General features: G+C 38.3%; 1 pseudogene; it reads left to right on the top strand.

Annotated features, from left to right (window-relative positions):
• Positions 1-61,607: 61,607 nt before the first annotated feature.
• LOC123574076 (large ribosomal subunit protein uL30-like) lies at positions 61,608-115,974 on the top strand (annotated as a pseudogene).
• Positions 115,975-144,179: the final 28,205 nt, after the last annotated feature.

Below are 144,179 nucleotides of genomic sequence, written 5' to 3'. Positions count from 1 at the left end.
AGTTCCCAACCCTTATACACTCCTCTCCCTTATTCCCTCCAATACCACCCACTACACTGCCATTGACCTAAAGGATGCCTTCTTCACTATTCCCCTGCACCCTGACTCCCAAAACCTCTTTGCTTTCACCTGGACTGATCCTGACACCCTTCAATAACTCACATGGGGCACTCTCCCTCAGGCCTTCAGGGACAGCCCTCTCTTCTTTGGACAAGCTCTAGCCCAAGACCTCACCTCCTTGGACCTTTCCCCCAGCCATCTCCTTCAATATGTAGATGATCTCCTTCTTTGCAGCCCCTCCCTAGAAGACTCTCAAACTCACACTATTACCCTTCTAAACTTTCTTGCTAGCAAAGGATATAGGGTCTCCCCCTCCAAAGCACAACAATCCACCCCAACAGTAACATACTTGAGAGCCCAACTCTCCCCTGGGGCTCGAACCATGGCCCCGGCACGGGCAGTCTTAATAGACAGCCTGGCTCCACCTTCTTCAAAAAATGAAATTCTCTCTTCCTTAGGACTGGTAGGTTTCTTTAGGATATAGATTCCCAACTTTGCCCTCCTAGCTCACCCCTTCTGTGAAGCAGTCAAAGACTCCCTCAATGAACCCCTAAGCCCCTTACATAACATACTTCCCAGTTTCCATAAAGTCCAAACTGCTCTTGTCACCACACACCAGCCCTGTCCTTACCTGATATCTCCCAACCTTTTATTCTCTATAGCGCTGAAAGCTGGGGGATAGCCCTCAGTGTCTTAGGGCAACAGAAAGGAGATCCTCCTTCCTTTGCCCCTATAGCCCATCTCTCTAAACAATAAGACAACACCATCAAAGGGTGGCCAGCCTATCTTAGAGCATTGGCAGCAGTGGCCATTTCAGCTCTGGAAAGCAAAAAACTGACATTCAGCCGAAACACCACTGTCCACAGTCCTCACAATTTACAGGATCTCCTCTTCTCTTGGGTTTACAGGGTCTCCTCTCCTCTTGGGTGTTAAGTTCCCTCTCTCCTTCCCAAATTCAATCACTCCATGCCCTCTTTATTAAAAATCCCTAATTCAGCCTTGTCAAAAGTGCTCCTCTCAACCCAGCATCCTTATTTCCCATATCCTCTTCCCCCTACTCATTCTTGCACTGACATCCTGGACCGTGTATGACCACATTTCCCAAAAATTTCCTCCAAGCCTCTCACAAAACCCGATGACAAACTATTCATAGATGGCTCCTCTTCTGGGCCCACTGGCTCCCCCAAAATTGCTGGATATGCAGTTGTTTCCCTTGACCGAGTAACTGAAGCCAAACCTCTACCCCCCGGAAGCTCCTCCAAAAAAGCAGAACTCATAGCTGTCGCCAGGGCCCTAACCCTTTCCAAAGGCAAAGGAGTCAACACTTATACAGACGCCAAATATACCTACCACATTCTTCATTCCCACACTACCATCTGGCAAGAGAGAGGATTCCTTACTGCCAAAGGAACCCCCATCACTAACGGCCCCCTTATTTACCAACTCCTTTAGGCCACACACCTCCTCTCTAAAGCAGGAGTGATACACCGTAGAAGGCATCACACAGGGTCAGATGAGATCTCCAGAGGAAACAGAAAGGCCGATGAGGCAGCAAAAGACGCCTCCCTTTCTTCTGTCCCTGCCCCTCTCCTCCTCACTACCCTAGCAATCCAACCCAAGTACTCTCCAACTGAAAAAGCTTCTCTACGACAGCAAGAAGCCTCCCTCCTACAACAAGGAGCCTCCTTTCAAGGGGATTGGATAGTCAAAAATCAAAAGCTCATCCTCCCCCACCCTTATTTCTCCTCTCCCCACTTATTCACCTCACTGAAAGACACAACCTCCAACTGTCATATATGCTCTGTTACTTCCTCCCAAGGGGCCCTCCACTCTCCCTCCATCCCTACACATCAGCTCAGAGGAACACTCCCAGCGGAAGACTGGCAGGCAGACTTCACCTACATACCTCCCATCAAAAGAAAAAAATTTCTTCTTACTCTTATAGACACCTTATCTGCGTGGGTAGAAGCATTTCCAACCTCTTCAGAAAAGGCCGCAGTAGTTGCCCAAATTCTTATAGCAGAAATTATCCCTAGATTTGGTCTCCCTCGCTCCATACAATCAGACAATGGCCCTTGCTTCCTCTCCCAAATGACCCAACAGACTTCTCAGTCCCTCAGTGTCCAGTGGTGCCTCCATATCCCATGCTGACCCCAATCACCAGGAAAAGCTGAAAGGGCAAATGGAATTCTCAAAACCTAGTTGGCCAAACTCACTCTTGAAGTTCAGAAACCCTGGACTTCTCTTCTGCCCATAGTTCTAGTCTGCATTAGAACCAGTCCAAGGGCACCCTCCTTCCTCAGCCCATTCTAATTAATGTATGGACGCCCCTTCCTCCTACAAAACAGGTCCCCATCTGATTCTCAGTTAGGAGAATACTTTCCCACACTCTCCCTTATCTGCCATCTCCTTCGTGAACAAGCGGACCAAGCTCTCCCAAAACCCCACAAAGACCCCACTGACCAGACTCTCCTACCAGGAGGACATGTTTTCCTAAAAACCTTCAACCTGACAAGTCTCAAACCCAAGTAGGAAGGCCCTTTCCAGGTTATTCTCACAACCCCCACTGCAGCCAAACTCTCAGGACATACCTCTTGGTACCATCTTTCCAGATTAAAAAGGGCTCCTACAGCTGACCCACTTACAGCTGATCCGCCAATCGTCCTTCGCAAATACGTCAGCGCCGCCCTGGGACCAACCTGACTTCACCTCACTCCTATTTCAGAAGAACCCCTCTCTCCCTAAAGATATGAAAGATAAGTAACATCCAATTTAATCTTCAACATCTGCCCTACTTCTACCTCTATATTCTCTAATGGAAGTCTCTCTATGCTACCATTGCAATAAGGAGCATACTAACCATACTCTTTGCAGTAGGATTATATACTGTAGCACCTTCCAAGTGGAGTATCAGGCAAAAAATCTCAATCACTTAAACCCTTTGCCTATTAATTATCCTCATAACTGGAAGCACAGTCCATAACAAATAATCACCACCTCTAAATGCCCTGCCTGTGCCTGTATTGCCGCTTTACCATCTTCCTCACCTCTGTTTGCCAAGATATCTCTTGGTTTTATCCCCAAGCTCCCACTTTTGACTCTCTTTTAGAGTGGATAAATGACCTTCTCTTCCAAGGTGACTTGTGCGATTTTTCCCCAGATGAAACACTTATTTACTTTCCTACTTACCCTTTGTCTCTCTACCCCTCCTGGTCCCTGACACTCTAGCTCTCCTTCCTCCACCAATGCCTAATTACCTTCACAAAATCCTAAATCTTACCCATGCCTTATTAAAATAGGCCAACCGCACCCTCGCTGATAACTAGTGGCTTTGCTTTTGCCTATCAACTATAGCCTACACCGCAATTCCTGTTTCAACCTGTGACTGGGTTTTTACTCAAATAACTTTATACCCCCATTATGAGCTAAGCGGCCCCTACCAATACCTAGATTTACAGTACTTAATAAATCTCTCCAATTCCTATTCCAAAACAAACAAACCCCTCGCCACAACAGGGCAAGCAGTTCTGCTAATGCACCCCTATTTTGATAATCTGGCCCCAAAACCAACCATACCAAGCCCATCCTTGGTCCTATAACCACCACCTTCTTAACTTCCCAAGCCCCTCTATGCATTCAACACCACTACCCTCAGGTCACCTTCTAGGACATCTACCTTCAAACCACTGCAATTTCACTCTGCAACTCCAAGGCCCAATTGACCATACTCACCTTCCCATTTTCCAGGTTACCATGCGCTTTTCTGGTCCCCCCAAAATTAACACGACTCTACTATAAAACTTAAACTCAGGATACTACAATGGAAGGCAGTTACCCTGCCTATCCTTTCAACCCTGGACTCCATCCCCCTCTGAGGTCCATCCCCCCACCACAAATGAATGTCTTCTAATCCCTTTATTAAATGATAACAAAAGACTCCTGGTAGATACAAAACGATTTCTCCTCCACTGGGAAAACACAAATCCAGGTTCAACCCAACTGTCTCCTAATACTCCCTTACAGCCACTCACCACAGCTGCCTTAGCAGGCACCCTAGGAGCATGGATATACAAAGACCACAAGCTCACACACCTTTTTAATATACACAACTAATTCTGCTTACCTAGCTAAGGCATATTCTTCCTGTGCGGTGCCTCCACCTATCTCTGCCTCCCTACCAACTGGGCTGTACCTGTTTTCTAGTTTTTCTAAGCCCAAAAATCGACATTGTCCCTGGAAACCAAAGCCTACCAATCCCTGTAAAAACTCAAGTGTGCCAATGCAGGGCCATTCAGTTAATACCCCTTCTAGTAGGGCTGGGAATTACTACTGCAGTTGGAACCGGAGTGGCCGGGCTTTCTACTTCCCTCACTTACTATAGCTCCCTCTCACGAGATCTTACAGACAGTTTAGAAGACTTAGCTGACACTGTTTCAACCCTCCAATCACAAATAGACTCCTTAGCAGCAGTTGCCCTTCAAAATCGCAGAGGCCTTAATTTGCTCACTGCTGAAAGGAGGTCTCTGCATCTTTCTAGATGAACAGTGCTGCTTTTATCTCAATCAGGCCTAGTACAAGATGCAGTCAAAAACTCAAAGACCAAGCCAAAACCTAAAAAAAACCAAAAACACATCTTCTAACTGGTCCCTCTGGCCCTCATCGTCCCTTAGCTCTTGGGCGCCCTGGCTGCTACTCTTCCTTGGTCCAGCTATAACCATCCTTCTTCTCTTAGCTTCTGGACCCCGCTTCATAAATCTCCTTACCCAGGTTTTACAGGACCGCATTAAAGCCTTCACCTATGGGACAGTATGAGATATGATGCTTCTTCAGAAATACCGGCAGCTTCAAGAACAACCATCCCCCAACCTCCCCAGTCTTTCCCCTTGCACACCGCCCCTCTTCAGCTAGAAGCAGTCAGATGATAACGTCGCCGCCCCTCTTCAGCTAGAAGCACTCAGATGATAACGTCGCCCTTCTTCCTTTATCACCTATTAAAGGCTGGAATGTTAGAGATCCAAGCTACCCGTCCTCCTCACTCCATGACCCTGACAATACAGTCCTTTGTGACTACCTACAAATGCCCCCCAACCTTTTTTTACAGCCGCTCGTGTAAGACTTTCAGTAGAACTGGTAAACAGTTCCAGGATGCAGTTAAGACATCTGCCCCCGTTGCATAACTGAGCAGACAAAAATATTTCCAGGAAACGGTTGAAACACCTGCAATACTACTCAGTTTCCCCCACCCCAACCTAGCCCCTTGCCCTATAAAACCCCACAGCAGCCTTAAGCTGAGCTGCCTCCTCTGGCTACTGTGGAACAGCCCGGCAGGTTAATAAAACTTGCTTGCCTGACTTTGGGTCTACTTGCCCTTACTCTCAGCTAACCTTACAGAGACCACCAGGTGGGCTGGAGCCACTGTGAAAGCATTGAGCAGCTCTACCACAGGAGTGGACAAGGTTACCAGCAACAGCAGGCCTTGGGCGGGCCAGTCCTTGGGCTCTATGGAGGGTGCATAATGATTAGCAAATCTGCCACTGTGGTGGGTGGGGTCAATGTCTGTAGCAGGCCCTGGGTATGTGAATCCTGGGGACCCTGGGGGGTACACAGGTGACAGCTCTGCCCCTGGAATGGGTAGGGTCACCTGCAGCATTGGTGGGACCTAGATGGACTGATCCTCAGGCCCCAAGAGGGAACACAGGTGCAAAGTAGTTCTACTACTGAAGGTAATGGGGTCACCAGCAGAGTCAGATGCCAGGCTGTTGGCTCTCAGGCTCTGTGGAATATGTGCATCTACAACTTCTATCTTGAGGATATCCTCCCTGCTGTGCTGGACCACCTGTTGTCTGGGATGCAGAGCCCCAGGTGGGCTTAAGAGCCTGGTTCACAGCTGTACCACTGAATCTAGTTGGAGCTGTGGCCCTGCAGTCTTCTGTGTGGGTATGGTGGGATAATAGTGGAGCCCCAAGGATGTTCAGATGCAGAGGTTATTGGCCCCCTGGGCAGGATGCTCTCTGGTAGGGGATCCATCCTCAAAATGGTATGCAACAGCAACCTGGGTCCTGAGGAGTAAGAGGGCCCAGTGTGTATTCTCTCTTTGGGGTAATATAGTCACTTGGACTCCAGGCACCTCCCTCCACTGGACTCAGGGCCTGTGAGGGTAGTACGGCTCTTCTGCAGCCTAGGATTGCAGGCATCCATGGTGGGATGTGAACAGCTGGGGATCTCCCACCCACCCTTTCTTCACAATGGGAATGCTTGGCTCTAAATAGATCCTGGCCAGGTACTTTGCTTCCCTCTTTTTGCTGGCATCCTGAGTTTCCATGCCTCAGGGGGTCTTTGCCACTTCATCATTCAACTCCATTGTTCTCCCCTAGAGACTTTGTTCAACTTGCAGTTATCTATTCATACTTGCTATTTTTGTCCTTCTTTGTAGAGGAGGCACATGCTAGGTGCCTCTAGTCAGTGATCCTGATGACATGTTTGTTTTGGACTTCTAATGACATAATGAAGAAAGTGAAAAACAAGCCACAGATGAGTGGGCGCCTTGGGCCAAGCACTGTTCTAGACATATGTATTTCATAGGTAAGTAAATTCAGCAAGACTCTTTTTCCTACCCTTTTTCTTTTTCCTTTACATTCTCAGATTTTGGCTACTTGCTGCCAACTATGCAAGGGAAGCAGATGTAAAAATCCCTTGTCATAGGGCGGGAGAATAGAGTCTGGAAAGCACTCTGAGACCCCAGGAAGGCAGTTGCAGTGGTATACAAAGCACTAGAATCTGCTGAAGGAGCCAAGTAGTCCTTCCTAGCCATATCTCCACAGAGTTTGTTTGTTGTGCTTCTTTGTTTTATTGTTTTTTCCTTTTTTTTTTTTTTTTTTGAGATGATCTTGCTCTGTCACCCAACCTACAGTGCATTGGTGTGATCACAGCTCAGTGGAGCCTCAACATCCTGGGCTCATGTAATTCTCCTGCTTCAGCCTCCCAAGTAGCTAGGACTACAGGCATGCACCACCACACCTGGCTATTTTTTTTGTTTTGTTTTTTGTTTTTTTGTTTTTGGAGAGACAGAGTTTTACCATTTTGTCCAGGCTGGCCTCAAACCCCTGGGCTCAAACAATTCTCCCATCGTAGCCTCCCAAAGGACTGGGATTAAAGGTGTGAGCCATGACACTTGGGCTCCATTGCATTTTTAAATATACAAGTTAGCTGTCAACATTGAATATAGAAGGTTTTATATAAAAATCAGAATGTTTGGTTTCTCTTAAAAAATCCAGTAACATGTAACTTGGGCCTTCATTCTCACACAATAATGAGCTAGGGTGGGGCAAGAGCTCTTCACTTTATACCAGACCTCACCTGGCCTGCTAATTACATCTGTTATGTTCGTGGGCCCGTAAGTTTACAACTGATGCTTTAGAGGTGCATGATGGAGGCTGGGTCAAGCAATAGTGAGTGGCTATAGCTAATTACCTCTGCACTGTGCATATGCTATTGAAAAATAGCTAAGAATATGTGCTAGAGCTGTTACCAAGAGGGTTTAGACTTGAAGTGCTTAATGTCCCTGGAGAGAGAGAGATGTTATTCTCATCTTCTTCCCTCTCTGAGAAACTATGAGAGTTGCGTAGGAGCAACATAACTCAGACACCCCTAGATCCTACATGTCAGCTTCATTCCATGATGAACTATTGGTTTTCTACAGAGACACTTCATCAGCAGAGGCACAAGCAACCAGCAGACAACAGAATCAACTAACAGATTTGTTAGAATTTCCAGTTTTCATATTACTAGGCAATTGTGGCCAGGAATGCTGATCTGTTACATCACTAGGCAATGACATCACTAGGCAATTGTAGCCAGGGAATGCTGATCAGTTAACTTCAGTATACCCCCAGGAATTCTTGATCTTTTTATGACTGAGGAAATTCCAGAGCAGAAAGATGATATTTTCTTGATTATGAGATAGGTGCTATAGCTGATAATCTGAATTTCAAAAAAGAAATGTTACCTTATTTTTGCATCCTCAAAATCTGAAGCAAAGTAAACTAGTAATATGATGAAAACATTAAAAATTGAAATAGAAACATTTATAAGTGTGAATTAATATTTAAACTGTTTGCCAAAAGTTTTATATCACATATTGGAAACATATTCAGAATCAACCCCGGGCATTCATTTGAAGGTGATATGATCATATTTAGAGCAAAATGCAAGGTGGTTGCAGGTCAGAATCTACCTTCCCAGTGATGTATTGAGATATTCTGAGGTTATGCCCTGAAAGTGGTTTGTATTTTTCTTAATGTATATGTGTGGGCACATGTGTGTGTGTGTGTGTGTGTATGCACACATATACACGTGCTTATGGGGATGCACACATGTACAATTTATGAAGTCACTGAAGAAGCCATAAAATGAATCACCATTGGATTCAAAGTTTCTCAGGCATTTTAAAAAGAGGGACATTTCACTGATATCTGTTGCCGCTGGAAAATATTACCAACCACAACATGGGACAGTGCTTCTAAGGTTAAGGGACTTGCTAAGATTGAACTTTCCTGATTATGACTAAGACTTCATATCAAGAATTCTCATAACAGAAGAGATGAAGATTAATTTTGCTAATGATTAGGAGGGTAAGCTTAACATTTATATATGTTTTACTTCTGTCTCCTTAAACATTACTTACTGTTATAAGATGACTAAAAAATTTTAAAGACATGATATGCTTTTCTCACCAAAATTTATTTAAAAATGACTCTGATTTGTCATTATTTTAAAATTCTAATAATAATTTTAAATTAGATTAATTAACTACGTAGTGGTTAGATGCCTCTTTCTAGGCCACCTGAACAACAAATATATATATATATTTTCAACTCTACTGATGTTTCCTGTGAAAGCAACTTGCTATTTACTAATAATTTCACAAATATCATATTCATAAAGATGACAAGAAAACATTAATCATCCCAACCCCGTGTATCTTTTAAATTACCTCCTGCAAAATAAAGCCCAGTTGCTCAGTATGGCATGTACAGCTCTTCAGCACCTGACCCCTACCTGCTTCTGCAGTGCTATTAGCTTTGACTCCATATCTGCTCCTTATCATCTATCCCAAAGGATACACCTGGCCATTTCTAACCTGATGGCTTTTGCTCATATTCTATGTCACAGTTACTTCAACAACCCCTTTTTTATGGGGAAATATGTTGTTCAGTTACTGCCTCCAGGAAGCCTTCCCCTTCTTGTTCCTCCTTTTATTTATTACAGAGATTCATCAACATAAGGTGCAATAAAACACAAAAAAGATTGATGTAATGTTTCTGTGATAGACAGCCTCTAAGATGATCTACAGATCTCTACTTCTTGATATTCATCATCTTACTGTAGGCTGGACCACCTAGCATCTCTAAGCAGGATATTGAAAAAAGTATTGAATGAGCTACCACTTCTGAGATTGTGTTATGAGCTACTGTGCCTTCCAGTTAGCTCACCCCTCACTTGCTTACTCAATCTGAGGTAAACCAGCTGTCATTGCTGCCTTCTACCCTATATGGAGGCACAAAAAAGAATGAATGGAGGGAGGCACCCAGCCAAGAGCCAGTGAGGACCGGAGACCTGCCAGCAGCCACACGAGTGAGGCTGGAAGCACATCTGCCTCCAATTTAGCCTTGAAATAACTGCAGCCACAGCAGACACCTAAATTGCAGCCTTGTGAAAGACTCTCAGTCAGGCACTCCCAGCTAAGCTGTGTACTGGTTTTTGAACTATAGAGACTGTGAGATAATACATTTTTGCTGTTTGTGTCTAGGTTTTGGGATAATTAGTTAAGCAGAAATGAATAGAGTTGCTAATAGAAATAATACAGTTGCTTTACTTTGGAGGAAATATATTTTAATCTAAGATCAAGTCCTTTCCCTGATTTGGGTGTTAAAATGGCTTATATTTTATGATATTATAGTGACAGTATATTCTCTCTTTCTTTTAGCCTATAGTTAGTAAAATAAGTCTATTTGAGTCCCACAGAATTTTTACAGTTTTCCAATTAATAAAAATCAAAAGTTTGAGAATAAGCTTTAAATGATTTCCATATCATTTACATTCTTCTATGATCACTATTTTGTGTAAAATGCTATAAATATTTATTTACATTTGTTTTCTCTAAATAAACTGCGAGTTTCTAAAGTGTAAGAATTATGTGTTATTCATATTCACCAGCATTCCATGCCGTATCTGGCACAAAGGGTACATTCTACAACTATTTATTAAATAAGTGAGTAAATGAAAGTATGAATGAATAAAAACATTAATTACAATAAATGTGTTGGCTATTCTCCTGCAGTATCCTGGCATCATAACATATATTGCCATAGTGTAAAAAACACAGACATAATAGAAGACATTTACTATATCCTCTGGATAATGCCTAATGTTTGATGTCTTTTAACTAGAAAGTTCAATTAATTAGAATGACCATCCTCTCTTTTAAATAGCACAGCTATTGTCTTTTTCTACATATGGCACAGTTGAATATTGATTCAAATTTAAAGTCTTTCCTTTGATTTTTGTCATAATAAAGGCACAGTACATATTAATTACTTATCTATATACTGGGGAACTGAAGATGACAACTATGAGAATATTTAAATACAAAAATTACCAAAATATGAAATTCTCAGATTTATGCAAACCAAGGCAGATACTGACTTTGGAAACACACACACAATCAATTTTCTGCAATCAGACACATAGAATTAGATTTAAGTAACCGAATTGTGATATTAAGAGGATATCCTAAAAAAGACAATAGAGAAGAAAAGACTGACTGTAATGCTGAAGGAAAACATATGGACGCTCTCCTCTAAAAAGATGCTTCAACTGCTTCGCAAATATGGGAGTCTTAGAGTCACAGACATCTTAAAAGAATCAAGTAAATTGTATTCCTATTTTTACTGATAGAGGATAATGACCAGACAGCTGATTATCAGTGAGAACCCAGTACAATATTGCACCATAACAGATAAAATCTTGTCTACATGTCTAAAGCACACTGTCATGATCACTTGAGTACGCAGCACTAAAAGCTTTAAGAGAACACACTGCTATGAAACTAAATATGACAATGAGAAGATTTCAATAACAAATGTATGGTAGTTTCTCTTGATAAATACACAGATGCTACTATAGAAAACAGAGTTGTGAGGACATTGTAAAATGAAGTCTATGCTCTCTTTTGCCTTACTACTTTCAATGTTTTGTGATTAAGGTACCACATGATGCCAATATGTGAACAAAAAATTGGCATCCTACTGTGCAAAGAAGCTTCTGATATGATTTCTGATATTCATGACCTTGTAGTATTCATGACCCTTCTCCTTGAGTGCTGGCTGGGCCACATGACTTGCTTCTAACCAACAGAATATGAAAAAAATAACAGACTGTCAAACTCCTAAGATTACATCATAAAAGACTGTGACTTCCATCTTATTCATACTCTTTCTCCCTAACTCTCTTGCTTGCCTGCTCTGATGAAGCCAGCTGCCATATGGAGAGACCAACACATCAAGAAAGTGAGGGCTGGTTGGGCACAGTGGCTTATGCCTGTAATCCCAAGACTTCAGGAGGCTGAGGTCTCTATTAAAAATACAAAAATTAGCTGGGCATGGTGGTGCATGCCTGTAATCCCAGCTACTTGGGAGGCTGAGACAGGACAATCACTTGAACCCAGAAGGCAGAGGTTGCAGTGAGCTGAGTTTGTGCCACTGTCCTCCAGCCTGGGTAACAAAGTGAGACTCCATCTCAAAAAAAAAAAAAAAAAAAGGAAAAGAAAAAGAAACTAAGAGCAGCCTCTAACCAACCTCCAGCAAAGGCCTTTGCCCTTATTCAGCTATTCCCTGAGAAAATGAATCCTGCCAGCAACCACATAAGGGAGTTTGAAAGCAGATCCTTCCCCAGTTGAGCCTTGAGATGAGACCACAGACATTGCTGACAACTTGATGACAGTCTTTGATGGACTCTGAAACAGAGAACCCAACTAAGTTCTACCCACATTTGACACTTACAGAAACTGTAAGATGATAAATACTATTGTTTCAAGACACTAAATGTTAGGGTGATTTATTATGCAACAATAGATAATTACTGTACCTCTCAACGCCATACAGGGCTGAGTAGTTAGTGCCAAGGAGACTTTTGCTGTATTACATTAAAAATAAAAAGAAGCATTTTCTGTGATTAAATTTCCCTAACAAATACTAAATATCTCTAGAATACTAGGAAGAGTTATCATGGGCAGAGAATATGTGGAATTTAATTTCAATAGTTTGAGATTTGGGAAGAATTTAGTTAAAGGAAGCAGGGACTAAGGTAGAATCAGGCCATTTATATCAAGTAATTATGAGACTAGATGATACTAGATTTTACTGGCATAACTGGGAAACGCACAGAACTCTTGGGGACTTAAAGTGCATGCATACAGGGGCCCGTAGAGCTATCAAGATGTTGCATTTTCTTGGTTCTATAAGGCTCTTTTTTTTCATTGTCTTGAGTTATAGTATATATTGGCTTCAGTTATTTAGTTAAAGGTAACAAAAAACAGAACAGGCTTACTCAGGCAAAAAATACTGGAAATAGGTGGAGTAGCCTATATATTTTTAGATAACACTTGAATATCTAGGCCTTGGGAAAAACAGAAAGTAGGACAGCCTGGAGGATCTACACAGCAAGAACTCATGACCAAGTAGCAATTGTTTTTATCATTGTCGTTCTACCTGATACTTAAATTATCTGGGAAGAAATGTAATTGGAATAACTTCATTTGCATGTTTGTCTCTGACTCTATTTCTGTGGCCAGTGGAGGCCAGACTCTATTTGGTCAAGTGTGTACCATACGTCCACCCTCGAGACAGTGGTTCAACCCTACTGAACTGAACTACATGGACTAATATGGAAAGAGGTGGCTTCATGATGAAAAATAGGGGTGCTGTTAAGAAAATAAACAAGGGCATTAGAGTTGCTGCCTAAGTTAAAACCATATGCATTCACTATAGAAGCCACCTTGTAGTCAGTGGAGCTATCTTAGAATCAAAGTAATGTCATCCTTTAACTGGCATCACTTTTAACAGGCTTGATGCATATACTGACTGGTGCCTCAAAGGCACCATCTGACATATAAATTATATTTCGATGCTAGGGATAGAAAAAATTGCCTCTCCAGTGAAGGTGTGCTCTACAGCTTCAGTTTCACATCTTCTTTCTGTGCAGAATAAAGTTCAACTGGCCCTTCAGGTCAGGCCACCCCAGGGCAAGAACTGTAGCAATTCATCTCACCTGGCAATTCCTGATACCTAAGACAAGAATTCTATGATACCATCCATTCATATAGAACTTGAAGCAGTTGCCCAGCTTCTTCTTAGATGCTGTTTCATTTTATAATTACAAAACTGTTTATTACCCCATTTATATATAAATAAAAGAAGGCATAATCCAATTAAATAGCTTATGCAAATTCATATAATAGTTCACAGTTGAAATCAGAGTCAAGATCTCTAATATCCTGTCAAGTGTTCATTGTATTCTAACTGATACCTTGTTTTCAAAGCCTCATCACTACCTGACGGCATGTAATCATATTTTCAGTTGACATGAAGCTGAAGGGATAACTTTTTTGAATTAGTGAATAAGAATCCAGAAATGTCACGGTAGATTGGAATGATGAGGCAAGTCATGAATTCAACCAGGATAAATATCAAATCCTGCATAAAGGAATACTGGGTAAGTATAGGTAGACTGAGGTATAATTTAACAATAGCAAACGTTAGAAAGATATGAGTTTTAGTGAAACATAATAAATATGGGGGCAAAAATGTGACTTATTGTCAATAAGACAAATCTACTCTTGGAATGTATTAAGAGATTTATGTGTTGAGGTTCCTTTCTTTACCAAACTCATCGAGCTTGGTTTACAAAAGTGAATATGCAATTTATGTCTGGATATATGGCCTCCCCTGAATCCCTTCTAAAGTGATCCAAGCAAGAAAAAAAGTCAAACAACCGCTCTCACCTTTTCTATATCTTAAAATAAGTCTTAAACAACCAAGTTATTATTTTTGTGTCTTCAAGCTCCCACATATTTACCTCCTACAGAAAACATTTTCCTTGATTTTCTCAGACCCCAGGGAACTCAAAGTCACCGCTCTCTGTTGTAGACATTTTGAGGATTGCCTGACCTGGTCTAGAGCCATCTACTTTCTCCTGTAATTGTCTGACTCCGATCTATACATGTAAGCCTCCCAGCCATGATGTTGAACAACATAATGCTATTTCTTCAGCCCCTTAACTCTAATTGATTAGATGAAGGAACATGACTGCCTTGATATGAGTTGGGGGAAGTGGCTTCTGTAGATTGGTGCAAAAATCATTGCAGTTTTTGCCATTAAAAGTGAGCAAAAGAGTAAACATCTTCTAAAAATGTGGAATTGTAACAGAGGGCTGTTTGTTGACCTGAATAAACCTTAAAGAGTAATACACAAAATTGATAATCAATACTGTCAGTTTGTAGAGAAAAAAAGGATAAAACACAAGCAGAAGACATGTAGAAGTAAGAAGAAATGAGATGGATACTCAGAAAGAATGAGACTAAAAAAGGGAGAGAGGTAAATGAATAAACAGATGTGACGGTTTCGCATAGTTCTTGAGATCCTTGTTTCAGCTCTTTGAACCTTGGCTGCATTCCTAACCTTTTTCATGAGACATTTTATTTTCCATTAAAAGTAATACTGTGAGAAGTTTGTTTGCATCGATTAATTCCTTTTTTTCACCATGATAAGAGATATTAACATTAATTTTCTCTTTGTGATCAGAGAAAAGACATTTTGGAGTGGATAATCTGTTTCTACCACTCTTTAAAGAAACAAGCTTTAAAAATAAAATTCAAATGCAAAAATTTCCAGTAGTTTTCCTACCTCCAGTGTACCCCAGCAAAATATTCATAGCTGTGCTGCTAGGAAATTAATAAACCACAAGCTTCAATTATCCATGTTTTCTTTCTCTCTAAGGTGTCTGTACTTATGGGAACAGCTATCACATATTCCCGAAAGTATACCATATTCCTACAAAGTAAGGGAGCCTAGAAGCAACAGTGATCACTGCCTTTCAGGCATGAGACACTTTTTTATAATTATTTATAAAATTATTTATTAATTATTTTATAATTATTTTTATAATTTCTATAAAATAAATCATTTGTTTTGCTTAAACAAAACACATACCTACAGCCAAAATCTTACAGGAACTTTACAGATCCTCTAGGCCCAAAGTATCGGCCCAAACCCACAACTCACAGGTAACTCTCATTTGATTTTATAGCTTCTTCACACCTTCAACTAACTTGGATTCACAAATGGTTGCAGTCAATATTAGTAAAGACTTAGTAGCATTGACAATATCTACATGTTTAGACAAGGCCTTAAATGATGACTCAAAACAGTGTCACATGCAGAACTGCAGGAGACACTCGAGATTGTCACTGTGGAAGAGAGATGACTAGAAAAGGAAAATAACCTGTCTGCAAATAATGTAATAAAATGTTTAACTTAATGTAATGTAGGATGATTTTTTTTCTTAATGTTGAACCATTAAATGAAATGAGTTCTTTTGAAACGTAGTGAGTTCCCTGACATTGGAGGTATTTGAACAAATTCTAGATGCCCTCTTAACAAAGTAATGGCAGGAAACACTATTCAAGCATCAAATCAAATGGGTAGTTTGTCAGCTACCTCTAAATTTTCTTCTAACTATAAGATTCTATGAGCCATCAATTTATCCTGAAGGCCTGTAGGATACACTGTGAAGTATAATGTTAGCCTCTGCATGACTAAGAACATCTTGTTTAAATCACAATAGGTAGTACCAGCCAAAACTTTCTGATGGACAGGCATTATGAAAATATATAAGGCAATAATATTTACCAGTTGTATGACCTGATCCTTAAACAAAGGAGGACGCCCTTTACAATGACATTTAAAGGTAGGCTTTTGTTTAAGATCAGCTGGGTGAAACAACAGCAGTTAGTATCAGGTGCTTCCAACACACGTTCAGTCTTGATGACATCATATCTGAATGATGCCTTCAGTTGAATCACCATGCCTGGAACACTGTGATCTCACCCTTCTACAAAGCTTTACAACCACATGTTTTGTGATTCTTGCCAGGGTCACAAATTAAGCTCATTAGAGGCTTAAAGTTTTTAAAGTGCCTTGTTCCTCCTTTTCAAAACTGTTTATTCTATAATCCAGACATCCTCAGATGGCTTCATTTTTTATAAATTTATAATGCAGTTACTGCTATTAGGGCACATTACAACAAAATGATTAAGTCAGTTAAAATACAGAAACAATTACTAAATCTCTTTCAGCTAAATGCTCTTATGGTCTAAGTACCCTTCTATTCCAGACAAGCTGAGAATCACAGCCAGGAGAATGACCATGCTGTTTCCCATAACTCCTTTCCTTCACATACCCAGAGAATATTAGACACCAAGAAGCCTGTCTCCTCTTTCCCCTTTATATAATTTAAGATTAACCACGTGTAGTGGGTTCAGTGGTGGTTCCCAAAAACATATGTCCATATCCTAATCCCCAGAAACTTTGACTATTACCTTTTATAGCAAAAGAGTAAATATCTTGTATGGCAAAGATATAATTCAATTAAGGATCTTGAGAGGAAGTGATTATCCTGAATTATTCAGGTGGGCCTTAAATGCCTTTGCGAGTGTTCTTATGAGAAAGAGGCAAGAGAGAGCAGAGAGATAGAAGAGGAGAAGGTAATATATAGATGGAGGCAGAGATTGGAATGATAGGGCCTTCATGCAAGGAACATCTGTATCTGCCAGAGGCTAGAAAGGATAAAGAACAGAATATAGCTCAGAACTTCTGAGGGAACACAGCCCTGCTGACACCCTGATTTCTGACCTCTGGCTCAGTCGCAACATACCTATTGTCTATCACTGTTCTTGAAAGGGGATGAAAACATTCCAAAATCAACATTTCTATATTTGGTAAAGAAATGCCCTGAACTGAAAATTCACAAAAGGAGATATAAAAGTGTCCTTTAAACATTTGAAAAGGTATTCGTCTTCATTTATAAGAAAAGTGTAATTAAAACTACTGTAAGAAAGTGTTCCTGAACCATCAGACTGGCAAAAATTCAAAAGCTTGACAATCCACTCCATTGCAAAGGCTTTGGAGAAACAGGCTCTCTCCAACATTGCAGGTGGGAATGGAAAATGGTGCAATTCTTATGGAGGGGATTTTGAAAATATTTAATTAACTACATATGTATTTATCCTTCAATCCAGTAGTCCTACTTCTAGAAATTTACCTTGAAGGTATACCTCTAAAAATATGGAAATCCATTTTTACAAATCTATTTATTGCAGTATTATTTGTAATTTCAAAATATTAGAAACCACCTAAATCTTCAAGCGTAGGAGAGTGGGCAAATTCAATGGAGTATTATGCTGTCATTTAAAAAGTGAAGAAAGACTCTATGAACAGGCATAGTATTGAGTGAAAAAGCAAAATGTACAAGAATATATATGCTATGCTATATATAAGAAAGAATAATAAGTAAATACACTGCACTTGCTCATCATGATCAAAAAAAGCAATATAGGTAGCAAAATCCAGAAAAAATGAAGTTGTTAACTACACAGGATGAGATGGAAGGGATGGGGTGGAAGGACAGAGGAGAGTGACTCTTCTCTGAGTATACCTTGATGTACAGTTTTGACTTTTGAAGCCTGTTAACATCCCACAGACATTCACAACATTACATTAAACAAATAAGAACGACAGGAAGAAAATACTGCCCACAAACAGAAACAAATGAGCTTAGTCATATTTTAGATGAATACCATAGTCACATGAAGGGGGTATAAAAGAAAGATCCAGTCTAAGTGCAGATGAACAGGATGTTTCACTCTGTACTCTTGGTCTTGGGCAGAGTGATGTGTGGGATTTGATGGCAGAAGCTCAAACCAATCCTAAACTCTTTTTAGCAGAATTGTTTATGATAATGGTGTGGGTGAGAAAATTATGAAAATATTTTAGATGCATTATAGGATTGAGCAAATGCATAAATGTGTTGATCATGTTGGGAGCTAAGATTTTCACTGAGAAGAAAGAACAAATGAAGTGATGATTTCTAAAATAGGTATGTGTGTATGTATGTGCTTATTGATGTGCTCATGAATGCAAACATACAAGTATGTATATACAAGTGTGCTTGTGTAATACATGTAAGCAAATACATCCGTATATCAACGTATTTTTTATCTACACTGTCTGCTGCAAAGACCCAGAAGCAAGAACTCCCTAATAGCAACATGCATAGCTTATACCTAGATCTTGGTCTTTACCTCCCACTAAAAGGAACAGGATTTCTTGAATAAATTGTTGATTTCAGGGATTAAGCAGCATGGATACAAGGTAAGCTACAAAGAAAGAAAGCTCCGAATAAGTAAAACCAAGTTGTGGGGCCTCTCACAAGGAGAGATGAACCAACCAAGAGGCTTTCACTGGCCAAATACGGACATTAGGAACACCAAAATACTCAAAAACCGTAATGAATTATGACCTCTTGAAGAAAACAGAAATTGGTGAATTCATACTGACAATAAAAATATACTACTATATGGATATGGGAAGGATATATAAAAGCAGAATGCTGAGGGTTGACTGGTAACATGAAGGGATAGTTGAAATTAGAATATTACCATGTTAAAATTGGAGCAGGAAGGAACCCTCACTAGATGATAAGACCAGCAGGAAGTTTCAATAGGAAGCAGGATATTTGCATAGTCTTCAAGTGACTCCCGCAGGTTGTTTAATAGTTGCAAGGGAGAGAGAAAAACAACCGCTCAGTAATTATACAATGGAGAAAGGAGAAATGGGGCAACATCATGACCAGGTGATAATTAATTTTATCACTAACCATTAAAATTAAGGCCATTAATGAGGGACCAATGGACATCATGTGGTTCCAGATGCGTAACACAGATGTGTAACAAAATACCTCCTATGCAGCATTCCAGTGAGAACGCATAACCACCATCTAGTCAGTAAAGAAAGATCAAAACAATGCTCAATGAGAAATAGCCTGTTTTTAGGCCGGGCGCGGTGGCTCAAGCCTGTAATCCCAGCACTTAGGGAGGCCGAGGCGGGCGGATCACGAGGTCAGGAGATTGAGACCATCCTGGCTAACCCAGTGAAACCCCGTCTCTACTAAAAAAATACAAAAAAAAAGGCCGGGCGCGGTGGCTCAAGCCTGTAATCCCAGCACTTTGGGAGGCCGAGACGGGCGGATCACGAGGTCAGGAGATCAAGACCATCCGGGTTAACACGGTGAAACCCCGTCTCTACTAAAAATACAAAAAAAACTAGCCGGGTGAGGTGGCGGGCGCCTGTAGTCCCAGCTACTCGGGAGGCTGAGGCAGGAGAATGGCGTAAACCCGGAAGGCGGAGCTTGCAGTGAGCTGAGATCCGGCCACTGTACTCCAGCCTGGGTGACAGAGCGAGACTCTGCCTCAAAAAAAAAAAAAAAAAAAAAAAAAAAAACCTAGCCGGGCGAGGTGGCGGGTGCCTGTAGTCCCAGCTGCTCGGGAGGCTGAGGCAGGAGAATGGCGTGAACCCGGGAGGGGGAGCTTGCAGTGAGCTGAGATACGGCCACTGCACTCCAGCCTGGGCAACAGAGCGAGACTCCATCTCAAAAAAAAAAAAAAAAAAAAAAAAAAAGAGAGAGAAATAGCCTGTTTTTAAAGATAGAAGGATATATTTGTCAAAAATATTAATGTCATTAAGCACAAAGAAAAACTATGGACTGCTCTGGGTTAAAGGAGGCTCAAGAGACATGACCCCTAAATGCAATACCTGCTCCTAAACTCATGCTAAAGAATTTACAGGAAAAGGGCCATGATATATAAAATTTACCTTCAAATAGTTCAGAAGAAAATAATTTATGTGTACACGCACATAGAGAGAGTGAAAGTATGCCAGAGAGAGAAAAGAACATAAATGTTAAAGTAAGTGGAGTAAAATATGAAGAATAGGAAAAACTGGATGAAAGTTTATGGATATTCTTGGCAGTATTTTAGGAACATTTTACAAGTGAGAAATTACACCAACTATAAAGTAAAAACAAGAAGATACTCCAAAGAGAAATTCTTTGAATCTCAGAACTGTTTGATGCTGAAATCTGAGTTGTTTGTATTTATTTAACACCTCTGGATAATCAAGATATATCTACCCAGTATGCCCCACCTTCCATGCACACACACAAAAAATTCCCATAATATCTGAAGGCTCAAAGCACTTATACCCTAATTGGGGTAATGAAAAATGTCACTTAATAATAAAATTAACAACTTTGAATCTCAAGTAAATGCTAAGTGAAAGGTACATGTGATAGCAACTACAGTCTAATTATCTAGTTAAAATTGTACTTTTCATAATTTCTGTTCTTTCTTTTTTTATCCAAGTTAGTTGATTTTAAAAAAATATTATTGCTTTGCTAAATAACATCACATTTACTTGAAAATCACTACTGAAATATGTTGCCTTTCTCTCTTCCTCAGCTTGAGGAACTCTGGTTTCTGAAACTTGTCTGTCATGCTCCTATTAATCTCCTCCTCCAGGAGTACAATGTGCTGATCTGCTGTCATTTGTGCAGGCCTGGAAACTAACAGGAGATGCCTTACCACCATCCTTCTGTTTCTAAGTGTTAGCATTCCTATTATAGGCTTCAAATTATGAATTTGGGCTTCACTTGACTAGGTTTTTTTCATCAAATTGCAGGGTCTTTTCACCCATGTTAAAAATAAGCTACATTTTCCAGTACAGCAGGCAACTTGGTAATATGAGCTGATAAAATTTTATTTACCTACTAATTATGCTCCTATACTCATTATATAGAATTTTATTATGCTTATCAATATAGGGTTTTCAAGATTCTCCTTCCACAGGCACACTGAAGACGCAGCAGTTAAATTAAAATTTGACCCAAAAATATTTTAGCATAAAATGTCATTGCATGGCTTTCCTCTGTTCATAAAATGGAATAATTTAAAGAGTAGTTTCTGTTTTGGTTTAAAGATGTTTGTTTTTTCTTAATTAGAATAGAAAAATAACAGTACCTTCAATGATAGCTTACTCAAGAAATATACATGATGATAGGAAAGAAACCAATTATCTATTTTAATTAATGCATCAGTACTAATGAGTAATCTAGAGGAAGTTAAATTCTTTTCATTATAACCACGTCAAGGTTGTAAACTTTTAAGGCTCAACCATCTCCACAATAATTTGATACTAGTTCAAATATTTGTCACCAAAATATGTGGAATATTCTAATGTACTAGATTTCACATGAGTTTACAATAACTCTCTTTATTTTTGTATGTTTATTTGTAGAAATTTTATACAAAGTTTATTTGTAGAAATTATAAATCTTTTCATTCCTTCTGAATTTTTCCTTCCTTCCTTCCTTCCTTCCTTCCTTCCTTCCTTCCTTCCTTCCTTCCTTCCTTCCTTTCTTCCTTTCCTTCCTTCCTTCCTTTCTTCTTTCTTGATGAGGGTACTGAGTGAGTAATAATTCCTTATTGACTTTCCATTATGCCTAAAATAAGTGTAGAAAATCTGAGATTCCAATTCAATCTGCAGAAAGATACAGAAATCTGTTTATTTGCTGTTCCCCACTCATCGCTCTTGTTAACTATATTCTTTCCTTTCTCTGACTGTCCTCTTTCTTTCTTTATTATAGTGGTAAACATGGGCATCAAAGAATGATCTTTTACTCGTTCTTCTATTAATGTATTCATTAATGCATGCATGCAATTTATTTATTTATTTATTCATTATATCATGTTCCGGACACAATCAAAGGTTACACATAAAATCCTAAATAGAAGTGTGCTTGTTTGTGTTTTAAGTACCCTACCTGAGTCTTCCAATTAGAGGTAGCATCTGCTTTTTGATTTCAGGTTTGTTTGTAGACAGCCAGGATAATCTGTTTAAAATGTACAAAGGGATGAACTAAAAAGAACAATTAAATATGTTCATTGCTAATGAATTATTTTCATGCTGGGTGAGCTCATAAAAAAGTAATGAGAGTTATACAATGGGGTGATCTTAGGCACTATCCAATTCCCCAATTCAGGTTTACCCACTGGCTGAAAATGAATCCAAATGGATTCATCAGTATAAAGTCTATGAGCTAGCATTTGCCATGTAGGGGAGATTTTTACTGTCAAGTATAATGAGTTATTACAAATGGCAGGTAGTTCCTGGCAACAGCTGGTAGCATTTATCTAGAATAAGAAAGGTATAAATGAGTTCTATGACAATCTGTACCGGCAGTAGGAAAAGATAAAGGAGAAGGCAGAAGAGATAGACCACCTGAAGGTGTGGGGAGATGCAATGCACTGGATTAAAGATTCAAGAAGGCACAGTTTATTTCATACATTTGCTTTGAATCAACTGGTACAGAAAGAGTTTTCTGTGCAGGTAAAGATGGAGAAGTGTGTTTATTGGTTAAAAAAAATTGATAAAACCTTTCCAGGAACTTTCCAGAATATCTAGCTAAAGACATTTTCTCACTGCAGATTTCACAGCTCCATTTCACAATTGAGCTTTTGATTTATATCCTTTTAAATTTTATACTGAAAGTACAGAGATCAGCAACTTTTAAAAGCTTGAAGATGACCAATACACTATAGCAAATTGTGTCTTCTGTGGCCTCTTATGTTGATGTTGACTTCTTCAATAGAGTGCAATCTCCTTAAAACTGTTCTTTATTCATATTTGCTTCCCAAGGATCCAGTGTCTTATCAGTTTGATGATCAATTGTGAGTGGATTATTCAATTGTCAATCACTTTTCTACTCCTTATAGTAATTTAGTAACCAATTACTATGTTAATATAGTAATCATGTAGTCACCCAATGGGTTCACCTTGCCCACTGTCTACACAGAGCTGATTTATCAAGACAAGGGAATTGCAATAGAAAAAGAGTAAATCATGCAGAGCCAGCTGTGTGGTAGACTGGAGTTTTATTGTTACCCAAATCAGTCTCCCTGAGTATTCCAGAAGCAGTGATTTTAAGGATAATTTGGTGGGTGGGAGGAAGCCAGTGAGCCGGAAGTGCTGATTGGTCAGAGATGAAATCATAGGAAGTTGAAGCTGTCTTCATGCACTGAATCAGTTCCTGGGTGAGGGCCACAAGATCAGATGAGCCAGTTTATCCATCTGGTACCAACTAATCCATCAAGTGCAGGGTCTGGAAAATACCTCAAGCACCGATCTTAGGAGCAGTTTAAGTAGGGTCAGAATCTTGTAGCCTCCAGTTCTATGACCCCTAAACCATAATTTATAATCTTGTGACTAATGTTAGTCCTACAAAGGCAATCCAGTCCCCTGGCAAGAAGGAGGTTTGCTTTGGGAAAGGGCTGTTATTGTCTTTGTTTTAAAGTATAACCATAAACCATAAACAAAGTTTCTCCCAAAGTTAGTTCAGCCTACACCCAGGAATGAACAAGGACAGGTTGGAGGTTAGAAGCAAGATGGAGTCAGTTAAGTCAGATCCCTTTCACTGTCTCAGTCCTAATTTTGCAGTGGTGTTTCCAATCTTATGTGCTAAGTTTAGTCTTTCAAATAATTACTTAGGAGTCCTGTTTATTGGTTGTGTATAGAGTTCTCATGTCATGATTTCCTAATGTAGCTTTATGTTTCTGACATTAAAGAAATCCCAGATGATATTATAAGACCTAGTCACTGTCATGACTTATGGAATATGAATGGTAAAGTATCTTTACACAAGGCTTTACTGCCTACCTCCCACTTATGTCTTTATGTAGCATCTTTGATATGGGGCTGTGGAAGCATGATGTAATAATTGTGAGGAAAATATAGTGTGATGGTTAAATTGATGTGTCAGATTGACTGGGCCATGGAGTGTCCACACAGTAGTTAATCATTATTCTGGGTGTGTCTGTGAGAATGTGGCTGGCTGAGATTAACATTTGAATGGTTAGGCTGAGTTCAAGCACAATATGGGTGGGCCCCTCTCCCTAATGTGGGTGGGCCCCTCTCCAATCAATTGAAGGCCTGATGAGAACAAAAAAGCTGACCTGCCTATGATAAGGGGGAACTGCCCCTATTAGACTGTCTTCTAGCTGGCACATCAGTTTTTTTCCTGCCTTTGGACTCAAGCTGGATTATCAGCCCTTCCTGGGTCTCAAACCTATCAGTCTTCAGACTCAAACTACATCATTGATGCTCCTAGTTCCCCACCTGGCCATTGCAGATATGGAGACTTGCCAACCTCCATAATCACATGAGCGAATTCCTTCTTTTACATATTCTATATGTGTATAATATATAGGATTTCATTGTATATATGTATATAAAGTATATTAGATAGCGTCATATGTACATTTACACATACACAGGCATACCTTGTTTTATTGCATTTTGCTTTATTGTGCTTCACAGATACTGAATTTCTTTTTTTTTTTAATTTATTTATTATTATTATTATACTTTAAGTTGTAGGGTACATGTTCATAACGTGCAGGTTTGTTACATATGTATACTTGTGCCATGTTGGTGTGCTGCACCCATCAATTCGTCATTTACATCAGGTATAACTCCCAATGCAATCCCTCCCCCCTCCCCCCTCCCCATGATAGGCCCCGGTGTGTGATGTTCCCCTTCCTGAGTCCAAGTGATCTCATTGTTCAGTTCCCACCTATGAGTGAGAACATGCGGTGTTTGGTTTTCTGTTCTTGTGATAGTTTGCTAAGAATGATGGTTTCCAGCTGCATCCATGTCCCTACAAAGGACACAAACTCATCCTTTTTGATGGCTGCATAGTATTCCATGGTGTATATGTGCCACATTTTCTTAATCCAATCTGTCACTGATGGACATTTGGGTTGATTCCAAGTCTTTGCTGTTGTGAATAGTGCTGCAATAAACATACGGGTGCATGTGTCTTTATAGCAGCATAATTTATAATCCTTTGGGTATATACCCAGTAATGGGATGGCTGGGTCATATGGTACATCTAGTTCTAGATCCTTGAGGAATCGCCATACTGTTTTCCATAATGGTTGAACTAGTTTACAATCCCACCAACAGTGTAAAAGTGTTCCTATTTCTCCACATCCTCTACAGCACCTGTTGTTTCCTGACTTTTTAATGATCGCCATTCTAACTGGTGTGAGATGGTATCTCATTGTGGTTTTGATTTGCATTTCTCTGATGGCCAGTGATGATGAGCATTTTTTCATGTGTCTGTTGGCTGTATGAATGTCTTCTTTTGAGAAATGTCTGTTCATATCCTTTGCCCACTTTTTGATGGGGTTGTTTGTTTTTTTCTTGTAAATTTGTTTGAGTTCTTTGTAGGTTCTGGATATTAGCCCTTTGTCAGATGAGTAGATTGCAAAAATTTTCTCCCATTCTGTAGGTTGCCTGTTCACTCTGATGGTAGTTTCTTTTGCTGTGCAGAAGCTCTTTAATTTAATGAGATCCCATTTGTCAATTTTGGCTTTTGCTGCCGTTGCTTTTGGTGTTTTAGACATGAAGTCTTTGCCCATGCCTATGTCCTGAATGGTACTACCTAGGTTTTCCTCTAGGATTTTTATGGTATTAGGTCTAACATTTAAGTCTCTAATCCATCTTGAATTAATTTTCGTATAAGGAGTAAGGAAAGGATCCAGTTTCAGCTTTCTACTTATGGCTAGCCAATTTTCCCAGCACCATTTATTAAATAGGGAATCCTTTCCCCATTTCTTGTTTCTCTCAGGTTTGTCAAAGATCAGATGGCTGTAGATGTGTGGTATTATTTCTGAGGACTCTGTTCTGTTCCATTGGTCTATATCTCTGTTTTGGTACCAGTACCATGCTGTTTTGGTTACTGTAGCCTTGTAGTATAGTTTGAAGTCAGGTAGCGTGATGCCTCCAGCTTTGTTCTTTTGACTTAGGATTGTCTTGGAGATGCGGGCTCTTTTTTGGTTCCATATGAACTTTAAAGCAGTTTTTTCCAATTCTGTGAAGAAACTCATTGGTAGCTTGATGGGGATGGCATTGAATCTATAAATTACCTTGGGCAGTATGGCCATTTTCACGATATTGATTCTTCCTATCAATGAGCATGGTATGTTCTTCCATTTGTTTGTGTCCTCTTTTATTTCACTGAGCAGTGGTTTGTAGTTCTCCTTGAAGAGGTCCTTTACATCCCTTGTCAGTTGGATTCCTAGGTATTTTATTCTCTTTGAAGCAATTGTGAATGGAAGTTCATTCCTGATTTGGCTCTCTGTTTGTCTGTTACTGGTGTATAAGAATGCTTGTGATTTTTGCACATTAATTTTGTATCCTGAGACTTTGCTGAAGTTGCTTATCAGCTTAAGGAGATTTTGGGCTGAGACAATGGGGTTTTCTAAATATACAATCATGTCATCTGCAAACAGGGACAGTTTGACTTCTTCTTTTCCTAACTGAATACCCTTGATTTCTTTCTCTTGCCTGATTGCCCTAGCCAGAACTTCCAACACTATGTTGAATAGGAGTGGTGAGAGAGGGCATCCCTGTGTTGTGCCAGTTTTCAAAGAGAATTTTTCCAGTTTTTGCCCATTCAGTATGATATTGGCTGTGGGTTTGTCATAAATAGCTCTTATTATTTTGAGGTACGTTCCATTAATACCGAATTTATTGAGCATTTTTAGCATGAAGGGCTGTTGAATTTTGTCAAAAGCCTTTTCTGCATCTATTGAGATAATCATGTGGTTCTTGTCTTTGGTTCTGTTTATATGCTGGATTATGTTTATTGATTTGCGAATGTTGAACCAGCCTTTCATCCCAGGGATGAAGCCCACTTGATCATGGTGGATAAGCTTTTTGATGTGTTGCTGGATCCGGTTTGCCAGTATTTTATTGAGGATTTTTGCATCGATGTTCATCAGAGATATTGGTCTAAAATTTTCTCTTTTTGTTGTGTCTCTGCCAGGCTTTGGTATCAGGATGATGTTGGCCTCATAAAATGAGTTAGGGAAGATTCCCTCTTTTTCTATTGATTGGAATAGTTTCAGAAGGAATGGCACCAACTCCTCCTTGTACCTCTGGTAGAATTCAGCTGTGAATCCATCTGGTCCTGGACTTTTTTTGGTTGGTTGGCTATTAATTATTGCCTCAATTTCAGAGCCTGCTATTGGTCTATTCAGGTATTCAACTTCTTCCTGGTTTAGTCTTGGAAGAGTGTAAGTGTCCAGGAAATTATCCATTTCTTCTAGATTTTCCAGTTTATTTGTGTAGAGGTGTTTATAGTATTATCTGATGGTAGTTTGTATTTCTGTGGGGTCGGTGGTGATATCCCCTTTATCATTTTTAATTGCGTCGATTTGATTCTTCTCTCTTTTCTTCTTTATTAGTCTTGCTAGTGGTCTGTCAATTTTGTTGATCTTTTCAAAAAACCAAATCCTGGATTCATTGATTTTTTGGAGAGTTTTTTGTGTCTCTATCTCCTTCAGTTCTGCTCTGATCTTACTTATTTCTTGCCTTCTGCTAGCTTTCGAATGTGTTTGCTCTTGCTTCTCTAGTTCTTTTAATTGCGATGTTAGAGTGTCAATTTTAGATCTTTCCTGCTTTCTCTTGTGGGCATTTAGTGCTATAAATTTCCCTCTACACACTGCTTTAAATGTGTCCCAGAGATTCTGGTATGTTGTATCTTTGTTCGCATTGGTTTCAAAGAACATCTTTATTTCTGCCTTCATTTCGTGATGTACCCAGTAGTCATTCAGGAGCAGGTTGTTCAGTTTCCATGTAGTTGAGCGGTTTTGATTGAGTTTCTTAGTCCTGAGTTCTAGTTTGATTGCACTGTGGTCTGAGAGACAGTTTGTTATAATTTCTGTTCTTGTACATTTGCTGAGGAGTGCTTTACTTCCAATTACGTGGTCGATTTTGGAGTAAGTATGATGTGGTGCTGAGAAGAATGTATATTCTGTTGATTTGGGGTGGAGAGTTCTATAGATGTCTATTAGATCTGCTTGCTGCAGAGATGAGTTCAATTCCTGGATATCCTTGTTAACTTTCTGTCTCGTTGATCTGTGTAATGTTGACAGTGGAGTGTTGAAGTCTCCCATCATTATTGTATGGGAGTCGAAGTCTCTTTGTAAGTCTCTAAGGACTTGCTTTATGAATCTGGGTGCTCCTGTATTGGGTGCATATATATTTAGGAGAGTTAGCTCTTCCTGTTGAATTGATCCCTTTACCATTATGTAATGGCCTTCTTTGTCTCTTTTGATCTTTGATGGTTTAAAGTCTGTTTTATCAGAGACTAGTATTGCAACCCCCGCTTTTTTTTGTTCTCCATTTGCTTGGTAAATCTTCCTCCATCCCTTTATTTTGAGCCTATGTATGTCTCTGCGTGTGAGATGGGTCTCCTGAATACAGCAGACTGATGGGTCTTGACTCTTTATCCAGTTTGCCAGTCTGTGTCTTTTAATTGGAGCATTTAGTCCATTTACATTTAAGGTTAAGATTGTTATGTGTGAACTTGATCCTGCCATTATGATATTAACTGGTTATTTTGCTCGTTAGTTGATGCAGTTTCTTCCTAGCCTCGATGGTCTTTACATTTTGGCATGTTTTTGCAATGGCTGGTACCGGTTGTTCCTTTCCATGTTTAGTGCTTCCTTCAGGGTCTCTTGTAAGGCAGGCCTAGTGGTGACAAAATCTCTAAGCATTTGCTTATCTGTAAAGGATTTTATTTCTCCTTCACTTATGAAACTTAGTTTGGCTGGATATGAAATTCTGGGTTTAAATTCTTTTCTTTAAGAATGTTGAATATTGGCCCCCACTCTCTTCTGGCTTGTAGAGTTTCTGCCGAGAGATCTGCTGTTAGTCTGATGGGCTTCCCTTTGTGGGTAACCCGACCTTTCTCTCTGGCTGCCCTTAAGATTTTTTCCTTCATTTCAACTTTGGTGAATCTGGCAATTATGTGTCTTGGAGTTGCTCTTCTCGAGGAGTATCTTTGTGGCGTTCTCTGTATTTCCTGGATTTGAATGTTGGCCTGCCCTACTAGGTTGGGGAAGTTCTCCTGGATGATATCCTGAAGAGTGTTTTCCAACTTGGTTCCATTTTCCCCCTCACTTTCAGGCACCCCAATCAGACGTAGATTTGGTCTTTTTACATAATCCCATACTTCTTGCAGGCTTTGTTCATTTCTTTTTCTTCTTTTTTCTTTTGGTTTCTCTTCTCGCTTCATTTCATTCATTTGATCCTCAATCGCAGATACTCTTTCTTCCAGTTGATCGAGTCGGTTACTGAAGCTTGTGCATTTGTCACGTATTTCTCGTGTCATGGTTTTCATCTCTTTCATTTCGTTTATGACCTTCTCTGCATTAATTACTCTAGCCATCAATTCTTCCACTTTTTTTTCAAGATTTTTAGTTTCTTTGCGCTGGGTACGTAATTCCTCCTTTAGCTCTGAGAAATTTGATGGACTGAAGCCTTCTTCTCTCATCTCGTCAAAGTCATTCTCTGTCCAGCTTTGATCCGTTGCTGGCGATGAGCTGCGCTCCTTTGCCGGGGGAGATGCGCTCTTATTTTTTGAATTTCCAGCTTTTCTGCCCTGCTTTTTCCCCATCTTTGTGGTTTTATCTGCCTCTGGTCTTTGATGATGGTGATGTACTGATGGGGTTTTGGTGTAGGTGTCCTCCCTGTTTGATAGTTTTCCTTCTAACAGTCAGGACCCTCAGCTGTAGGTCTGTTGGAGATTGCTTGAGGTCCACTCCAGACCCTGTTTGCCTGGGTATCAGCAGCAGAGGCTGCAGAAGATAGAATATTTCTGAACAGCGAGTGTACCTGTCTGATTCTTGCTTTGGAAGCTTCCTCTCAGGGGTGTACTCCACCCTGTGAGGTGTGGGGTGTCAGACTGCCCCTAGTGGGGGATGTCTCCCAGTTAGGCCACTCAGGGGTCAGGGACCCACTTGAGCAGGGAGTCTGTCCCTTCTCAGATCTCAACCTCCGTGTTGGGAGATCCACTGCTCTCTTCAAAGCTGTCAGATAGAGTCGTTTGTGTCTGCAGAGGTTTTGGCTGAGTTTGTTATTGCCCTGTCCCCAGAGGTGGAGTCTACAGAGACAGGCAGGTTTCCTTGAGCTGCTGTGAGCTCCACCCAGTTCGAGCTTCCCAGCAGCTTTGTTTACCTACTTAAGCCTCAGCAATGGCAGGCGCCCCTCCCCCAGCCTCGCTGCTGCCTTGCCGGTAGATCACAGACTGCTGTGCTAGCAATGAGGGAGGCTCAGTGGGTGTGGGACCCTCCCAGCCAGGTGTGGGATATGATCTCCTGGTGTGCCTGTTTGCTTAAAGCGCAGTATTGGGGTGGGAGTTACCCGATTTTCCAGGTGTTGTGTGTCTCAGTTCCCCTGGCTAGGAAAAGGGATTCCCTTCCCCCTTGCGCTTCCCAGGTGAGGCAATGCCTCCCCCTGCTTCAGCTCTCGCTGGTCGGGCTGCAGCAGCTGACCAGCACCGATCGTCCGGCACTCCCCAGTGAGATGAACCCAGTACCTCAGTTGAAAATGCAGAAATCACCGGTCTTCTGTGTCGCTCGCGCTGGGAGTTGGAGACTGGAGCTGTTCCTATTTGGCCATCTTGCTCCCACAGATACTGAATTTCTTACAAATTGAAGATTTGTGGCAATCCTTCACTGAGCAAGTGTATCCTTCCAACAGTATGTGCTCACTGTATGTGTCCCTGTGTCACATTTTGATAATTCTTACAATACTTCAACTTTTCCATTATTGTTATATCTGTTATGGTGACGAGTTATCTTTGATGTTATTATTGTCATTGTTTCGGTGCACTACAAATAATGCACACATAACACAGTGAACTTAATTGATAAAAGGTTGTGTTTATTTTGACTGCTCTACCAATCAGCCATTCCCTCATCTCTCACAATCTCCTTGAGCCTCCCTCTTCCCTGAGACACAACAATATCATAATTAGGTCAGTTAGTAATCCTACAATGTTTTCTAAGTGTTCATGTAAAAGGATGCATAGCACATGTCACAATTTAACCCAAAAGCTAGAAATGATTAATCTTAGAGGGGAAGCCATGCTGAAATCTGAGACAGGCTGAAAGCTAAATCTCTTATACCAGTTAACTAAGTTGTAAAAGCAAAGGAAAAGTTCTTGAAGGAAATTTAAATTCCTATTCCAGTGAACACACAGATGATAAGAAAGCAAAACGGCTTTATTGCTGATATGGAGAGAGTTTGAGTGGTCTAGATAGAAGATCAAACCAACCACAACATTCTCTAAGTCAAAACCTAATCCAGAGATAGGCCTTAACTCTCTTCCATTCTATGAAGGCTGAGAGAAGTGAGGAAATGGCAGAAAAACGTTTAAAGCAAGCACAGGATGATTCATGCAGTTTAATGAAAGAAGCCATCTCCATAAACTAAAATTACACAGTGAAGCAGCAAGGGCTGATGGAGAAGCTTCAGCAAGTTATCCAGAAAATCTAGCTAAGATAATTGATGAAGGTGGCTGCAGGAATCCAGGAATTGACAGGCTTTCAGTGTAGACAAAACAGTGTTCTCTTGGAAGAATATGCCATGTAGGACTTTCATAGGTAGAAGGGAAAAGTCAATGCCTGGCTTCAAAGTTTCAAAGGAGAGAAGGAGAGCTGACTCTCTTGTTAGGGGCTTATACAACTCTGACTTTAAATTGAAGACAGTGCTCATTTACCATTCGGAAAGTCTTAGAGCCTTGAATATGATGATAAATCTACTCTGTCTATGCTCTATAAATGCAGAAACGAAGCCGAGATGAGAGCATATCTCTTTACAGAACAGTTTACTGAACATTATAAGCGTAATGTTGAGAACTACTGCTCAAAAAAGAAAAAAATGTCTTTCAAAACATTGTTGCTCAGTGACAATGTACCTAGTCACCCAAAAGCTCTGATTGAGATGTACAAAGAGATTAATGTTGTTTCCATGCCTATGAACACAACATGCATTCTGTAGCCTATGGATCAAGAAGTAATTTTGAACTTCAAGTCTTATTATTTAAGAAATACATTTTGTAAGGTTATAGCTGTCATAGAAAATGATTTTTCTCATGGATCTGGGCAAAGAAAATTGAGAACCTTCTGAAAAGGATTTAGCATTCTAGATGTTATTAAGAACACTGTGATTCATGAGAAGAGAAAAAAATATCAATATTAACAGGAATTAGAAATAAGTTGATTCCCACCCTCATGGATGACTTTGAGGAATTCAAGACTTCATTGGACAAAGTTACTGCAGATTGGGTGGAAATAGCAAGAGAACTAGGATTAGTAGTGGAGTCTGAAGATGTGACTGAATTCCTGTAATCTCATGATGAAACTTTAATGAATGAGGCAATGCTTCTTATGGGTTTGTAAATAAAGTGGTTTCCTGAGATGGAATCTACTCCTAGAAAAGATGCTGTAAACATTGTTGAAGTGACAATACAGGGTTTAAACCATTCTATAAACTTAGCTGAAGAAGCAGTGTCAGGGTTCAAGAGGATTGACTCCAATTTTGAAAGAAGTTCTACTGTGGGTAAAATGCTATCAAACAGCATGGCATGCTTCAGAGAAATCTTTTGTGAAAGGAAGAGATAATTGATGTGCCAAACCTCATTCTTCTTTTAAAAAATTGCTGCAGCCATCCCAACTTTTAGCAACCTCCGTCCTGATCATTAAGTAGACATCAACATGAGTCAAGACACCCTCCATCACAAAAAGATTACAACTTGCTGAAGTCTCACATGATATTGCATGTTGGTAATGAATTTTTTTAAAAAATTTAAATTATATGCATTTTTCAAACATAATATTATTGCAAACTTAGTAGAGCATAATGTAACGTCACTTATTTATTTATTTATTTATTTTTGAGACAGAGTCTCGCTCTGTCACCCAGGCTGAAGTACAGTGGCACAATCTCGGCTCACTGCAAGCTCTGCCTCCCAGGTTCACCCCATTCTCCTGCCTCAGCCTCCCTAGTAGCTGGGACTACAGGTGCCTGCCACCACACCTGGCTAATTTTTTGTATTTTTAGTAGAGATGGGGTTTCGCTGTGTTAGCCAGGATGGTCTTGATCTCTTGACCTCGTGATCCGCCTGCCTCGGCCTCCCAAAGTGCTGGGATTACAGGCATAAACCACCACGCCCGGCCGTGACATCACTTTTATATGTGCTCGGAAACCAAAAACTGTGTGTAACTCTGTTTATTACTCCCTTTATTGCAATATTTGCTTTACTGAGATGATATGAAACCAGAAGTGCAATATCTTTGACATACGGCTGATGTATATAATATATACATATACATATTTTATGTAAATATATGTAAATTCTCCTATTGATTGCTCTTTCTCTAGAGAGCTCTAATACACATGATAACTTCTAGGAATAAGTGAATTTGATAAAAAATATATTTCCATTGAATTGTCTAAATACCTGTACATACATACATTAACTAATGTTTTAAGAAATCACAAAGTCTGGCACATAGAGCCTAATAAATGTTGGTTAAATGAATGAATAACCCAGTAATTATGTTAATAATGTGTTTTGTTGTAAATATGTTGTATTAATTATGTTAATTATGCATATAAGGAAGTATATATAACGTTAACTAGACATATAAGAAAATCATGCGTTCAAATTTTTGGAAAAGGGATCTTCCTGAAATTGAACAAATAAATGATTTCTGTCTTGAAACTTCATTTGTTTTCTCCCTAACACATATTTTTTGAAAAGTCTTTCATTAACTTGCAAAGCAGTTTTTGTGGTTTTAGCAAATCATGCATGCAGTGTCTCAGTCTCCTTATTCATAAAATGAACAAGTTGAAGATTTTTTAACATCTTCCAAAGATTTCAGTCAGAATCTTTGTCGTATAATATTCAGTGAACATAACATTGAAGTGGGGAGAACAAGGAAAGATAAAATAAAATTATTAAGTATTACTTCTAATTTTTACTTTTCAGAAGTCTCGTCTGTTGGAAGTCTTAGCTCATTCTGAGAGTTGATTTGGAATGGATACATTGAATATCCTGCATGTCTTTTGAAAATTGAAAGGCAAAAGATAAAATATCTAGTGATTTCATTCAGTATCAGTATTTTTCAATTATATATTACTAGTGTCAGTTTCACTTCTACATGGTAACTGTGTATATTTTTCTTTCATTTTTTTGAGATTGTGTCTCACTCACTCTGTCACCCAGGCTAGATGGAGTGCAGTGGCATGATCACAGCTTACTGCAACCTCTGTCTTCCAGGTTCAAGTGATCCTCCTGACTCAGCCTCCCAAGTAGCTGGAATTACAGGTGCCCACCACCACGCCTGGCTAATTTTTGTATTTTCAGTAGAGTCAGGGTTTCACCACGTTGGCCAGGTTGGTTTCAAACTCCTGGCCTCAAGCGATTTGCCTCCCTTGGTCTCCCAAAGTGCTAGGATTACAGTCATGAGCCACCGCGCCTGGCCATAACTGTGTATATTTTCTTTCTTTTTATTTTTTAATACCTGTAGATCAATTTTTCCTCTTAGTTTTATGTTGTAGTTAATGTTATAACAGCTCTTAATAAAACAAGCTACCAAGTTTAGAAAGATTTTTTCTAATTTCATGCTTGTATTTTGGATTAGCAAATTAAGAGTTACATTTTTTAATATTAAAACTAATTTTTCCCCTTTTCTGTTTTCTTTGTATCAGAATCTTAAATGAGGGGCATTTAAAATTGTCTTCCAAACTTCCACTGAATGCAATTCAATTTTATAGTGTATATGTCTTTTATAATATGAGTTCACTAAAAAGTAATATGTAAAATTAACATATCTTTCTCTCTCAATTCCCTTTCTTTTTTGCTTTCTCATGAAACTATAATAAGGTGGGGAGAAAGAAAGAGAAATGGAGAGAGTATAGCGAAAAAAGGGAAAGGAGATTCAAAGACTTTTCCATGTCTATAAAGCTATCTCCTTCCCTGTATGCACATGATATAAAAACACATATGCATGCATTATAGCTAACACAAATAGAACAGATTCTGAAAAATATTAAAGAACAGTTTTTTATACTAATAACACTAATATTATTAGGAAGTTTGTCTTGTTCTAATTCAGTAAATTAACTGTAACATAATCACAAAAATAAAGAAATATACTCAGAAAATATTTAAAGACAAAAGTATGATACCTTATGGGAACCAATAAACATGGCAAAAGCCTCAATTGCTTTTGCACCAACCTAATACTTCAACAGTAAAATGGGTACAAGAAAAATAAATGACACATAAAATATAAAAATGAATATAGTATAAGAAATGTAAATGACCTAGACATTACAATTTGTATCTATAGGAAATTAGTCTAAAAGGTTAAAAATAAAGTGGAGTTATGCTTGAAGATATAATTTTGTTATACAAGTGTCAGAAAATTATTGATAATACCAAAATAGATATAACTTTACAATACCCAAATATTATGTTTTTTAAAAAAATAATAAAATGCCAAATATTGCACAGCCAACTAAAAACCTTACTGTATTAAAAAAATGTAACAACATAGGGACTTGAATAACCAATGTATTTAAATATAAATATAGACTTCAAATATAAAATTTATAATCATCGTCTTCAAAAAGGCAATCTAATATTTATATATACACACATTTATGTGGGTAAATAAAAAAGCTAGAGATATTTCATGTCAGGTAATATTGACATTGATAAGATTATGAGTATTTTTTCTTCCATCACATATTCAGTTTTTTCTTCTTTAAAATCTATGACTATTTATCAAGAGAGTATCTTATTTAAGAAAAAAGGGATTATTATAGACATTTTTTAAATGTTCTCTCTCAGTTTAATATCCTTCATCTTTTCCCTGTGTATAGTGGAACAGGTTAGTCTTTTATGTTCTAGAAAATGTCATATTCTTCATAATACAATGATTTGGGCATCTGAGAGTCTTCAGGATTTTATTAACAACACAGCCTAATTGTTTACCAATTATCCCATTGGAACCAGATCGCATGGCAACTGGTTACTAATAATACTGCCTGACTTTTCCATAAGGAACTAACTTTATAAAGATGCCTATGAGAGAAAATACAATCTATGCCATTAAAAAAAAAAAAATCACTTAGCCAATTTAATTTTAGATAACGATCACCTGTAAGATAAAAGGTATAAAAGAGGAGTTATGGAAGATACTGTGTTTTAACATTTTCGTCCCATGAGAGCTTAATACACTAAAAAAGAAAAAGAAAATCACAAAGAAGCATTTGGATTGTAATTTTATTTAAAGTCACTGAGATGGCATCTTTAGATGGTTCCATTTTACGAAATAATGATTCTATCCAAATGGTAGTGAAACAAGATTGTCTAACTTTTACTAGGATGTTGTCAAACAGGAATAAAAGTCTCGAGGCAAAAAAGAAAGTTGGAAAAGATCCTGGCATTAAAACAATCTGGCAAATACACAGAGAAAAAAATTTTAGTTCATGCTTTCCTCTAATTAGTACACTTTCTCTAGCAGTCAGAGAATGAAGAAAATGTATTTGCTATATTGGTGCTTCTCAAACTACTTCTTACTGAAGAAAATTGTCTAATAGTCATTTATAGGAGAAAAAGTAAAATTTTGAGGGATGGAAGGAATTTGGTTACTTCTAGGCTGCATTTTGCAAGGATAAACGTGAGGGGTAAAACTAAAATATGTCTGTGTCATACTTCTCAAGCAAAACTTAGGTAGCTTTGTAGCTATTTTTGTTTTCAGCTCAAATAATTTGGAAGTTAATTGGCCATCATGAAGTAATAGTCACAGAACAGCACACTCACATACACACACACGCACACACATATGCATGCATACACACCTCACAAAATCAGCCTAAAGATTGGTAAAGTTTGGAAACATAGAGATATATATTTCCCTGTCATATAATCCAGATCTGCTCTTTAAAGAAAAGATTAAGAGACAAGAAAGCTAGCAAACATAGCTCCATTAAAAAAACTTTATAGAGAAATCTAAGTCTTCCAGAAAATCTTATGTCACACATTTTCATTATTCCTATAGAAGTACAAAATGGTTTTATTTATTTTGAAGCAACATTGACACTCTTGCAATTTTGAAGAATATACTTGAAGGGCTGAAAAAAATGTTCATTTCCCCCGCTGAAATACAACTAATTTAAAGTTCTTTCCTCATCAACTCAAGTAAGATTATCTCCTCTGAATTGAGTACGTAGGTGGACTCAGTTAACATCCCAGGGTGTGTAAGAGAAATGTAAGATATCCCCTCTCTGTTTCTCAGATATTGGGCTTAAGAGGTGGAACTGACACCAAATGATAAGATAATGGTACAGGCAAAATAAAATCAATGACCAAATTATGTGGTACAGAGGAAAAGCACTTTGCTTCTACAAATTGCTTTGAAAACGTCATAAAGATAGGAGAGGGGAAAAGGAGGCAGGGAAGAGGGTGGAGGCATGCAAGGAACTTTGCTTACATGCAGACATGGCGATTGTTTTCTATAAGGATCCTGTAAGAACTATCATTTCCTTCACTCTAATACCTTTGTTTCCTTTGGGACAGAGAAGTTTTTGAGCGTTTAAGGATAGAGAGGAGAAGAAATGCAGGACATTTAAAAAATGAGTTGAGTACGAATTTATTTTAAAGATGATCCTCAGGAAATTCCTGGCTTGTCCAGGTGCCTTGGGTTCTGTTCCAGAGCCACTTTTTGCTTTTCAAATGCTGTTTAGGAGCAAGTCCCCACATGCCACCAGGCACTCCTCCTGTTGACAATTTTGACCTTTATTAATTCAGGTCTGCTCAATCTCCACTGCTGATCTGTCAATGCTGACACCTTGTCACACTCTGATTTTGCAGAGAGAATGCTGAAAGAGTTCACAGGCCATCACACTGGTTGATTTGATACCAGAGAGAAAATAATAATAATAAAAAATCCAGGACAAACTTCATGCCCTTTCTATATTTAAACACAGACTAAATTGAAGTTGCACTGAGGATTACTCATGTGTCCCCAAGAGTTCTCAGGATGAATACCAGACTTACTATGGGAATAGTTATCCTATTCATATGCTTATATAAATTGGTTTTCATGAGTAAATTTCCTGGTTTGCCCTTTTCGACTGAAATATGTCCCTTGTTGCGGGAAAATGCAATAAAGCAATGCAGTGTGTTTTTTAATCTTTGGAAAGTTGAAAAGGTTACATGCTGTGTGTGAGTTTTCTATTCTCAGAATATACACACACATTCCATGGAACAAAACAACAACAAAAAAACAGTATAATTTAACAGATCCCTGTGTCTTTTTTATCCCTACACTGTTGTTCTCTGGCAAAGAATGCGTAAAAGTAACTTTGCAGAGAAGCAGCAGTTTGTTTTCGGAAATTTCAATTGGCAATCATGACCCTAAGTCTTTTCTACGCAGAAAAACTAAAACTAAGAGGTGCGCACCTTTGAGATTAAGTTATTACATTACAGCATTTGGGCTCAGTGCTGTTTAACCAAAAAAGTAAACTGCAACTTGCTGACATTTACTTAAAACTTAGGTATTTTGCTTCACCATTTCTCTACCCCATTAGCCACAATAGGATTATTGTAAAATAAACATCTCTTACTAATTGTACTATCATTAGAGTAAGTAATCTTACTTAGTTTTTAGTAATGTTAATGTTTAATTTGAATCATCTACTGATTTTAGTCACTTTCCTTAAAAGTAGCCAACATAGGGGAACAGGCCATAGAAGATATATATTTTCTCTGCATAGGGCAAACTGGTTCCAGAGGGGTTACATCATTAAATTTGAGGATTAGAAACAGCCTTGAAAAAATTCCCTCATTCAACAGATGTAAATATCAGAGACATTATCTAAGTCATGCAGGCTGCACAGCAGGCGAGAGGCAGGACAAATTTCAGAGGTCTGGAGACTTTGTCTTTACTTTCTAAGCAACTGCTTGGAATATTAATCCTGAATTAATTACAGATGCAAAAAAAAAAAAAAGAAAGAAAAGAAAAAAGAAACCAAAACCTCATGCACTTTGGGTTCACTAATAAAATGTTTAAAAATATTTCCAACAGTCATTGAATTAATCTTGCTTTACAATAAAATTTAGAAGTAACTTATTTTTATCTTAAGGACTTATTTATAAACTTATTTGTTAGAAATAAGTTTAGTTGGCCAGGCATGGTGACTCACACCTGTAATCTCAGCACTTTGGCAGGCCAAGGCGGGCAGATCATGAGGTTAGGAGTTCAAGACCAGCCTGACCAACATGGTGAAACCCCCGTCTCTACTAAAAATACAAAAATTAGCTGGGTATGGTGGTGTGTGCCTGTAATCCCAGCTACTCAGGAGGCTGAGGCAGGAGAATCACTTGAACCCGGGAGGCAGAGGTTGCAGTGAGCCGTGATTGCGCCATTGCACTCCAGCCTAGGTGACAGAGAGAGACTCTGCCTCAAAAAAACAAAACCCAAACAAACAAAAAATAACAACAAAAAAGAAATGTTTCGTTTTCTGCAACTTATTTAAATTTGAAATAAGTTTACTTATTTAAAAAACTAAATACAGCGGCCAGGTATAGTGGCTCACGCCTATAATCCCAACACTTTGGGAGGCTGAGGTGCAGAGGTGGGCAGATCAGATAAGCTCAGCAGTTCGAGACCAGCCTGGCCAACATGGTGGAAACCCATCTCTACTAAAACTACAAAAGAATTAGCCAGGTGTGGTGGCGCATGTCCATAATCCCAGCCACTCGTGTGGTTGAGGCAGAATCACTTGAATCCAGGAGGTATAGGTTTCAGTGAGCCAAGATTGAGCCATTGTGTTCCAGCCTGGGTGACAAGAGTGAATTCCATCTCAAAAAAAAAAAAAAAAAAAAAAAAAAGAAGAAAAAGAAGAAAAAATACATATTTTTGAAATGAAAATAAAAGGCTTCACATTGTAAAGCTGAGGGATGGAGATAGGAAATGGTCACTACCACATTTTTAACAACTTTTTCCCCCTTCACCTCCACATACAGGAAAAAGAAAACTGGGCAAAAGCGAAGGTCAGTGGATGATCACAGACATATGCTGACGAAGGGCGTACATGTGCCAGGCCTACGCTAGGAAGAACTTTACATCTTACCTTTCAGTCATTCTTGGTTCCTTCACCCAGGCTGAAATTACTTACATAACATGTATGAGCAAAAGAGTTCTAATGTGTAAATTCTACTTCACAGACAAAAACATTTTTGTAAATGCATTCTGCCCTAAAAAATAAATAATTGCATATGTATTAGGAGTGCCCTTAAAAAATAGGGATTCTAATTTTTTTTCCTTGTATTTCACACACAGGATTCTGAAAACAAAAGTACTGATGTGCGTTTTGGTGATAATTTATATGAGAAAATAGGTGATCTGGGAACGCACATGCTAGGTTGCATAAAAGCATATCGTGTATTTCCAAATGTCTTTGATGTAAATAAAAATTACAAATATGGCAAATGTATTCTTTCACTTGAAGAATTCCACAACCTTCCTATGGGATTCTTTCAGTGGAACACATTGCCCCAAATTTTTCACCATAAATATATATGTATATTTCAGGGGCAGGGTTATTACAAGAAAACAGGGAAAAATTGCCAAGAAAGGTGTCCATTTTCAACTATTCTCCACCTATTAGTGGCCCAATATTTACAAGCATATATTTGAGCTGTTATCTCAAATCATTATCATTTTTTCGCTAAAGCAATCTTCTAAATATGTAAGTTGGGCAGATGATTTCTTATGTAAATATTAAAGACAATTAATTATTTTTTTGAGATTTAATTTAGCCTAATTATTTACTCACGTCCTGACTGATATACTTTGGATATTTGTCCCCACCCAAATCTCATGTTGAACTGTAATTCCCAGTGTTGGAGGTGGGGCCTGATAGGAGGTGTGTGGATCATGAGGGTGAATCCCTCATGAACAGCTTGGGCCATGCCCTTGGTGATAAGTGAGCTCCCACTCTAAGTTCACACAAGATCTGGCTGTTTCAAAGTGTTTGGCACCTCCCCTGACTCTTTCTTTCTTGCCCCTGCTTTGGTCATGTGATGTTCCTGTTCCCTCTTCATCTTCTGAGAGGATTGCCAGCTTCCTGAGGCCTCCCTAGAAGCCAAGCAGATGCCAACACCATGCTTCCTGTACAGCCTGCAGAACCATGAGCCGATTAAACCTCTTTTCTTTATCAATTACACAGCCTTGGGTATTTCTTTATGCAATGCAAGAATGGCCTAATACAGAAAATTGGCACTAAGAAGTGGGGCATTGCTATAAAGGTATCTGAAAATGTGGAAGCAGCTTTGGAATTGGGTAACAGACAGAGGGTGAAAGAATGTAGAGGGCTTAGAAGACAGGAAGATGAGCAAAAGTTCAGAACTTCTTGGAGACCAGTTAAATAGTTGTGACCAAAATGCTTTTACGAACCATGAAGTCCAGGCTGATGAGGTCTCAGATGGAAATGAGGATCTTATTGGAAACTGGAGCTAAGGTCACATGGGTTGTGCCTTAGCAAAGAGTTTGGCTGCATTCTGTTCATACCCTAGGGATCTGTGGAGGCTTAAACTTCAGAGTGATGACTTAGGTTATCTAGAAGAAATTTATAAGCAGCAAAGGGTTCAAGAAGTGACCTGGCTGCTTCCAACAACCTACACTCATATATGGGAGCAAATAAATGACCTAAAATTGGAATACATATTTAAAAGGGAAGTAGAGCACAAAAGTTTGGGAAATTTGCAGCCTGGCCATGTGGCAGAGAAGTAAACTGAGATAATGAGAAAAAGACCTTGAAGGTATTTTGGAGAACTTCATGGCAGCTCCTCCCATCATAGACCTAGAAGTCTAGAGAAACACATGATTTCACAACCAGGACCAGGGCCCTGCTGAGCTGCGCAGCCTCAGGATACCGCTTCCCACATCCTAGCTGTTCAAGCTCCAGCTGGGGCTCAAAGGCACCCAGGTACAGCTCAAGCTGCCACTTTAAAGTCAAGTCATAAGCCTTGGCAGCTTCCACATAGTGTTAAATCTGTGGGCACACAGAGTGTAAAAGTGGAGGCCTGCTGGCCTCTGCATAGATTTCAGAGGATGTATGAGAGAGCCTGGGTACTCAGGCGGAAGCATGATGTAGGGGCAGACTCCTCATAGCAAACTTCTACTAGGACATTGTCGGAGGGGAAACATGTGGTTGAAGCCCAACAGAGAGTCCCCACTGTGGCATTGCCTTTAGGAGCTATTGGAAGAGGGCCAGCATCCTCCAGACCCCAGAATGGCAGATCCACCAGCAGCTTGTACCCTCAGTATGAAAAAGTGGCAGACACTCAACGTCAACCCATGAGAGCAGCTGCTGAACCCTGCGAAGCCACAGAAGCAGAGCTGCCCAAGGATAGGGAGCCTACCCCTTGCAGCAGTGTGCCCTGAATGCAGGATATAGAGTCAAAGGATATATATATATATATATATATATTTAAAGACAGAATCTTGCTCTGTCATCCATGCTGGAGTCCAGTGGCACAATCTTGGCTCACTGAAACCTACACCTCCCAATTTCAAGCAATTCTCCTGCCTCAGCCTCCCTAGTGGCTGGGATTACAGGCATGTCCTACCACATACTGCTAATTTTTGTATTTTCAGTAGAGACGGGGTTTCACCATGTTAGCCAGGCTGGTCTCAAACTCCTGACCTTGTGATCCACCTGTCTCAGCCTCCCAAAATGCTGGGATTACAGGTGTGAGCCACTGCACCCAGACCTCAAAGGAGTTTATTTTGTACCTTTAAGATATAATGACTTCCCTACTGGGTTTTGAACTTGTGTGTGGCCAGTAGCCCCCTTCTTTTGGCCAATTTCTCCCTTTTAGAATGACAGTGTTAACCAAATGCCTGTGCCCTCATTATAACATTGTATTTTGGAAGTATTTTGTTTTTAATTATACAGGCTCATAGGTGGAAGGGACATACCTTGTCTCAGATGAGACTTCGGACTTTGGACTTTTGAGTGAATGCTGAAACAAGTCAAGACTTTGAGGGACTGTTGGGAAGGCATGATTGTATTTTGCAATGTAAGAATGGCATGAGGTTTGGGAAGGGCCAGGACGGAATAATATAATTTGGATATTTATCCCTGCCCAAAATTCATGTTGGATTTTAATTCCCAATGCTGAACGCGGGATCTGATGGGATGTGTTTGGGTCGTGGGGCCACATGCCTCACGGCTTAGTGCTGTGTTTGTGATAGTGAGTGAGTTCTTGTGAAATCTGAATGCTTGAAAGTGTCTGGGTTCAGGTACAGTGGCTAATGCCTGTAATCTCAGCACTTTGGGAGGCCAGGGTAGGTGGATCATTTGAGGTCAGAAGTTCGAGACCAGTCTGGCCAACACGGTGAAGCCCTGTCTCTAGTAAAAATACAAAAATAGCTGGGCATGGTGGTGGATGTCTGTAATCCCAGTTACTTGGGAGGCTGAGGCAGGAGAATCGCTTGAACCCGGGAGGTGGAGGTACAGTGAGCCGAGATCATGCCACTGAACTCCAGCCTGGGCAACAGAGTGAGACTTTGTCTCAAATAATTAAAAAAAGAAAAAAAGTGTGGGGGGGTCTGGCACCTCCCCCACCATCTATTGCTCCTACTTTTACCATTTGAAGTGGCTTCTTCCACTTTGCCTTCCACCATAAGTAAATACTCCTCAAGGCCTGCTCAGAAGCTGAGCTGATGCTGGTACCATGCTTGCACAGCCTGCAGAATCATGAGCCAACTAAACCGCTTTTCTTTATAAATTACCCAATCTCAGGCATTTCTTTATAGCAACACAGGAAAAGACTAATGCACAGATGAACCTACTTCCTGAATTTACTGGATTAGTCAAATCCAGTAAAATCCTTACGCACATGAGTTTGCAAAATAAGACGCAGTAAATTGTATTGACCAATCCCTTTTAGTACCTTAACCATCAGAAAGCTTAGATAAGTGTTGTATTTGAAGGGATGTTTGCTATTTCAAGTTATATTAAAACTCTGTGTTGTATCTGTTGTTTTTCACCAAAGGTTTTATAGTTTTAGTTGATAATTAATGCAGTTATGATGTACAGTAACATGATACACTGGCATCATCACACCTGGGAACTTCATTTCAGTGCATCTATTCTCTGAAAAGTCTATTCAAGTTAAGGACTGTGGCATATGTCTGCTATATGAATCACTTAATGTAGGTCACCCAACATGTGTTCCAAAGTAGTCCCACTCAATGTTCCATGATAAAGAGCACAATACGATTTACCTAAATTTGTGAAATATTCCTGTGGGAGACTCATAATGCATAGTCACATATTTAAGACTCTTAGATGTTCTAGAATATGAAATGTTTACCTGTGTCTAAATACTGGAACTTAAACTCTTCTCCTTTTTCTTAAACTTAAACTTATTGGAACCTAAAATCTCCTTTTTCTAAGAACTAGAAGATTATGGAACATACTTTGGGAAACTCTACCTTGGCACAATATGGCATTAGCTAGATAATAAACGCTCATAGACTTTGTGACCAAACATCCATGCCATTTGAGATTATCACACTTAAAAATATTTTCTCCCTCTTTATGCCAGTAAGGTGCTGAATTTTAGAATTAAGAAACACATCAAAACCAAAAATTAAATAAGATTCCTAAAAAATTTAGTGAGGAGGTTTCCAAACAGGTATTAAGTACATTCATGACTCTTCACACTGTATGATTCTTAAACCTGTGGAGTACTTCAGAGACTCTGACCACTGTTGACAAATAACAAAAAACAAGGAAGCAAGAAAAAAACTCAATCCATATGCCTGTTATAGTTTCTCATGGTTATTTATTATCTTTTAATTATTGTGTGCAATAGGGTAAAAAGGGAGAATTTTCTTTAAGTAATTCATGAAACTGTCCATATATCATCAAAGTCATCATTCCTGCCCTCAGTTCCGCACTGTGCCCTTTAGCATGCAGCTGAACATGACATTAATAATAATGTCTAATTAACAGATACCTATCCATTTCACTAAAGAAAGGTGTGTGGCACATTTCCAGAATCACAGGAGTGCCCTTTTAGAACACTGGAAACTAATCTCAATTTTTCAATGCCAAAGTCAAAGATGTTTGCAGCGGTACCATGCTGTGCTCAGTTGAAATTTCACATGTGAAATTTCTCACCAAACCAGAAACAAGGAAGAATCATTTGGAGAATCTATGCAAACAAAGAAAACCCCCCAAATCTCTGAGTTCTTGAAAGTCATTAAAATTATCTTATTTTACATTAAATAAATATTACTGTCAAAATTTCACCCAGTTTTCTTCACAGATCTTCAGGGTAGGATAATCAGGTATTAATATGATTCATTGGGGAAGATAAGAAAAATAATGAAGTCACATGAAGGCAACTGACATGGCTAAGGAGATGAAATTTACAAAATGAGGTGTGCAGCCATTTTGTCACAAAACTACGAGACAACCTATGCTTCAGATGAAAATAGAGGCTTTCTCTTCTTTTTCTTTAAAAGAACTAGTTCTGTTCCTCTTACAACAGCAATAAAAGAACAAAAAAATTTATTTTCATTGATGCTAAATAACACTTGAATTTCAACTCTAAAAAAATTTAACATTCAATTTTCTCTTCTTTTTCTTTCTTTCTTTTTTTTTTTTTTTTTTTTTTTTTTTTTTTTGAGACAGAGTCTTTCTCTGTCACCCAGGCTGGAGTGCAGTGGCGCGATCTCAGCTCACTGAAACCTCTCCACCTCCCAGGTTCAAGTGATTCTCCTGCCTCAACCTCCTGAGTAGCTGGGGTTACAGGCACACACCACCACACTTGGCTAATTTTTGTATTTTTAATAGAGATGGGGTTTCATCATATTGGCCAGCCTGGTCTTGAACTCCTGACCTCAGGTGATCTGCCCGCCTCGGCCTCCCAAAGTGATGGGATTACAAGTGTGAGCCACTGCCTCTGGCCTAATTGTGTATTTTAAAGTGCTGCTGTTTCATGCTTTAATGGTGATGCATTTTAAGGATAGTTTCTCATGACATAGACAGACTCTGTTTTGTTTCAATAGTTAGGAATAGCAAGAATATTCCCATAGAATATCTAAAAAACATGGTACAATCCCTTTATTTTAATAGTTGGCAAAAGTAGGTCCAGAGATGTAATGTGACTGACACAAACTGATGTAACTTTTTAAAAAATGCAGTATTGAGACAAATAACTTGTTTTGAACTGAAAAAGCGTGGACATGTATTTTTGAGATACCATACATATATAAATGTCATAGACTTTTTTCATAGACAAAGCATTAGTAATCATCATTACTTAAATTGCATTTAAGTAACCTGGGTCCCAGTGAAATTTTTGACAGGCTCCAAGTCACCCAGCTAGTTAATTCCAGAGATTAACATGGACCACCAAGTTTTCTAACTTCCCATCTATAATTGTTCTATTATATGTAAATTTTTATTGACTTTTTATTGATTCTGGACAACAGCCACTATGTCAACTATGAATTGTAACTTTTTTTGAAACTTACATTATACATTATACTTCTTATAAGTAAAGAAGAAAGCATAGTGTAATGTAGATAACACAGATTTCATAGGGAGAATTAGCAGAGGTGGTAGTAGTAGTAGTAGTAGTAGTAGTAGTAGTAGTAGCAGCAGCAGCTATGTATTGAGCCTCAGTTTGCTCTTCTATGAATTAGGATGATAAAGAACACTGCAGCAGAGAGGTCCCTAAGGATTTAATAAGAAAACAGACATAATATATTTTTGGTACAGTCTAAATACAAAGGCTATAGGGAGGCCAGTCATCTCTATTTGACTATTCAGTGGGAATTGTAACAATGTTCAGATCCAAGGATGTTTACTAAACACCTTACAAAGCATACTATTCTGCTCTTTTTTAAACAAATAAACCTCTGACGCTGCTCCTTTTTGTCAGTTTCCTATTTGTACAATTTTCAAATATGGAGAAAAAAAGCTCCCAATTAATCTTGAGTTTTGTGATTTACTAGACTTTATGCAACCAAGAGTGAGAAACTACTAAGCTGGTATGACCAGTGCTTCAAGTGCCCTGGTAGCTACTGTCCCTAGTTTTTTTGAAAATGTTTATGGATATAAACTGGAATGGGAATGGCCATGGGGATGGGTGGGGGTTGGGGGCAGGGAGAGAGAAAGTGACAGTTGAAAGCAGCTAAGTGGTTTCTAACTCTCAAGTGTCAGATATTAAATCCTGTATTTCTTTAGACAAAATGCTCCTTTGTTCTTGGAAAGTCATCTAACTGAGCCTTTTAGTTATGCAAATGTAAAGCAAATACTTTCTTTGGAAATGGAGATGTGGTTCTAAAGAGTGAAAAGTATTTCATGAGAGCGAATGGAAAAGTTGTCTACTCGGGTTGCTGTAGGAGAAAATGCCATCTAATCTAATCTAATCTAATCTAATCTAATCTTATCTTATCTAATGAGATTGCCTAGCCTCCTTGAGTCCCAGTGACTGTGGTTAAAAGAGTGGACACTAAAAGTGGATGAAAACCCTTTTCACAAGGCAGTATGCAATATTCTGGCCTCATGGGAGCATGGCTTTAGGGCCCAGGAAATGAAATGTGGCCAGAGTCACTGTCTCTTTCCAAAACCCAGCCTCATTCTTATACAACTTGTACAACAATAATAATCATTATTATTTTGTTGTATTTTGAATTATTTTTGTAATTTCAAGAATCGTATTTCAAGTTTCTAAGTAATTTATTTTTTTTTTCAAATCTTTCTGCTCTTTCTTTTTAGCCTGTTTTGGTTTCTCATCTTTGTGATCCCATCTTTTATTTATTTAAATAGTCATAGGTGAGTATTTTATATTTTGTATCTTATCACTGTGAGATCTGAAGTACTTGGGGAACTAACCTTTAGTGTTTCTGCTGACTGTCACTCCTGGCACTCATTTCCTGGTATATTTGGGGATACTGAATGAAAGTTCATATTTGTTCTTATCTGTGCAAAATCTGAATGCTTAAATTGATAGAATTTTTTTTTTCAGATGTTCTCTTTCATTGAGTTGTTTTGTTCACGAGACAAGGCTCACGACTGACTTGGTCTACTTTAGTCCCATCCTGGTTTCATCCTGAAAATCTGTGACTGGCAGGCCCAAGGCTTAGTATGCATCCAGTGGGGGACAATATGGGTACTCACTGCTCACAGTCTTTGTTTTAGCTTGCTTTGGGGGGTTTCTGTTTGTTTGTTTTGTTTTGAAAATTTCTGTTCTTCTGTCCTTTGTCCATCAGAGATTTCCATCATGTTCTTGATTCCAGCAACACAATAATGCTATTATTTTATGATGTCCTTCTAGATTATTATTATTTTTTTTTGGAGAACCTCTCAACATACCTGCTTTGCCATGTTACTAGAAGAGGGAATCTACATTTTTTTCATTGATAAAATGATTATCTAGACTCCCTTCCAGTGAGATGTGAACATATTTACAAAGAGCCAATGATAAATGAGTATAGTTGATATGTGCACCTTCTGGGTCACTTCCTTGAAGACAAGTTGCTTGCCTTGAACTTCTCACCCACCTAGCTCCCAGCCCCCTTCCTGCTGCCTGAAAAACAGTAACAAATGAAGCCCCAGCTGTCCATATGGTGAAGGAAGCTATATATCAAGGAGGACAGAACCTACTGTCCAGCCTGGGTTCCTAAATGACCTCGTGGAACAGAAACCCTTTCTTAGCCTGAATGTCACGTCAAACAAACAAACAAACAAACAAACAAACTCCTCTGTTTGAATCTCCGCATTCTGTGATCTTCTAGACAAAACAACATATATCCTAACTTGTGCATTTCATTTTCAGGGGTAACATGACTAGATACCCTAGAAATTCTAAGGCAAGAAAAATGTCAACTTTTACAAACAAATTATCTAATCTTGTAACTGAAGATTGCAGTTGAAATTAAAATAAAGAAACTAGTACCTAGGGGAAGAAAAAAGAACACAGAGAGAAGGGGGGCATAAAGAGTTTAAATGTGACAGAAAACTGAAAAAATCTATCTTATCTTATGCCAGAGGGGGAAAAAGTTGTAATTACCCAGTAAGATAAAAGCTGTTGAATTTGTAGCAATGGAAATATTAAGACAAATTAAATACCAAGCTTATCTCTGCTCAGTGCTATCAATATTTTATACTAAACATCTGTTCCTTGTATCTCATCTCAGAAATGCTTCTACACTTTATCAGCGCAAGCACAGCTTTTCAAAGCAAATTAAGCTAAACCGTTTTCACTTAATCACCAATTGATCACAACACGAAGAATGCCACATATTGATCTCTAAGAGCCCCATTTTTCCCAATTCAGAAAAGCATATTGGAGGAAACACTTGATTTGCAATCAGAGTAAACTGGTTAGGTTTACACTTCTGACATATTTTAAGTAGGAAGTATTTCAGCGATTAAAAGGATAAAACAACATGTATTTTCAATGAGAGGCAAAAAATAGGCAATACCCTGTCTTTAGGGTAGAGTCTTAGAGCTACAGGAAATCCTCTAAGCTTTATGAAGTCTCATTGAGGAACGTCAAAGAGAAGATGACATTTTTATTTTGGGGGCCACTAGGATGTTCATATCTGGGTTCATCTGAGAATTAGCAGCACAGAAGCAATCTTTCTTCCAAAAATTTGATCAAGGGCCTTTGCTCCAAGAAAGTGAGCCTCATGTGAATTTATTGCCAATCTCTGATCTAGTACAGGAGCTACCTATTCAAATGCCTACAGGACCTAGGCAGTTAATGTAAGCGAGTAGGAGGCATATTGTGTCCATGTTCTATGGGTCAGTGCATTACAACTCCAGATGATTGTTGTTCTCTGGTACACATATGGACCCTTTGTTCCCACACCTTACTTTTCAAGATGTAGGGGCTGAGGGAAAACTCCCCATTGCCCTCTGAAGCTTTGCTGAGAGTCGCTGACAAAAGGCAGATTAATGGGAGAAAAGACACACACATTTATTTGATCATAGTTTTATCTGACATGGAAGCCTTCGGAATGAAGATCCAAAGACACAGAGGAAGCTACCCATTTTGATGCTTAGATTCAATAAAGGATGGACACACATGTGGATAGCCATGTAGAAATCTACTTGGACAAAAAGGGCGTGATCCAATGCTAATGAACGGAGTGGGGAAGTACAGCAAAGCCTGTCTGGTTAGATTCTTCTGCCTGCTTAGATTCTTCTCTCCAGTTAGATTCTTGTCTCTAGTTAGATTCTTCTAGGTCTCTGTGCAGCGTTCCTCCCTTCTGGGTGTGAGGCAAGACCCTTTCTGGAATGTGGGGGGGTCTCATGACTTGCAGTCAAACAATGTAGGTCAGATAATTTCCTTATGGCCAGTTTTACACAGAAAGGCACATGGAAAGGCCCACATCCCAGGAAATCCCTCAGATCTGGGCAGACTGGAATAATGAATCACCCGATTCTAGATCCTCTGATTAGGGTTTTTTGTTGTTGTTTTGCTTTTATTTTTCACCTCATGTTGACCACACCTTTCTTTTTTCCTATCATAAGAACACATAATGGGTTTGGGGCCCTCAAGTTTATGTGGGGATGGGGAGGCCCAGGTCCCTGTGGTAGCTTCTGACCACATCAGCTGTGGCATTGCTCGCCAAGCCAGAGACAGGACTAAATGGGGACCAACAACCAAATGGATTGAATGATTGTCTCTGGCAGGAAAATCTAGCTTGTGTGACCTCTTATCCAATATCATCCTTAAGAGTCACATACGATGTGACTGCATATGGTCATTCTGGTTTTATGTTTCCTGGATTGTTTAACCTATCTAAAAAAAAAAAACAACCTGAAACAAAATCAAACTTTATTGTAATTTTTGTTTTGCACACATGTTGTTCGTTCACTTAAATTCCTACATTTAGCAAGTTAGTGTGACAGATCCCATTTCAGAAGTGATACAAATTTTAGCCATTTCCAGAGCACGGAGGAGGACTGAGAGAGAGAGAGAGAGAGAGAGAGAGAGAGAGAGAGACAGAGAGAGACAGAGAGAGACAGAGAGAGACAGAGAGAGACAGAGACAGAGAGAGCGGGAGCGAGCGAGAGCACAAGAGCACCAGCAAGCCTTTGGAACTGTGAGGTTACAGATCTACTACTCATTTTACTCCAAGACCCAGGGAATCTATCTGTGCTCAGAGTTCCAACCAACTTCAAAGGGAGACTGGTGATCACAGAAGCTCGATGAAATAATGGAACAAGAATAAAATTGGCCCTGTGTGAATTAGATTGCAAAGGCAGGAACCTAGCTTCATTTACCTAAGAAGCTAATGTTTAAATTAAAACCTTTATATGCCCTCTGTAGTTTTCTAGGCATGCAGATTGCGTACCAATGACTAGCCCAGAGAAACTAACAAAGAAATTATGGTGGGATAAAACAAAAGGGAGGAGTTTTTCCTTTACACTTTTCAAATGAAAAATGACTTCCCTTACATATGTACTTATCTTTTTTTCTTCCAGAGCCAGTATAGAAGTGACAATTAGAGGATGATTCTTTTTTTTTTCTCTTTGGCCCTGAAGGGATCTAGCGAGAGACTTTAGTATTTTTCTCTTTGTAAAATAAAGCCTGGCTTTGAAGCCAGAATCTCTGAAATGAGGCATTGCAAATGTCCTTTGATGAATCAGTCTGTGTGAAGGAGAAAGGAAGAAGGGAGCAGCAGATTGATTGCAGCTAATGTACCTCTCCTGCCATGCCCTTTTAATCTTCCTCGAATGGCCGCAGATAATCAAGAGGTCAATCATGAATCCATCACGGGTCCTTGTCTCAGGACAGTTTCCAAATTGTTGAAGCCCTCCCTGAAATAAGCCATTTAAAGCAGTTAGCCAGAGTGGGGCGAGAGTGGGGCATGGGCGGGGGCTGGAGAAAACATCAACTTCAGGGGTCCAACTGAAGGGAGAGAACATTTCCCCTGAGAAACACTTCCGCAGGATGTGCAGGAACAACTTTACCATCAACTTCCTTCATTCATAACGGAATAAATGAAAACCTTACATTTTGCAAAAGGGGGCAGGCATGCAAAATATTCAGGGTAAAGTGAAAAAAAAAATGCACAGAAGAAGACCAGAAGAGAATAAAAACTCAACTGCAGTTAAAAAACCAGGGAGTTACAAGGTGTAACCTCTGTTGGCTGACACTCCAGTGGCAGTTCTGCAAGTTCTGCTAAATAACCCCTTAGGGATTTCATGCCTCTGGGGGCCCTCTGTTTAAAAGAGAGAGAGAAAAAAAAATGAGTTTAGGGGCTGAGAAAGAATTGCTTACATTAGGAAGCCATAATATCTGTGAAGTTTGCTCAGCGAATGGCTGCCCGCTGGCTGCCCGCTTACTGCCCTTAGTAGAAGCACTTGGCAGCTTCGATCTTGCTAGTCCAGAAAGAAATAGCCCTTTCCCTTCCTCCAAGAACATCCTCGACATCAGATGGCAGCCCCTTTTAAATTTTGGATGAGGTGTCAAATGAAATTTGACAGCTAACTGATAGGTTCAAATTCTCACAGGGCAGTCTATCCCTGAGGACACGGAAAAACTAATTCACTGCCAGGCCAGCAAATTTTCAGCGATCCCTATCATTCCACATGCAGTTTGATGTGCAACCAACTGCTTTTTTGGTGGAACACCACTTCTCATTAGACAGGCCCCTCTGGGACAAAGGGCAATGATTTTAGAAGACCCATGTTGCCACCCCTCACCCCATACAAAGTTCTCAGAGCTTCCAAAATTTATTTATTTACTGACAAAATGGAGAATTGCCTCTATTGGTGAAATCATTGACCCCAAAGGTGTTTGTGAAAAACATGTTCATTTTAATGTCACTTGTGTCATCCTAGACTCTGTCAAATAATCTTAAAAATTCAAAATTATACCATTTAGAAGAAATTTGTTAATCATTTTCTTTTTTTAAATTAGCATCCTATCTTATTTCTAACCCTGCTTACTCTAGCTTTCTCTCATAGATGTGTTCATATTCTACAAGCTATAAGATTGACCTTGTCCCCATTCTGAAATCAACTGAAACTTAAAGCTAGAAATATTTAAGCAGCCTTAATCTCAACCCCTTCTTAAATGTGGTGGAAGGGCACTGTTACGTGGGGGGTTTTGTTCCATTTAGGCTAGCTCACCCTTATTAGATCTGTAAAAATGGACAAATCACTGAATCATTTGATGTCCTTTTTGCCATCTGTGAAATGAGGATCATAGTAGTACCTAATACAAAAGTATTGAAAGGATTGAATAAAATAATATCTGACACATAGAAAGGACTCAATAATTGATAGTTTAAGGGAAATAACTATCAGTCTAACAGTAGCCTAGGAAACTGTGCTGCATGATGGCGATGGAGAATGCAACCGGCATTCTCTAACTAAAGCTCTTCAAATACGACCTGGGAAGCAATCAGGTGTTATCAAAGAGGTCACTATGTTTCACCACTGTCCTCCAGTACTAACTCAGTTCCTTGCCCTTTCTCTGAAGTGATATCAGGAAATGTAGTCCTGAGTTCATTGTCTGAGCTGCTTCTACGTTCAAAAGACTGAATTTGTGCTCTGGTCCCTATTTCCAAGTCCCATTTCCTCCAGTCTGTCTGTAAAAGATTGTAGCACTGTTTAAGCAGTGTCAGTCTTATGGAAGAGGGAAGATGGAATGAGCCATGTATTTGCCATCTCAGTTTATAATGAAAGGAGAACAAAACCAGGAGAATTGGAGCTCAGTTTTATTATTAAATAAAATACTGTTCACTTCTCTGTGCCATAAGTGTCTTAGCTATGAATAAAGTAGAGTATATTTTCTCAAAGGCCCCATCTATCTGCATCATCTATAAACTGGGTCAGATTAGCTGTGAACCACAATAAAATTTCAAAACAAAGTAAATTAGATGAAAGGTAAGAGTCTTGCTGGGTATGGAGGTTCATGCCTGTAATCCCATCAGTTTGGGAGGAGAAAGCAGGTGGATCACCTGAGGTCAGGAGTTTGAGACCAGCTTGACCAACATGGTGAAACCTCATCTCTACAAAAAATACAAAATTAGCTGGGTGTGGTGGCTCATGCCTGTAATCCCAGCTACTCGGGAGGCTGAGGCAGGAGAATTGCTTGAACCCAGGAGGCAGAGGTTGCAGTGAATTGTCATAACCACAGAAAACATAAACTAATATATAAAGTAAAACATAGTCATACTGAGAAAAATAAATGCTAGCCAATTGAATGAATGAACAATATAAATACCTTTGTGTCTGTAATACAAAAATGAAACAAAAGATACATGTTACAATGCAGAGTCCCAGCGCTAAGAGAGGGTTTATTTAAAGATTACACAAATATTTATTGTTCTCTTGCTATTTGTCAGTTGATTTCTTAGACCCTTTAAGATACATCAGTGAACAGATCAGATGAAGAGATCTGACACTAAGGAATTTATATTCTAGGGCATAAAATAGTAGATAAATAATAAACAGGTAAAGTATTTGGTAATTTAAAGGTAATAAACATTATTTTAAAAATAGGTAATAAACTACAGAAATAGATGGGGACAAGTTGGTCAGATGAAGCAACCAGGGTGGTAAAGATAGGTGGTCATGAGGAAGGTCACATTTGCAGAAATACGTGAGGGAATTTACCATGTAGCTATTGGAATGAGGCTCCTCCAAGGAGTGGGGAACATTCATGGGGCAAGCTCTGAGGAAGGAGAATGACCAGTGTTGGTGGGCTGGGGTATATGAAAGGTGAGGTCAGAAAGTGAAGGAGACTGCTGGGCATGGTGGCTCACGCCTGTGATCCTAACACTTTGGGAGGCCGAGGCAGGCGGATCATGAGGTCAGGAGATCGAGACCATCACGGCTAACATGGTGAAACCCATCTCTACTAAAAAATACAAAAAATTAGCCAGGCATGGTGGTTGGTGCCTGTAGTCCCAGCTACTTGGGAGGCTGAGGCAGGAGAATGGCATGAACCTGGGAGGCGGAGCTTGCAGTGAGCCGAGATCGCGCCACTGCACTCTAGCCTGGGTGACAGAGCGAGACTCTGGGAAAGAAAGAGAGAGAGAGAGAGAGAGAGAGAGAGAGAGAGAGAGAGAAAGGAAAAGAAAAGAAAAGGAACCATTAAGGCTATTCTAGGAATGGAGGCATTTAAACAAAGTGGGAAACCATGGCAGGGTGTTAAGCAGTGAAATGACACATGATCCGACAGAAATTTCAATGAATTTTCTCTGAAAATAGTTTGGGCGAGGGCAGCAAAGACAGATGCAAGGGGACCAGCTAGGAGGTTTTTGCAATAATTTAGATTAAAGATGGTGGTGGTAGTGGCTAGGATTGGAGTAGTATCCCTGGAGGTGATTAAAAATGATTGAATTCTAGATACATTTTGGAGGCAGAGGCAGGAAGGCTTCCTGAAGAACTGAATGTGAGTGTTTGAGTAAAAGAGGAGTCACAGAATAGGGAGAGCAGGAGAAGAGGAGTTCAGGGAGATCTGAAGTTCAGTTTAGGGAATGTGGACATTGCATTGTACATGACTCACTCAAACACAGATGTCCAGTAGGCAGCTGGTTATATGAGTCTGGGGTTCAAGAGCAATGTTTGTGTTGGAGAAACACATTTGGAAATTGTCATCTACTGATGGTATTTAAAGCCTTTAAACTGGATGGGATCATGAAGGATGAATGCTAAATATAGAAAAGAAGATGGTCATGACTCATTTCAATTTCAAGAGAATGAGGAGAGATTAGCAAAGGAGACAGAGAACAAGTCATAAGGTAGAAAATCTAAAGGAGTGTGGTTTTAGTCATCACACTGGATGAGATCACAAAGAATGGAGAGAAAGTCAGAAAGGAAGACTTATGTTAACCTTGACAAGTGCAATGTTAGTGGAGTGGTGTGGTGAAATTCCTACTGGAATGTGTTTAAGAGAGAGTGTGAAGAGAGGATTGGAGAATGTGGGTAGAAGCACCATTACAAAGAGTTCTGGTGCAAACGAGAAGCAAAGAACCATAGGTATAACAAAACTGTGATACCAAGAAAATATTCCATTGTTTTAATGTATGAGAAATAATACCATTTATGGGTTGATGAGAATGATCTAGTAGTAGGAAGATCAAGGAATTGTGCATGGATGTCCTTGAGAATTCAAAAAGTAGGATATAACATGTAAGACAGGGGTTGCCTTTAGACAATGCTATAGGAATAGACAGCAAGCCAGAATAACAGCGAGCAAATGCTAGTAGGTGAGTAATTGAGGTGCAGGGAGTATGTAGAGATTTCCTTCCAGTGGATTGAGGTAAGAAATAGTATCATCAGCTGGGGACAAGTCTAAAGAAGGAATGTTGGAGGATTCAAGAGAGGAGAAGCTGTGAAATCATTAACTAGGAAAATGGAAAAATGTTTAAACTAGAAAATTAAAGTATGACTGCTTGATACCATTAGAGCCTCAGTTGAGGTTTTTGTTCATGAAACCACAATGAGACCAGGTAGAGTAGCTGTGTGTTCTTCTCTATTGCATTTAAGCTTCACAGGTACCAGTGTAGAATAGGCAGACAGCTTTTGTAGGGTTGTGGTTTTACCAATTAAGTATAACAAAGTAAAAGAAAAGTGAAAGTCAAAATATTAGTACGCAGGTATTTATAATAATTGACCACAGAATTAATATATGTAGGGAAAACAGTAAGAATAATAAATGAAGAGCCACAGTAAAAACTTGATAGGATCCATTGACTGGGAATGTGAATGTCGTTAAAGGAGGCTGAGTCCTAGAGGGAGTCAGAAATATTGAAGGCAGAAATGGTGCACATAATTGATATTGAAGGGTTGCAGTTATGGGTATTGATTATGTATGATTAGAACATTCTCTCAAGTTCTGACCTTAGGAGTGAGTTCCTGAGGTGAGGGGGAGACAAAAAAAATCTTTGGAGGAATGAATTTTAAAGATGAGGATCTAAGGTGTTAGAAGGAACATCTGCCACCAAGAATTAAAACTGGAGTAGTGTTGGAGAGAATGACAGTAAATCCTGTGGCAAAATCATCTCGAAATGAGAAGAAATGACCTGGGGTCCAGTGGTTGACAGCAACGATAAGGGATACTGATGATGTAATCTGATAGCTTGAATTTCAAAGCTGGAATTTTTAGGGAAATGTAAAGAAGAATAGTCTGAAGGCAGCACCGAGAAACAAGAAGGGCACCTGACTCATGTGTGGTACAGGAAAATGCAGGCAGGGAGAACGCAACCCACTAAGGTAAGTAGTGTCCTCAGGGGAGGGCTGGGTAATAAAAAGAGGTAATAGGACCATCAAAAACAAAACAAAACACCTTGTTGGTAGAATTTGAATATTATAACTCAGATTTAGAATGTATTAGAGCCATTGTGCCTTCTGTGTTATTTTCCTTTACATGAATTCATAGTTCATAGATGGATTGATTTCACTCAATTAATTTAAATAATAGAGCAATATTGTCAGATACTAGACTTATTGTAATCCTTAACTCTCAATGACACATCAAAAGGAAAAGTAATAAACCTCAGGTAAAATGGTTGTGCCATTTAAAATGGGTCTTCTGTTTTGATTCTCTCCTTTGAGCAGATGAGAAAATGCAATGAATGTTGCTCTTGTTGCATGGAAGAAGTAACTGTATACTGTTATTTTCAACTTTGATCAATCATTTCCAACTCATTTCCTATTTTTCCTTTTAAAAAACCTACTCCACCAATAATTTCAATAGCAGCATGTAAAATAATTTGGGCAGCTGACAGGCAATTCAATTCCCTGGAGGATTTTTAGACAATCAGACACCCAGGAAAAACTTGTAAATTTGTTTTATTCATGGTCAATTTGCTATGGCACATTTTTCTCTACCAGCTCAACTCAACTTCTTACTCAAAAGAGAAGGGGAGCATCATTAGGTAGTAGCACAACTGGGTGAGGTGATTAACCAGGCACAGATCATCATTTCTGCAAACAAGCCCGCTCTCTTTGCCTCCTGCATTCTTAAAAGAGTCACATTCGGGTCTCTGTTCATCCCTTACCAAGCTCCTGCCAGAACACAAACATAATTCCTCTCCTGGTGACTCTGAGAGTGAGTGTACTCTGAGGCAACTACCAGAAGAGTAAGAGAACAGTTGATCCATGGGTCAGGAGCTGGAGAGCTAAGGTGGAACCAAGTAGAAGTCCTTTGATCAAGTAACATTGTATCGGCTATGATAAATACAGCGCAAGAAAAGAGTAGATTTACCGTAAGAGATACCTAAACTCTATCAAACAAGAGGAAGCTAAACATGACCTTTTCTATTGTTTAGGAGTGTCTTATAAGACCCCAAAAGCCAGCAACAACAGGTTCCAGAAGAAGGGGCTATCGTTAAAGTAGACTGTCTTTCTACCAATGGTAGACGAAAGGACAGATGTGGACTCTGAGTAAGGGAGCTAATTTTAGTGTCTTAAAAGAGATGCTGCCCAATGAAAACACTGGGGTGGGGGTGGCGGGGGGCAAGTGACCTCAACACAGGTCACTAAAAGTCAGTGGCACAGGGAAAGCTATAAGAGGCCCAATAGAGGATAATGCCTGAGCCAACAGCACACTATTAGAGAGCTCCAGTGGGGTGTCTCCAAGGACACTGGTATCACATCTCCCCAGGGAAAAGAAAGAAAGAGAATTTTCCTTTGAACATCTGCCTCTCTCAGAGGCATCAATGCCAGATTACAACTCTGCCACCTGCCAAATGGATCTGGGTAAGTGAACGTGCTGCCCGGTCTATGTTGGGAGGAATGTTATTTAGCTGGTTTTTACTGTATAGAAATAAAAGCCTATTGTCATATTTTCCAATTAAAAAAAACCTGAAAACAATCTAAGTCTTTTTAAAAATAAATGTTTAATACTCATTAAAAGTATAATCATTTTTCATTAGCTGCATAGTAAAGTAAACATCCCAACAGGCCAGAGAGAGCCCATGGTACAGTATTTTGAACCCTCCGATGTTGGCTGTAGTACAACCAGTAAGGTCTGTCTATTGTATCTATATCTCAGCAATGATCTTCATTAAGAAATTTGCTGTGGTTTAAGCTTTCCTTTTTCCTTCTTTTCCAAACCTTTTCCTCTTTGTAATGGTAGAAATGTTGTGTAGTAATCTCTAAAAATCTCTAGAAATAGGCTGTTTAGTAATCTCTAGATACTGTTTTTTCTTTAAATTACTATTTCAAAATTAAATTTTAAAAAATTAAAATTTTCTTTTTGAGAAATAATAATTGTATATATTTATGGGATACAATGTCATGGTTTGATACATGTTTCCATTGTGGAATGATTGATTAATTTATAAATCTATCACCTCACATACTTATCATTTTTAAATATTTTTTTTTAGGTCTTTATTTAGTCATTTGCTCAGTCAGGTCTTCTCACACTATTTAACATCCAGGTATTCCATGATCTGGATGTCAACAAGTGACTGATTATCAATTCTATCTATTAATCTATCTGTATGTCTATGTATCTATATATCAAGGACATTATTATTTTTTTGAGATGGAGTCTTGCTCTGTTGCCCAGACTGGAGTGCAGTGGCTCAATCTCAGCTCACTGCCACCTCTGCCTCCCAGCTTCAAGCGATTCTCCTGCCTCATCCACCTGAGGAGCTAGGATGACAGGCTTGCACCACCACGTCCGGCTAATTTTTCTATTTTCGTAGAGATATGGTTTCACCCTGTTGGCCAGGCTGGTCTCAAACTCCTGACCTCAAGTGATTCTCCCATCTAGGCCTCCCAAAGTACTGGGATTACAGGAGTGAGGCACCACGCCCGGCCTTGCATTCTATCTTGATTTCACTTCTGTTTCTTTTCAAAGATGAAAACAGTTAAGAATACAATTAAAAAATACAGAGGTGAGTAGAAATAAATATTTTAAAAATGTCATTATCACTGTGGTTATGATCTCACTGGTAATGGTTTGATTTCACTGGTAATTTGTTTGAAGAGTTTCTCTGTCTCTCTCTGCCTCTGTGGGGTGTCTCTTTCTCTTTCTCTGCCTCTGTGTCTCTGTCTCTTTCTCTCATCCTTCCTTCTTCTCTCCTTCCCCCTTTCAGAGTATGAATAAATAAATAAATCAGCCCTCCATGGAGGAGGAAAATAAAATTTCTATTGTCTTTTTTCAGCCTCTTTCCCCTGCCTTTTACACCCTTAGACAAAAACACAAATACTCTGATTTTGATTCCATCATAGGAATTTGACCTAAAGCATGCACAATAAATTTGAAACTTTCCCTTGTCCTTTAAATATTGAAACCAGAATGGAAGACTCTTTTGTGTAGAAAAACATCTTATTTGAATATGCATGGGTAAATCCTAAGATTTAGCTGGAATAGGAGAGGTTGAAACAAAGAAAGGGCAATTTACTTTGCATAATAATGTAATGTGAATTTTCCACTTTGCCCGGGAGGCTTGAGAAGGAGGATGTCGGGAGATGGGAGTGGCTTGAGATTCAAAGAAGCTAGAGAGTAAAGGCAATCTTTACTAGGTGGGTGCTGAGTCATCCTAAGAGTGTGAGACGTTCCTTATGAAGGGACATGAGTGTGTAATTTCAAAAGCACTGACTTCCAACTTACACATATAAGTTGTTCTCTACTGGATGCTGTAATTACCTGCCTTTATCTGCAAGTCTCCCATGAGGCTTACATAGCCCAGCATTGTGTATGATTGCTGCTCTGGAGAACAGTAAACAGGAGGCTTCCTTCCTGTTCTGAGAGAAGAAAACCAAAATGAGCGATAGCAGCCTGCAGGGAGAGTAAAACAACTGGGGAAGTTCAGGAGCAGCAGTTGGAAGCTACAGTGATAAGTTATTATCAAGAGAATGTGGCTGGGCATGGTGGCTCACACTTGTAATTCCAGCACACTGGGAGGCTAAGGTGGGAGGATTGCTTGAACCTGGGACAGCCTGGGGAACATAGTAAGACCCTTGTCTCTATAAAAGAAAGAAAAAGAAAAGAAAGAAGAGAAGAGGAGAAGAGAGGGGAGGAGAGGGGAAGGGGAAGGGGAAGGGAAAGGGAAAGAGAAAGGGAAAGGGAAAGGGAAAGGGAAAGAGAAAGGAAAGGAAAAGAACATATGACCCAAAAGGTCTTAACGTTTCTTTCAGCTTAACTAAATTTTAGATAGGTTTCTTTCTGATTCCAGGGCTCTGACCTCCCTTTTCTTAGAGCATTTACTTCAGAAAACAACTTTCAGTTGAAAATTCTTTCTCTACCCTTTTGAGATGTAAATCTTTCAGCCTCTTACCAGGTTTACAACCCAGGATTGTCTTTCTGAAGACCTGGGATCTCTCCCTTTGAAATGTAAACATCGAGAAAGGCAGCACCATCTCTTAGTCTCTGTGGGAGGGTAGGAGCCTAACTTCAATACATTTCAATTAGCAAACACAGAAGGCCTAATGACATCGACTAGCCTCCTGCCTAATCTCCTCCAAGACTTTTCCATTAGCTCACCCCAGCATTTAAAAACTCTTCCAATTTTTGTTTCAAATGGCGTTGAGTTCAATCTCCCCTATTGCAATAGTCTTGAATAATCTTCCCTGCTGTTTTAAACAAATGCCTGGTGCAATTTCTCTTGGCTATTCCCCATCTCAGGAATCACTGGAAAACTGGGGAGGAGATCTTTGGACTGGGAACAGTCATGCAGTATGGTAGATCTTGGTTGGGAGCACCTGCCCAACATTTTTTTTTTTTTTTTAAGGAACAACCCCTCCCTACTCTCTATAGCTTTGTGGGAACTGCCAATCAATGTGCCTCCCCTCTGTATTCCCCCTGCCAAGTGGTGGACAAACGATCTGGGCTGAACTGGACCTGTGAAACTCTCAAGGGTAAGTGCATCTTTAATCGAATGGCTCAGGACAGAAAACGTTGAAGTGAATTCATCCCAATGTCAGCAGCTTAAAGATACTATTCATTAGCGTCTGTATGCCAGAGTCCAGGAGCTCTTTTCACTCCAAATCTGCTAGGAATCGTAGTTCTTGAGTTGTTTCATTGGTTTTGCTGAGCTACTAAGCTACCCTACAGCCTTCCCTTATCTCCTCCTTTTTTTTTTTTCTTACACGATCCATTACTTGCTTTTTCCTACCTGCAATAAAAGAATGATAACTGGTATGTGTAAAATGGGAACTAAGCTCATTTTCATATGTATATATAATAAAGGACCGAGAAACCCTGGCAGTACATCGGTCCCATCCCACCCATCCTATCCTATCTGATCCTCTTTCTCCTTCCTCCCCTCTTTCCTGTTTTCTCCTTTCTTTCAATCCATTGTCTATGCATGTGTCTATGTTGGTTGATGCATACAGATTTTAATTATATTAAACGTGTGTGTGTGTGTGTGTGTGTGTGTGTGTGTAGTTTTTGTTGTTGTTGTTGTTTTTATTTTTTTTCTTTTGAGACAGAGTCTTGCTCTGTCACTCAGGCTGCAGTGCAGTGGAGCGATCTCAGCTCACTGCAACCTCCGCCTCCCAGGTTCAAGCTATTCTCCTGCCTCAGCCTCCCAAGTAGCTGGGACTACAAGTATGTGCCACCATGCCCAGCTAATTTTGCATTTTTAGTAGAGGTGGGTTTTCGCCATGTTGGCCAGGCTGGTCTTGAACTCCTGACCTCAGGTAATCCACCTGCCTTAGCTTCCTAAAGTGCTGGAAATTACAGGTGTGAGCCACCATGCATGGCCCAGATTCTAATTATATTTTTAATGTAGCTTTCTTAGTTTGACTCTTACTTTGTTACCCTTTCTTTTTCTACTTTTATTGATTTCTCTGTTTCTTGAGACCAATTCTGGCCACATCTTTGGCCCATCAGTGACCTGTAAACATGTCTGCAACCAGTTGTTTGAGTTTTGCTTCTCACAGCTCCAGGGAATGCAGGATGCTACGTGGAGTCCTGAGGTGCTGCCTATGAAACCCACTTGCTCATTCTCTGGTTAAGTCCTTGCTGAGAGCTGTTCAGTGGCCGTGAATGCTACAGAAGACATTGATCTCTTCCAGGTCTATCACTGAGGCTATGATGAGCATTCTCGTTCTTTTTTTCTCCTCTGTGCTGTTTTCCAACCCTTATACAAATCTCTAATTTGCATTCAGGGAAGTTTTCACAATTTCATAGTCTTGGATCAATATAGAAATACAAGAGTCAAAACATTTACATATAGATGGTAACAGAGAGGAAAGTAAGGCCTGGACATGTTTTCAAATCTGTCTGCTCTGCATTAGAAAATGCATGAAAATAAACAAAAAAGAAAGCACATGACAGAGGTTAATCAGACCTCTGTTAGGATCTTGGCTCTGATGTTCAAAAGCACTTGAACACTTGTTTCTATTGTTGTTTCTGTTGTTTTAATACCATTGAATTTTCTCAGTTTCCAAATCTATAATACGAAGATTATAATTTCTATTTCGGGGCTTGTGTGAAATTATGTAAATGAACCTCTTTAGTGCCTAATAAATAATGCACACTAAATAAATAGCAGTGATGACAATGCCATTGATTAATTACTGTTATTTTTATTATTGTGATGAAAATGATCCCTAACCATAATACATTACATTGGTGGGAGAAAATCCATTATCAGTAAATATCATTGCACTAGGTATGAACATTAGTAACACAAGTAAAAGCTTTTGCAAAGGAAAGGGGCAAATTTCTTTTAATAAAGCCAAGTCCACAATTGACGGCCAAAGAGTTATCACAGGAACCCTGTTGGGAAAACACAAAACTTGGAGGGCACAGAAACCTTTTGTTTCTCTGAATGTAGAGAGATTCCTTGCCAGATGAGGTTTAGTAAGTGCTTACAACTCCAATATAAATAGACAAAAAGACTTAAAATCAGTAAACACAATCTAGAGAGAAATACTACAACCTCATCTTTTATGTCACTTAAAGAATTAAAACGCTTCTCATTGAATAATGAAGTTATTTAAGGAGAAACATCAGAAAAGCATCCAGCCGGCAGATCTAACTGCTTTTGCCTCGAGTGACATGTTCCCAGCAGTGGGTTATATTATGCCTCCATAAAATGTGTTCTGTCATTTTTTTCAGTGCTGTTATTTTTGGCGGATAGTAAGAAAAAGTATCTATCTATGGCATATGAAAGCTCTGGATAAAAATAAGGAAGTGAGTGATTCCTGACGCAGGTGAAGCCCTCCAACACCTTGAAGCAAAACCTGTCCAAACTAGAGGAGTGAAAGCAGCACTCATGTGTAGAAATCTACAAATGCAGGGATTTTAACCCTGGAACATGGGTTTTGCCTCTTCACATACATTTTCAATAAAAATTGCAACTAGATTAAGGGCATGATCATAGAGTGAGATTTTTGCCCTAGGTTAGCATTTTTTACACAATATTTTATATTATTTTACTTTTCTTGTGAGACGGAGTCTCGCTCTGTCACCCAGGCTGGAGTGCAGTGGGGCAATCTCGGCTCACTACAATCTCCGCCTCCCGGGTTCATGCCATTCTCCTGCCTCAGCCTCCCGAGTAGCTGGGACTACAGGCGCCCGCCACCATGCCCAGCTAATGTTTTATATTTTTTAGTAGAGACGGAGTTTCACTGTGTTAGCCAGGATGGTCTTGATCTCCTGACCTCGTGATCCGCCTGCCTCGGCCTCCCAAAGTGCTGGGATCACAGGCGTGAGCCACCACGCCTGGCTTTACACAATATTTTAATAGGTGCCTTCTAAAGGAGCTTCCATGATGAACTGAGTTTGAAAAACTCTAGGTTAACAAATTTAAGTAGATTTCACCTCATTTTCATCCAGCCTCCCCACTGCCCAGTGGTAGAGCTATTGCTGACTACTATCTGTTTTCCCTTTCTGTCTCAATAGTTGGGCATAGACTGAAGTTACACTACATCTCTCAGCCTCCGTTGCAGTTAGGGGTGACTGTAAGACTAATTTCTTCTCAATGGAATGTAAGTCAATGTGAGATATGTTAATTAATATTAACATTAATTAACGCATTCCCTGCTCTGTCTTCCTGCATCATAGCTCTTTAGTTAATCATTGTTTATAGTTGAAGTTTTTGCCTTGTTCTTTCAGAATAAACTCCCAACTACTCTCACCTCCTCTGACCGGCCAAAGAATACCCACATGCTTGCAAAATAGTTGGTTTGTCACAAGTGTTTTCTTGGCCCCTGAAACTTCCCCTGAGGATGCCTTCGTAAGCTCTCAGACTTCCTGCTGACTGCATGAAAATACCTTAGGTTTATCCATGAAGCCATCTTTTGAAAATGGCAGAACTAGGCCGGGCGCGGTGGCTCACGCCTGTAATCCCAGCACTTTGGGAGGCCGAGGCGGGCAGATCACAAGGTCAGGAGATCGAGACCACAGTGAAACCCCGTCTCTACTAAAAATACAAAAAATTAGCCGGGCGCAGTGGCGGGCGCCTGTAGTCCCAGCTACTCAGGAGGCTGAGGCAGGAGAATGGCGGGAACCCGGGAGGCGGAGCTTGCAGTGAGCCGAGACGCGCCACTGCACTCCAACCTGGGCGACAGCGTGAGACTCCGTCTCAAAAAAAAAAAAAAAAAAAAAATGGCAGAACTGCTGTCATTTGGGTCCTAGAATTATTCCATAGAGAAACAGAACTTTATTTATTAACTTAAAACAGCCATCTAGAGTCACTTTGCCAGAGTTCCAACCCTCTCTCCTCCACTCTGCACACGATTTTTCAAAATCTGAAAAATTCAGTGGTGAATAATGAGGTTTTAGATTTCAAAAGTGGACCCTTGAGGTCTCTATTAGGGAAAACACATGTGTGACAAAACAACTGTTTTAATTTGCAAGCTTGTGGGTATCATTTGGCAGGTCAAGGGAAGTGAGAGTAGATGGGGGTTCGTTCTGAAAGAACAGGGGAAAAACTTACACTGTAAATAATGATTGACTACAGAATTGTGATACAGAGCCTGGCACGTGGCTCATGCCTGTAATCCTAGCACTTTGGGAGGCCAAGACAGGTAGATTGCTTGAGCTCAGGAGTTTCAGACCAGCCGGGGAACATGGTGAAACCCTGTCTCTACAAAAAATACAAAAATTAGCCAGGCATGGTGGCTCACACCTGTACTTCCAGCTACTTGTAGGGCTGAGGTAGGAGGATCCCTTGAGCCCAGGAGTTGGAGGTTGTAGTGAGCTGAGATCATGCCACTGCATCCACCCTAGGTGACAGAGTAAGACCCTGTCTAAGAAAAAAAAAAAGAGTTGTGATGCAGGAAGACAGAGCAGGGCATGAGGAGAGAGGCCATTACAGTCACCTAGCATGGGAAAGACCATAGTTAGTTGACTTTGAAAGATGGGTTGGTGTCTGTTTGAGTGGACTCCCTCCGCAGTCACCAACAGGGAACTGTAGAGAAACCTATCAATGATCAGAGTGAGTCCTTTGCCATTCAAAACACCACTCCCATTTCGCCTCTGCTCAGGGGCATGACTGTTGCCCTCCCTTTGCCCATCCTCTAGGAGCATTCCCCTCCACAGCCATCTCCACTGTTCCCTAGGATCTTCTTGAGGAGTAACTTTGCCAATTCTTTTTTAGCCCTTTTGTCTGCATTATGATTGTAAAATATTCAGAAATCTCGCAAGTCACTTGTTAAACATCAGTAGCCTGTAATCAGTCATGGTGGAATATTTATCCCATAAACACTGGCAAAGCTACCAATACCCTTGCCTGTGAGCTCCATGATATAGGCAGTAGAGACATGGCCTGGGGAGACCATGGAAAAGAGGGAAAAACCCTCATCACTGCAATTATATAGTATAAAACTGAACATAAATAGTTGATATCTCCCATACTATTAATGTCACCTGCTCACCACCAATGATTATTCATTGAGTACTGTAATATATTAAGTTCTGGGATTATGAATATATTCTAGCAAAAAATAAATGTTACCTATAAGATGCTTTTCACCACTTAAATCCCTTGGGAGGAAATATTTTGAGTCTTGTAATTTCAAATAAAATGAAAACACAATAAACTAAAATAGTCTATTTCTAATAATTATGATACTTGGTTAAAAATATGAAGAATATACTTACATAGTTGGGAGACAAGAAATAATCTGATCTCCATAGTGCATAATTGCCCTACCATGAAATCATGATTTTCTTTCCCTCTGTCTTTGAAACTATTCAAGCAAAAGACCATTAATAGCCTGATGATCCTGCAAAACATGTTTACCTCAGGAAAATTATTGGGCAATATGGAAACCACAGGAGTGGATTAGGCTGCCCACTCAAACGCTCTATGTCGTCTTCAATTTAAGGTTTGATGAATCCGAGCTGAAAAATGTGATCCCCCCACCTGTTTCTATGAAAAAGTCAAATAGCAAAAAGTCTCTGAACATTATTTCTCTGGTTTCTTATTAATAACATGACACTACTGTAAATTTTAGAAGTTGTGCTCCCCACGACCTCCCAAAGGTCGTTTGTAACTACATCTCCTATGAAGTATGAACCCTTGCCTTTCACAGAATAAAGTTGATCTGCTGACAGTAATGAGACAAATATGTATTAGCTTCATGCCTCGGAAACTGTAGTACCCCTAGTGAATCCTTGACATTTACTGTGTGCAATTTCCCTTGGTGTAAAACGCAGTCTAAAAAACAACTAGAACGCATGAACATGCTGGCAATAGCTATGTCAGCCAAGAACTGACTCATTTAAACGAAGTTATAACCTATTCCTTGAGTACTGAGTAGGGTGTGTGAATAAAATAGCAGTAGATACTTGGATGAGATGTTTAATGCAAAATCATGCTTTAACAACAGTTTCTTTTTATTTGAATCAGGACCTCATCATTTTAAAAAATTTCTAGCTTGTAGGAATGTGATTTTCTTACACATCAGGATTTAATAAGCTAAATCTGATACCATCACTCTTCAACATTTAGAAGAAAATCTAAAATCCAAACCCTTTCAAGGTGCTCTGTGATTTAACTGTTGTGTACCTCATCCAAGTTATTTTTCCACCACTGTCCGTTGTCATGTCATATTCTGGTCTTCTTGCTCTCTGGCTCTGAGATGCCAAGCCCAGCCAGCCTCCGGAGTTTGGCATTTGACAGTCCTTGTCTTGCAGTGTTCCTTCACACCATTAATAGGCTGCATACCTGGATCCTTTTCCTCCTTGCTAGCATAGCTAAAATTTCTCCTTCTCAGAAAGACTTTCCTTGACCACTCAACAAATTTGGTCATGGTCACTCACCCTTTATCACATTACTCTGTTTTTACATTCCTCATATCATGGTATATTTTTTGCCTCCCTTTATTACAATAGAAAATGAGTTCTAGACAGTAGTAGGCCTTGTCTGTCGTTTGGGTGATTAAAAAGTTGTCCCAGTCTTTATATATTGAGAATGTTCTGTTTCCTACTGAGCATGGGTATTTGGAAATGCTTTGAAAAGTACTTTCAAAATCTTTGCAATGGGTCACAGAATCTATGAAAAATCGAATCCAGAAAGATGATCTACTCCAACTGCATAGTTTTAAAGTTGAAAATGTGGAATTGAAATAGTAAACTTAGACCTTTATTTCTGGCTCCCATTTCAAACCTGTCTCTGACATATTAGAATCTATTACGAAGACTTAACTGTAAATAGGCCTTAACAAAAAATTTCAGAAGTTTTGTCTAAAATTATCAAAATGTTTGAAAATTAGACATAACTTAGTTTTTGAAATTCTGATGAAAATCTGAATCTTTCTTGTAGAGCAAAAACCTTTTGCTTAGGTATAAAAATTTCCCACAGTTTTAGCGGTCTCATGTATGATTCTCTAAATTGTTTTCATTCTCATTTTCAAAGATCTACATGAAAAACTTATTCATTCATTTATTCAGTCACACCTTAATGCTTGTGAACCACTTTAATAGTCAAAACAGGGAATAAGAACTCAAGAACACAAAAAGTTTCCCAACAAATTGAATGAAAAAGAATGACATGTAAGTGATTATTAAACAACAAACACCACAGAGATGTCACAAAAACGATCGTCTTCATAAAGCATGAAGATACATTTTTTTCTGAATGGTTACTGTGTCAGAAAGTTTGACAGGTGGATTTCTAATTCTCACATTTTCCCTGAAAACTAGGAATTGTTATTTTTATTTTATAGGCAAACACCCCTGAGATTAGTGAGGTGAAAAACAAACAAAAAAACTTTGTCCAAAGTCACACAGTTCATTATTGAAAAGCTGGGAATCTGACTCCAAAGACCATAATTTTTATTTTTATTCCATGTGCACAGAAGCCTATGAAACATTTAGGAATGGATGAGTTTAGTATATGGAGTCCCACACAATCCACAATTTTCGGCCAGATTCTCTGAATGCCTTTCTCGCTTATGAGCTATAATGTGTGCAGGCTAACTTTGGTGCATGTCATTGCTGTAGGCAGAAATTATGTGAAATAGATGTTCATATAGCTCAAATTGGCATGTGTCTTTCATTATTTAAAACAAAACTGAATTATTAAAAATAAGTTTTACAGAATAAATGCAAGCATCTTGTGTTCAAAATGGTAAAAATCAAAATGCAGACGGATAGGGATGATAAAAAGTCATCTTCGGTGATACAAGGTTTTGGACAGAAATCACTAGGAGTTCCACCATGGTTTAGATGAATGGAGAGAGATGAATTCAGACAAATGCAATCCTGAGGGCTTTACTAGGATCAAGGTTGATCAGCCACTGTATACAATGATGTGTACTGGAAGAGTTCCATTTTGAAGCCTCAGGGAATTCTTCTGAATGGGTGGTGGTCATGCCTACCAGTTGTTAATTATTTTAAAAACTGCCCTGACTTAGCACCTTAAAGGGGGAATTCAAAAGGAACAACACATGTTTTAAGCACAGATGTTTCAGGTATTATGTTAGCTACTTCCTACATTGAATCTCTTCCTATCTATCTACAAGGTAGCAGTCCTTATTTCGATTTTATAGATTTGGAGAAGAGGCTGAGAATTGAAATTCTTTGCCTAAGATTAAGCAACAAATATTTGTATAGGTCCCTTCTTGTTGTTACGTAGTTACCTAGCATTCATTCTTCTTTCTTCTGGTAGCAGTACACTATCTGTTTCAAAAATGTGAGTCCATACTCTATTCTAGGCTTGAGGGATGTCCAAACAAGTGTATTCTTTCTCTGGACATAGTAAAACCTTTATAAAGGATCATGACCCCAGTCAAGAAAATTCAGAATCCAAAGGGAATTTTTACCTGAAAGCTTGGGAAAGAGACACACTCTTTTTTTGCTGGAAAGAGAGCTTTGAGGATATAAGTCTGATACTAGTGGAAGCCAACATAAGAGGAGTGTCTGTTTCAAAATACACTAGGAAACAGAACACATGGATAGAGAACACATCTTTTAGATCTTATGTTCATATGTACCTGAAGTCATAAACCTTTCTCTGATTTTTTCAATTCCACTGACCAATACAATCACTTATTTGCTTAAGCCACATGGATTGGGATTTTCTATTACACACAGAAGCATCCTTGGAAAACTTTGGAGGCATTTTTGGTTGTCAGTACAATATGAGGGTTCTACTAGCATGTCACAGGAAAGGATCAGGGATTCTTAATGTTCTGTAAAGTTGTAGAAAAATTCTACAAGGAGGAAAATTGTTAAACCCCAAATGCCAATATTGCCCCTTAGAGAAACACTGGTTGCTGAGAAGTGTGTTACTTGGAGGAAATTTTGCACATAGCCTGCATATAAATGAAAACATATGCATAAAGTTTGGAGATAATAACAATACCAATAAGATCTCATTGGGGCTTATATATGGCAGTAGGAAAGGACAGCTAGAAAAGCTCTGCTGTTGACAGTATGTAAAAGGTACGCATTTGTAGTTTATCTCAAGGTAATGGTGAACCATGTAAGGTTCTAGAGCAGGATGGTAATGTGATAAAAAGCGTGTTATAAGATGACTAATTTGGGAAAAGTATATTGGGTAAATTACAAAGTAGAAAGAAAGGAGGCAGAAAAACTGTGTAGGCTTAAGACCTACTCAACAGGTCTTTATAGAAGAAAGAATGTACTGACTTCTCTCAGTTTTTGTTGTTGCTTTCTCAGCATATTAAGATTAGCTATAAAATAAGAGTACAATAAGAAATCAGCCTTTTTGGCTATGTATGTATGTATGTGTGTGTGTATGTGTGATGGCTAAAGACCAAATGCTTTAAATGCTTTTAAAAGACCAAGATGGCTATGACCAAAAACAGAAAAATACTACCATCATGATATAAAGTGTGTTTCTGGTTCTTCTGTAAACGAGAGCCATTTTCTTTGCCTAGGCAAGATCATTTTTATTTGATTAGAACCACACAGCTGTGAAATGACTGAATATGATTTGGATAACCTCACACATCAGGCATTAATCCAAGTTTGAACTTTAAGAAGAATATACTTTATACAAATTATGTAGAGTGAGACAAACTACGATATATTTAGTAAGCATGCATTTGTAAAAATACATATTTTCATTTCTGCTGGTACAGAAAATAAATAGGTTGTTTAGTTTTTCCTAATTGGTAAAGTGATACAACACGTATCTGTGATATTTGTTGACTTTGAGATTCATATTCTTCAGACTTTCCTCCATGGTGTATGCTTTGTTTTTGATAATCAGTATTTTATCTACCAGAAAATGTGTTAATTGTCAGCAACAGGCCTACCATGTAATTGAAACACAAAACTGGAAGATGACATTTCGTTTTGTTTCTGGGAAGTTCAATTATTGAAACTGTAATATTATGCCAGATAGTTAACTAATCATATTGATACTTCTAATTCACTGACTATGTTTGTCTTCACTTTCCTTCCCCCAAAATTGGTACATCGAAACCCGAAACGCAATTGTGGCTGTATTTGGAGATGTTGCCTCTAAGGAAGTAATTAAGATTAAAAAGAGGGGGGGGCGGAGCAAGATGGCCGAATAGGAACAGCTCCAGTCTCCAACTCCCAGCGCGAGCGACACAGAAGACCGGTGATTTCTGCATTTTCAACTGAGGTACTGGGTTCATCTCACTGGGGAGTGCCGGACGATCGGTGCTGGTCAGCTGCTGCAGCCCGACCAGCGAGAGCTGAAGCAGGGCGAGGCATTGCCTCACCTGGGAAGCGCAAGGGGGAAGGGAATCCCTTTTCCTAGCCAGGGGAACTGAGACACACAACACCTGGAAAATCGAGTAACTCCCACCCCAATACTGCGCTTTAAGCAAACAGGCACACCAGGAGATCATATCCCACGCCTGGCCGGGAGGGTCCCACACCCACGGAGCCTCCCTCATTGCTAGCACAGCAGTCTGTGATCTACCGGCAAGGCAGCAGCGAAGCTGGGGGAGGGGCGCCCGCCATTGCCGAGGCTTAAGTAGGTAAACATAGCCGCTGGGAAGCTCGAACTGGGTGGAGCTCACAGCAGCTCAAGGAAACCTGCCTGTCTCTGTAGACTCCACCTCTGGGGACGGGGCACAACTATACAACAACAAAAGCAGCAGAAAACTCTGCAGACGCAAACGACTCTGTCTGACAGCTTTGAAGAGAGCAGTGGATCTCCCAACACGGAGGTTGAGATCTGAGAAGGGACAGACTCCCTGCTCAAGTGGGTCCCTGACCCCTGAGCAGCCTAACTGGGAGACATCCCCCACTAGGGGCAGTCTGATACCCCACACCTCACAGGGTGGAGTACACCCCTGAGAGGAAGCTTCCAAAGCAAGAATCAGACAGGTACACTCGCGGTTCAGAAATATTCTATCTTCTGCAGCCTCTGCTGCTGATACCCAGGCAAACAGGGTCTGGAGTGGACCTCAAGCAATCTCCAACAGACCTACAGCTGAGGGTCCTGACTGTTAGAAGGAAAACTATCAAACAGGAAGGACACCTACACCAAAACCCCATCAGTACATCACCATCATCAAAGACCAGAGGCAGATAAAACCACAAAGATGGGGAAAAAGCAGGGCAGAAAAGCTGGAAATTCAAAAAATAAGAGCGCATCTCCCCCGGCAAAGGAGCGCAGCTCATCGCCAGCAACGGATCAAAGCTGGATGGAGAATGACTTTGACGAGATGAGAGAAGAAGGCTTCAGTCCATCAAATTTCTCAGAGCTAAAGGAGGAATTACGTACCCAGCGCAAAGAAACTAAAAATCTTGAAAAAAAAGTGGAAGAATTGATGGCTAGAGTAATTAATGCAGAGAAGGTCCTAAACGAAATGAAAGAGATGAAAACCATGACACGAGAAATACGTGACAAATGCACAAGCTTCAGTAACCGACTCGATCAACTGGAAGAAAGAGTATCAGCGATTGAGGATCAAATGAATGAAATGAAGCGAGAAGAGAAACCAAAAGAAAAAAGAAGAAAAAGAAATGAACAAAGCCTGCAAGAAGTATGGGATTATGTAAAAAGACCAAATCTACGTCTGATTGGGGTGCCTGAAAGTGAGGGGGAAAATGGAACCAAGTTGGAAAACACTCTTCAGGATATCATCCAGGAGAACTTCCCCAACCTAGTAGGGCAGGCCAACATTCAAATCCAGGAAATACAGAGAACGCCACAAAGATACTCCTCGAGAAGAGCAACTCCAAGACACATAATTGCCAGATTCACCAAAGTTGAAATGAAGGAAAAAATCTTAAGAGCAGCCAGAGAGAAAGGTCGGGTTACCCACAAAGGGAAGCCCATCAGACTAACAGCAGATCTCTCGGCAGAAACTCTCCAAGCCAGAAGAGAGTGGGGGCCAATATTCAACATTCTTAAAGAAAAGAATTTTAAACCCAGAATTTCATATCCAGCCAAACTAAGTTTCATAAGTGAAGGAGAAATAAAATCCTTTACAGATAAGCAAATGCTTAGAGATTTTGTCACCACTAGGCCTGCCTTACAAGAGATCCTGAAGGAAGCACTCAACATGGAAAGGAACAACCGGTACCAGCCATTGCAAAAACATGCCAAAATGTAAAGACCATCGAGGCTAGGAAGAAACTGCATCAACTAACGACCAAAATAACCAGTTAATATCATAATGGCAGGATCAAGTTCACACATAACAATCTTAACCTTAAATGTAAATGGACTAAATGCTCCAATTAAAAGACACAGACTGGCAAACTGGATAAAGAGTCAAGACCCATCAGTCTGCTGTATTCAGGAGACCCATCTCACACGCAGAGACATACATAGGCTCAAAATAAAGGGATGGAGGAAGATTTACCAAGCAAATGGAGAACAAAAAAAAGCGGGGGTTGCTATACTAGTCTCTGATAAAACAGACTTTAAACCATCAAAGATCAAAAGAGACAAAGAAGGCCATTACATAATGGTAAAGGGATCAATTCAACAGGAAGAGCTAACTATCCTAAATATATACGCACCCAATACAGGAGCACCCAGATTCATAAAGCAAGTCCTTAGAGACTTACAAAGAGACTTAGACTCCCATACAATAATAATGGGAGACTTCAACACTCCACTGTCAACATTAGACAGATCAACGAGACAGAAAGTTAACAAGGATATCCAGGAATTGAACTCATCTCTGCAGCAAGCAGACCTAATAGACATCTACAGAACTCTCCACCCCAAATCAACAGAATATACATTCTTCTCAGCACCACATCGTACTTACTCCAAAATTGACCACGTAATTGGAAGTAAAGCACTCCTCAGCAAATGTACAAGAACAGAAATTATAACAAACTGTCTCTCAGACCACAGTGCAATCAAACTAGAACTCAGGACTAAGAAACTCAATCAAAACCGCTCAACTACATGGAAACTGAACAACCTGCTCCTGAATGACTACTGGGTACATAACGAAATGAAGGCAGAAATAAAGATGTTCTTTGAAACCAATGAGAACAAAGATACAACATACCAGAATCTCTGGGACACATTTAAAGCAGTGTGTAGAGGGAAATTTATAGCACTAAATGCCCACAAGAGAAAGCAGGAAAGATCTAAAATTGACACTCTAACATCACAATTAAAAGAGCTAGAGAAGCAAGAGCAAACACATTCGAAAGCTAGCAGAAGGCAAGAAATAACTAAGATCAGAGCAGAACTGAAGGAGATAGAGACACAAAAAACTCTCCAAAAAATCAATGAATCTAGGAGTTGGTTTTTTGAAAAGATCAACAAAATTGACAGACCACTAGCCAGACTAATAAAGAAGAAAAGAGAGAAGAATCAAATCGACGCAATTAAAAATGATAAAGGGGATATCACCACCGACCCCACAGAAATACAAACTACCATCAGAGAATACTATAAACACCTCTACGCAAATAAACTGGAAAATCTAGAAGAAATGGATAATTTCCTGGACACTTACACTCTTCCAAGACTAAACCAGGAAGAAGTTGAATCCCTGAATAGACCAATAGTAGGCTCTGAAATTGAGGCAATAATTAATAGCCTACCAACCAAAAAAAGTCCAGGACCAGATGGATTCACAGCTGAATTCTACCAGAGGTACAAGGAGGAGTTGGTACCATTCCTTCTGAAACTATTCCAATCAATAGAAAAAGAGGGAATCCTCCCTAACTCATTTTATGAGGCCAACATCATTCTGATACCAAAGCCTGGCAGAGACACAACAAAAAAAGAGAATTTTAGACCAATATCCCTGATGAACATCGATGCAAAAATCCTCAATAAAATACTGGCAAACCGGATTCAGCAACACATCAAAAAGCTTATCCACCATGATCAAGTGGGCTTCATCCCTGGGATGCAAGGCTGGTTCAACATTCGCAAATCAATAAACATAATCCAGCATATAAACAGAACCAAAGACAAGAACCACATGATTATCTCAATAGATGCAGAAAAGGCTTTTGACAAAATTCAACAGCCCTTCATGCTAAAAACGCTCAATAAATTCGGTATTGATGGAACGTACCTCAAAATAATAAGAGCTATCTATGACAAACCCACAGCCAATATCATACTGAATGGGCAAAAACTGGAAAAATTCCCTTTGAAAACTGGCACAAGACAGGGATGCCCTCTCTCACCACTCCTATTCAACATAGTGTTGGAAGTTCTGGCTAGGGCAATTAGGCAAGAGAAAGAAATCAAGGGTATTCAGTTAGGAAAAGAAGAAGTCAAATTGTCCCTCTTTGCAGATGACATGATTGTATATTTAGAAAACCCCATTGTCTCAGCCCAAAATCTCCTTAAGCTGATAAGCAACTTCAGCAAAGTCTCAGGATACAAAATTAATGTGCAAAAATCACAAGCATTCTTATACACCAGTAACAGACAAACAGAGAGCCAAATCAGGAATGAACTTCCATTCACAATTGCTTCAAAGAGAATAAAATACCTAGGAATCCAACTTACAAGGGATGTAAAGGACCTCTTCAAGGAGAACTACAAACCACTGCTCAGTGAAATAAAAGAGGACACAAACAAATGGAAGAACATACCATGCTCATGGATAGGAAGAATCAATATCGTGAAAATGGCCATACTGCCCAAGGTTATTTATAGATTCAATGCCATCCCCATCAAGCTACCAACGAGTTTCTTCACGGAATTGGAAAAAACTGCTTTAAAGTTCATATGGAACCAAAAAAGAGCCCGCATCTCCAAGACAATCCTAAGTCAAAAGAACAAAGCTGGAGGCATCACGCTACCTGACTTCAAACTATACTACAAAGCTACAGTAACCAAAACAGCATGGTACTGGTACCAAAACAGAGATATAGACCAATGGAACAGAACAGAGTCCTCAGAAATAATACCACACATCTACAGCCATCTGATCTTTGACAAACCTGAGAGAAACAAGAAATGGGGAAAGGATTCCCTATTTAATAAATGGTGCTGGGAAAATTGGCTAGCCGTAAGTAGAAAGCTGAAACTGGATCCTTTCCTTACTCCTTATACGAAAATTAATTCAAGATGGATTAGAGACTTAAATGTTAGACCTAATACCATAAAAATCCTAGAGGAAAACCTAGGTAGTACCATTCAGGACATAGGCATGGGCAAAGACTTCATGTCTAAAACACCAAAAGCAACGGCAGCAAAAGCCAAAATTGACAAATGGGATCTCATTAAACTAAAGAGCTTCTGCACAGCAAAAGAAACTACCATCAGAGTGAACAGGCAACCTACAGAATGGGAGAAAATTTTTGCAATCTACTCATCTGACAAAGGGCTAATATCCAGAACCTACAAAGAACTCAAACAAATTTACAAGAAAAAAACAAACAACCCCATCAAAAAGTGGGCAAAGGATATGAACAGACATTTCTCAAAAGAAGACATTCATACAGCCAACAGACACATGAAAAAATGCTCATCATCACTGGCCATCAGAGAAATGCAAATCAAAACCACAATGAGATACCATCTCACACCAGTTAGAATGGCGATCATTAAAAAGTCAGGAAACAACAGGTGCTGGAGAGGATGTGGAGAAATAGGAACACTTTTACACTGTTGGTGGGATTGTAAACTAGTTCAACCATTATGGAAAACAGTATGGCGATTCCTCAAGGATCTAGAACTAGATGTACCATATGACCCAGCCATCCCATTACTGGGTATATACCCAAAGGATTATAAATTATGCTGCTATAAAGACACATGCACACGTATGTTTATTGCGGCACTATTCACAATAGCAAAGACTTGGAATCAACCCAAATGTCCATCAGTGACAGATTGGATTAAGAAAATGTGGCACATATACACCATGGAATACTATGCAGCCATCAAAAAGGATGAGTTTGTGTCCTTTGTAGGGACATGGATGCAGCTGGAAACCATCATTCTTAGCAAACTATCACAAGAACAGAAAACCAAACACCGCATGTTCTCACTCATAGGTGGGAACTGAACAATGAGATCACTCGGACTAGGAAGGGGAACATCACACACCGGGGCCTATCATGGGGAGGGGGGAGGGGGGAAGGGGGAGGGGGGAGGGGGGAGGGATTGCATTGGGAGTTATACCTGATGTAAATGACGAGTTGATGGGTGCAGCACAGCAACAAGGCACAAGTATACATATGTAACAAACCTGCACGTTATGCACATGTACCCTACAACTTAAAGTATAATAATAATAAATAAATTAAAAAAAAAAAAAATAAAATAAAAAAAAAAAAAAAAAAAAAAAAAAAAAAAAAAAAAAAAGATTAAAAAGAGGTCAGAAGAGTGGGGCCCTGATCCAATAGGAATCGTGTCTGTATAAAAAGAGACATGACAGAACTTACACGTGTTCTCTCTCTCTCTCTTTGTGTGCACATAATCGGGATGGCCAAGTCAGGATACAATGAGAAGGCAGTCAGGGAGAGGGCCCTCGCCAGGAACTAAATGGGTTGACAACTTGAGCTGGAATTTCTTGCCTTCATACCATGAGAAAATAGATATCTGTTGTGTAAGCCACCCAGCCTATCCTGTTTCGGCATTTGATTATGGCATCCTGAGCAGACTAACACAATCATCTTACAAAAAATGCGGCAAATTGAAGAAAAAAGATCAGGAAAGAGCAAAGAAACAAAGTAACTTCTGTGGTCAGTTCTTACAATAAATTGCATAAGGAGATAAATTATTCATTCTGTGATCAAGAAAATATGGAACAAATAAAGAATTATTACCAATATTGAACACTAGGTAAGAAAACTGTTGTTACTAGAGAAGGATTAATTTCCTATGAACTTTCTGTCTCTAATAAGAATGTATAACAGTTGTTATATATAAAATATCTTGTTACAAGATATATTTTATATTATTTTATTATTATTTATTTTATTATATCTTTATATTATTATTTTTCCTCCTACTGGTTTCCAAACTCTTTGAGGCCAGTAACTCTGTGTGTGTCTGTATTTCTATCCACAGCCTTATCTATGTCTAATAAAGGCTTGATGACAGTCCTTGGTTTGCATTTCATGAATATATATTGATTGATTCATAGGTTTAAAAGATAGCCTATCACATCATATTTCTATTATCCATTTTCTTGCCCATATCCCTACCAGACTACAAATTCCTTGAGAGCAGAAACTGTGTGTTTTTTTCTGTCATGTAGTAGGTATTCAATAAATGGCTACTGAGTGTAAATAAATGACATAATAAATCAAACTGAAAACAGGAAGCTGTGAGTTGAGTGTAGGAGACTTCTTTCTTGAATGGAAATTACTTGTGAAAATGTCTCTGCAGTGGGAAGCCACTGTCACTGGCGACTTTCACAGGAAGCTTGGAGAATGCTGAAAATTAACCAATGTGCTAGCGGAGACTAAAAACTAAGATTCCATGTTGAGGAGGCTTTGAAACAGATAACTGCCTTTGTATAGTATAGAATCATATACATTTAGAATAAAATAACACTGAAACGCAAGGAAAGGATATATACACACATGCATTCATAAATACATACATACACACACACACATACACACACAAAAGCAGCTTATTGCTTCTTTGTCTATGTGTACACAGACAAGAAGTAATACAAGGAAGGAAGCTCATGGCCCTTATTTTGAAGCATTTACAAAACATAATGATTTCTGTTTAATCTATTGAAAATACCTCAGAATGCTAAAGGAAAGGTTGTTTTACAGCTCAGGAGTCTATAAAGGTTCTGACAAATACTCTTTCCTTTTCAATTGTCCAACATACCCAATGCCTGACCTTTGTCCACCTGGAAGCATCTGTTCCTTGACTGTTTAGATCAGAGTGTACCAACAAAGATAAACACAGCTAATTGCCTTCTCTACTGCAGTAGAAGCTAGTTAAAGACAACAGTAACAGCAAAACCATGAGACACCTCAGACCCCACATCACCCAGTGCTTTAGAAAATTTTCAAGGGCAAATGTACTTGGCATTGAATTTAGGTTTGAATGGAAGCAACTTCTCTCTCCTGAGTGTTAGCTTTAAAGAATAATTAGAAAGCACTGTAATAAAAATTTCGTTTTCTAAAATCCTAGATTTGGTCATGCAACATGATGTCAGTATGAGTAGAAAACAGTTTATTTTAAAGTAAAAAAAAAAAAGAGAGAGTATAAAGAACTGAAATGAGAGATTCGAGTGAATGAAGGAGGGGAAAAGGAGGAAAGAAAGAAAACAGCAAAAATCAAGGTTCTGTTAGAGTATGCCAAAGGTCAAATTATGTTTAATAACCTTTCTAATTTTATGAGGTATAAATATGATGATAGTTATGTCATGACATCATTTAGCCCTAGAATTGAAGGAGTGCTTGGTCATTTAGATAATGGAGCTGAGGATGGTAATAGGATGAAACGGATAGTGCAGGGTGACAGGTTAGTTCTTTTAGGATCATAGGCTTCTTCCTAGTGCTGCATAAAAGGGATTATTATATTGGCTTTCAGAAGTATCTTGACATTTCCATTAAAATCATGATTTTGACAGGTTTATGTATTCAGCCCTTTTCATTTGCATGGGATTGAAACTTGACATTAAAAATCCTCAGACCAAATGCATTTTAAGCATCACGCATACTTGCATATTTATGTATGCACACAGTAAATGCAACATGTAAGCCTACACAATATATATCAAGTTTTAATAGGTCTTATACTTTATAGTTTTTACTGAATTCCTCATTGCCTTGGGAAGTGTTAAATAATCTACCTAAAAGATGAAAAATACTTGAAGAGTTTGAATGAATGTGGTCTGCATGAAAAGCTGTATTTTTGGTAGCAACCAGGATACTTGCTGCTTAATAAGTTAAGTATTCTAGGCTTTTAGTACAACTCGTTTTATTTGGTGAAGGCTTTTATATCATTTTAATGTGTTATCACTATTTTTTCATACCTTTTGGCTTTTATTTTTCAAGGGCTGTGCAATTTCATTTAAAAGCATCACATTTTATTCATTGAAAGTCCCCAGCATAGACTTATTATTATCTCTTATTAAGTAAAATTGGGCTTTCTTTACTGTGTTCTATGCCCTTACTATTCAAACAGTTTTCAAAGGACCAGCAACACTGGCACCACCTGGGAGCTTGTTGGAAATGCAGAGTCTCGGGCTCCACACCTGACCTACCCAAATCAGAGTTTTCCTTTTAGCAGGACGCCGAAGTAATTCCCAGGCACATTAAAGTTTGAGACGCTGTGGTCTAAACAATACTCGAAAGAAAAATAAGCAAAAACTGTGTAAAATATTCTTAGATTTTTCTCTTTTTAAATTATCAGTCTATTTAGAAATAACCAATTACCAAAACTTTCAGCCTTTTACGGGAAGCTTGATGTCATGTGCAGATGTCTCAAAACCTTGATAGTTTAGCATGCCATTTCTACTGCTGTTAATGTTCTCTGTAGCAGGAGTGACAAACTGGTCCCTGAGCCAAATCAGGATCATAGCTTGTTTTCATATAGCCTGTGAGCTAAGAAAAACTTAAACACTCTTAAATGATTGAGAAAAGTCAAAGAAAGAGTATTTCATAACACAAATACTATATAACATTCAAATTTCAAAGTCTATAAATGAAGTTTTAGACAATTTATTATCTACGGCCATAATGTCACAGTTGACTAGTTATAACAGAGAACATATGTCCTGCAAAGACAAAAATATTTATCATTTGGCCCTTTAAGGGAAATAAAAGTGGAACCCCACTCCAAAATATAGATCTGTGTGTGTGTGACATGTGACAATACTATTAAGTATGAACCCACTTTGTTAAATAAAATTATTCAATGTTCTTTAGAAATTTGGACACTTAAGCTAGGTGAATAGAGAAATAAATACATAAATCTGAAATTATTATTATTATTGTTATTATTTTTTGAGACGAAGTCTTGCTCTATCGCCCAGGCTGGAGTGCAGTGGCGCGATCTCGGCTCACTGCAAGCTCCGCCTCCCGGGTTCATGCCATTCTCCTGCCTCAGTCTCCCGAGTAGCTGGGACTACAGGCACCCGCCACCACGCCTGGCTAATTTTTTTTTTTTTTTTTTTGTATTTTTAGTAGAGACGGGGTTTCTCTATGTTAGCCAGGATAGTCTCGATCTCCTGACCTTGTGATCCGCCCGCCTTGGCCTCCCAAAGTGCTGAGATTACAGGCATGAGCCACTGCGCCCGGCCTGAAATTATTTTTATTCTGCTTTGAGATTAGTAAATGAAAAGTTTCGTATCATAAACATCCATAGCATATTATATTGCTAAGCTTTTAGATTAGTGCATGTCTTAGTCTGTTTTGGGCTATTATAACAATATGTCTGAGAACAGACAACTTATAATAAACAGAACTGTACCGGCTGACAGTCCTAAAGGCTGGAAAGTTCAACTTCAAGATGCCAGTATCCACTAGGGGCCTTCTGGCTGCATCATCACATGGAGGAAGGCAAGAGGGTGAGAGAGTAAGAAGGGGTTGAGCTCACCCTTTTACAACAGCACCAATCCCACCCATGATGGTGGAGCCCTCACGGCCTAAGCAGTAATTAATGGTCTCACCTATTAATATAATACTGCTACAATAGCAATTAAATTTTTACATCTATTTTGGAGGAGACCAACATTCAAACCGCAGCATTATATAATTACTTTAGAATGATGTTTAACTGCTATGGCCACAATTTAGGAGGGTAATATGCTAGGAAGCCTTGTGGATGCAAAATTTACTTTATATCAACTTGAGTTTTTAAAATGAGGACAAAACTCCTGTGAATCATTCTTCAGAACCTCTGATGTTTCTTGTTTAGTGTGGCTTTTTGATTTTTTTTTTTTTTCCCCAGAGTGGACATCTCCAAATTGACCACATCTACAAAGATTTGACAAATCCCTTCCAGGGCGTGGTCACAAAAATAAAATAGATAGAAACTGTTGCTGAGTAGCACACATCTGTCACAGAGGCCCTGAGTCTTACTCTAAAGGAAGAAGGGACAGCAGTAGTTCAGGCAGTTGTATGTAAAATACTGTAGCAGATTACAAGACAGCAGTGATAGGACTTGAGAAAGACAGAACTAGTACTGCAATCTATGACTTAGGGAAAGGACAGAGGATCTCAAAAGCCTGTGAAGGCATTACCATAATATGGTAGAATAAAATGATGGCCTTCAAAATGATGGCTCTGAGTTATGGAGGAAAGAGATACTTAGAATACTTAGTACTCTCTGTTTAACATAATAATCATCATCATAAAACAATGTCGTGGTTGACACTGTCACTGTGAATCTTTATAAGAATTGAAATCCACACTAGAAAAAGCAAATGTGCAAAGCACTGAGACTTATTAAAAAAGGTTAATCAGGCCAAGTACATGGCTCATGTCTGTAATCCCAGCACTTTGAGAAGCCAAGGTGGGAGGATGCTTGAGCTCAGGAGTTCAAGACCAACCTGGGCAACACAGGGAGAGCCTGTTTCTAAAAAAACTTTTTTAAAATTAGCTGGGCATGATGGCATGGACCTGTGGTCCTGGCTACTTGGGGGACTGAGGTGGGAGGGTCACTTAGGGTCACTTGAGCCTGTGAGATTGAGGCCGTGGTGAGCTATGATCATACCACTGCATTCTTGCACAGGGTGAGATTAAGACCCTGTCTAAAAAAATAATAATAATAAAATAAAAAATAAAAAAAAAGAGGGTTAATCATGTTTTAAGCATGTTTTAAAAACAAGAAACATACGCAGAAACAGATTCCCCAGTCACCTATGGGGTCTTTACATAGTTCTTCAATAACGCATAGTATATGTCTCACATTTAGTTAAATAAATCATCTTGAAAACGTGTAAATGTGTATATTCCATTGCTTGCCTTCGAGAATAAAATATGTTGCATTGCATTCTAGCAACGAGCACCATTTTAGCATTCAGCTAGTGCTTCCTTCATGGGCTGTAACTTGGCTCATTCATCAGCCTGAAATGGGCTAATTTAAAATAGTCTGAGAAAGAAAAGGGGAAAAAAGCTAATTGTCTGCAAAGAGGTGTTAAGAATGAAATAAAAATACAGAAAATTAGGAGTTGAAGAGGTATCTTTTTCAGCTGTCGCAGCCTACTGTCTGAAGACGCGTACCAGTAATTTGTGAAGATGTGCGGGTATTGAATTGCTCTGCGCACAAAGCCAGTCTAGTGAGTGATAACTCCAATACCAGCTTTGACTTGAGTGGATTAGGTGCTAAGTGGGTTTAACAAAATTACCCAGAGCATTACATCATATTCCTCCCACTTCTTGTGACAGAAGCTATTATTCCTGTGGGGCTCTGCTGAAAATGAAGTGGTCAAGAGTATGAAAGGGGTGAAAGGCTATCGGGATGAGAAGGATGGAGAAAAAAGGGATCCTTATGCTGGGCTGTTGCATTTTGGAAAATGGGGTAGAATTTTGCTGAAATCTGAAGTGTGTGGTTTAAAATGATATCTTCTTTATATTTTTACTCTGGTGAAGATTTAGCAAGATTATCTCCAAAACTTCCTGCTGGCATACTTAATTTTCTGATAAATTGATTACTACAAATATTTGGGATAAATAAGAACGAATCACAGTGATCCCTTTTTTACCCCTTCTTCCTTCCTTAGTTCCTTGTTCCCTCCTTCCCTCTCTTCCTCCTTCCTTTCCTGCCTTCATTCTTTTCTTCCCTCTCTTTCTCCCTCCCTTCTTCACTCCCTTTTCCTCCCTCATAGTATTTGCTCTCAAGCACCATAGCTGAGTAATTATAATAGGGAAACAGAAGAAAAGGCAGCAATGATCATTCTTTAAGACATGATGAAGAAGAAACTGCCTTATACAAATATTTATATCATTCACTGATCCAATATGTAAATATGATACTGCAAGAGACTGAAGTACTACGTAATGGTTGAATAAATATAAAACCAGCCGTGTGGGAATGTTTCTCTTTGAACCAGACAATAAGGATAATTTCTATAGAGAAGTAAAGATTATTAAAAATAAATAATATTTTAAAAGCTTAAAATATCTGTTATCTACAATGTGATTTAATATTATTAAAAAGTCACATCATCATCTCCTGCCTTAACCTTCCAAACAAGTAGCACACTTAAATTTGAAGTTCTGTAGTACTTTGCTGAGAAATTATTTTATATTGTGCTACTTGGTCTAAGTAATAGAAGAGAACTCAGGGACCAAACTTTTATCACATGAGGTAATTTGATTCTAGATTTGGTTTCCACCACCTTAAACAAGCATCCTAGAACATAGTTACTGTGCTGCATTTTCTTCATTTAAGAACAGGGAGAGGACTAATGAATTCTAAAGTAGGAAAGGGAGTGCTTCGAAAAGAAATTCTTCTTGTAGGGTATTAAATGACAATTTCACTAGCAGTCAGAAAATAATATTTTTCACCAATTAAAATAGTCTACCCTTATGGCAGGTAATATGTTTTGTTAATGGCCACCTAATAAATATTTAGCTGTGCGGCTGATGTATCCTTCTTGGGTTTTCATTTATCACCTGTCTCTGTTACCTACTATTGTGACTTTCGTGATTTTTATAACTGATAAGCTCATCACAACTAGTTAAAAGTCTTGTTGAGGCCACATAAACAATGACTTTTCCCAAGCTAACCTGGCATGTAAGTCCATTTATAATATGATCACATTTTCTTTTTTTTTTTTTTGGAGACAGAGTCTCGCTCTGTTGCCCAGGTTGGAGTGTGGAACGTAGTGGCACGATGTCGGCTCACTGCAACCTCTGCCTCCCGGGTTCAAGCAATTCTTCTGCCTCAGCTTCCCAAGTAGCTGGGACTCCAGGCGCACGCTGCCACGCCCAGCTAATGTTTTGTGTGTTTTTAGTAGAGACAGCGTTTCACGGTGTTGCCCAGACTGATTTCGAACTCTTGAGCTCAGGTGATCTGCCCACCTCGGCCTCCCAAAGTGTTAGGATTACAGGCGTGAGCCACTGTGCTCAGCCCACATTTTCTTAAGTCTGCGATACATTTGAAATTCTTTTTCAGTTTCATTCATTCAGCTGGTGCTAGTCCCTCCAAAACATAGTGGTTTCTTTTTCACAGTGCAACTAAAAGAATGGTATTTTAAACATTGGGTATGGATTTGAAAGAGGAGTAATAAAATCTAATTCTATAATCTATCAATTTTTTTCTCTTTGTAGTTCTTAAAAAGTCTGAGTACAGAAAGAATATCTCTTAATCTAATGCTCAATAACAACTCAGACAGAGGCACAAGATCAGTCTGATGGACGTTTGAAGACATAAACATTATACTTTTTTCATATTTAATTCAGATATCATGCCTTATATATTCCGAGGCTGAAGAAATGCACACAAGTACATATTTTTACCATGATCAGGAGAAAATCATAAAGCTTTGATTTCCTTTGTAGTCACTGACTTAACAATTGTGATTTCATTCCAACACATTGAACCTAACCCATAGTTTAAAAATTATTTGAATGGCTAACATTCTTCTTTTTGAAATGAAAAGAAGAAAGAAAACTAGTAAACAACCTTACTTGTAATAAAAGTTTGGAAATACCTATGAAATAGCAGAGAAAGGTTAAAATGTCTTCTAGCATATTGACTCAGAACCTGGGAGGTGAGGTAAGGGCAGATGCCGGAACTCAAGCTTTCAGAGAAGAATTAAATATTTAGAGGGAATTTAGTTTATTTACTTTGTTTTATCATTTTAAGGTAGATTTTCAGGTTCAATTAAGGGAAAACCTACACTTTTTTTTTCAATCTAAAAAATAAATCCGTCTTCTGTAATGACTGTCTTTCCGTTGTATACTGTGTGTATGTATGCATGTGTGTGTGTGTTAGAGTGCAGGTAACACTGAGAGAAAATGTCATAACTAACAGAAGAATAAATGATTATTAGTGAGAATTTTGCAGCGTTGTGTCAGGAACATGCCCCAAAATAGCTTGAGGTTGATGGGGAATACTTAAGCTGCCAGTGGTTTAACTGTTACTGACAAAAATCCCCTAGGGCGAGGCAAGTGATAAGCAGCGTAAGAAGTCAGCAGAACATGGTTCTGGACGAATGCACAAACCCTCATCAAAAGTGGAAACTGCCCAGATGTATCCATGTAGGTCTCCAAGCCAGCACCCAGAGCCCCACCAAATCCCATCATCTTGTAGCACAGACAGCAACATCTCTGACAAAAGAAGCAGCCTTGATGAATCCTGACATTGGGATCATCACCAAACAGAACTCTTTGAGATTAGCGGCCTTGTTTTCTAACATGCCTGCTTAAGTCATGACTCCTAGGTTGAGCCTACTGTTTGTAAAATGAAACTAGTGTAACACTTTCCTCGATGTTGTGAAAAGCACTGCATCTCTCTCTCTCTCTCTCTCTCTCTCTGTCTCTGTCTCTCTCTCAATCATCTATCTAATCTATCTATCCATCCATCCACTTTTTTGAGACAGGGTCTCACTCTATCTCTCTGTTGCCCAGGCTGGAGTGTAGTGGCATGATCATAGCTCACTGCAACCTCAAACTTCTGGGCTCAAGCAACTCTCCTGCCTCAGCCTTCAGAGCAGCTAGCACTACAGGTGAAAGCCACCATATTCAGCCAGCACTAAATTTTCACAACTATTATTATTGTGGGTATTTTTTTTTTTTTGACAGTTTCTGGCAAAGCATAGACTGTAGAGTCCACAATTTAATTGCATTTAACAATTCCTCTGTTTCCTTGGGCTGATAGTAATGCATTTTGAACCCCTTAATTCTCCACTTCTTCGTGATAACTTCCCGGTCATGAAGAGAATGTATAGAATGTATTGTTGATAAATATTCCTAAACCTTTTAAGACTTATTTTATAGAAAAGCTTTCAGGGACATCAAAAACACTGAAAATAAAGAGTCTTATAGTTGATTTGCTGAGCCCATAGCTACTATGATTTCCCTACAATTAAGCATGGAGTAAAAGAATGAGCATCAAGTTAGGAAAATTCCAAACACTGAAAGCAAGTGTTGGAAATCTGTCATTAAGACAGTTTTAATATGATAGTTCAATAATACAGTAGTTAAGACTGGGCGTGGTAGCTCATGCCTGTAATCCCAGTACTTTGGGAGGCTGAGGTGGGTGGATCACCTGAGGTCAGGAATTCAAGACCAACCTGGGCAACATGTCTCTTTAATAGAGACGAGCCTGTCTCTACTAAAAATACAAAATTAGCAGGGCATGGTGGCACACACCCATAATCGCAGTTACTAGGGAGGCTGAGGCACGAGAATCACTTGAACCTGGGAGGTGGAGGTTGCAGTGAGCCAAGATCGTGCCATTGCATTTCAGCCTGGGCAACAGAGTGAGACTCCAAGTCAAAATAAAATAAAATAAAAGGCCGAGCACAGTGGCTCATGCCTGTAATCCCAGCACTTTCGGAGGCCAAAGCGGGCCGATCACAAGGTCAGGAGATCGAGAACATCCTGGCTAACACGGTGAAACCCCATCTCTATTAAAAATACAAATAATTAGCCGGGCGTGGTGGCGGGTGCCTATAGTCACAGCTACTCTACCGGGGAGGCTGAGGCAGGAGAATGGAGTGAACCCGGGAGGCGGAGCTTGCAGTGAGCTGAGATTGTGCCACTGCACTTCAGCCTGGGCAACAGAGCAAGACTCCATCACAAAAAAAAAAAAGAATAAAAATAAGATAGTAGTTAAGAAGGAAATTCTTTTACCTAATTGAAAAAATGTTCTAGAAAAAATGGCAAAGCAATGAGCAAAGCATGTTTAGAATTCTTTTGTTTTTCAAAGGCATACATAGGAAACAGAAAGGTTTAAAATTCTTTTTTTTCTGAAAAAGAAATGTATTTCTACTTATTCCTTTTTTTTTTTTTTTCCCCAAGGAGCACACATTGGGGCAAAAGGAGGGGGTGATAGCATAAAAAAATACCTATTAAGAGAACTGAAGTCAAATTTCCCGTGTTCATATTTTAGCAGAACCGCTTGTTATTTCTGCGACCTTGGCAAACCACATCATCTCCTGAAGTCTCAGTTTTCTCATGTATCGCATGTTGGAACACAATAGTGTATACCTTATTGATGGCTGGGGTTACTGTGAGGGGTAAATAACATGTCACCTGCCAATCAAGTTGAATTCATGTCTGGCACATTACATTCATCAGTTATTCTGTTATTGTGTTGGCATAGAACAGTGTCTTCACTCTAGCTCCCAAATTTATTAAAGTCCTCACTGAGAGCTGTGGTGAAATAAGCTCAGGAAACACTAAATTAGAAAATATAGGACCAATATATCGACTGTTAAGTCTTCTGAGATTTTTTTTTTTAATTTTGAAGAACGTATGATAAACTTTGGGGAGAGAAAAATATGTACATTTTTCCAATGTTATGGGAAATCTCTAAATGTATGGCTTATATGCCAACAGAACTAACACTATAAATGTCATGCTTTTTATCTGGACCCATCCTGTTGGAGGCCCCAAGTTGAGTCACCCCTTTAGTAGCTATTTCAAGATGCTATCATCAGGGTTACCTCCAAAATTATAGTACTTGATCTTATTTCCCATTAATTCAAACATCTTTGGCTGTCCTCCATGACTGCAGAATAAATTTGGAACTCTTTAGCATGGCACTCGATGACTTTGATAGTCTGATTTTAACCTTTCCTTCTCGCTTCTTTTCTGATCATACTAACATCTCCAAAACACAAGGTATCCATGGTTTCTCATACGACTTTCCAAGTCTATAATGGATCCAAACAATTTCTCCGCCTGACAATGCCTACTCTCAAGAAACATCTCATGTATCCACACCTTGGGAAACTCTTCTTGGGACAAATGGCATAGAGTTGTCCATCTCTCTTTATGCCTTATTTGATTTTTCTTCGCATAACTTATGACTGTCTGATCTAATTTAATTTAATTCAATTAGTAGATACACATTTCCTAGGGCCATTTTCTTCTAAGATAGAACCTCTGAACTTCTACAACTTTGTTTTACTTAGATTCACAGTTTCACTATAGCCATTTATTAAAGAGAATTAGTTCTGAATCCATTTTTTCCTACTTCTTATGAGTTCAGAGAAGGAATGGAATATGTCACATTCCTCTATTTGTTTTCACTGACTAAAAGGATGTCTGTCTCCTAATAGGTACTCAGAAAATTGATTTTGAAACACTAGGAATACTGGGAAAAAAAATCAAAGCCTAGCCCTGCTACTGTGCTTTAGAAGCCATATTTCCATACATGAGAGGGAGCAAGCTACTATTACTGCTCTGTTAAAACACCGATCTGTCTCAAGGCAGGTGTTTACAGGTGTGTTTGCCTGCAGGTAGTGACTGCAAATTGTATCAGTTCCTCCTAAATTCAAAATGTATTTCTTAGTTTCTTGTCAGCAGTAGAATTGGGACATTTATTGGCTACTTGAATAATGGGGACACTCTTAGTTTATCAGGAAAATGTGAACACAACCTATATGTGGGCATTCATAAACAATTTTTTTATTTAACAAATGTTACTGATTAAAGTATTCTCAAATTGCAGGAAAAGTGTGCTATTCAACTTGAAGCAATAAGTTATTTTTCTTATTATAGTAAACCTAAGTTTTACCTAATAAACCTTGCAGCACAGAAGAAAATTGATTTTTTTTTTTTTTTCTGAAAAAGCAACTAGATTTAAACTGTTTTCAAATTGACAGCACCTTCCAGAGCTTCTACCATAATCAGGAAGAATATGAAGATTATTTGACTTAAGCAGAAAGGAAAAAATGAATTATATCTAAAAGTCAAATGTAAAAATACTGAATAGAAAGTTGACATGAATGCTAGAATTTGACTTCTTCTTAGTTCAAAGTCTTCCTCTAAACAGAAATAGAAACAGATTGCTAGCGATCACGTATGTCCAGAAATTTTGGTAAGTGAAAATAATACAGTGAAGGGAGAAAAAGGAAGAAATTGATGTTAGATGCCTTGTATGTTTATAAAGAATTGTAAGTTCATTTATTGCTTCAAGAATTCTTCATTCTAAAAGACAAGCCAGTCTGATCTGTTGATACAATGAAGGCTTTATACAGATGAAATTAAGTGTTTGAGAGCTATCTTAGAGCAGTGCTTCCCAACCTTTTTGATGTCAGAAAAAATAGAGAAAATGACAATTTTGTAGGGCACCTGGAGATGAACTGATGGGTGTGCTCTTGGCTGGAGGGAATGACCCTTCCAGTGATTTTCCATTATTGTCCCTGCTATTTGGCCCCAGTGACTCTCTTTCCCATTCCAGCTTCTGTGCCTTTGTACTTGTGGTCCTTTCTGCTTAGAAAGATGTTTCTCCAAACTTCACCCAGGCTTGTCCCCAACCTCACTCATACCTCTGCTAAAACTCCATCTCTTCAGAAACATTTTCTCTGAATCCCCACCTCTTTCTTCTTTTTTTTTTTTTTTTTTTTTTGAGATGGAGTCTTGCTCTGTCGCCCAGGCTGGAATGCAGTGGTTCGATCTCGGCTCACTGCAACCTCTGCCAACTGGGTTCAAGTGATTCTCCTGTCTCAGCTTCCTGAATAGCTGGGATTACAGGCGCGTGCCATAACACCCGGTTAATTTTGTATTTTTAGTAGAGTCGGGGTTTCACCATCTTGGTCAGGCTGGTCTTGAACTCCTGACCTCATGATCCGCCTACCTCGGCCTCCCAAAGTGCTGTGATTACAGGCATGAGCCACGGCGCCTGGCCTGAATCCCCTTTCTAGAAAATAGATTTGTCCGTCTCTCTTTATGCCTTATTTGATTTTTCTTCACATAACTTGTGACTGTCTGATCTAATTTAATTTTGCTTATCTCCTCCAAGTGTGTCCTAGGAATAAAGATATCTGCTTCGCTTGCTCATCACTTTTCCCCAGCACTTAGCAGAGTGAGTACAAATATTTACTTGTTGGAAGTATGAAGGAATAACTGTTTCTTAGATCAGAGAGTTTGCTAGTTCCCTTCCTCGGAACAAATGTGCACATTTTTGTTATCTTATGCACACAGTGTTAGCTGTGTGACCAATTGTAGTAATACATAAAAGTATTTGAAGTTAGACACAACCTAGGGAGATGGAGGATTCCCTCTGAATTTTTGCAACAACACTGATTTAACACATTTCACTCTCAACCATCTGAGTGTAAATTTGCCACTAGAGTACAGGCAGTTTCAGTTCTATTAATGGGAGTATAGATATTTTTTGGACACGTTGTCTTACAGATAAGAACTTTAAACTCACTGAGTCTTAAAAAGCAGGCTGAAACTAGGGATTGACCCTTGAATGAAGTAAATTGTTGAGATTCACCTGTGTGGATTTATATATTCCAAGGGCAGTCCTCACTGCATGAGGTACAAGCCTGCTAAAACTCAAACAGAAAACTCTACTGCTTAGTGGCTTGGGTGTCAGAGGAAGGAGCTCAGGGCTCCCAGAAAGGCTAGAAATGCAAGGAAATGGAATCCAGGGACAACCTCTCAGCAGAAGCTCTCACTCTGAGTTTTAACTCCTATCAAATACTTGACTGACCTCTAAGCTGAATATGAGTGGGAAATATTCCAGAAAGTCCCTAAAAGACAGAAAGCTAGAAGGCTAAGAAATCTAGGCAGGTACTTCAACTGCTAGGGGCAGAGACTGGAATCCATTTGTTTAGAAGGGCAGAAGATACATGATGAACTTTCCATTAAAACAACAGAAGAGTCAGGCACTTTGAAATGAAGGTGCAGATCGCTAAAGAAAGCAAGCAGTTGGCCTGGCGCGGTGGCCTGTAATCCCAGCACTTTGGGAGGCCAAGGTGGGTGGATCACGAGGTCAGGAGATCGAGACCATCCTGGCTAACACCGTGAAACCCCACCTCCACTAAAAATACAAAAAATAGCCAGGCGTGGTGGCGGGCGCCTATAGTTCCAGCTATTTGGGAGGCTGAGGCAGGAGAACAGCCTGAACCTGGGAGGTGGAGCTTGCAGTGAGCTGAGATAGCGCCACTGCACTCCAGCCTGGGTGACAGAGCAAGACTCTGTCTCAAAAAAAAAAAAGAAAGAAAGAAAGAAAGAAAGAAAGAAAGCAGGCATATTCTGCACAATGAACATGAGAAGGCTGGTGTAGCTACATTGGATAAGATATTCAAAGTCAAGATTATTATAAAAACCAATGAGAGTCATCCCATAATAATAAAAAAGGTAAATTCATCGGGGAAACAGCAGTCATAAATTTTTACACAGTAATAGCAGATTTTCAAAATACATGAAGCAAAACTAGATAGAATTAAAGGTAGAAAGAGACAAATCTATGACCTAGTTGAAGATTCTAACACTCTTCTCTCCATCTAAATATATGATTAAACAAATAGATAGAAATCAATAAAGATATAGAAACATATACAGCTTTATAAAATAGTTTAAACTAATTATCATTTACAGAATTTTACACTCAACAACTTCAGAAAGCAGAATTTTTTCAGGTACACGTGGAAAGGTCGTCAAGATGTGTCACACCATGAGTCAAGCGTCAATAAATTTCAAAAGTTGAAATCTACTACCTCAACAGGGTTAATTTAGAAATAAATAATGGTGAAGTATCTAGAAAGTTAACCCAAATTTTGAAAACTTGTCGGCATACTTTTATATAATTATAGATCAAAAAAATCATAAAATAATACAAAAAATATTTTAAAGAGAATACAAATTTAACATATATCAAACTGTGTGGGATGCAGCTAACGTGTTGCTTATAAGGGAATTTATAGATTTAAATTGTTATAATTTAAAAAATGTTTAATATCTATTAATAAGATTTTCCCTTTAATAATAAAAGAAGAAAAGTTAAATCCAAATAAGTGGAAAGAGAAAAAACACGTCCATTTCTTTTACATGTTCTTTGCCAGCCTTTACTCCAGTTGATATTTAACATTTTAAATGGAAGAAATGCATAAAACTTTATTATATCTCCAAAAATAGGATATAGAATTAGCTTTATTAAAAACATGGGAAAATGTCAGAGCCATATTGTTCATTTACAAACCAAAGGCATTATACTTACATTTTTTAAGTAAAGTTAATAAAATTTGTGTCTTGTTTAAAATATATAACAAAGTATGATTAGGAATCAGGCTCATTCTTTTCTCAGGAGTGTTGGCTATAACACCGGTATCAAATGTTTCATTACGCAAAGATTTTTTCATAAATGCATTTAATAATAATGAAACAAAATCACATATTCGCTTTTAGTTTGAAAGAAAACAATTTAAGCTTGACAATATTGATGCTCTTCTCCTTTGAGAAACTGCAAGACAGGCCTCTGTATTTTTCTGCCTGGTGGACATTTCCAAATTCTGCCTTGTAACCACGGACCCTACCACAAATAGCAGACACTGCTTTGATACTAGAGATATGTGTCATGGCTTCAGAGTAGGTCGGAAAAGAAAGAGAAGAATCCTAAGATTATTAAACATTCTCATTCTCCATTTTGAATTCAAGAAAACATGAGTTAATAAGAGGGAGAAAATATTCTCCACGATTCTATTTCATATTTTCCTGGATGTCTAGGTTACTCTACTTTGTCATATTTTATAGTAATACCATGACAAGTTACAAAGGTGACAATAGGTATCAGAAATTCAAAAGCTTAAGGGGTCATGTAGGTAACATAAATGAGTGAAGGCATCCAGGTGTAAATAACAGAGAATGGTGATGATGGTGACCTGGAGAGCACTCATTTTCTACAGGGACAGCAGCCACCCAACTCAGCACTTTGTTCCCAGAACTTCTGCTTTTTTATAAGAAGCAGAATATGTACATTTGTATGCAAAATTTTTAAACCAAAGATTCAAAAACATTTTAGATAGTGTTTAAGCTAAAAAGAACCCATCTTGTGAGCTGAAGTTATCAGTGGGACATCCGTTTACAACCTGTGAAATAAAAGTCCATTTCTCAATTATCTTATTTCCAGCACATTAAATGGGGGATTTCCTATCAGTTTCTTTTTAAACCACACTAATAACAACAACAAAAGACAAAGACACTTAAATAATTAATCATACAACTAATGACTAGGTCTTTTACTCAAATCTTCTGGTTCCCAAGAGAGTTGCCTTTTCTCTAGGCAGCTAATCTTCCAAAAAAATGGTAGCCAACAAAAAGCAAGTTCGGGTTACAGAGTAAAGACAGAAAGCAAGTTTTTCCCATGTCCTGTACTTTGCCTTTGGGCTCCATCTACCTCTAGTCTTTCAGTGTCACTCCTTCTACTTATTCATTCTGCCCCGAACTTCACAGTTCAGAAATAAAAATGGTATATGAAGTTGCCCTAAGAGATAAGGCCCTTGTGGTTATTGGACATCATTTGCATTTCAAAATGGAATACCAGGGACAGGTAAATACTTAACTAAACTGGGTTGTATACCGTTCAAATTTAAGGCATCCATCTGTAGGCCAGCTGGAAAGCTGGAGTTGACTGAGAGGTTTAACCACCAAGAATTATGAGTGCTGTGTGTTTTTGATGGCTGACATTGATTACATTCCATAGTAGGATTGAGTGATACTGAGAAATTTGAGATAGAAAAATTTTAAGAAGTCTCCTAAAGGCACCATGCTCTTTCCTTTGGTGCAACATTTAAAACTAGAAGAAAACAGAGTCAATTGCAGACAGTATTACATAATCACTCATTCACGTGGCAATTCCAAAACATCATGGTACAGTAACCTTAACAAATAATGTAGTAGTAGCTCACATCTTTTTAGTTGTTCTAATTAGGTGGGTTTTCAGAAAATTTGGAGATATGTAATATGCCAGGAAAACTTGGTGCTTAGCACAATTCACTAATAACAATGGCTACTATAAAGATATATAATTCTGCATTAACTACCTAACAGAAAATTTTAGTTTATAATATCAGGGAAATTTCAGTGAAATTTAAAATAACTAGTATAAAACATGTCTATTTTATTTTCTTTTCTTATTTGTAGCTATGTATGGATCACTAGATTGTGAGGGTCCTTCTTCCAGTACATATGCTGACGTGACTAACCATATGGTGTATTATAGCTGTCCAGCGAAGCACATCTGTCTCTGGGCTATGATAAATAGCCTTAAATCCCTCAAATAATCTCTCTTTTCAAAGGCTTTTAACAAAAGGTATCATAAGGTTGAAATGTGTCTTGAAATAATTGGCAAAATCTCACATTGTCAAGTGCAGGTATATTCTCATCAGGATTTCTCCATTTATACAGATGTAATCCAAAATGAATGTGACTGGGATTTTCCACCATTGCTTAGAAATAATAACGGAGAGACATCAACGGCATGACTAAGAGCATACACACTTACCTAGATCATATATATTTATATAATTGTCCTATTTTTGCTTAAGCAAATAAATGGAACCAAGTACAGGACTAGGAAGGGTATGGAGAGTGCTAGTTCACTCCTAAAAAAAAAATGATGCAATGTGTTAATATCTGTTTTCAGCAATTTAATCACCTACAGAAGCCATAATTGCTGCATTAATTATTTTCTGAAGCTGACATTCTTGGCTTGATGAAAATATACAGCCACCAAGGACAAGTATTTTTTTCTTCTACCAAGGGGATTGAGAAAAAAAAAAAAAGGAAGAAGAAAACACACACACAAACAAAGCCTTTCTACTAGGAGAAATGTGACTCAGGCCAACAACCTCAGAAGTAGTTATTTGTCTATAATAATAAAGAAAATTGTCAACACAGAGGGGACATAATACTCTTCTGTAGCTCTCTGAAATTCTTAACCTTACAGGGACTAGACCTTGAGACAAAATAAGAAAGTAATATCCTCTAAAACCCAAAGAGATAACCACAAAATGTTTTATGTATGAGGGAAACATGGGTCATCTTTCTCTTTGATTTGTCTGCTTTTAATTCAAATGTTGAAAGGCAACTCTTTTCAATAATTGTTTCTCTAAGTTTAATGCAAGTCAACCCAACTTACAAATCAACTAGAAAACAAATTTCAGGTGCCCGTACTCTGCCTGATATTTTGCTAAGTCCTGAGAAATGCAGAAATAAAAAATATGTCTCTTAAGTAGTTTGCAATCTAATTGGAAAGACAGAAAGCAACAGACAGCACAGGAAAAAAATGTAACATAAGAGGAACAGCTGAATTGAACAGTGCCAGAAATTTATTGCATGGGATGTGCCAATTATCAAAACAAAGTGTTGGACTACATTGCTATTCACTGTTCTAACATTTATTTGTTTTTGTACTCTGTGTTTTGGCAGTGGATATGGCTTTACTGTGGGGGTAAAGATCTATCTGAAAGCATTTGTATGAATAGTAGATTAACTGGATTGCCTGGGGAATGAAGGCAAGTAGATTTTCTTCTTAATTTTTTTCATGGATTGTTATTTAAATATGGAGGAAAAGCTTTTTTCCTTCCACATGATGCTGTTGAAAATATTTCATGAATGATTTCACTGTTTTTCTTCATAAAAACAATTTTCAGAAATCACAAAATGTAAGAATTCCAGAAAAGTCTTGTAGTCCTAAAAATCACACATTAAAATTACCAACCATATGGAGAAAATGGGGTTGGCCAGATCATTTAAAATATAACCAGGCCAGTAACAAAAATAATAATAAAATGTATTTAAAATATCTCACTTAAAAAAAAGAAAATATTAAACTTCTAGAATATTTAAAGAATTGCTGTTATGAAGAAAGCGATTTACATTCAAAATAAAGCGATGTAGGTAATTTGATACAAAGGGATGTAGAAAAATGTTGAAGATGCTAGGAATACACAAATATTGAGGAAAAGTTCGTCTAAGCCAGCGTACATTGCCAAACTGTGCCAAGAGAAACTATAGGCCTGTGGACAGTATTCAATTCCTCTGTTCCTTATTTCATTCAGCTTTGCCAATATACTTTGCATTCAGCTGCTGTTACTTTGTGGTAAAAATCAATAACTTGCTGGAAAAATTGCAACTTCTACATTTAGATGACAGCATTCCCTATTTACCAATCATTTATGAGCTAATTTACATTACAGAAACACATTGTAGCAGAACAACTTCAACTGCTTAAAAAAACACCTTTTATATCATTGGTCACCTTTGGATTATTAAAGAGATATTTCTGCTTTACATAATGACATTAGGATATTAGTATTCGCAAAAAAAATTGTCCTAATAGGCTTTCACAAACTACTGGAGAAAAATATACTAAAATAGATACTTACGGCACAAGGTAAATGTTAACATTGAGACATAAACAAAATAAAACTTCTAGGCTCTTGAACATAATATTCTCTTTCTGGCTTCAGTGCCTTTGTCTAGGATGCCTTTACTCTCTGTGCCAGACTAGTAATTTATTAAATTGTTAATGGCAATGTTTGGAATGTATCCCCCAAAAGTTCATGTATTGCAAACTTAATTGCCATTTTAACAGTATTAAGGGGTGAGGCTTTTAAGAGATCATTAGACCATGAGAGTTCTACCCTCATGAGTGGATTAATGTTGTTATTGAGGCAGTAGGTTAATTATCATGGGGGTGGGCTTCTCGTAAGTTCAGCCTCTTTCTTCTCTGTCTCACACATGCACTTCCTCACCATGTGATGCCTTCTGCTGTGGGATGGCCCATGTCAGATGATGGTGCCATGTTCTTGGACTTCCCAGCCTCCACAACTATGAGCCAAATAAACTTCTGTTCTTTATAAGTTATCCAGTCTGGATATTCTGCTATAGTAGCAGAAAATACATTAAGATATACATATTTAAGGTATATAGCTTGATGACTTAATATATGTATATATCATATAAGAACAATGAAGTATCTCCTCCTCTATGAAGCTTACCTCAGTTACACATAGGAAGACTACTTATGTCTTTGGCCAACCACTGTGCCTTGTACATATCACTTTTGATGTATGTTAAAATGAGAATGATTACAATAAGTCAAACACATATTTTGCTCACAAAATTTAGGTGCATAGTTGTAAGCATTCAATAAGAATTTATTGAATAAACAAAGTTTCATGTATCTCTGCCTAGGATATTTTGGGGTGGGAAAAAAAGTAAATAACTGTGTTGCTCTGTAGCATGAATTCAGGGGTTCAAGTATGTGCAAGTGATTATTACAGGTAGTTGGGACCACTAAAGCAAAAGCCACAGTGACATTAATTTTGGTAATATAAGTTATAGTAAAGTTAAGCTTTGGGGACCAAAATGCCTGCAATACAAGTTATCAGTGTAATGGCTAAATTTCTACGGCAAAGGTGAAGGATTTTCTCATCAGACCAATTTTATGGCAGGATTCATGGCACTGCTTTTAAAAGTTTAGTTTCAAATGAAGTTCTTTTTTTCTAGAAATTCTTTGAAACAGACTTATTTTAATAAACTGACTTATTTAGTAATCAGCCAGAGTGAACTTCTGCTACTTGCAACTAAGAGGCTTAAATAAGGGATCAGCATAGAGATTTTTATTAATAGTGTAGTTGTTTGAACAGTGGAAATTTATTTTTAGGCATCAATTTATAGCATTTAAATAACTTAACCAAGACATATCATCCGTTTCCTTATTTGGTTTTTCATAATATATAAAATTTAAGAGAACCCAAATTAACTGAATGGCTTACATGTGATGGTTGTTCCAGCATAATCTCTGTAATTAATTTTAATGGAAACTATGAAAAACAAAGATCAATTCACTACTTCGAACTGTCTTTCTATAACTATAATGAAAAAAATTGGGGTGGCAATAATTACAAAACATAAAATAACACAAATAAAACAATGTTCTTTCTACCTGAAATGCCCTTTCTGTTCTAATTTACCAGGCCCATCTCAGTCACCTTTCCAGATATCACTCAGATAATGAGCAACTCTGGGGTGCCCTCTTAAGATCCATTGAAAGATAATTTTAAAAATACTCTTTTTTGGTCTTCATTATTCTATAATACTTGTACTAAAAACAACTTGCCCTGGCAATTGCTAATTTATACACCCAAGTAAACTATTAGTTTCAAAAGAACATGATTTATTCATCTTTTTATCTTGAGTGCTTCTTAGAGTTCCTGGAACACTGTCGGAGCTCAATATGTTTTGAAGAAATTGAGTGAATAAATGAATGAATGAATGAAGCCAATATTTTGAAAGCAATAAACACCAGAAAATCAAACTGACATTGGAATATAACTACAAATTAAATTTAAGTCAATGTGGAAATAAAAATAAATATCATATGACTGTGTGTACATACTGAAATGCTCTGACGATAAAACTAGGGTAGCTCAGAAGATAAAAAGTTATGCAACAGATAAAAACAGAGTCAACAGTTTCAAATAGAAAGCATGGGGGAAACTGCCAAAGATTTTAAGATATAGGAGAAGATGAAACTTTTCATAAGACTTCAAACCAGCCTGTCCTATTTGTCAAGTAATGGACTTAGTGAGAAACTTGCACATTTAAGAGAGTTGGAAGCAGAACAATGTTTCTCTTTCCAACTACTTCATTTGCAAGACGAGGAGTTGGAGTTCAGGGAATTTAACTAACATTTATTATTGAGGAGTAGGGAAACCAAGCAGAGGATCCCAGTTAGAATTGGGGTAACCAGAGCTGGGTTCTCCATCACAAAACACTAACCAGTCTTTTGAAGCTATTCTCTGCAACTTTGCTTTGGTTGTTGTTGGGTTTTGTTTTTGGTCCCCGCTACTCTGCAACCTTAAGGGGCAATGATTGCTGTGGAGAGCTGGCACAGTTAGCAACAGAATTCAGATTTATCACGTTCCTAGTCCAGTATTCCAATGTAGTATAGTGGTTAGAGTACTAGCTTTAAAGTGGCATCAGCTTGCGTTACATTTCTCCTGTCACAACCTACAGTTGTGTGGTCATGGACAAATTCCTCAGTAAATGTGAATCTTCTAATTTGTAAAAAGGGGATAATAAAAGTGCTCTATTCCTACTGTTGTCATAAGGAGTAAATGGGAGTTTTCTGCCATGTTAACGACTGTTTCTCTCTCTCTCTCTCTCTGTGTGTGTGTGTGTGTGTGTGTGTGTGTGTCTGTCTGTCTGTCTGACTGTCTTTTTTCAGCTACTTTCTTGCCATTGCTGTTAGATGGATAGTTTTAAGGAACACTATTACATGAGTATTCTTCATAAGTCTTTCTTAGAATCTTCTTTACACATTCCTTCCCCTATCAGATTTGTGATCACTCCTACCTCAAACTTAATCTCCTTCAAAACCTCAGCCAATTTTCAAGAAACATATTAGAGAAAGGTATCTCCTGAGGTCCCATTGTTCCCTTCCCAGGCAGGGCTTGTCAGAAGAAAACTTCTTTGTGCAAATATATCAACAGTTTTCTCCAGGCCAACAGAGCCCCAGATATAGAAGTAGACTGGGCTGGACTGCAGTTCCCACTGGCTACAATCAAACATGGCAGGCCAGATCTGTTCAGTATTAGTCCTGGATCCAAAACCTATACATCTAGATGTGTTTCAGAATTCAGAATTATTTAGATTTTAGAAAGGTAATTTGGCATGTATATGTGTATATTTAATAATACACTGGTGGAGTCAGGGATAGTATGCCATAATCAAACATTATTATCTTCATAGCAAATGTATGAATAGTAACATAGAAGAAGAATAAAAACTATAAATAGCCTCATGTCAGATCCAGGTTTGCCTCTAATTGTGAGTTCAGGTTAGATTAAGCTCTCCCTGAACATAAAGATATATATATCTACTCTATCTACTCCAATTAATCTATAAGTTCTATGAAAATAAGACTTGCGATTTATTCACCTTTGTATTCCCTCTAGCACCTATCACTGAACCTTCAAATAGTAGGTGCATAATACATCTGCTGAACTGAATGCACAAACATACACACATAAACACATGTATCAAGATGAATAATATATTACAAATGAGAAGACAGACATCTAAATATTAATTATCACAAACTAGGAAATAAGTCAAAACATTTGTATTTATTTTTTCCCTTTGCTTGCCATATCCCTAGGAAGCATGCAAGTAGTAAATGAAATCTGCATTTGTTACTTTTCCTTAGCAGAAATGCACATGCTAGGAGCAGAAGCCAGTGCATATTACTTCATTGATTCATTATACTAATGAAAAAGATAAGACTTTCAGGCATTTATCACTGAATCACAGACACTGAAGTGTTACACTCAATTTTTTTTTTCTCTTTTAATGTTTGTATCTGTGCATATAACGAAGAACAAAGAACGATTATTTCAGACAAATGGAACTAAACCTAGTTAGCCCAAACTTAATTTACCTATGTTGATATTTAACCTTTATTACACACAATGTGCTTTATATAAGAAATAGATAATGTTAAACTAGAACTCATATTTTATGTGTGGGAGAGAGTACCCTGTTTTTCAATATCTATGAATTATATGAATCTATATGCCTTTCTTTCTGCAGGGATGGCAACATACCCTTTCTTGTTAGTCCTTGAAGATGAACCATTACTATATAAAAAATAAAAGGGCAGCTATTTTCAGAAGTAGATAGAAACTTTCACATGGTGGTAAAATCAAAAGCCCCCTGTATCTAGTTAACAGTAAAACTGTATATGCCTATTGTTATTCATTTGCATGACACACAAATAGAGATGTATAGCCTTACAACTCCACTTCTATCCTGAATTCACAATAGAGAGTTGTCTTATTCCAAATAGGTTTTGAATTTAGGGGAAATTAGTGGTAAAATATAGTGATACATACGAACAATAATATGTGCATATACCCCATGGTAAAATTATACTGAAGAGCACATTGGAGTGATATCAACTACTAATTAAACATTATTTAAGACAAGTTTTTAAAACTCCTTTACATATCAATTATTCTAGCTTTTGTACTGCATAGTATCTAAGATAACGGAGCACTAAATAACATCTTATATACCCGGTGATACAATCTGAATATTTGTCCACTCCAAATCTCATGTAGAAATGTGATCACCAGTGTTGGAGGTGGGGACAGGTAGGTGTTTGAGTAATGGAGGTGGATTCTTCATGGACTGGTTGGTGCCTTCATTACAGTAATGAGTGGTTTTCCTTCTGTTAGTTCCTACAAGGTCTGATTATTAAAAACAGCCTGGCACTTACCTCCTCTCTCTCTTCTTACCTCTCCTGCCATGTGATACTTTCTCCTCTTTGCCTTCTACCATGAGTAGAAGCTTCCTGAGGCCCTCACTAGAAGTAGATGCTGATGCTATGCTTTTTGTACAGCCTGAAGAACTGTCAGCCAAATAAACTTCTTTTCTTTATAATTACCCAGCCTTAGGTACTTCTTTATAGCAACACCAACAGACTAAGACAAAAACATTGATCCTGAGGAATGGGTTGTTCCTATAAAGATATTTGAAAATGTGGAAGTGGCTTTGGTGGTGGGTAATAGGCAGAGATTGGAAGAGTTTGGAGGGCTCAGAAGAAGACAAGAAGAGAAGGGAAAGTTTAAACTTCCTCGAGATTAAGTGGTTGTGACCAAAATGCTAATTGAAATGTGAACAGTAAAGACCATGCCGAGGAGGTCTCAGAATGGAAGTGAGGAACTGGTTTGGAACTGGAGCAAAAGTCACCCATTTTTAGCCCTTGCAAAGAACTTGGCTGCACTGTGTCCATGCCTTAGGGCTTTGTGGAAGGTAGAACTTAAGAGTGGTGGCCTAGGGTACTTGGCAGAGGAGATTTCCAAGCAGCAAAGCATTCAAGAAGTGGCATGGTGGCTTCTGTTAGCCTACAATCACATATGGGAGCAAAGAAATGACCTAAAGTTGGAACTTCAAATTAAAAGGGAAGCAGAGCATAAAACTTTGGAAAATTCACAGCCTGGCCATGTGGTAGAGGAGAAAATGTATGTTTTTGGATGAAGAATCCAGGCAGACTTCTAGTAACTGTTTGCTAGAAGGGTTAATGAGGATAGAAGAGAGCCAGGTGCTAATGGTCAAAACAATAGGGACAAGGCACCAAAGGCATTTCAGAGACCATCAAGGCAGCCCCTACCATCACAGGCTCACAGGCTTGAGAAGACAGAATGGTTTCTGGGGCCAGAACTAGGAGGCCTGCAGCTCCCTTGCACCATCTCTGGAACTGCTCCTTGAATCTTGGCTTCTCAGGCTCCATCCTTGCTTCAAAGGCCCCTGAGTCTGGCTCAGGTCACTTCTCTGGAGAGCACAAGCCATAAGCCTTCATGGCTTCCATGTGGCATTAAGTCTGCAGGCATGCAGAATGCAAGAGTGAAGAAGGCTTGGCAGTTTCGCCTACATTTCAGAGGATGTATTGGAAAGCCTGGGTGCCTAGGCAAAAGCCTGCCATGGGGTGAAGCTGCTGCAGAGAACCTTGACTAAGGCTGGACTGAGAGGGTGTGTAGAGATGGAGTCCCCAGAGAGAGTACCCATTGGGGCACTGCCTATTGGAGCTGTGGAAGGAGGGCCACCACCATCCAGACCCCAGAATGACAGAGTCACTGGCAGTGTGTACCCTTAGCTTGGAAAAATCACAGACATTTGATTCCAAGCAGTGAGAGAAGCCATATGGGGCTTCAGCCAGCAAAGCCATCAGGATAGGGCTGCCAGAGGTTTTGGTGGTCTACCTCTTTTACCAGTGCACCCAGGATGTGGGATATAGAGTCAAAGTAAATCATTTGGGAGCTTTAAGATTTAATGCCTGCCCTGATGCATTTCAGACTTGCCCGGGGCTGGTTACTCCCCTCTTTTTGCCAGTTTTTCCCTTTTGAAATGGGAATGTTTACACAAAGCCTGTACACCACTCTATTTTGGAGATAAATACCTTATTTACAGACTCAAGCTGTAGACCTTTCCTTGACTGTTAAGTGAGACTTTGGAGTTTTGGGTTGGTGCTGGAAGTTAAGACTTTTGGGGATTATTAAGAAGCAATGATTGTATATTATAATGTGAGAAAGACATGAGATTTGGGGATCCAATGGTCAAATAATATAGTTTGGAATATTTGTTACCTCCAATTTCCTACGAAATTTGATCCCCAATGTTAGAGATGGAGCCTGGTGGGAGGTGTTTGGTTCATGGGGGCAGATCCCTCATAAAAGGCTTGGTGTCTTCCTTGCAGTAATGGGAGTTCTTGCTCTGTTATTTCCTGCTATATCTGACTATTAAAAAGAACCTGGCACCTCTGTTTCCTCTCTCTTCTTTACTTCCTTGCCATGTGATGCCTGCTCCCTTTCACCTTCTGCCATAACTGGAAGCTTCCTGAGATCCTCACCAGAAGCAGGTGTTAATACCATGCTTCTTGTACAGCCTGCAGAACCATGAGCCAAATAAATCTTTTTAAGATAATTTACTTCAGTGTTCCTTTATAGCAACACAAATGAACGGAGACACCTGAGCATAGAATTAATCATGAATTGTTTAGTAGAAAAGATCACTGAAAGCAGATTTGCCTTAGTCTGTGTGCCTCTGAAAGTGGTCTGAGACAACACTTTGGGTTCTCCTAGTTTATCTGAGAGGTGGTCCCAGCAATCAGAGGGAGGGAGGGACAGGGGGAAAACCCTACAGTCGGTGTTACTGAGCTAGACACCCTGGTGGAAGAATGGAGCTCGATCCCACTGAAAACTCTCAGAAATACATGTAGATTACATGAACTTTCCACCAAAGGATGGAAAGCTGGATCATTTCTTCACTATTTTATTTATTCCGTTCATTGAAGAGTGCTTATAGGGCATTCACTCCCTTGCGTTTGTGCCACATCTGCATTTGAGTTGATCAAGAGACAAGAAAAGACTGCTATGTAGGTCAAGACTATCAGTTGTTTGAAAGAATGAATGGGCTTCATAATTTATTGATGGTGTTTCTGGATCATGGAATCTAAGGTTTGGGCCTCTTCACTCGCAAATATATGGTTGATTTCCTTCTATTGTTATAACTTATATAAATTATTTTTCAGGAATGGAATGGCTACTATGCTTTGGATACACACATAGGTGTGTACAGCAGTCCTTTTTATCCTTGGTTTCTCCTTCACGAGTTTCAGTTACCTGTGGTCAATAGTGGTCTGAAAATAGGTAAGTATAATACAATAAGATATTTTGAGAGAAACAGACCATATTGACCTAACTTTCATTGCAGTACGGTTGGCCCTCCAGATCCACGGATTCTGCACTCATGGATTCAATCAGCCTCAGATCAAAAATATTCAGAAAAAATTTGGTGCGTCTGCACCAAACATATACAGACATTTTGTGTTATTATTCCCTAAACAATACAGTATAACTGTTTCCATAGGCTTAACATTGTATTAGGTATTATAAGTAATCTAGAGGTAATTTAAAGTACATGGTAAGATGTACATGGGTTATATGTAAATACCACATCATTTTACAAAAGTGACTTGAGTATACAGAGATTTTGATATCTGTGGAGGGTCCTGGAACCAAGTTCCAACAGGTACTAAGAGACAATTGTATATTGTTAGAGTTGTGCTGTTTTATTATTAGTTGTTATTGTTAGGCTCTCACTATGCCTAATTCATATGTTAAACTTTATCATAGGTGTGGACAGGAGAAAACATAGTTTATAGAGAGATCAGTTTTATCTGTAGTTTCAGGCATTCCCTGGGGATCTTGGAACATATTCCCAATGGATAAGCGGTGGGTGATTAATGTATAAACAGTCATGCATTGTTTAATGGAGATACATTGTGGGAAATACGTCATTGGATGATTTTGTTCTTCTATGAATACCATAGAGTGTACTCACCCAAACCTAGATGGTATAGCCTCTTGCTCCCAGGCTACAAGCCTGTATAGCGTGTTACTGTACTACTATAGACAAACATAACACAATGGTAAGTATTTGTGTATCTAAACACACCTAAACATAGAAAGGGTACAGTAAAAATACAGTATGATAATCTTATGGCATTACCATCATACATGAAGTACATGCGGTCTATTGTTGACTGAAACGCTGTTATGCGGCACATGACTGTATACACAGACACGATCTATGCACATACATACACATGCATATTCTTACAGATTTACGCATAGCCTTTTTGACCTTACTGTTGAAGTACAGAGGGAGCTCCCCTCTCAACACTTCAAATGAAAGTAAAAAGTAAACTGATGACATAACTGAGAGCTCATGCACCCACTCACAGCAGCAATGATGTATTTGTACTCAAATAGCCTGACAACTAAAGAACCTCTGTTGACACACCCCACCCATGACCCAAAATGAACTGCTGGAAAAAAAAATATATATATATATATATATATCTCACTAGCAAAAGGCTAAGAGTCCAGTAAGAGCGATAGAGAACAAATATTAAATATTAAGCAGAAAATGAAAGATGGATTTGCTTGATAATCAGCTTGATTGATAATCTACACAGGAAAAGACAGAGAGCCCAAATCTTTAGAAAATAATTATGAGGGGAAGCCACTAAACAGTTTAAAGGATACAAGCATCATGATTAGATTTGAACTTCAGAAAGATCATTTAAGTTAGTTTAAGTAGAATGCACTAGAAACATGTGAGGCTTAGGCAGGAAGATGAAAGGAGAGGCTGGTGCAGAAATGTAGGCCAGAAGGCTAAAGACCAGGTGCAGGCAGTGGGAGTACTATGAAGGCAGGGGGGAGGCTTTAGGACTATTAAAGGAATATAATAGGAAAACTTGGTGACTGACTGAATGTTATGAATAAGGGAAACGCAGGCCTCTCAGGAGCTTCCTGGTTTTGGCTACATTCAAATCTGAGATTTCCAACCTGGTATACCTTTTTCTTTTTTTCTTTTTTGAGATGGAGTTTCACTCTGTTGCCCAGGCTGGAGTGCAGTGGCGCGATCTTGGCTCACTGCAACCTCCGCCTCCCAGGTTCAGGCGCTTCCCCTCCTCAGCCTCCTGACTAGCCGAGATTGCACATACTTGCCACCACACCCAGCTAATTTTTATATTTTTAGTAGAGATGGGGTTTCATCGTGTTGACCAGGCTGGTCTCGAACTTCTAACCTCAAGTGATCCACCCTCCTCAGCCTCCCAGAGTTCTGGGATTATAGGCTTGAGCCACGGTGTCCAGATGGAACCTGATATACTTTCTATTAAAGCAAGCCTTACTGTTCAATTTTCAAAACAAAAGAAATGAATGCAATTTCTTCTTTCAAAATTGCTTATTTGCTTTATGTTTTCTGCTTACTTAAAAAAAAATCTAAAGGAGACTCACAGGTAGCCTTGTCCTAATTACCCTAATTCACTTGATATTTGGATGGAGTAATATGCTTGAATTTATTTCCCTGTAATGGATTGACTTGTCTAGTCAGCCAATAAATGCAGCACTGGGACTCTGTATATTTCTCCCAGTATTATATTATAGCAACTGACAATAATAACAGTAATAATTATCCAATTTCGAGATGGAGAAGTACCTTTGACCTCCATTTGATCCCCCTGGTCTATCTAAGTCTGATTCAGCATTGATTTCTTTCCCAAGGAAGTTGCTATAATCATGTTATGGCTGATTTATCACAATATGCTTGCTGGCTAGTGATTTCTCATCTTGAACTTGCTTCTTTCACTTTTCCCTCTACTAAAAGACATATTGAAATGTTTTCTTCAAAGCAAGGAGAATTCCCCATGTGTTCTTCCATATTTTTCTTGGTGGGTGGTGTAAACTGACCTATCATCTCCAAGAACCATCCTAATTGCATTTTCTGTGTTGGGAGGGCAAAAACTAAAAGTAAATAAAATAAATAAAGCATGCTACAGGAAATTCAATTTAGATTGCAAATATGGTCATAGGAAAATAACATATGCTCAGAAATCACTAGGCTTAGGTTCTAGATTTTTCTACTAATTATTTTTGTGATAGGAGCAATTCAGTCTTTTTGAGATTTGGTATTTTTCCTTATAAATTATGTCTAGTTGAACTCTATCTTGCACTCAAAAATGTTATAGTTAGTAATTTTAAGCACATCTAAAAGTTGTGGGTAGGGCATGGTAGCCCATGCATGTAATCACAGCAGTTTGGGAGGTCGAAGCAGGTGGATCACCTGAGGTCGGGAGTTCAAGACCAGCCTAGCCAACATGGAGAAACCCTGTCTCTACTAAAAATACAAAAATTAGCCAGACCTGGTAGCAAGTGCCTGCAGTCCAAGCTACTAGGGAGGCTGAGGCGGGAGAATCACTTGAACCTGGGAGGCGGAGGTTTCAGTGAGCCACCATCACACCACTGCACTCCAGCCTGGGCAATTGAGAGTGAGACTTGGTCTCAAAAAAAAAAAAAAAAAAAAAAAAAAAAAAAAGAGTTGTGATAATAAATATAATAGGAAAATCACTGTAACAGTATAGGGTTCAGTGATAGTATATCAGTAAGGACTCATTTGTCATTCAGAAGGAGTGTACGTGTCACTGCTGGTGGATTTTAAACTGATATTCTGGGAGGAATTTGTAAATTAAAAAACCTCCAAAATTATCTAGTACCACACTTTTGACTTTACAAATGACAAAACTGAGACTCAGAGAGAAGTAATGTGACCCAGGCTGCATAGTTCCTTAGTCCCCCTTTCAGGAGACTTCAAGTCAAGTCTTGTAATTCCTAATCCAAACCCTTATAATCTTTCATCTAAATAATTAGCGGTTGTTGAAACACAGTCACTAGCAAGGAGATTAATCATGGGAGGTCAATTATGCTATGCAAACAACCGTCAAATCTTGCTGGTTGAAAACAACATTTTCTTTCTTTCATTCACACTTTGCATCTTGTGGGTTGCTGGGAGCTCTATTCTGGACTGTTGTTACTTTAGGCCCCAGGCTGACAAAACAGCGCAGATCTAGATTTTTGCCAACTACCATGGGAAAGAGTTAGGTTTTTTTTTTTTTTTTTTTTAAGTGGAGTATAGTGTGGGTTCTTAAAATTTCCGCCTCCAAGGGACAAGTCACCTTGAGTCTTGTTTCAATGGCCAAATAAGTCACATGGCCACACCTGACTCCAAAGGGGATGGGCAAGTTAAATCCTACCACATGTCCAGAGAGTGTGACATAGACAAGCGAATATAAGTAATGAATACCACAGCACATTTAGCAAGTAGAACAGAGAAGGAACATGGAAAATTTAAGTCTCGTCCCTAAAATATGTAGAGAATTTAGGGAATGCTCTTCTGAGTAAAATTTATAGTGCCCAATTCCCTTACAATTTGTCTCAGAATCTCTACATGAATCAAACCTCCAGGGACAACAAGGTGTATAGCTTCAAAAATTTAGCAGACTCAATGTCTAAAACAGACTTCACATACCAGGGACCTGCTGGCCAGATTCAGTCAGTGGATGGGTTATGTAGCTCACAGTATTTGTAAAAGGATTAAATTCATTGCTGATATTTTTTAAGTGGAGTTTTCACATACAGTAATTGGTTTTTGGTTTTCTTGAACTCATCATATCTGGTTGGACCTGACGATCATTCCTCCATGGCAAAAGTTGCTTAAAGTGACTAACATTATCCTTTGTAGTTGCATCAAGAGCTTTCTCATTTGTCACGGTCCTTACATCTCACTCTTTTCTTAGATCTTGAGTGTGTTACTTATTTAATAAAGTGACCTATTAGAAGCTGCTACTTGTGTGCCAAAAGGTACCGTCCCTTCTTTGGACTGAAAGCTAGCTGTATTTCTCAGCTTTCTTTGCCTTTGGGCCATATGACTCAATCCTCTCCAGTAGAATGTGAGGGGAAGTGATGTGACTGCTTTTAGACCTGGGTTATGCACATCGTCAAATTCTCTGCCTGAGATGTCACTGAACACCTACTCTGGACTGTCACATGCACAAAAATGGAAAAGCATCCATCATGTTATGCTGTTGAGGTCTATTTTTCACAATGGTATTTAGTTAGCCTACTTAGGCTAATAGCTGAGTCAGACAGGCATTTGGGCCTGTGCTCATAATAAACCATTCAGGTGATTTTTGGATACATATGTTTTTGAACACTTTCAGGGACCGAATCATTACAACCTCCTTTAGCTGGGGAAGAGGGGCAGGAGTGAGAAGTTCCAGGATAGAGAAAAGTAAAAGCAGCAAAATAGAGATATGGGGCCACAAACCTGGAGGGTTTGAGATGGACTAATTGATTCAGTTTGGCTGCATTTTCAGAAGAGGAGAAGAAGTAAATACACAATTTTAAAGGGATGAGAATGCCAAGCTAAGAGAATTTAGAGTAGACTATGGAGAAAGAATCAGTGAATCTGCGGGGAATGAGGGGGGTAAGAGTGATATGATACTTCATTTGTTTTAGGGGCCACTAATTTAACATCACTGTAGACTGTAAGTAGGTGAGTCTGGAGAAAGCAGGACACTCAAGAAGTACTACAGGCCTGCAACTGAGAGAAAGTAACAGCTATCATTTATTGAGTGCTTTATAAGACTTGGGCCCTAGGCAGATTACCCTCTATGCATTATTTCAATTAATGAAATTAGTACTATAAAATATCTATTTTATGTACAAGAAAGTTTTAAAATGCTAATTAACTTAGCCCAAATCATGTGGGTGTACAAATATATCCTAGATCCACCATTCCATCCATCTATCCATCTGTCTGTCTGTCTATCTATCTATCTATCTATCTATCTATCTATCTATTGATTACAGTATCTCAATGAAGTTTAAATTAATGGTAAATCCAAATCATGTGTGTGTATATATATTCTAGATCCACCATTCCATCTAGACAGACAGACAGACAGACTGATAGATAAATGGATGGAATGGTGGATCTAGGGTTTGAACTCAGAAAAATCTTTCCTCAAATTTCTTCCTAATTACTACATTATGTTTTATAACAGTCTAAACTTAGGTAGTAGTGACAAAGGAGCAGACATAAGGGAGAGAAAGAGATGCAGTTGGATTTACCATGAATTTAAACTGCATTGAAGTACGGCTAAGCATAGAAAACTGCTCAAAATGTAAAACACGGTTCTTGATTGCCAAAAAATGTAGAGTCCAGTGGCAGGAGCTTTGAGCCAGAGTCAACCCAGACAGTGATCAGGCCATCACAACATTACTGTGCTCCCTTCCATAAAAGGGCATCATGGTAACTGGTCTTCAAAGGTGACCCCTAAAGAACTATGCCTCCTGGTATTTATGTTTTCATGAAATTCCTACACACATTGAATTTGAGCTGGCCTGGGTCTATGTTTATCCAACATCATATGGCAGAATGGAATCCTTGCTGATTTGTACCTGCCTGGTCTTCAGGAAGACTGGCAATGTCCGTTTCCTCCCTCCTGGAAAGCTGACTTTTGAGAGTGCTGCCATATAAGAACTCTGGCTACACTGCCAGAGATTCTACACGGAGGGACCACACAGAAAGACTGCGTGGAAAGGAGGTACGTTCTGATGGCAAGATGATGAAGACAGGTTCAGCCTTCCCAGAGGCTAAGTCAGGTCTCCTTATGAATTTGGCAACTTTGTGAAAATTCTCAAGTAAGATCAGCAGAACTAACTGATCCCTGACAACTCAGAATGAGGAGAGGTAACAAATGTGGTTGGTGGTGGTTGTTTGAAGCCTTTAAGATTTGGGGAATTTTGTTACACAGCAATTGATAACTGAAAGAGGGATGTTACAAATTTGTGAGATACTGGAAAAGGGTAATAAAATGAATTTACTTGAACTACAGGAATTATATGGCTAAAATAACACTGATTATAATATTATCAGGCATGTTTTATTTAAATCCTTGATTGCAACTGAACATTCTTATTGCATCATGTGTTACTCTGAATTCAGATATACAAAAAAACATGCCATGTAGCACTAGAAACAAGAATATCACATCATTCCTATTATAGCAACATGCATTGGCTCCTAATCCAATGCACTGAGCACATACGGAGGGTTAAAAACTGTTCCCCCAAACCAATGCTATAAAAAAACTTCCCTGATTTATGCATTTCATCTACTCTAATTATCATCATAGTTAGAAATGCCATTCCTTCACGTATAATGAAATAGTCTGTTCAGACAGCTGTCCAGTTACTTCAAATTCCAGTCATCCATCATCTAAATCTGTACAGAGTGGCATGTGTTATTAACCCATTGCTTAAAGGCTACCTGGTTTTGTGACTTCAAACTATAATTGCTGGTCAGAGAACATTACTACACTGAGCTCTCGTTTCTCTGCCTAAAATAAATGAACTGTATGTGGAGAAAAGGTGTCAATTCAATCCCTTTCCCACCACTTATAAGATGCAAATGAGTTGTGTTGCAGGTAAGGCAATTTCTTCCATAGAGTTGACATGTAATAAATATCTGTGGAGTGAACACATAATCTGTATGATCCATTGCACATTGATTTTGAGATAAAATGAAGGGTTAATTATGAGTCCTAGCTAAATGAAGAGAAACTGACTTTGGCAAGGCAAGAATGCATTGTTCTGAGGGAAAAAGGAATTTGCCTAATTTGATGGCATTAGAAAGAACAGTGCATGCCTCTTTTTCAGCTGGAACCATGGAGGTTATGGAAGAGAAGAGGAAGGTTCCTGCTGTGCCGGAAACCCTTAAGAAAAAGCGAAGGAATTTCGCAGAGCTGAAGATCAAGCACCTGAGAAAGAAGTTTGACCAAAAGATGCTTCGAAAGGCAAGGAGGAAGCTTATCTAGGAAAAAGTGAAGCACTGTCACAAGGAATATAGGCAGATGTACAGAACTGAAATTCGAATGGTGAGGATGGCAAGAAAATCTGGCAACTTCTATGTACCTGCAGAACCCAAATTGATGTTTGTCATCAGGATCCGAAGTATCAATGTTATCAGGCATGTTTTATTCAAATCTTTGATTGCAACTGAACATTCTTATTGCATCTTGTGTTGCTCTGAATTCAGATACACAAAAAACATGCCATATAGCACCAGAAACAAGAATATCACATCCTTCCTATTAGGTCTGAAAGGCGTTGCAGCTTCTTCACCTTCATCAAATCTTCAAGGGAACTTTTGTGAGGCTCAACAAGGCTTCAATTAACATGCTGAGGATTGTAGAGCCATATATTGCATGGGAGTACGCAAATCTGAAGTCAGTAAATGAACTAATCGACAAGCATGGTTATGGGAAAATCACTCAGAAGTGAATTGCTTTGACAGGTAACGCTTAGGATCGCTTGATCTCTTGGTAAATATGGTATGATCTGCATGGAGGATCTGATTCATGAGATCTATACTGTTAGAAAGCACTTCAGAGAAGCAAATAACTTTCTGTGGCCCTTCAAATTATGTTTTCCACCAGGCAGAGTGAAGAAAACGGCCACTCATTTTGTAGAAGGTGGAGATGCTGGTAACAGATCGGATCAGATCAACAGGCTTATTAGCAGAATGAACTAAGGTATCTAATATGATTACTTTTCTAAACTGATTGGTTAATAAACAGTGCCTGCTCTCAAATTGAAATTAAAAAAAAAAAAAGAACAGTGCATGATAGTCATAAACTTTCTTTTTTAAACACAGCATTAAGATATATTTTCATAAAATCATCATAAACTTTCTACAAAGAAATTGTCAGCTTGGGAAATGCAAACAAAATATTTGAGAATTATGGGAGGTTCTTCCTTATACATGTAAAACTCCTGTTAATATGATAGGATTCTGGGCCTAGAAAGGACTATGCTTATACATATGCATAATTTACGGGTGAAAATTGGCATTATTACTGGTGTGAAACTTGGAAGGTCACTGTTTAATAAAAAGGCTGCGAAAGTTTACTTTTTCTCATTGTTTTGTGTAAAAGTAAAGGCTTACATAGTCACACAAATACACAGATAAACAAAATCTATAAAAGAAAAGTGAAATGCTTACTTTATTTTCTCCCACTCACATTTCTACTCCCCAGAGATAACTAGTGTTAACTAGTATAACGTTTCAAACACATTGAGGAATCCATGCAAACAGACAGCAACATAGATATGTACGTAAAAGTGTGGGGTTGTGAGCGACATGCTTTTCTGCAACCTGCTTTTTATAGTGACCAGTAACATATAATGGATTTTCATTACTGTCCGTGCATACAAAGCTACTTCACTTCTTAGATGGATTTGTTGTTATTCCAAAGACTGGGTGAAACAATTGATTTAATGCTTTGTGTAGTGATGGACATTTATGTGATGTCAAATCGTGTGAATATTTCTGTGGCAAGATAATAACAATAATAATATTTATCATTGCAATAGCTGACATTGTCACATACTATGCACTAAGCACTATGCTAAATGCTTGATGTGCTTAGTCTTCTTAGCAACATGTTGAGGCAAGCATTATTAATTGTTCTTTTTAGATGGAGATTTGGAGGCTGGGGAAAGGTGACACATTGTCCATGTGACACATTTAGTCCTCAGCAGAACCACGATTTGAACCCAGGTTTGTCTGTGCCTAGATTTTTAGCCGCCACACAAAACTGTCCTAAAAAAAAAACTTCAGTAGAATTACTGAGTAAAAGGACATATCCATTTAAACTTCTGCAGCATACTATTCCATTTGAGCCTACTCAAATATTTAGTGTATTAATTTAAGTACATTCATGTAATTAAAAGATCATATACTCATTTAGAAATAATGATGTATCTACTCTAGCATTTCATGAAACAGTTTTGAGAGAGCTCATTTCATGTGTCACTGTCATTAGTGCGTGCATAATCACCAGAGTTACTTTTGAGTCTTCCTGCCTAGCTTTTCAGCACACATCATTTTCACTTTCATTTAAGTCGAGGGGGACATAAGACTTTTTGAAACTAGTGTGAATCTGTCCATGGCAATTTTATCCTTAGGTCTAAGTAGCCACTCACATTATATTAGAGCATTTTTTTTTTCTATTTTTTGTTCTTCCTATAAGTGCTATATCTGCTTTCCAAAATATAACCAGTTACTGAATTGTCCTTAAAAATTGATATAAAATCTTTAACAAATACACAAACACATAGACTAGAAGAATGAAAACCTGTGTTTTCACCTGTGCCTTTATTTTTATTTTGCTCAGGAAAATGTAGGGAGGTTCCTGGATCTAGCAACAAACTTACTAGATCCAGAGAAGGGTCAAATGAGTATATATGGAGACACACACACACACACACACACACACACACACACATACACACACAGAGAGAGAGAAGACAGAAAGAGAGAGAGAGAGAAAGAGAACTAAATCAAATCACAACAAAACAGAAACCAAAGCTGGGCAATTTTGTCATATCCAAATTTAATAGAAAAGGAAAAGGAAGGAGCTAAGTCATATACAACAGTTAGTTCACCAGATTAAGAACTGTTGGTTTAAGCCAGGAGCGGTGGTTCATGCCTGTAATCCCAGCACTCTGGGAGGCCAGGGTGGGCAGATCACAAGGTCAGGAGTTTGACACCTGCCTAACCAACATGGTAAAACCCTGTCTCTAGTAAATATACAAAAATTAGCTGGGTGTGGTGGCATGCACCTTAATACCAGCTACTCAGGAGGCTGAGGCAGGAGAATTGCTTGAACCCGGGAGGTGGAGGTTGCAGTGAGCCATTATCATGCCACTGCACTCCAGCCTGGGTGACAGAGCAAGACTCTGTCTAAAAAAAAAAAAAAAAAAAGGAAGAAAAACTGTTTGCTTAAACTGATGAAAGCATCATCAGTATCAAATATTTAGAGATTTGGATTGTAAGCAACAGAGACCAACTCTGATAATTTGAGCAGAAAAGTAGTTTATTTACAAGACAGCAAGTAACTCACATAATCTCTAGGAGGGCTGAAGATCCAGGCTTGTAGATTACATTGCTAGGAAATTAAAGTAAAATCCACGACTCACACCATAGACCTGGTCCTATGATAACTCCATTGTCACTACCAAAGAGCACAGACCACACACTTCTTTCCAGCTGTGTTTGTTCCTAGATCTATGGCTAAAAATACTGCCACTGCTGCATCTGAAAACTGGATGAGGCCACCAAAGATATATTTGCAAGATTGAGTTTCTATGTAGTACCTATTTTTTTTTTTTTTTCTTATGACATTGGCTTTTTGTTCAAAATCCAGGCACCTGGTCTGATTGGCAGTCTATATCATCTGTCAATGCTGCTGTTAGGGAGGCTGAGAAGTCCATTATCTGCCATTCTCTTGGTTTTTTGACTCACAAGTTCATGTATGGAAAGGTGGTTCAGTTGCTGGGGCTAGTGAAATAATACAACATACTCTGCCATCACTGAGCAGAAGGATCTTTTTACATCATTATTCTCTCTATGCTATAATTTTATCATTTGGAAATAATGACTCTTATTTGTTGACCAAAAAAAATGAGTTTTTCTGATTAAAGATATTTGCATTCCTTACAATTCTAAAAATAAGTAATTATAGACCATATTGCATGTAATTTCTGAGATGGTTACAGTAGAGAAGAGGTTGACTTTAAGCTTCTTGAAGGATAAGTTGTATAAACATTGGCTCATCAGTCTCATAAAGGAATTCTATTTCTCGCACTAGAACTGGCAACAATTTCATGAGAGCGAAGTGTTCCTATACATACTGTATCAAGCTTTTTCATAATCATAATATTTGGAACGTCTGTGGCGCTCTCCCCTTTCAAAGTACTTTAACAAACATTAGCTATAATTGTAAAGAGCTTTAGGATCCTTAGGGATGAAAAGTATTGTATAAATGTGCCATGTAACCATGCCTATTACTTCTGTACATTGTTGCATAAATTATCAGAAAATGAGTAAATGGATTTCAGTCTCGTGCGCTTGAATGTTAATTGGGAAGAAAAATCTTCTTTCACCAGTTTGGAGATGACAATTATATCACAGTCTATTTGCTTTTGTAGGTATTCACTCTTTGTTAATCTTGACAGATTATAACCTCAGGTGCACTCTGTGTCTGGAAGTCTTTGTGTGTATCTTGACACAAGGTTTAGTGTCAATTCTGATGTTCAGTCTGCTGTGAAGACATTCTACAGTATCTGCGGCCTTGCTATATATCACTCTTGTACATGTATCTAGATTCTGCTGAAGCAGAGAATCTAATCCAAGCAGTTATTACTTCACTGAGCAGCCATAATGCTTCTGCGAGTTTTGTTATTGTTTGGTGATGGATTTCAATAAAGAAATTTAAAATACTATGTTAACAATTTGAAAAAATATCAAATTCTACACTTTTATTGAGAAACAAGTTTATTAATGGTTCTTTCCTGATAGCATGCCAAGTACAGGCTGTTGATTCCTGAAGTTTAGTTGTCATTCCACAAAGTTTAATTTTTAAACAATGGCACTCTGTGTTTTAGCTTCTCTTAGTCTCGCCAGACATGAGAAAAAAAATCAAATCAGCATAAAGCTTGGCTATTTTAAAGGGATTTTTCAGATTTTCTGAAATACTACTAATTTTCTTGCCCTTTAATTCTAATATCCAAACTACCACCATAATTAATCCTTTATAACATCTCTCCATTTCATACTTTATTTTCATATTGAACAAGGCTAGTCTTGATGTCTCATGGACCTTCTAAACTATACTCCCACTACGGGTTAAGAAATTCAGTTCTATATTATTTAAATAGGGTAAGAACCCTCTCACTATTAAGGGCTTATGTGTAAAACATTTCTCTTGAGCCAAAATGGGCTGTTGCAACCTGACCTACTTTAGGTTCAGCCTGGCTTTTGGTCCTTTCCCGTGAATAAGTGTAGCATGCCTGGCATAACACAACAAGCATCAGTAGAAATTTCAGGTATATGGAGATCATGGCAGCTAAGGAAGATTATTAGCATATGTGAATGTGAATTTTGAGATGCTACAGCTTCTAATTTGAAAGGGAGCCCAAAAATGCAGAATTTTCAAATAGCGACAGTATAGTCAGAAAATAATAGCATAGCACAAATGTTTCTGTGGACAACATTTCGTCTGGAGATGGAAAACTTTACAACCATGGCTTTCCTTCTTTCCTTGACTTCTAGAACCCTCATCTCTGTTACAGCTTTGATACTCTCCTTTTCCTTTGATAGTTTTCTTTCTTTTTTTTAAATTGTACTTTAAGTTCCAGGATACATGGGCAGAACGTGCAGATTTGTTACATAGGTATGTATGTGCCACGATGGTTTGCTCCATCTATTAACCCATCCTCTAAGTTCCCTCCCCTCTCTCCCTGCCCCCCAGCAAGCCCTGGTGTATGTTACTCCTTTCCCTGTGTGCTTGACAGTTTTCTTCTGATTTCCCTGGCTGACTCTGCCTGAGCTCACAGATTCCCAACCTTGGCAGTTCTCCTAGGCTGCACTCCTGCAGGTGCACCCCAACTTCGTGATGGGGTCTCCCACAGCCACCACTTAACTTTAGGCAAGTGACACTTTGTGCTTGAGCTATCATGACAGTCCTCAAACCATTCGCTTTGTCTCCAGTTTCTCTCTACTTTAATATAAACTTCCCACAAGTGACAGATTAATCTTCCCCATAGTGGCTTTCATTGTATCACTATCTTGCTCAAAATCCTTTAATTGCTTCGCATTTCATAGAGGAAGAGATTTAAAATCTCACATTAATAAATTGTAGTCCATCATAAGGGCTTACCATGGCCCCATCGCTGCACTAAGTGCTTTACATGCATTATCTCATTTAATTATCACATTGAGGTAGATATTATTATCCTTATTCTATGGATGCAGAAACTGAGGCTAATCTCCCATTGACCTCATTTTATATAATAAAAATATATATAATCCTACAATGGCCTGGAATCATATATTTAAAAATGAAAAAAATCTCAATTTCTGTCCCAGCTCTACATATTACCAGCTGGGCATCTTTTTCAGAGAGTCACGAAAACTCTCTAAGCCTCATCTTCATCATCTAGAGAATAAGAAAAACAATGCCTATCCTTCAAGGTTATTTGGGATAAATAAAAATGACTTAAAATAGTACTCCAATGATATAAGTTGATATTATTAGTGTAAAGCAAAAGATGAGTTTGCATATCTTACTAAATTAAATGTCTAGGAAGAATACACAATGAAATACATGTTGGTGGAACTACAGATTGCCTACATAATGTGATTTCACGGCTGCTCACATAACTACTCTAGCTCCTCCTCCTCCTACCGACTCCACACACACATTTATTGAGTGCACTTTATATGCTAGATATCGCATTTATGGGAAAGGCAGACATTCAGGATGGCTTCCAGTTTTCTGTGATAAGAATTAGAGGAAGAAGAGTGTGTTTACGAGGGAGAAGAGATTGAGCTCAGTTTTGAACATGTTAATATCTGTAATTTTTGAGTGGACATCTTAGAAGAGTATCCAAGAGGACAAACAAAGTTCCATGGCTCAGAAAACAAAGCAGGACTGGAGATGAAAACATGAAAATTTTACACACATGCATTTTTATTTAGTGTCATAGGACAGAATAAGAACACCTGGAGAGAGAATCGGAAGAATATGAAGCCCAGAATCCTGAGTACAACATTTAAAGGTCAGATAAGGCGGAGGAGCCAGGACCAGTGACAAGAAAAAGGAGGCCAAAGGTGATGCCACAGAAGAGGCTGTTTTCAACTATACTGCAAGATTCAGAAGGATTTCTTGTGATCTTAGAAAAGCAGGTATTAATGAAATGGGGAACAGAAGCCAGAAACGATGATTCAACTCTCTTCTTACTATATGGGAAACTCCTATTCCCAATGCTATGCCCTTTTAAACTGCTGTTGCACACTTGTGGTTGGTTTTAGGGGGAAAGTAACGAAAATATTGATCATCTGAAGAGCCATGAAAGCATTAGGGACTGTGAAGTACGTGTTTTTGAATATTTGGCTACAGGCTCGGGGAGTGAGGTCTAATAAGATGGGTGGGACTAACTACAAAATCTTACTGTATTTTTGCCAAGAGACTGACCTGGGTTCAGTTTTCTGGAGTTTTCATAACTGCTAAAATATGCCTCATTTCATGCTAGTGTTGAAATGGCCTTTATCTTAAAAATCAAACAAGGAGACAAAGCTCCCTTAAAAGTTTGATTTCTCAGGGAAAATGGCTAATCAGCAAAATAGCATTTTCTTTTCTCCTGAGTGCATAGTATGCTGATTTGATTTCTAAATGCTATGGGTACCATCAAAATGCTGATGAAATCAACTCTGTACACCCTGCCTTAGGGGCAGTGCTTGGACCCAAAAGTAAGAAGCAGTGAAAAACAGGCTTGTCCACACCTCTGTCCCACCCTTTTCTCCCTTTCTGAAAACATTTCACTGTTATTGTTGTTGCTCTCCATTTATTTTTTAAGAGCATCTGTTAGCACCAGGCACTGTTCAAGTCCTAGGGACATTTCAGTAAACCAGAGACAAAAATAGCCTGCTCTCATGTTGTTTATAGTCTAGTGGGAAGTAGGTTAAAAGATTATTTCTAGAAAAGAAAATGATGCACATCCCCAAATATGTTACTCTGTGAGTGTACTTCCCAATTATAATTCATTAATATTTATTAGCTTATTGGTACTAATTTGTTGTTAGATTATCTAGCTGAAACAGAGAGCAGGAGTTAATGAAAATGGAAATAGGGAAAGGTAAATTTTGAAAGCAGGGGTAGACAAAATTTTGAAAAGATTAGAAAAATGGCAGAAGAACAACAACATCTGTGTTCTTGATGTAGAAAAATATGAGAGTTGGGAAAAAAAAGGAGAACAGGGGATCAGATAACTTTCCACTATTCATGTCAGTTAAAAGCACTGAGGATTTGGTATTGCTAGTTTAAGCTGGTGGAGATTTGAGGCAAACCCAACCCCACTAACATTACAATTTTGCTAAAAGTTTATGAAGCTGGAATACATTCAAAACACCACACCCTTTTCTCTTCACACCAATAAAGACTCAGTCTATATAAGACTTAGTTGATTAGAGGGACAAATAGGAAATAGCATCTAAACAATCTGTACTAGTAACGAAAATAAGGTGTCAATAACTCCAAATATTCCACATTGAACTGATCAGGTATTTCTGAAATCAGTGGAGTCTGTCCAACAAAATTCTGTCTCTGAATATTACTAAGCTGTTAGCATATCTTCAAATTCTCATTCCTTTCAGATTTGCATGTTGAGAAAATGATTTATGAAATGACTTATGTTATAAAGACTTTAACCCAGTCTGGCAAACAAGAAAGCTAATTAGTGGCAATGATTTACTTCTGATTGGAAATTCATAATTTGCTGGGTCATGACCCGTAATTAATATATTTTCTGCATTTCTTTCTTTAAGATAATTGATGGTGCATATTGAGTGTTGCTTTAGGAAAACTTGTGTCTTAAATGCAATTAAAATTAAACTATAATCTTGTGTAGGTAAATTATGTTAGATAATTCAAATCACTTCTTTGTTTTCTGAACTGGCATTAAAATATATAGTCATAACAACTCATTGCTAGACAGAAAATATTCTCCTAAGTTATCAATTAGTAGAGTACAATGTGTAAACCAAAAATCAAATTGGAAGGCCTCTCCCAACCATCTGAATGGACTTTCCTCCTCAGCCAGGGCTCTTTTAACATTTAACCTGAGAGACTGTTTCAGGCCATACCGGGAAATGGAGTTAGACATGTCTCATTATATCTCTGTGGCATTAACATCAACACGGACTTTAGGTCTGATCAGAAACATTTTACAACCTATTCTCTCTAAAGTCTAGTACCTAAAAGATTCCTCTGAAAATAATAACTTGGGTCTCCACAATTATCTTAATCCAGGCATTCCTTTCTATTAATCCCAGGTCTTCAGATAAACCCAACCAATTGTCAACCTGAAAAATTTTAAAATTTACCTATGAGCTGGAAGCCCCACTCCAAGTTGTCCCACCTTTCTGGACCAAACCAGTGTATTTCTTAAATGTGTTTGATTGAAGACTCTTGTCTCCCTAAAATGTATAAAACCAAGCTGCACCCTGAACACCTTGGGTACATGTTCTTAGGAAGTCCTGAGGGCTGTGTCACAGGCTGTGGTTACACGTATTTGGCCCAGAATAAATCTCTGCAAATATTTTACAGTTTGACTCTTTTCATCGACAACTGAAACTAGTAAGAATATTTATTGATTTTTTTTGTATTGAGAAAATTTTACAACTAATAAGGGGTAGAAAAAATAATGTAATAAAAATACTTGTACTTAACCAGAACTATTATTAACATTTTTTATATTTGCTTCACCTTTGTCATTAATAAAGTATTATTGAGACAAAGTCACATGTGTCCTCCTCACAGAGGCAATCATCATAAATTATGCTGAATCCATTTTTATAACCTACTTTTTTATACATAATTAATATATCTTATGAGGATATTCTCTAAAATTTTACATGAATAGCATTCTAGTGTATACATTATTCAATAGTTTGCTTTATAACTCAATATCATGGTTTTTAAATCTATCGACGTGTATGTTTTTTCTTGTATATTCTATTTCTATTAACTGCCATATGTTCCCATTGACATACACAGGAACATACATTTTTAGCTTGTCCATTAGGTGAATGATAGACATTGAGTTATTTTTCTTTTTCTGTTCTTTCAAACCGTGTTGCCATAAATATTCCTGTACATCTTTCCCTCGTGAGCTTGTAGAAATGTTACTTTACAGTATAAACATAAAGGTGGAATTGCTGGTTATGTACGTTTTCAATTTTACTGATAATGCAAAATTCCTCTACAAAATTGTTACTTCAATTCACCTTCCCACAGCAGAATTGGAGAGTTAGCAGTCATTGCCAATCCTTAATATCGTTAGACTTTAAAATGTCTGCCTATCTGATTTTATTTTGCCTCTTATTTATTTTATTCATTTTGTGGATGGTTTGCATGTCCCTGATTATTAGTAAAGCGCAGAATTGCCTCCTAAATTAATACGCTGTTTTTCTTTCTCTTTTGTGGATTGTCTGGTCATAATCCTTTTTTCATGTTTCTTTTTTTTAAATTGCACTTTATAGAATTATTTGCCTTTCTAAGATATCTTAAAAGGAAAAATACCCTTGTAAAATCAAACTCGATATGAAGTATAGGCAGTATAGGAAGGTATAGCCTTTCCCTTAACCTCATTTGCCTTCCATTCTGCCCGGATCCTATTCTAAAATTGCCTGGGAATTATAAAAGTTTTATAAAAACAGGGCTTCATGCTGCAAGTAGTCTGGTATTTGCTAAAGTCTACGAAATAATTTAATTTAGAACCTAGAGGCTTTGCGCAGGAATTGTCCTGTTACTTACAAATATGCCCATACCAGCACTGACATTGCTTCTAGCAGTCCTTTTTAGGAGGCTGCAACCAAGTGAAATCTGGCATATGTCAAAGTGATGGGTATGAAGAGATTCAGTGCTCTTAAATAACATCATTGTTTTGTAAGGACTGAACCTTATACAAGAGTTTCCTGCAATCTGATTCTTACCAATAAATCGCTCAAAAATCTCCACAGGTTCTTCTCACGACTGTTGCAGAGATGCAATTAAAAGGGAAGTCAGAAGGCATGCTAGGGTAATTTAAAGAGGATGCTGGATGAGACGAAGAACTTGAAATTGTGAAGTCATATATATAAAAAACAGTAAAATGCAGCAGATGAGCAGTAAAACAAATAAGTGGATGGTGAAACATTCTAAACATATATGCATGTATATATACATACCTCTGCATGTATATGTAGACATGCACATTTGTATGGTTCTGAAATGTATGAATATGTGTGAAATGTGTTTTTTGATCAAAATCATGGTTTTGAAATCTATCAATATATATGTTCCATATATAGCGTATTCCTGTCAACAGGCATATTTTCATTCACATGTGTGCTCAGGCACACACATGTGGATGGGTATATATATTGTACACACACACATACATGATTCTGAGGACTCATTCAGCAGAACATGAATATCTAGCAAACAGTTCGACGAGTCTGTAATATTTACATCCAAATTTATTTCATTTGCCCAAATGAATCACTCTTTACATAACCTATCTGGAAAGGATTCTTTTAGGTAAGAATTGTCAATATGATTAGAATTTAATATTTATGTAACCCCAACAATGCACTAGGTACTGCAAAACTGATGAAATTGCAGCAAAGTTGTAACTTTCACATTTATCCACCTAAAGATAATATTTTTCAACCTCTGGCTACTGTATTTCAGGCACTGAGAAAAATCTTTATTGAGGCTGCTTTCTAAACATGCAAAGATTAAGTTTGCTCACTTATATTTAGACAGTAACTACATAAGTTGTAAGACTTGAAGAATAATAAAAATGAGGTGAGAGGAAAACCGGATGTGGAGGTAGTAACAATGCCTTACATTTTTGGAAGAGAATAGAAAATATAAAATCAGATCTAGCACTGGAGAATTAAAACAGAGTTTTCAGTAAGTTGCTGTCATAAAAATCAATTCAGCAAATATTCATTAAATAGGTGCTTTATGTATTCTAAGGTCACCGCTAATTAATGGTTTAATAAATCAATTGCTTTAACAAAATAATAATAGTAAAATATAGTTATATATATAATAATAATCATATAATTATAAATCTATGGGGCAATTTGATCATGTGTTTTATAATTCAAGCAAAATTAGCTGAACTGTGAGTTACTAAGTAGGAGGGGATTGAAGTAAATGAGCATTATGAAAAGGCAACACGGCATTTGAAGACATTTGTGGATTATACCATTGTTATTTCATAGACCAAAAATATCTGGGGATTTATAGTCCAAGTTGTTTTTTGTTTTTTGTTTTTTTTTTTTTTGAGATGGAGTCTCTCCCTGCCGCCCAGGCTATAGTGCAGTGGCGCGTTCTGGGCTCACTGCAACCTCCGCCTCCGGGATTCAAATGATTCTGCTGCCTCAGCCGCCCGAATAGCTGGGATTACAGACCCCTGCCACCACGCCCAGCTAATTTTTGTATTTTTAGTAGAGTCGGGCTCTCACCATGCTGGCCAGGCTGGTCTCAAACTCCTGACTTCATGATCTGCCCACCTCTGCCTCTCAAAGTGTTAGGATTACATGTGCAAGCCACTAGGCCGGGCCCTGTAGCCCAAGTTCTTTAGGCTATGTCTTCTCTCTGCTAGAAGCAAATTTTTAAAGTTTGAATACGCAATTGTGCATCAGTTTCCTCATCTGCAAAACTACTACTCATTCTTAGTGTCATGAAAATCAAATACATTGCATATGCCAAAGTATATTAAAGTTATTAGTAAACTCACATGCAAACATTACCTGTTATAATACCAAAACTTACATTCATCAGGAAATGCAACTCAGCCTTTCCTATTAAAATCCTTACCAAGTGGCTAGAAAGTTGTCTCCTATAACCTGGGATCAGAACATCAAAATCTGATGGCAAAGGCTGCATGATGTCCTTCCTTTTGAAAGAAATCTTTCAGTCTGTCAGCCGGTCATTTAAGAGCAGGTAATTTTATTGAGTGCTCTCTCTGCCAGGATATTGAATTCCTTCACCCATCTCAAAAGCTTTGTGTTATCTTTGAGTCCTAGCTCTCCTTTGTGTTCCATGCCTATCTGTTATGAAACAGCATGGGCAGTCTCCATCGCACCTGACTTTGCTGTTCTGGACCCATGAGCTCTGCTGTATTTCATTTCCTGTTGTTGATGTCCATGAGATTGCTAATTCTATCGTTATATACATATAAAAAAGCATTGCTCCAACCAGTTTCAAAGTGTTTCTGATCCTTATAACCAAAATAGCCATAACTAGAATACTTTCTGACTTCACGCCTTCACACATGATCTATCTTATATGGAAACTGTATTATTTGCTTTGACCCCCCAAAAGTTTATGTCTTTGCTTGTGTATTAACATTTTTATTCTTACCTGTTGAAATTTCAGTTCTTCCTAAAAAGTCCAGCCTAAATGCTATTGCTTTAAAAAATCTTGTTTCATTCTAGTCACCAGCTGTGAAATTTTACATTACCATCTTTTGTTTAACATCTCTTGTAATCATTTCTTTCCTATATGCTATTACATTTACTTTGCTATGTGCTACGTTTTATCCTTTGCTATATGTTACTGTCCTTTGGTCATTCTTTACTCATTTTCTATTCCACAACCTCAGGCACCAGATACATATTTCTTACTCATTTCTAAGATCTACACATGCAGGATGGTGTCTTAGTCATAAGGATAGATGTTCGTAAAAGAGAGAAATGGATAAACAAATTAAAGAATGAGAACTACACATTATTACAGGACCCCTTCTAGGAAAAACTTAGAATGCTGAAAATGTATTACCAGGAAAACCTTAGAAGGAAATAAAATAATGAACATGTGTTGTTTCTTCTGGAAGTCCTGCTTTTGGAAAATATTTTAATGTCTTTTTTTTGTCCTGTTCTTTTTAGTGTTCTGGTGGGCAAAGGGCCATCTGGGAAGCACTCAGGGTCACCAGCAGATGGAAGGACCGTAACTATGGACTCAACACTAACTGAATTTTAAAAATACATTAGTATGATTTACATTCTGTTTTCCGGCAACATTTCAATAGGGAGGCTTAAAAACCTCCAGCAATCCACTGATGAGACAAATGTCAATGAAAAATTGATAAGTAGCTGCGATATAGCTAGTTGGAGTAACAATACTAGAAAGCAATTTAAAAGGAACTGAATAGGGGGATGTGGATCATATATTGACCATTAAAATAGCCAATATTATCATCATTCATCCTTCTCAGTTGAGTTTTTTCAGTAGGTGATACCGTTCAGTTGAAGAAACCAATTTATCTATTCATTTCAACTCAATTATTCATGAATTTTGTCTCACTAAGGAGACATGAGGGACAATGAATGATGAAATCTAAAAGTTGAGATCGTACTCAATCTTGTCCTGTTGAGTTGGAAGAAACCTTAGAAAGCCCTTTGTTCTTTTTTTGTTTTTCTCAGTTTGCTTCCCACAGAAAGTCTCTTCTGCAAAATCCTTGGCAGGTCATTGCTAACCTCTAAACAGTCAAATGAACGGTTCATTTTGTTATTCAGATTTCTTCTCACACATCACCTAAGGACTTCTCTGATCAGGCCATCTAAATCACAACTATTCTTGAATCATTTAATATAATATTGTTCTCTTTTATTTTCTTCAAGCATTTGTTCCCTTTTTTTTTTTTTTTTTTGAGATGGAGTCTCGCTCTGTCGCCCAGGCTGGAGTGCAGTGGTGTGATCTTGGCTCACTGCAAGCTCCGCCTCCCAGGTTCTCGCCATTCTCCTGCCTCAGCCTCCAGCCTCCTGAGCAGCTGGGACTACAGGGGCCCACCACCACGCACTGTTAATTTTTTTTTTTTATTTTTAGTAAAGACGGGGTTTCACTGTGTTAGCCAGGATGGTCTCGATCTCCTGACCTCGTGATCAGCCCGCCTCGGCCTCCCAAAGTGCTGGGATTGCAGGCGTGAGTCACCGCGCCCAGCTTTTTTCTTTTTTTTGAGACGGAGTCTCGCTCTGTCACCCAGGCTGGAGTGCAGGCTCCACCTCCCGGGTTCAAGCGATTCCACTGCCTCAGCCTCCTGAATAGCTGAGACTACAAGTGCGTGCCCCACCACACCTGACTAATTTTTGTATTTTTAGTAGAGATGGGGTTTCACTGTGTTGGCCAGGTTGGTCTTGAACTTCTGATCTCAGGTGATCGGCCCACCTTGGCCTCCCAAAGTTCTGGGATTACAGGCATGAGCCACCATGCCCAGCCTCAAGGGCTTATTGCTGTACATTGTAGTTAGGTTTATTTATTAGTTTTTTGGTTTATTATTGAGCTTGGTCCAACAGAATGTAAGGTCTACATGAGCAAGGACCTTGTTTAGATTCCTCAGCAATATGTCCGAAGTATAAAGCACACTTCCAGGCACATGGCAAAAATCCAATTAATATGTGGTGCATGTTGTTGAATCAAATTAAGATATATTTGAAACTCACTGTCGTTATCTTGTGAGGCCGCCTGAAGCCTTTATTCCTAGAGGTCTTCTAGTTTTGGAGCTGGAATCTGTCATGCTATAACTTGTCTAGCTAGGCCCAGTTCAGGCTTCTATCATAAAGATGCTCTATCTTAAACTTGATTCATCTAATATCTTTTTTTTTTTTTTTTTTGAGATGGAGTCTCGCTCTGTCGCCCAGGCTGGAGTGCAGTGGCCGGATCTCAGCTCACTGCAAGCTCCGCCTCCCGGGTTCACGCCATTCTCCTGCCTCAGCCTCCCGAGTAGCTGGGACTACAGGCGCCTGCCACCTCGCCCGGCTAAGTTTTTGTATTTTTAGTAGAGACGGGGTTTCACTGTGTTAGCCAGGATGGTCTCGATCTCCTGACCTCGTGATCCGCCCGCCTCGGCCTCCCAAAGTGCTGGGATTACAGGCTTGAGCCACCTCGCCCGGCCCATCTAATATCTTAAACTTGATTCATCTAATAGCTGAAGACTCAGTCTCGAGTCAATAAACAAGTTACTGAGTTTTAATCCTTTGCCACTCCCTCTACTAGGCACTAAGATTACAAAGATGAACAAGATTCAGCCCCTCTCCTCAAGGAGCTCCGTCTCTATAGATGGGTCACGGTTTTCCCGTGTCTTCTTTTCTCTTGGCTTCACACTGAGTTATGTAGTCCATATGGCAATTTAGCATTTAAATAGGAAACACCTTTCTCAATGAAGCTAAAATGATACCTTTTATCTTCAATTCTACAACTTTCAAATGTGAATTATCAATGACAAATCAAATCCCCTGGCTTACACCTCTAAATAACCTTGCAAAATTTCTTTTTCACAATTACGAAATATAATTCTGCTAACTATTGTTAGGACTATTTTTATTCACACAAGTTTAATACAGTGATATGAATTATATCAGAATTACATTTATGTCCTCTCTATGCTCTGCTCTTCTGAATTGTCTTCTTTTAATAAACTCCACTGCAAGAAGATGAATTTGTTTTTGGTTTACAGTGTTTCCAAAGGCATGATATGGAGACCTCGATAGCTTACGAAGTGATAACATTTTCTATAGGCAACACACATAAATAAAATGATTTGTTTTAACTTGTAGTCATTACAGGCAGTGCCAGTTGTATTTCTCTCCATAGCAGAATTAAATAGATGTTTTTATTCTGGCAGAAATCTCACTCCCCCACTTTTGCTTTTGTCTTTCTCCTGAGAGGTATGAGACCTCCTCTGTCAACTCAGACGCTCTTACTGTCACTAGGCAGAAAGAAAGCACCTCTCCATGTATGAGGACTATCGTCTGCCAATAGATTTGGCTGTCAACCACCCAAAAGCACTGTCACTCAGTGTCAAAGCACTAACAACAAAGCAATTATCCGCACAAAAAAGAAAGAGAATCAGAAGACCCAAGTTATGCAGATAAAACAGAACCAGTGAAAAATGTAACCAGTGCCTCTGAAAACTAAAGTGTTTTCCTCCTGCTTTTCTTCCCCTCCCCAAATTCTGCCACATCAGCCATAAGGCAGCCTTCACAATTTTCTAATCTGAAGTTTTATATGCATTTCTGATTATTTTTGGAAATAGCAATAAAGTAAATAGTTTTCCATAGAACATACATTCTTTTCTATGAATGGTTCTACCTTATTTCTAGGACAATAATATATTCAGGAGCAATTAAAATTCAGACAAATTTGACTCAATTTATGACAGCCAAGCAGGAGCAGCCTCACAGAAAAAGGTTGTCACAAAGGGGATATATTTTTTCAAATATATTATTTTAATAGTTCAGGGATTGGTTTTATAGGGCCATTAAAGCAAACATATTCTCATTGTTTAGGTGATATTTAAATTCCTTTAAAAAATTACAATAATATACAGAATTATCCCAATGTTGTTGGAGGAAAATATATGTGAATAGAAAGCAAAAGACAGAAAATATATATGTGAGCATGTTAATTAAAATAATTGCCACATGTTGAGGTTATGGGTGTACTTTTCCTTTTTTAAATTTTTTTACTAATATCTATAATAAATATACATCATTTTATAAACAGGAAAATAAGTTATGTTATTTATTTTTTGAGATGGAGTCTCACTCTGTCGCCAGGCTGGAGTGCAGTGGTGCAATCTCAGCTCACTGCAACCTCTGCCATCTGGGTTCAGGTGATTCTCCTGCCTCAGCCTCCTGAGTAGCTGGGACTACAGGCGCCTGCCACCACGCCCGGCTAATTTTTGTATTTTTAGTAGAGACACGGTTTCACTATGTGGCCCAGGATGGTCTCAATCTCTTGACCTCATGATTCACCCACTTTGGCCTCCCAAAGTGCTGGGATTACAGGCGTGAGCCACCGCGCCTGGCCAAAGTTATTTTATTTTTAAATAGCTTATCAACAGTCATTACTGGCTATCATTAACCTAAATGTGAATACTTAGGTATATATCACTCTAGAATTTTTCTTTACATGCTAATATCTATATATCAATTTCATTCATGTACTCAAAGAATGTTTATTGTTTATCTACTATGTTCCAGGCTTTGTTCTACTCCCTACATATAGCAGTAAAAAAATGGGGTGGGACAGAAATCTCTATCCTCCTGGAGCATAGCTGGAAGAGAAAAGCACAAATAAGTAAAATATGTACAGAATTTTTTATGTTGATGGGTAGCATGGAGAAAATAAAAAGAGAGAGAAAAAAAACCAGAATCTACAAAACAAGGAGAAAATAAATAACAAAATGGCATTAGTAGTTCCTCGCCTATCAATCATTACTTTGAATGTAAGTGGATTCAATTCTCCAATCAAAAGACATAGAGTGGCTAAATGGATTAAATAAAAAAAGGATCCAACTATAGACTGCCTAGAAGAGACTCATTTCATCTTTAAGGCACACACAGAGACTGAAAATGAAGGTATGAAAAAAGCTATCCCAAACAACCAAAAGAGAGCAGGGGTAGCTATACTTAGACACAGGGGATACTTTTAAATGGACAGAATAGAATTAGAAGCCGAAAAAGAACAAATGAATATTTGAGTTTGATGAAGCCAGGGAAAGTATACTAAACATTATAACTCTAAATAAAATAAAATATAATCTGTTGGCTACTAATAAGCCCTGTATGTATGAATCAGCAATTCAAATTAATGTTTGCATCCAAATATGGTGAAACAATAGTGATTGCTTAACGAATTAAATGTTCTTCCAAATTATGTAGTTATTCATTATTTTCATTCCTGTATTTATTCAGAACACTTATTAAGTACCCACAAGGTGCCTAAAAGTATGCTAAGCTCCAGGGATATAGTAGTGAAAAGTAAGACCCAATCTTGGCTGTCCTTGGAAATGAGAGGCTACTAGTAAGAACAGATGAAAGCAAGCAGATGAAAAGATAACTCTTGACTAGGATATCAAGGTAGTTCCGCTTTATTTCTGACTCTATATTTTATTCACCCCTTGCCTTTGGCCATGTCATTCCCTTTATCTGGAGCAAATCTCCATAATCTATAAAATGAATGAGATGGGCTAATATCGCAATCTTTAATTTTCATGTGGCTCTAAAAATTTTTCTTATGCTTTCATTTGACAGTTTCTAAGGTCTCTTCCTATTATATTATCCACATTCATATTTCTCACAGAAAGATAACACGGCTTACTAAAAATACTTTCACACAACACTGAAAATAGATGCTGACCTTTTTCCCCACTAAAATCTGTACATTTTACTGAAGTCAGTGTCATCATCATCTTTTCATCAATATTATTATATTTTCCAGACACTGAAATTTGTATAACATAATGGGAACATACAATAGAATATACATAATTGATAAAATTATTCAAAAGAATCAGATGTTTAATAATGTAAAACGTTGGAGAGATGCTAAATGATCATTTGTTAAATTGCTAACTAAAATTGTTAATTTAAACATTCACAGAATTGTTAGTGTCCTACATCACTATGTGATGTAGATGAAGGACTTAAGTGTTTATCAGCCCAAAATATGCTGCCTCAGCATGTTGATTATTTTGATTTAAAGGCACTTGAAAACCAGTAGTTGCAGGAAGATCACTCTGACCTTTATGCTGTTTCTTTCTTTTTTCTTTTTTTCCGACACCGAGTCTTGCTCTGTCGCCCAGGCTGGAGTGCATTGGCATAATCTTGGCTCACTGCAAGCTCTGCCTCCCAGGTTCAAGCGATTCTCCTGCCTCAGCCTCCTGAGTAGCTGGGATTACAGGCACCCACCACCACGCCCAGCTAATTTTTGTATTTTTAGTAGAGACGGGATTTCACCATGTTGGTCAGGCTGGTCTTGAACTCCTCACCTCGGGTGATCCACCCATTTTGGCCTCCCAAAATGCTGAAATGACAGGCGTGAGCCACCGTGCCTGGCCTGTGCTGTTTCTTAAAAGCAGGAGATAAAATGTCCATGTTAAAGGTACCCTCTCTATACTAGAAGAAAAATAACATTATTTTCAAGGATGAGAAGTTGAGGCTGAGAGATTTTTGCACACGCCTTATGAAAATAATTCTTCTATAGCCTCCCCATGTATTTTTGTTACTTTTCCATAACATATCACTCTTTGTTCACTTCAGTATATATGCATGCAACATTAACTGCATCTTTGGGCCTTCCTTTCCTTATGAAAGCTCCTGTTTGCCATGTAAAACTTAGATACATTTGTATACTATTCTCCTGCTGATCTGTCTTGTCCATTTATTTCTCAGGCCAGATGAAAACCCCTATGAGGATGTCTCAGTACAGTTTTGTGCTGCTATAACAAAATACAACAGACTGGGTGATGTGTAAAGAATAGAAATTTGTTTCTCACATTTCTGGAAGTTGTAAGTTCAAGATCAAGGTGCTGGCATTTGGTGTCTGGTTGGGGACTTCTTGCTATGTCCTCACATGATATAAAAAGCAGACAGGTAAAAAGGGAATGAGCTTCCCCCATCAATCGCCTTTATAAGGGCATCTAATTCTATTCATAAGGGTGAAATTTTTATCACCAAATCACCTCTTACAGGCTCCATGTCTTAATACCATCACACTAGCAACACTTACATTTTAGGGACACATTTAAACTATAGTGAAGAATAGAAGTACCATTTGCTTCTCCTACAAACATCTGCCATTAATCTAGCTATATTTATTTGTCTGCTGGGATTTAATTTTTCCAGGTGAATCTTATCAAAATATGATCTTAAAAGAAAAAAGTTATGCAATGCCATGAATATTAATTTTGGTCCCCTTAGATAAGTGACATATAATTTTATGAATTATTGATTATCATGAGAATATGAGTCTGTATAAAGAACAGGATTAGGAGACATACTTTGTACTTGGAATATTAGCAATATTTAATTTTTAATAGAAGGCAAAATTTTCTATTAATACTATGTAGCCATAAAAAAGAATGTGATTATATCCTTTGCAGGGATATGGATGAAGCTATAAGCCATTATCCTTAGCAAACTAATGCAGCCACAGAAAACAAAATATTGCATGTTCTCACTTATAAGTGGGAGCTAAATAGTGAGAACACCATGGACACATAGAGGGGAATAACATACACTGGGGCCTACCAGAGAGTGGAAGGTAGAGGATGGGAGGAGGGAGAGGATCAGGAAAAATAACTAATGGGTACTAGGCTTAAAATTTGGGTTATCAAATCTGTGCAACAAACCTCCACGATTCAAGTTTACCTATGTAACAAACCTGCACATGCATCCCTGAACTTAAAAGTTAAAAAATTAATGAATTTGTCTATTATAAGCCCTTTGCTAAAAATTTTAAAATGTAGAATACATTACATAATTCATACCAAAAGTCTGCATTGTAATACTTGATACTAGAAAGTTCCACACACATGGCTAGCCATATGCAGAAGCATTAAACTGGACCCCTACCTTTAACCATATACAAATATTAACTCAAGATGGATTAAACACTTGGATTCCTAAGTTTTCTTATAGGATTCTTACAGCTGGACACTGGCCTTGGGAAAGAATTTGCCTAAGTCCTTAAAAGCAATTGCAATGAAAATAACAATTGACAAGTTGGACCTAATCAAACTAAAGAGCTTCTGTACAACAAAAGAAACTATCAACAGAGTAAACGGACCACCAACAGAATGGGAGAATATATTCAGAAATTATGCATCTGACAAAGGTCTAATATCCAGAATCTATAAGGAACTTAAACAACTGAAAAAGCAAAAAACAAATAACTCCATTTTTAATGAAACACATGAACAGACATTTCTCAAAAGACTCTCAAACAATGAATAAATATATGAAACAATGCTCAATGTCACTAATCATCAGATAAACACAGATCAAAACTACAATGAGACACCATCTCATACCAGTCAGAATGGCTATTACTAAAAAGCCAAGAAACAATATATGCTGGATTCAGAGACAACGGAATGTTTATACACTGTTGGTGGGAATGAAAACTAGTTCAGCCACTGTGGAAAACAGTTTGGAGATTTCTCAAAGAATGTAAAACAGAACTTCCATTTGACCCAGTAATCCCACTACTAGGTATATATCCCAAAGAAAATAATTTGTTCTACCAAAAAGAAACGTGCACTTGAATGTTCATCACAGCACTATACACAATAGCAAAGACATGGAATCAGCCTAGGTGCCCGTCAATGGTGGATTAAAGAAAAAATGATACATGAACGCCATGAAATACTGCACAGTCATTAAAAAAGAACAACATTCTGCCATTTGCAGCAACATGGATGCAGCTGGAGGTTATTATCCTAAGCGAATTAACGCAGGAACAGAAAACAAATACTGCATATTCTCACTTATAAGTGGGAGCTAAACATCGGTACTCACTGACATAATGATGGCAATGGTAGATACTAGGCACTGCTAGAGGGCGGGAAGTGGGAGCAAGGGTTGAAAAGCTAACTATTGTGTTTTATGCTCAGTGTTTGGGTGGCACGATCAATAGTGCCCCAAACCTTAGCATCAAAAAGTATACTCATGTAATAAACCTGCACATGTACCCCCAAACTGAAAATAAAAGTGAAACAAATAGCATGTAAAATATATTCCTAAGTAAAACTGTAGGAAGAAATATAAAATCCTTTAAGCAGAGATGATGATATATTGAAAGTTTTTGACTATTTTTGTTTTAATTTACATTTTCCCTAGTTTTTACTAATAGATTTGCTTTGGTAGCTCACCTTTGAAGATAAACATGTATTCTGTCTTTCAATATGAGAAACAGTAAAATGAGTCAGCGATATACGATAGAATAATGTGAAAAGCCAAAGCCAAAAGTCATCAGAGAAATTCTATACTCACTTTGTTGGACTTATACATAGTAGCCAGGAGTCAATGTGTGTGGGGTGTGTGTGTGTGTGTGTGTGTGTGTGTGTGTGTGTGTGTGTGTGTTTTCCACAAGGTAACATTAAATATTAAAAAACTTTGAATCTAATTTTGAGATACAATTCTAACTCCAGGCCGAGGGCGGTGGCTCACGCCTGTAATCCCAGCACTTTCAGAGGCTGAGGTGAGTGGATCACAAGGTCAAGAGATCAAGACCATCCTGGCCAACATGGTGAAACCCCATCTCTACTAAAAGTACAAAAATTAGCTGGGTGTGGTGGCATGTGCCTGTATTCCCAGCATTCGGGAGGCTGAGGTGAGAGAATCCCTTGAACTCGGGAGACAGAGGTTGTAGTGAGCCAAGATCGTGCCACTGTACTCCAGCCTGGAGACAGAGCGAGACTCCATCCAGAAAAAAAGAAAAAAAAGAATTCTCACTCCAAGCCAATTCTCCAAATAGGAGAGAAATAAGGAAAGCAACAGTGATTTTCAAAAAGAAATAGATAGGCATGTTGTGGTATGGAATAACCTCAGGACCCCTAGACTATGTGCATCTTCTCCCATCATAGGCAGGTATATTTTATTCATCTTTGATGCCCCATCACACAATACAATGTTGGCACATGGTGTAATATCTGCTAATATTTATCACACTGAAATTAATAAAATGGACTTTGTAAATTAGGGTATCCTGGTTTCACTACAATTTCTACAATCAAACTAGCTATTTGCATTGATGACCTCGATCATAGTTTTCAACTCAAAAATTATATTGGTCTAGTTATTTGGCAGGAAGAACATACTAAATATTAAAAAATCTTAAACAGTAAATATATCTTCCTTGTTTTTGGTAATTCAAATTTTAAAAACCACACACATGCACTTACATATATATACCATACTCACTACATTCTAAATGATTACTTATATTTCAACCTCTGCATCTATGAACAGTTTTGAACTGATATAGAAAAACTCCAGAATGAAGGGTTGTCTTTCATTTCTTCATTTTCCAAGGCATTAAAAATTTATTTTCAAATTATGAGAGAAGCGACTGCTATATTTTATAAACTGAAAACCTGGTGGAAGCATAGGCTGTAAATTATTTTGTATATATTTTATGTAGTGTTGGAAGTATATAATACATCTATTCTATTTCAGGTTGAGGAAAGCATTATCTTGGGTTTATTTCAAACTTCATAAAATTTGCTTGCTAGACGTCTCCATTGAAATGATGATGATAATGGTGTTGATAGCAAATGCTCACCTAGCCTGATCAGACCCTGTTCAAAAATGCTTTACACATCTTAATTCACTTAGTTCTAATAGCAATCCTATGAGGCTATTGGTATTCCCATTTTACAGATGTGTATACTAAATTTAAGAAACTTGCCTCGATCAAATAGCTTGTAAGTAGCAGAGCTGAAATTTGATCTGATGCATTCAACTCCATGTTTTTAACTATTATATTAATGATGTCAGTGTTAATAAGACACGTGTGTATATATACTATATATACATATTCCATGAAAAATACTAAAATATATTAACCAGTAACCAATACAAAACAAAACAAAAAACAGTTGACTTCATCTTAAAGATTACCTTCCAATTCAGTTATTATAGAGTAGGTACTTGGAATTCAATAAGGGTTTTGGGGGTAGCATGAGATCAAATCATTTCCTGGTGTCTAGACATAAAATAATGTAGTTCCTTAAAAATTCTAAGAGGAGAATAGTTAATTTTAGATAAAATGACCCTGCCGACTTAATTTTGAAGCAATGAGCAATAAGAATTAAGGATAAATATTTCTCTTTGCACATACTCATTTTGAATGATCGGTTGACAGAGTGCCAATTTCAGTTCACTTGATAATTATTAACAATTTTACTGACTGAATTTTGTACAATTCTATTTTAAAATGAAATTCTACTCTTATAGAATATTTTAAACATTGTCATCATCTAAAGGACTTATCAAATGTGTTAAATAAGTGCAGGTCTAAGTCAAAGCCTCTTGGAACCAAAGCGATAAAAGAAGTCAATATTTATAAAGCAAGCTAAGCATTTCTGCTTTCCAGTGTACATTTACTAAAAGCAAAATTCAAAGTGTAGAAAACGTATGTGGCTTTCTTCCATATACAAACATAACATTAATTATGTAAACTAGGAGAAAAAGTCACCAAACAGTTCACTGCTAGCAAGTTGAGCTTGAAATAGTAATAGATGTTAACAGAGAGCAAAAATTAACACTTGGAAGGATTTCAAATTTTGAGAAGAAAAAGAAAAATTTTACCTATGTTCTCTGATATTGTGTAAGTGAAGATAACACGCTGGCATTTCTGGAGAGTCCTTGATTGAAAAGGGTTCATTCTTGAGGTAGACCCCCAAATGGTTTTCTAATAGCTTAAAGGGGTCTAGAATATGCCACTGTGGCATAAAAATTATTTTAAGCTGAAGGCATTTGAGTCCCTGAAATACCTTATCTGCTTAAAAGCAGTCTCCCAAAAGAATAAAAAAACCCTCAATTGTCATAAATGCTCTTCCTAGGAGTAACTCTAATCATCTTAGAGAAGTCAGCACCATACCCAAACAGACATTGTGACAAAAGTATTATCTCTCCCATTTATTCTCCTGAGGGCACATTTATCTTTCCCCAAAGTCATTAGTTTTCCAATAAGTGCCCCTTTCCCTCAACCTCACCTCTCCTCCCCTTCACCAATTAAGATGGTATCTAAGCCTCAAATTCTAACCACCACTTGAAGTCACGTGTTTTTGTGAAGTCCCCATATGTATGTATATGATTAAAATCTGTTTTTGCTTTTTTTTTTTTTTTTTCCTCTTACTTATCTGGGAATGTGAGTTTAATTGACAGGCCCCCAATATCAGAACATAGAAGGACAGAAGAAAAGGTTTTCTTCCTAGACAGTTTCTTTTTGTCTTTGGGTCAAATGGGCCAGACTCAGAGATGAGTTCACTAAGAAAAAAAAGAAGTCCTGATTTCTCCCTTGCTCTGCATTTTACTGTAGTGATCCAGCTCTCCTATTAGAACTTTTATAGATCTCTTCTTATTTCATTTTAGAGGTGTGGGTCTCGATGTGGTCATTTTTTATTTGTCCTGTTTTTGTTTGCATTTTTTTTTTTTTTTGTCTTTTCTCTTGTACTTCCAAATCTAATAGCTGGAAATAAAAAAGAAGTCCAGAAACTGTGTCATGTTTAGAGCACATAAATGGGTTTCTTAGAGTCTTTGCCAATTTGGGTATCTCCCAACTTGGAAAATCTCCCAGATGGGTGCACTTTAAAAAGTTATGTCATTCTTCAACTTGTTGTTGACAAATGTTTCTGTGGATGCTAATAGATATAAATACTATTTCTTTTTTAGACTAAAGATAGAAGTGGAGCATTTACAACAGCACATTAGAGATTTTTATCAGCCGGGAGTAAAAAAGGGCCTGGGAGAGAGACAGAAACATTACAATTGTATTACAGAGATTAATTCATGTGTGGGCTGTACTGTGGTATGGGTTTCTGAAGAATTCTAGCCAGAGAGTGGAAGTGGGGCCATGTCTGTGTACATGTGGGAGAGGTTAACTCATATATCTAAATTTTTAAAATAAAAAAAGTACTCCCAATTTGAACTGTGGTAATTGTTCCTATTATGAAGGCTACAGGTTAGAATTCATCCCAACAAAAATGGAATCTTTGGGTTTGCTAATCTGATTCTTCCCAACTGCACTCAGAATATTCAAAATCTTCACTGGGTGGCAGATGGGAAAGAATGATAAATGAGGACAGGTTCTCGTCACCTGAACAAAGCACAGAATTTTCTATAGACACACACAGTGGAGAGAAAATAGTCCCAGCTCATCACATTATCCTGAATCTGAGTGGAGAAATAATCCCGTTTCCTACAATTGGGTCTTTTCCAATTTATCTTGCTTCATTCAAACAAACAGTGGGAAAAGAGAAAGAAAAATAGAAAAACTAAGTGACTCAAAGCAGAGATTCAAATAACACAATTTCTAAAACATGACAATTCCTTTGAAAGTTCAAGGTTAGGAGAATATAACATTGATTCAAAATAAAATATGTATTAATATTTAATATGATTTTCTCCTGTCCCTGTGCCAGTCAGACATTTGGTCCCTAGCATGACATTAATGAGCCTGTGAGTTCCTTGAGACAGACACCATGTCTGCTTTATTTCTTCATACCCCATGGGAACTATCCAGTAACTAGTATTTAGAAGGTACTCAATATATATTTGAAGAGATAAATCATAAATAATTAGCCCTGTATTTGTCTCAAACATGGCTTTGCTTCCATTCAAAATTAGTCACTTGCCATGGGTCTGGAAGTCTCTAGATTGTCAATGAATGAATATAAAAAATACTAATCATTATTTTATTAACAAGATTAAGGACTAAACAGGATAGTTGCTAAGGCCATTTCTAGTAATAACATTTTCTTGCCTTTGGAGCCATCTTCCCATATTCCTTTTTTTTTTTTTTTATTTTTTTGTGATTAGAGAGAAAAAAATGCACTATAATAGTTTTGGTCATGTTTTTCTATTTTCAGGGTATTTGTTTGTTTGTGTTTTGTTTTCTTTGACGTGGAAGGGAGTCCGTGTAGAAGTGTTGGCAATTGCAAATAAAAACTATTGCGTTGCTTCAGGTTAAATCACTTACCCTGCTGTGAAGCAATTAGAATCCATTTTGCTATTGAGCACAGCTAGGTGCTTAATATAAGGGTCACAGGTAAAGACACACACACACACACGCACGCACGCACACACACACACGACAGCCACTCAGTTCTGTAAACAGCAGGAGCCCTTAGCCAGCTGTGGAAAATGGTCAGTACCCTGACTCTGGACAAGCAGGCCCACCTCCCCAAACCCCACTCCTCAGGTTGGAAAGACCACAGAATTACAGAATCTTGGAATTTACAACCTATAAAAGTGAAAAAAGCAATAGCATGCATTTTTAAAAAATGCTATTTTATTAAATTTTATTTTACATGATAGAGAATGTTGCTACAGTTTTTACATACATGATAAATCTCTCACTTTTCTTATTTATTGGCAACTGATGAAAGTCAAAAACAATTTATCACCTGCTGAGGCCACTCGTATATAAAACTAAGCCTGCTGTTATCCACTGTGCTTTAAATCAAAACTACATATCTAACACACTCTCCCTTGTACATCCACACTCTGAGAAAGAAAAGGCAAACATAATAAATGTATTCCCAGAAACAGAGGCAGTCCCTCAGTCAACCAAAGCACAGTGTTCTCTCCCACATTTACTTGTATTGTCCTTCTTAAAGTATAATGGAGAAGCAGTCCAGACTTCTGATGGTGTCATCCAAGTCTGGAGATTGCTTCATTTACCATTTAATTAGTTACCAACCTTTGCTTAAGAGTACGCAAAACACATAAACATGAATTGTTGTCTAAAGCACAACATAGTTTTGTTTTGTTTTTCCTGTTAAAAAAAATACGTTATATTTGTGCAATAATAGGAAAGGACTGCAAAAGTTATTTTTGCTTCATTTATTTATTTATTTGTTTTTTGAGATGAAGTTTCTCTCTTGTTGCCCAGGTTGCAATGTAACGGCACAATCTCGTCTCCCTGCAACCTCCACCTCCTGGGTTCAAGCGATTCTCCTGCCTCAGCTTCCTGAGTAGCTGGTATTACAGGTGTGGGCCACCACTCCCAGCTAATTTTTGCCTTTTTAATAGAGACGGGGTTTCACCACGTTGACCAGGCTGGTCTTGAACTTCTGATCTCAGGTGATCCGCCTGCCTTGGCCTCCCAAAGTGCTGGGATTACAAGCATGAGCCACCACGCCCAGCCTATTTTTGATTTTACAATCTCAATCTGTTAAATATGAAGATTCCATAAATGGAAATTCACATATATGTAATTTTTAAAAATGATGAATGTACTAAATAGAAAATATGTTAATAGGCCTGTATATTGTTAGGAAACTTCTATTTTAATTCTACCCACCTGGAATACAAATTTCTAAAGCTGAGCTTTGTCATAATCCTAAAATCATGCTGGAATTACTGCTTATGTCGGAAGTGTTCTATAGTATCTTAATTTTATAAAGAGAAAGCAATTCGCATTTCCTATGCATACTTTGACTATGACAATGGCTGGTTGAGTGTTATTTTGAGTCCCTGTGGCTATTGCCCATTAGTTCCAGTGGAGAAAGATAATGACTCCCTAGCATAGCAATTTATCATACTACTGTTAGATCTGAATTCCATATTCAGCCACTACATATGAAACCATTCCACAAAGAAGCCAAAGAAAACCAGCAGAACTTGAAAACCAATCAAATATCTTGCGTCAGTTACTGTTGAGCACTGCAAGAAGAAAATTTTATTGCTTTAATTGTTTTGTCCGAGAGAGTCCATCTCACCATGTAAATGAAGGTATAATTCCTCTGCCTCATATATGCCAAGGTTTTTTTTTTTCCCCCATGTGCTAGGACATGAAATAAAGCTAAAAACTTCCAATAAAGGTACTTCAGGAATGGCAAAGGAAGGCCAAGTGAATTTGGCCTTACGTTATTAGCTTCATTAAAAGAGTTAAAAATATTTGTCTGATATTAACAAACAAATTAATACAAGAGGCATTCATTTCTTTCTTTTTCCAACAAATACATGGGATCTGTCCTGCTACTGGGGTCTGGTACACTCAGGGGCCATAACTTAATCTACTCTTTGTAATCATAATGGTGAGTTTGGTTTCATCAGCACTCTAAAAAAAAGGGAAACAATCATTTCAATGAGTTGGATTGCTTACATCTCTAAGAATATGGTTGGGATGGCAACTACTCCACCAAATCCAATCTCTTTGCAAAGCCAGGAGTCAAGAGATTTATCATTGCCAATGCTGGAGATTAGAAAGTGTAATTCGTCAGTGCCATTTAGTGGTCAGTGAATGAATGGATCAGACCTATCTGGAAGCTGGCTTTTAATGTTAAAAGTGGAATTCACCTAGACAGATAATCTATTTCTCAAAAGAAATTGACTTTAAAAAGTCTATTTGATTGTACCCACATCCATTTATTATTTGTATTTGGAAATGCCCTATCTAGCTGGTTTTCCAATCTCCTGACTCCTCTCTACTGGCTCTCTGACCTCTGAGAACATTTACTTATTGGAAACATTCTCACGGCTATTCAGAAAGCCAGATAAATATAAAATGGATAGGAGAGAAAACCTCACTTTTAGGCTGCTTCCCCTACAGTAGGCCACTCTGAAGAATTTTCAAATGAAAAGATACCTCATGGCTAAGAAATGGAATATGATTGATATTATTGAATCATGCAATCCTGACTGACCTGACATACTTATTCTGCCATATCTATAGTCAAGTGACTTAAAGAGGTCAGAGCTGGCCAAAGAAGAATAACCTGTTCAGTTTTGTTATAATTCTACTAATACATTTTGGTTTTCTATTGAAGTTAAAATTGTCTCGTCTGACACTTTTAAAGCACATAAAATAATTTATTGGAGCACATTTGGAAATACATGTATTAGGAGCATACATGGAAAATATATTTCATCATGTCTTTGGCTGCAGCATGGATGCAGCTGGAGGTTATTATGTTAAGTGAATTAAGGCAGGAACAGAACACTAACCACTGCATGTCTTCACTTATAAGTCGGAGCTAAGCATTGGATGTTCATGAACATAAAGGAGGCAACAATAGATACTGGAGACTACTAGAGGGAGGATGAAGGGGTGGGGAAGGCTTGAGAAACTATTGGGTACTATGCTTACTGCCTGGATGACCGCATCAATCCTACCCCAAACCTCAGCATCACACAATATACCCAGGTAACAAACTTGTACATGTATCCCCCGAACCTAAAATAAACGTTGAAATAATAATAATAATAAT

The sequence above is a fragment of the Macaca fascicularis genome, chromosome 6 (assembly GCF_037993035.2).
Source record: "Macaca fascicularis isolate 582-1 chromosome 6, T2T-MFA8v1.1".
Taxonomy (NCBI): domain Eukaryota; kingdom Metazoa; phylum Chordata; class Mammalia; order Primates; family Cercopithecidae; genus Macaca; species Macaca fascicularis.
This window is presented reverse-complemented; position numbering and strand designations above follow the sequence as displayed.